This window comes from Vulpes vulpes, chromosome 8 (genome assembly GCF_048418805.1).
Source record: "Vulpes vulpes isolate BD-2025 chromosome 8, VulVul3, whole genome shotgun sequence".
NCBI classification, from domain to species: Eukaryota; Metazoa; Chordata; class Mammalia; order Carnivora; family Canidae; genus Vulpes; species Vulpes vulpes.
The window spans coordinates 58,121,434-58,253,314 of NC_132787.1; the positions used below are offsets into that span (position 1 = coordinate 58,121,434).

Below are 131,881 nucleotides of genomic sequence, written 5' to 3' on the forward strand. Positions count from 1 at the left end.
TACAGAGCATACCAAATATAGAATTTGCTTTCATTCTCATCTCAACTCAGAGGGGCGGCTAAGTAAGACATCAGCTATGAAAATGCTTTCAAAAGTCAACAGGGCCACAGGATGGAAAAACATCATTATGGAAACACCAAAATCTTTTTCTTGCAAACTCCATTGATTCTGAATGTGTGGTAATTTGCACAAGGGTCTAGGCCGAAAACTCTCTTTACACTCTTTATGAAGTGTAAACTCACCATAACTAAAAGGATTTGCTCAGCAAATTTCAGAGTGTGGCCAAGATGGCTGGGAGACATTTGTAACCTATGGAGGACAACTTTTTTCCGTGAAGATTGTGTCACTATTGCGAGAGTACTATGCTTCAATTAAGTTTGCATAGTGCTCTTTTCATTAAAGTAGGTCTGGTGGGACTTCTACAAGGCAACAGAACTTTGTTGGCCATTTGTTTGAGCTTCTGACTATGCTAAAGAGGATGAACATTACTAAGCAAATTAGTCTGGGGCCTCACAGAAAGAATTTAAGTGTTTAAGAAAAGGCAGGGCCATCATTTGGCTAGGATGTGGAAGAGCAGATTTTGGCACTCGTCTGCAGTTTGGATTAATTTTGGCAGCGAAAGCTCTTCCTTTCTCCTTTCCCTTAAAATTGCCATAAATGTTCAATCAAGCAGAGGCATGCAGAGCAATTCTGGCCAAAGTGAGGGTGTGTCTTCTCATCTATTTCTCACTGCTTCCCTAACTTTTTCTCAAAGCACCTTTGACCAGGTGCTGAAAAGCTCAAAACCCTAGTGATGGGTAAAATCTCTTTGAGCCCTGTGTCTATACACTGATGGAAAGTCACAATCCATAGCTGCCAGTGTCTATTTGGAGCTTATGCTGCCATAGGTCTATGCTGCCTGCCTGCTTGCACAAGATGAAGCCACTGCAGCTTTAGAGGGTTTCAGACCCAGTCCACAGTCACACTAACAGTACACGGTGGATCCAAGACTCATGCTGGTCTCACAGGTACAAAGAACGTGCTTTTATAACCATCGTCCCTATAGATGACACCTTGGCACCAGCATCCCCCTCTCTATTGGGTTGGACACGACTTAGTGGCCTTCTGGTCTACATTTGTAATATTTATGTCCTAACAAAACTCTGAAGATGAGGACCTCTCTTCTAACCATATCCTTTTGAAGCCTTACTAGGAGAGCATGGTGACATGGCCCTGTCCCCAGGGGCCCAGAGCCAGTCGTTGGAGTGGACAAGAACTGAGGAGCTCAGTAAATGGGAAACTAAGTGTATAAATGTACACAGTGTTTTGGGCACATGGGTGGCTCAGTGGTTGAACGTCTGCCTTTGGTTCAGGTCATGATCCCGGGGTCCTGGGATCGAGTCCCACATCCGGCTCCCCACAAGGAGCCTGCTCCTCCCTCTGCCTATGTCTCTGTCTCTGTCTCTCTCTCTCTCTCATGAATTAAAAAACAAATAAACAAACAAAAAAAAAACCCACATAGTGTTTCAAAGTGGAGACATTTTTGTGGGGAGCATGGGGGGCGGTCCAGAAACAGACATTGGGGATGAATATAGGGCTGATCAAGCTGTTTATGGAGCTTAAATTTGGTTATTCTATTTGAAGGTCATTCATTTATCAGACCTTTATTGAATCTGCCTTCCATGACAGGCACCAGGCTCTGTGTTGAGGATACAGAAGGAAGATGAGACCGCTGCCCCTCAAGGGAAATGTGAAAAAAATAACATCCAAAAATCAGAATAACAAGAGCATGGGCAAGGAGCAGTCAGAGCGGAAGTGGCTGTGGGTGACCGGCACGCACTGCAGGGCTCTGTGGGGCCCATCTGTCAAGTGTTTCACCGCAGTGACAAGGGGGGAGTGATCCCTCTTGCTTGAAGGGTAGGAGTCAAGACAGGCTTCATCAGGAAGACTCTAATGAATCTTCATGATGACACTGCAGCCATCTTACAGACAGAGGAGATTTGGCCAAGGCATGGGGGCCCTTGGGAGAGGTCACCAGGCTCCCTCTGCAGCCTCAGGCTCCCTGGGCTGTTGGCTCCTGCGGCAAGGATTTAGAGAACAGGTCATGATTGATTAGAGGATTCAGAGGCTGCTTTCTCACCTCAGATACCCTCTCACTTTTGCAGAGGGAGGCCGCATTCGATTCGCGCTCAAACTCCTTCTGGCTGAAGCATCTAGTACTCTGTCTACCTGGCAGGCCCTCCCCACCAGGCACTGCATTCTCATTCCATGGCTCCCTGGGCCCGTGATGAGAGAGAAGCAGATGCACAAGAAAAATTGGAAGTGCTGGCTCCCAGAGTGTCGGCCGTAGGGAGTGGGCGACGGGTCTGGGGAGAGAAGATTGTCTAACCACATGGGGATATGCCCAGGTCTGGTGCTGAGCCAAAGCCTGTCCTTAGCTGTGCCACAGCAGAAACCCTTTTCAAAACCCAAGAGGTCACTGCCTTGCTTCCTTAGGACTTTTCCTCAATGCCTTGAGTTTCAAGAAAGAGGATCTTACTCAGTTGCTTCAAGTACGAGGCTTGTTTCCCTGGGTGGGCTTGGCTCTAAAGACAAGTGAGCTCTCGTGGGAGCTCAGGGAGCGTGCTTTGCTGGATTGCATGGCCATGAGAGGTGCAAGAGCCAGACCCATAGGACCCAGAACAGTAACAGCCAACTATCTGCCCCCGTCTTGGCCACAGGGGCTTCTCTGTTCCAGGCTTCCTCCTGTGCTGCTGTTGGAACACCTGTCACCATACCCTGCCCTGCAACTTATGCCGCATCACCACCCCTGCCACCTCCGTGGCCCTGCCCACCAGCCTACTCTCTGGATTTATTTCAGTTTGTCTTGTTGTCCTGTAACCCCCCGCCCCTCTCCTTATAACCTCCAGTTCCAATTCCTGCTGTTCTGGAGCTTTCTTGCAATAGTACTTGCCTGCGGCTGGTTCAGGTCGTCACTGACAGATGGTCACAGTACCATAGTATTGAAGTTGCTTCTGATGAAGGAATGTCCCTTAGCAGAGTTCTTTGGGCGGGTGGCTGGACCCCCCATCCACCCTGAGGCTCCCCACACTATGGCTCTTCACCTCCCTGAGAAGGGAGCTCTAGGCATTGATAGCATTAGGACTGTCCTGCCCAGTTGGGGTTCTGTTTTCAGGACACAGACTCTGAGCAGGGGGTCTTAAAGATTATCTAGTCCAAAGTCCCTATAGGCTGAGATTCCTGGTACCACAGCCTGGCCAAAGCAATGTCTAGCCTCTTTTTTAATTTATTTATTTTGAGGGGGTGGGGAGAGGCAAAGGGAGAGGGAGAGAGAATCCGAAGCAGACTCCACACCCTACACAGAGCCTGACATGGGGCTCAATCTCACGACCCTGAGATCATCACGTGAGAGTCAGACACTTAACGGACTGAGCCACCCAGGTGCCCCAATGTCCAGCCTTTTCTTAAACACTCCCTGGGACAAGGCATGCACACAGCCCAAAGCAACCTGCTGTGACAAAGAACGAGGTTCTCCTCCTGAGCTTTCTGCCAAGGATGGAATCTTGGGTCCTGCTCTATCCTACCAGGCCTTACCACTTCCTCCCAGTTACACCTTATGGCCTCTTACATAACAGAAGACCGTTTTCTTACATTTTTTCCTCAGGACTAAGTTCCCTCCAGGTCTGACAAGCATTCCTCATGTGACTTATTTTGAATGATCTGAGCACAGGATCGTTCTCCCGGAAATGTGGCCCCGTTTGTTAGTGTCCCTTTTGAGGTGTGGCCCGGAAGAGAAGCAGTTCTGAGTGTGGGCTGACAAGTGCAGCCCTGGGTGGCCAGGCCTGCTCTGACTCCCGATTTCTTTCTCCCCACTAGGGGCTCCGTGGTCCCCACCGATCCTACTAGGGAGCATACGGCCAACAGCAATACTTCTGTTTTCAGGGTGCACGTATTGTTAAAATGGCATCAGCCAAAGACCACCAGGGACAACCTGCAGTCTGACGGGCACACAGTCAGATCATTGGTCTGTTCCCCTCTGGAGTCGGAGGAGCGGCCAAGAGGGGGGAAGGGAGCAAGTTTTGTGTCCCTGCAGGATTCTGAGAGGACCCCAGGGGAACAGGAATCTGTGGCCAAGGGGCTGCTCTCTGAGGTGGGGCGCTGTCCCGAGGTGAGGGCAGCCTGGCAGTTGGGAAGATGGGTACCAGATGGGTTAGTGAGGTGGCTCTGGGCCACCACTGGGGAAAAAAGCAGTGGTCACTCATTTTCCAGCCATGGCGTGGCCTTGGGAGAAACAAAGTCTCCTGTTAACTTTGCAGCTGGTTTTATCCATGTCCCTCCAGCCTGATTAGCTGCAGGAATCTTCTTCTTTGTCAGGCAGAGCTGACTTCACTCTTTCAATCCCAGATAGTTTATTTTTGCAGTGTCTCTGTGGATTCTAGGGGCTTTATTTAGGTGGCAGCACACTCTGTCAGTGTTTACAAGGTGGTTACAAACGAGATGCCCGTGTGAATCATGCAGGCCCTTCTGTTAGTTCTTGCATGGACCCTCTTTTTACATGTCCCACTGTCAATCTGATTCAGACCCCCCCCCCCACCAGACTGTGCCCACAGTCTCCGTGCCTCGGAACTCCTCAGGGGTCCCAGGTCTGCTCATCCAGCTGTCTGCCGAAATGGCCCACTAGGGATCCAACAGGCTCCTGAGATGCAACACACCCCAACTCAACTGTCCTGTCTCCTCCACCACACTTGGTCACTCCATCCTGCCTTCTAGTTGTTATTGGGTGCATTGTATATCCAACTGCCAACTCGTTTGTACCAAACAACCACGTGTCCCCCTTAACCAAGATGCCTCCTTCACCCGTAGGCCCAACTGGTTTCAATCACCTGCCAATTCTTCTTCCTAAATGTCTTTCAGATCTGCTTCTCCTCCTCCTTGTGTGGGTTCTCTGATCTTTTGCTTGGATTAGTGCAAAAGCCTCCTTATCCATCTGCCCACTCCAGTCCCTTCTCCCTCTATCCCGCTGAATGCCCTGCTGCCAGAGGGAGACTTTTAAAATGCAAATCTGATCTCTCCCTCCCTCCATAACATCCTTTAATAGCATCTCATAACCTAGTGTGAAATCTGAAACATCTTACACAGCACATAAGGCTTTGCATCTGACAAGGCCCGTTTACTAGCACGTCTTCCCTTGCACTGGGTGCTCCAGCCACAGAAAGCCACCGGCAGCTCCGCAAACTGGCTGCCCTGTGTCTTCTCTGACCATCAGACAGGCCACTTCCACTGTCTGGGATGTCAGAAATATTAACAGCATGAATACAGTTACATTGCCATTTATTGATCACATCCTCTAGGTCCGGCACCCCACTAATGAGTTCACATGTGTCATCGTGGCAATTCCATACAACAGATCCTATCATGAGGTCCATTTTCCAAATGAAGAAAGAGCAGCTTCAGAGAGGTGGAGGGAAAGCCAAGGCCACACAGCAGATAAGCCATAGGGCCAGGATAGGAATCTAGGTATCTGATGGACAGATTCTCCTGCACAGAGGTACCATACACAACAAATCCTAAAAAGTTCTAAAACCCAGTGGCTGTATCTGTTTATTCCAAACCCTTCCCTGGCCTCTCATTTGCAAGCAGGTAGCTAATTCCCTCCTTCCTGCCACTATGTCTGGTATAGCAGCCATCTCCCCCTCTCTCTCCTGGGCCTGTGGGCAGTGCCAGCCTGCACATATAGCCCTCCCTGTCTAAGCAGCCATGCACTATCCTGGGGCCTGCCTACAACCCAGGCTGTGGCCGACTGACCCTGGAACAGACACCTAACCCCCAAGGCTAGTCCATGGGCTTGGGATATAGCTGTGATGCATATGTTTATATGCCTAAATCAAGAGCAGGTCTAAATCAAGAGCATCTGGAAGGCCGTGTCGGCCATGGACATGCTCCATTCAGCTCTCTTTCAAAAGAAGGTGCTGAGGGATAAGTAGCGGACCGACAGGCCCCAGCTGCTACCTTTTGGATCATACCACGGTGTTCACATTTCTGCCTGCCTGCTTTTAACCAACAAGCGTGCTGATGGTGCCGGAGCCGGTCCCTTCCTGCCCCACATGGGACTCCTCCAACGGGCAGCCTTGGCCTAGAGGTTGTTGGCCTCAAGACTTTCTGCCAATTGCCCTGCGACCTGCCACTCTTCCTCCGGCTCTCTTCTCACAGGGTCAGACTGGTGTCCTCATCTGAGGGTTCTCCCCACCAGCCCCTGCTTCTCCCTCCTTCATCTTCCATAGGCATGTCCCCCAGGAAATTTCTTGCATGTCATATTCTGTTTTGGTGTCTGCCTCTTGAAGGACCTGAAATGACACGGAGGGAAGAAACCATCTTTAGGCATGTGACACATACCAAGTGCCCAATCGATGTTTACTGACTAAGGGAAGAAATGAGCCACCTCCCCAACTATTGCTGTTCTTGCCCTCCACCCCCACCTGCCCAGTCCATTTCTCTACCACTTCCAGATCAATCTTCCTAGAACATGACTTTGTGCCTGGCACTTCCTTTCCTTCCCCAAGGCAAAGTAATAGCAGATAAAAAAAAAAAAAAAGGTACAATGTTTTAGGCTTTGTAAACCTGGTCACACATCATAGGGATATTAACGATGTGGGATGTACCTTCTCTAATTACATTATGAGTCTTTAAAACAAGAAGAAGTTCAAAATGGCAGGAGGACTTTTGATACTTGAGTAATGCAAATGGGTCAAGAAGTATATTTAGAAAATCAAAATTTTACTAGAGAGAAAGTTCCTCCCACCTCAACATGACCCCTTGGCAAGTTCGATGTGCCAGGCTTGGGGGTCTGTTGTCTCCCCTCAGAAGAGCTCAGAACCCTCACCTGTTTTCCTTAAGTCACCTGTTTTCCCCATCATTAGTCTTTAAATCAGGATTCAGTGCCTTCCATAGATGCCCACTTCCTGTGGCTGGGAAGGGCTGCCACCATGCTCAGTTCCAAGGGCATACTGTTCCCATCACAATTTCTGCATCCAGCAGCCCCTCAATGGCAATGTGGGCAATGCACAGCCCTGTGTGGATTCTCCTTCCCCAGGACAGTCTTCAGGAAAATTTTCTCCTCCCCCAACCCCCTGCACCAGACTCTATAGCTTGAAACCAGCCCAAAACTATTCCAATGTGATCAGATGCTTGCTGCCTTCCCTGGCAAATTTCCTTGAAAAAGACTATTCATGTAGTGTTTTGGCATGATCGTCCCAAGAAAGGGTTATAATAAGCATCATCTTGAAGACTTAAATACAGTCTCTGGTTCTGCAAATACCATAATGACAGACTTGCGTTCTCAGTCCCAGGAAATTTTGTGGGCACCAGAGCTCAGAAATGTCCTAGGCATGTAAGCAAGCCTTATTCTTCTTTGTGTCTGGGAGCCAAAGAGAAAATAAGGGGTTCCCAGAACTAGTTCACACAACACTCTCATGGAGGCAGGGGGAGGATCTCCACAACCGCATTTGTGTGATGAGAAGGTGAGCAGAATGCACCTGTGTGGGTTGCTCAGGGCCCATGGGCTATGGTACCATGAGAGTGCAGTGTTGGGGGCGTGTTTCCAATGGCCAAACGCAGAGGCAGAGGGGAGGTCTGGGCAGATGGAATCAAGCCTCCTGGCACACACTGCCTGTGGTCAGAAATGTTCATGGTTACTGCTGGAACTGGAGACATTATGGCTGGGAAGACGTCAGGGGGTTACTGAGGGGTTAGTGCACAAGCACCACCCAGCAGTGGACACCAGGCTTCCCTGTGCACACAGTCCTTGGCCATCCTCTCCTCTCTCAGTGGCAACCAGGAGCTTCATCTCGCCCATCCCGAGGCCTAAGGCCAACTTGTTCTCATAAGATCGACTCCAATACCTGTTTCAAATCCATGTGTACCCTTATGTTGCAGGTATACGTCTGATTGAGGAATTCAATGAAAAGCACAAGTATTTTAAGACCTTGTACTTTTGTTAGAAAAGAAGGAAGGGCCTAGTAAGAGCATGTCTGTTCAGTTTTCTTGTAGGTCACATCTAGTTTGTAAAACCAGCTTTTTCGTGCACTGAGCTCCTAAGACACAGATAAAAGATACAATGGCATCTTCCTAAGGAAACTCTGGGATCCTGGTGAGCTGCTCTACCTTTTAGGATTTGGGCAGAATCAGGGAAATACAAATCAAAACCACAATGAGATACCACCTCACACCAGTGAGAATGGGGAAAATTAACAAGGCAGGAAACCACAAATGTTGGAGAGGATGCGGAGAAAAGGGAACCCTCTTACACTGTTGGTGGGAATGTGAACTGGTGCAGCCACTCTGGAAAACTGTGTGGAGGTTCCTCAAAGAGTTAAAAATAGACCTGCCCTACGACCCAGCAATTGCACTGTTGGGGATTTACCCCAAAGATTCAGATGCAATGAAACGCCAGGACACCTGCACCCCGATGTTTCTAGCAGCAATGTCTACAATAGCCAAACTGTGGAAGGAGCCTCGGTGTCCATCGAAAGATGAATGGATAAAGAAGATGTGGTTTATGTATACAATGGAATATTCCTCAGCCATTAGAAACGACAAATACCCACCATTTGCTTCAACATGGATGGAACTGGAGGGTATTATGCTGAGTGCAGTAAGTCAATCAGAGAAGGACAAACAGTGTATGTTCTCATTCATTTGGGGAATATAAATAATAGTGAAAGGGAATATAAAGGAAGGGAGAAGAAATGTTGGGAAATATCAGGAAGGGAGACAGAACATAAAGACTCCTAACTCTGGGAAACGAACTAGGGTGGTGGAAGGGGAGGAGGGCGGAGGGTGGGGGTGAATGGGTGACGGGCACTGAGGGGGACACTTGACGGGATGAGCACTGGGTGTTATTCTGTATGTTGGTAAATTGAACACCAATAAAAATTAATTTATTAAAAAAAAAGGATTTGGGCAGAGAGGGACACACTGTGGGTGGCCTGTGGCTCTGGCTGTTGGGGGAACTGTCTGGGCCCTAGTGCTGGCACAAATGCTGTCCTGGACAGAGGGTGGGGTGGGAGGAGGTGGGGCTGGAGTCAGTTCTCTGGGACTTTCACTGATAGGGGTGGACTGTCCACAGTTCTCTCGGAGCACCAGTTCCCTGCAGGGCAGCCAGGCTTTGGCTGGCTTCCAGGAAACTGCTGTGGTCTGACCTGGGCTTCCAGCCTTCACCAGATGCGTGTCTTGGAAGGGATGAGGCAGAGGAACCCCTCCCCCGAGCAAATTCTCCGTGAATGGCACTTTTGCAATTATGTTTGCAGGGTGATATTGTGGCCCAGTGGCTGCTCAGATTAGATGAAAATTCATTACAGGAAGCAGGCGGAAACTGCAGGTCGCTTGGACCTGTTGGCAACTGACATCTTAGTGGTTGCATTAGTCTAATCTAGCTGCTATAACAAAATACCATAGGCTGGGTCTTCACACGGTTCTGGAAGCTAAAGTCCAAGATCAAGGGGTTGGCCAATTCGGTTTCTGGGAAGATCTGTCTTCCTATCTTGCAGATGGGGCCACCTTCTTGCTGTGTCCTCACGAGAAAGAGGGGTTGGGGAGAGAGAGAAAAAGAGAGAGAGAGAGGAATCAAGCTCTCTAGTGTCTTTTCTTGTAAGGATATTAATCCTAATAGACCAGGGCTCCACCCCTAAGGATCTCAATGAACAGTAACTACCTCCTTATGCATCCTATCTCCAAATTACCCTGGTACGAGGGCGTTGGCGTAGGATTTGGAGGAACACAATTCAGGCCATAACAGTGGTTGATATTCAGAGAATGGGATGCCTTTTGAGGCGTTTCCTGCCCTCATCCCCTGGCCTACCTGCACTTCAGGCTTCTTTCTCCATCTTAGAACCTGGCTGTGCTTCTGCTACACCATCCAGAGGGTGGTGGCCCTGGAGGCAGAATGCAGGACCTCAGGCTGGCAGAGCTGCCTGGATGCAGCATTGTGTCCAGGAAGCCCACCAGCACCTTGCCCACTCTCATTTGTCTTTGTTCCCATCTCAGCCATGGGCCAGGCCCTGGGGAAGCCTGGAGGCAGGGTAAAAGGAAGCCGAGAGTGACAAATCTCATCTGTTACTTAACAGAAGTAGGAACCCATCTGGGGACAGAACACAGATGCTGCAGGCTTCCTCGCGCATTTCATAGGTTAAACCATTGAAAACTGGGGTCCTTTGCATGCCCAGCCTATGATGTGGAGAGAGCTCATCACCGGCGGAGGCCAGGTTAATCTGCTAAATAAAAACAGGAGTGAATGAAAACCACTTGTGATTTGCCTAACGTTGCAAAGAGCTCAAATTATAGCCTCAGAAAAGGCTCCAGTCCCTGTCATTCTCTTTCCACCCTGAAAATGCTGCAGTCCCCAGTCCTGCTCCCCTCAGCCTGCACTCCTACCTGGCTGTTATCCTTTCTCTGCCCGTGTTTCACTGTGGTGAAGGGCTACACCCTTCCAAAGCTCAGGGGATGGTCCTCCAGTGTCAGAGCACCCAGCCATGCCGCTCAGACTGCCCCCACTCAAGAGTTTATTCTTCTAGCGATGAGTCACTGCTACCATCTTGTCCCGATGCTTCCTGCAAGCAGATAAGCCAAAGAAAAGGAAAGGAGGGGTACTCCGCTAGCTCATGTGGCACCTTGTGGGCCTGGGTGGGCTCCAGCCATAGGAATCTAGAAGGGATGGAACAGGCAGCAAAATGATCAGTCCTGCTGCCCTGGAATAGGGGCAAAAACCCTGCCTCCATAGGACGGGAGGGTCACATGGGGCTGCACTGTCCCCCAGGAAGGGGACCACGGCAATCTCACTAAGACAGCATGAGCTTTGGGCTCCAGCAGATCTGATTTTGAAGTCTGGATCCACTGCTTCCAGCATCCTGGCACACTACCTAGTACCTGTTTGGGACTTGATTTCCTCAGCTATAAGATAGAGGCCCCGATGTCCTTCATAGGATTAGCATGAAGGCTAAAGGGCATGGCCTCAGCAAAGCACCTAGAGCGGTACCCTGCATGAAACAGGAGCTGAGCCCGTATTAGGGTTCTCCTTGTGCCACCATCCAATGCCAGGACGCTGTCCTCAGAAATGTTCAGCCCACTGTTCCACCATCTCACAAAGGCAGGCTGCCACATGCCCAGAGACTGTGCTTTTGCTGGGAAACAGGAACAGCTGGTGATCGGGATGGGGGCGAGGGGTGGGGGGTATGAGCCTGTGCACCCTGGACCAAGAGGGCCCTATGCACACTCGTTCGTTTTATCTCAACACTGTGTTTGGCAATGATTTATTAGCTAATTCTCACATCTCAAGCTCATGGCAAGAATTTGAATCCCCTTTTAAATGCAGTTCTTATCATCATGCAGCTCCATAGTCATTATTCAATATTTATTATGTTCAGGGCCATCTTCCAGACACTATATATTTACTTAGTCTGGAAAGCTGAAGGCTGGGAGGGGCTGCTGGCAATGTCCATAGTGTCCCAAAGGGCAAACAGGGCTCCAGGAGCAAGTCCTCATCCACACAATCTCAGCATTGGAGTTTAGGGAGGGATCAGTGACATTGGAGCAAGGGGACTTTTAGGTTAAGTGAAAGGAAATGCTTTTCCTTTTCTAGCAAGTAATAAACCCACAGAATTCATTATCCAACAGGGAGTTGGATGTAAGTGTAAAAGTACATCGAAAGGAGTTTTAGGTAAATTCATAGTTGGCTGGCTGACCTCTGCGTAGGGTGTGCCATGACTCTCTGAACTTGCTACCGGGAAGGACGGCCAGTGTTTTGCAAGGTCTAAAGGAGGAGAACTCCGTGCCCTTGGGCCTTGGGTTCTGGCCCATGTCGCAGTTCCCATGTCCACAGGATTGCCCTGGATTTCTCAGATTTGTGATTTTTCAATGCTGTTCATCGAGCTGGGAGAGAAAGGAGGGAGCATTCCTGGAGAAAGTGGGGTAAGCATCTCCCAGGCAAAATACTGGACAGCGAAATTTTTTTTCCTGCTTAAAATTCCAAAGGCCTACACCCTTTTAAGACTGCAGCAATTTCACAAGAGCATAGAACATTTGCATTGGAAGAGAATTGCTGGACCATTCCACTTACTGCAGTTTCTGCCCTGAACAGTTTTGTGCAATAGCAATTAGATTCAGAAATAGAAACAGTGACAGTGCTAGAAATGCAGTTGCTGAGCTGTGTATCTTTGATGCAAAAAAAAAGTCTATGTACCTAACAAATGAACGTTTGCTCATTTATACAACAAATGTTCTGAGCACCAATTCTGAGCTATGAGCTTTGGATACAGGATGAATAAGACAAAACATCTGCCTCCTGAGAATTTAGCCAGTGGTGAAAACAAACAGCCCCAATATTGTGGGTGTTATGAGGACAGGGGGTCTATCTGTACTTGCAGAAGTCAGGATATAAAGGACAGCCAGGAAGTCCCTGGTGGAAATGAGAGGGGCAGAGAGGGCTTTTCTGCAGACCACATTAGTGTGGACTAGCTGGAGAAGTGCTAAAATTCACTTGGGTTGTCCGAGACAAAGGGGCAGGCGGAGACTATGGAGAGAAGACAAGACAGGGATGACCTTGACAGTGGTAGTCCAAGCTAAGGCACAGGGCACCAATTGTGGAAGGAAAGCTGGAAAGATCAGTTTCTAATTGTAGGGAGATGATGGGGTGGGGGGGGGTGGTGACCTAGGTGAGGGCAAGACTCTAAACACCCACGAGTCAGGTGACTATTGCAATATCCAGGAGAACATGACTGAGGACAACAGCAAAGTCCTGAAGTTATTTGAAAGGTAGGACCAATACCCTTGGCTGCCAGAGGTGCAAGGTAAAGGGAGAAAAGAAAGGAGGTCAAGGATTACCTCCTGGTTTCTCTGAGTGGATGGAGGGACCATTCACTGAATGGTAAGGGGGCACTATAGAAGAATGTCACACTGAAAATAATGATGAAGATTTTGATAGGTTTGCATTTGATTTCTGAATGAGGCAGCCACACAGAGACAGCCATCAGGCTATTTCTGTCAAGATCCAAGTTCTGGAGAAGAGTGGAGACCCCAGGCCTCGAGACATCAGCAGATGGAGGTGAAAGCTAGCCAAGGAAGAGCCCAAATGGGACCAGAGGAGCACACTGAAGGTTCCATACCACAGAATGGTGCAGGCAGAGGAAAAGTAGCCCGCCAAGGAGAACAAGCAAGGAGGTAGAAGGAGACAGGCTTACCAAAAAACACAGGAGGCTGATTTTTTTAGGAAAAGGGCAATGTTGTATATGCAAAGGCCAAGGAATGAAGGGACTCCATAGAAGCCAGTAATGAGGTCCCTGGGTGGCTCAGTCAGTTAAGTATCTGACTCTTGATTTTGGCTGGGGTCATGAACTCAGGGTCATGGGAGACCTCCTGCATCAGTGGGGAGTCTGCTTGAGGATTCTCTCTCTTCCCCTCCCCCTGCTTGTGCTCTCTCTCTCTCTCTCTCTCTCAAATAAATAAAAAAAAATCTGAAGAAGAAGAAGAAGAAGAAGAAGAAGAAGAAGAAGAAGAAGAAGAAGAAGCAGAAGCAGCAGCAGCCTCCAGTAACTGCCACCTGGGTAATTTTGCTGACCGGGTGAAAGATTCTTTGGGAAGATATGAGGAGATGCCAGGAAGTCAAGCAGTAGATGAAAGCAAAGAGTGGTGACAGTAGGTAGACTGTTCCAACCAGAAATGTAGCCACGAAGAGGAGAGCTTGGAGGGTGCACCAAGGAGGCAAGTTCAACAGAGTGGACTTGAACATCATGACATGGACAGGAGAAGTGAATCGTCTAGGACAAGTAAGAGGCCACACTGGTAGAACAGCAGGCAGAAGGTGCTCAGAGTGCAGCTCAGGTATCTCATGCTCCAATTCCCCTCCCAGTTTTGTCCCTTCTCCACAACCCAAAGACCTTCACCCAGACCTCTCACCCTGAGTGCTCACACACTGCTCTCCAATATGGTCATTTCACTGTGTATCTTCCATAATTCATTTTGAATCTCTTCCAGGGCAGGAACTCTATCTGAAACATATCTGATGTAATTCATGGTGCTTTTTATTATTATTATTATTATTATTATTAAGGGAACTCAGTTTTATAGCATTTTTTTAAAAATTGACATATAACTTACATACCATAAAGAACACAAAGAGGGTACAGTTTGATAACTTTTTACATATGTACACATCCGTGAATCTACTATTCCAACTATACAGAATATATCCAGCTCCACTAGAAGGCTCTCTCATGGCCCACCCAGGATGTGTCTCACTTCAAAGTAACTTCCATTCTGACCTTTATGTTTGTATACCTTTGCTTGCTCTTGGTCTTATAAATGGGATCAGATGGCGTGTGTTATTTTGTACCAAGTTTTTTTCTCTCAACAGTACGTCTTTTGTTGTGGGCAATGGTTACTAAGCTCTTGCTCATTGCTGTGAAGTACACTATGGTGTTTTTTTTTTTTTAGGATTTTATTCATTTATTCATGAAAGCCAGAGAAAGAGAGAGAGAGAGAGAGAAACAGGCAGAGGGAGAAGCAGGTTCCATGCAAGAAGCCTGATGTGGAACTCGATCCCCAGACTCTGGGATCTCATCCTGAGCCAAAGGCAGATCCTCAACCACTGAGCCACCCACTTGAACCACCCACATGTCCCACATTGTGGTGTTTCTATCTGTTGATAGATACTAGTTTGGATACTAGTTTACTACAGTTTGGGGCTATTGGAGATAGTGCTGCCATGAACCATCCTATATGTGCACAGTGGGGGTCGCAGCACTCATACTGCTCCATATGTGCCCCAGAGTGGTATGGCAGGGTCACAGGCTAGACATTCATTCAGCCTTAGTAGATCCTGCCAAAGTTTGTGCCAACTGATATCCCCTTTTGCAATGTATGAGTGCTCTGGCTCTACAGTATTTTCAAATAAAATGCGATTCTATGAAGAATGCTTAACACACTGAAAAAAACGATTGCTCTCAACACTTCAGAAGTATCTATTGTTAAGTTAACAATTACTATGCAAGTAATACATACCTCAATCCACTAAGGCTTCCCTATAGAAACCCTCATTGGCCTGATGAGAGTTAAGGTAAATCTTTGGATATAAAATAAGCCAATTTCTTTATAAATAATTTTATCATGTGCAAAACTGTCGCTAATTTAAAAAGACTTTCTCGCCTTACGTTCAGAGTCATAAGATTTTATTCTAATTCTCAATTGTGAGGATCCCGTTTTTCCTGGGAGCTAGCAGAACTGCCTTATCCTAACTGCATGGCCTATGAATCTTGGGTGGCTGAGAATCTCATCTTGATCAAACTCAATTAGATCTTCATGTGTGCACTCTGTACACTGAGCAGCTACTCTGTGTCAGGCACTGGACTAGGCTCTGGGGTATCCACCCACCCCACAGTGGATACAAAGAGCCAAAATGCAGAGTAGAAAGTTACCAAGTCTCAGGCTTCATTGCAAGTTTTTCTATGGGGCGGGACAAGCTGCCAGCTTAGTGGAACTCTGGCAGGAGAAACCCCATTTCATACAATCACTTCTTTTCTGTCTGAATGGAGACCACATGTCACCTGAGGGCAGATTTTGTTCTCCAGCCACTTGAATATACCGTCAATGTAAACCTCTCAGACACCCATTACCTAGAAAGGACAGAAACCTCTGGATTTGACAAAGCCTGCCCTTTTAAACGTCCCTAGGAAGAAACTGGGCAAAATTGCTTAAAGTCAAAGAACCTCTTGGAATCTAGAAGTCCTAGACCCTGTCATGTTTATAATCTTGCCAATTATTGAGATGGTTCCAAGCGGTGTTAGCTGGCAGGGAAGGAGAGAATTCTCACTCATTAAATCCAGTGCTAGGGCCTAGATGGTTGACACAGAAGTGCTGATTCTGGCACAGTAAGCAAGTGAGGAGAGAAGCCTCTCTCTTTGGACCCACCAGGCTTGCACAAAGAACCTACTTTGGGAACAGGGGCTGAATATGTGAGTGTGACCTTGGAATCCAAGCATAGAGCATCTTTAGCTGAATATAACTCAGGAGAGAGTGGGATGTGCACATCTAAAAGCTGAGTTCCTATTCACACTTCAAGCTGCTGAAGACTTTCATACCAATTGTAGGCTTAGCAGATATCGTTGGCTATTATAGGCACTCTCTGCATCCCATATTCTCTGCAGATCCCTTTACTATTCTTGTGCATATAGGCTTCTGTGGCCTTCCTGAAGGAAGGGAAATTGTCAGGGAAAATGGACTGCTCTGTGGTAGTCCACGTTCTAAGTTCATCTCAGCTAACTTTAGCTCTTAGAAATGTGTCACAACAGAGGGCTTCTTGGTGGGGGGCAGGCGGTGCGGTCAGACTAGCTCATCTAGCTAGCAAGCAAAGAGTAGAGAATGGCACATGGTAAAGAATCCTGTCCGTGGGTTGAAAGCTGATAGGGTGAATCTGGGCATCTCCCAATGTGCCTGTCTCTTTGACTGGTGTTGTACACATCTGGGCTGCTGCCCTCTGTGTTTGGTTTATACAGTGTCATCCTGGGATCTTTTTTAACCATCCTCCTGGAAATCCCCTTTACTTCTCTTCAGTGTTGAAACTTCTGTTCCTGTTACATGTTTCCCTTTCTCGGAAATACATTCTCGAGACTTTGTGTGTGTGAAAATGTCTTTATTCAATTTTTGTGCTTTTTTAGGGTAATTTGGCTGGGTATGGAACTCTAGGTTAGAGAGCATTTCCTTTTAGAACTTGGAATACACTGCCCCATTTTCTTTGTTTCTGGTGATGCTATTGAGAAGTCTGCAACCATTCTAATTTCTGATCCTTGCATGTGACTTTTTTTCTTTCTCTAGAACCTTGTCGACTCTTTATTTCCTCCAATTTTTGGAAAATTTCCAACGATGTGCCTCAGTGTGCATCTATTTTCATTTACTGTGACCCAATATTTGACGTATTCTTTGAAGCTGGAAACATTTGTCTTCTTTTAATCTCTGGGAAATTTGAAGAAATAATTTCATTTGTGATTAACTCCATTCTGCCTTGTTTTCTTCTCTCTCTCTCTCTCTCTCTCTCTCTCTGGAACTCCTATTATTTACAGGCTGTACTTGTACTATTCTTTTAATTTTGCTTTATTTTCAAAATTTTTTGCACTACTTTCAACTTTTTGCTCTACTTTTTGAGAGAGTTACTATTGAGTTTTTCATTTCTGCTGTTTTTATTTTCCAAGAATTTTGTTTTGGCCTCAGAATGCTCTTTTTTTGTTTCACCCTGTTCTTTTTTCTTGGATTCAGTATCTTCTCTCTGTAAAGATACAATAAATATACACTTTAATTCTCCTCTCCTCTCATGTTCTCACTTTCCCCAGATACTACTTTGTTTGTTGTTTGTTTTGTTGTTTATCTTCCACATACTCAGCTTTCCTCAGATGTTTGGTAGCACTGACACATCCAATCATGATTAAGCATGTGGACCTGGGGCACCTGGGTGGCTCAGTTGGTTAAGCATCTTCCTTCGGCTCAGGTCATGATCCCAGGGTCCTGGGATGCAGCCCTGCATTGGGCTCCCTGCTCAGCGGGGAGTCTGCTTCTCCCTCTCACTCTGTCTGCCACTCCTCCTGTTTGTGAGTGCTCTCTCTCTCTAATCTGATTGGGAACCCTTAAGCTGATTTAAAACTACGGCAAGTGGGTAGAACTTTGGACTTCAGCTAGATCTGTTGATCTTGAATTACAGATTCCCCAACTAGTCTAAAGGTTTAAAAGAATGCCTAACATATTAGAAGTGTTCAATATGTGTTACTCTTGTTGTTGTTGTAGAAAATACGTATGCTGAGAAGCAAATGTAGACACAACTTAACTAATCAAAAGCCCATACCTTTGTTAGGAGCTTCACAGAGACTTATAAAGATGCAATCATTCTCAGAAATTTGGACACAAGCTTTAAATGGTGGCCTCAGTGCTTCATGGTTGGTGGGTGGATGATGGAGAAAACAAATGGAATGAAAACACTGGAGGCCACCACAGGAGAAGATGGGAGGCAGCTGGCTGAGAAAGAGAAGGTGGCTAGAAGAGGTGTCAAGTCACCATGGTGGCTTCCAGAGAATGCTAGTGGTTTCCTCATTAAGCTTGTGTCTAAACACCCTCCATCTTTACAGTTCTAGGAGAATGTGTTCTGGCACACTTGGGGACAAATTTGTTAATTACTTCCATGATTCCTTGGGTGGCTGTCCATTTTACAGGTGATGGCCCCAGAGGCCCAGCTCTGCCAGGGGAAAGAAGGAATATTCCATTCATCGGGCTATGGGTTATTAAGCCACTCTCTTCCTGTACAGACAGATTGTGAATAACACTGTGTTCTCTTCCATCCCCTTTGCTGCCTCCTCTTCTCTTTCCACAGCCAGGGGAAGACAGTGGGTGTAACAAGGCCTTGCTATCCTCAGTCTGGTGGGCGCTGGCCTGTCTGGCCCTTGGTAATGGGAACAGTACCTTTTTTCTTCTTCCCACACCTGTCAGTCCCCAACCACCTGGGAGTCCCCTCCAGAAATCTGACCTCCAGCTTCCGCAGTGCTGGGCCACTGGCCACAGTGGTGGATTCCTCCTGGAAGCTGGTGTAGCCTTTGGCAGGAGACCAGCTCTGCAAGTCATTGATTTCAACTACTCAGCATCTTGTCTCGGCAATTCTTGTGCATCTGCCTCTCTCAATTCAATTCTAATAACTTTATTGGCACAAAGAGATGAAGAAAGGATTGCCAAAGACAATAATCAAGTTTCTGCAACTAGGATGATATGTGTGTGTTTATTTATTTATTTACTTATTTATTTATTTAGAGGCTGTTTCATTAAGATAAGAACTGTATGGGCTCATATTGTGTATTATCTTTGGATTCTTCTCCAGTAAGACAGTCTATATTAGGAGGTTTGATTCAGATCCTTCCTCCCAGTTGTGCAGCCTCATTATTTTCTCTTCTTGTTTTATTCTTGTTCATTTCCGTGTCTTTTTTGTGCAACGTTTTTAATGATGAAAGAAGTCAAATAAGCAAATATTTTCTGAGAACCTACTATGTCCTAGGCAGAGTGATGGAGTATTTAAAAACATACACTACTTTTTTATCTAAAGTAGGAAAAAAGCTGGGGCAAGCCATAGCAAAGTGATCACATAGTTTACCCATCCATCCAAGATAATATCCTTTCTATAGATTAAAGAGAAAGGAAAGCTGAGGGGTTAAGTGTGCAGGTGTCCAGGTCTGCCCCTCACTAGATGTGATTTGGGGCAAACTACTTTGTGTCTGTTTCCTCACTTACAAGGAAGTGAATGGTAACAGTAACACCTACTTCTTAGGGTTGTTATGAAAATCATGCAAGGTTGAACACAGCACTTAGAAAAAGCCTGGTGCTTAGTAAGCACTTACTAAATGGTAACTATTATTATTATTGTTATTGTTATGGTTATTGTTATTATTATTATCAATATTATTATTATGACTTGCAGAGACCTTCCCAGTTTTCTCACCCAAGCTCCTCCTCTTCATAGTGAGGATATAAAAGACCAGAGAGATTTACTTGCCCAAAGTCATAGTTTGGTCTCTTTAATTGCAGACAAAGATGCTAAATAATCTACATCATGCTGCTCCCTTGGCCAATGGTGTGAGTTTTGATTCTGGAAACTCAATCAAAATTTTGGCAAGGGATTCTTCTCTGGGCCACCATTCAGTGAATAACCCCTCACAGAGTTTGCTGGAATTTCATTGTCTCCTAATCACTTGATTGATTGGAATAGAGTTATACAGACATCACCAGTATCTAGGTGAGGGATGGTACTTTGGTTCAGATGGTCACAAGACAGTGCAGTGGTTAAAAGCCACTGAGTCTGGTGCCAAACAGACTGATTCAAATCCTGGCTCTTTCCTTTTCACCTGCTGTGTGAACTTGGACCAATTACTTAACATCTCGAAGCCTCAAAGTCCTTAGGAACAAATGTGGATAGCAATGACACTACCCCTTATTACAATGTCATGAGGATGAAACAAAATTATTTAGAATAGTAAGTAAAGAGCTTAGCTTGGTGGCTGGGATACAGTAATACTCAATACATGGAAATTAATACAATTTTTATACTAGTTTTTAGTGTTCTCTGTTTTACCTGTGACCTCATTTTATCCTCAAGACCTCCCTCTAAGAGAAGCAGGAGAGATTCTTTTATTTCCACTCCTAGCTAAAGGAAAGAGTCTTCATGTAGGCTGAGGATCACACCACTAGCAAGTGGCGGCAGCAGGACCTGAGGCACACAGAGACTTAGTGACACCTAAAGCAGGGATTTTTCTCCTCCACAAGTGTACCTTAGGCACTAAGCAAATCTAAACACATCCTCATAATTGAGAAGGGAAAAAAATAAAGAGAACTGGAAAAAAAATGAATGGAATCATCGTAAAGTTACAGTGATGTTTTTGTTAGACCCATTAAATCAAAGCACCTACATGAGGTGCAGGTGGGAAAAAGGAAGCTCTTCATATAGCCGCACAAGAACCCCAAACAAAACAAAACAGAAGCATGTTGTCTATAGAGAAGAACAGAGGAACCAATCATCAGAAGTTCCCTTGGAAGTCAAAGCCAGGATATGGTAGCCTGAATTAATACTCTCAGCTCATCTCAGACGTAGGGCAGAACAAAGTCTCGGAGAGAGAGATAAGCAGATCAGAGTCAGATTGCTTGGGTGAAGCGTCAGATCAGAGTCTGCAAAGACAGTACCTGCTCATGAAAATGACTGTGATGGTGAGTGCAGCTGTTAAGATAATAATCTTTGCATCCATGTAACCATCAGCCAGGGAGCCAATGCATTGTGGGACTGTTCATTAAGTCAGGAAGCATTAGGATGTCTGCAGCTGATCTTTTTTCTCCCTTGGTTTCCAAAACACTATGAATCTGAAGGAGGTCCCAAGCAGACCTGCTGAGGAGATGAGTCATTTTTGTCAGAAACAGTGGTCTGCACTAAGGCCGAAGCCACCTCCCAGCCACCCTGCATCCCGTGCCTTGCATGGCCTGACTGCTCTGTCTTCTCCCGAAAACCTCCAGACATTGGCTACCCTCTAGACGGGTGGAAAACCTGAAATCTCTCTTGGCATCAGTTTCCCCAACAACTTCTGTTGTTGATACATGTGGCAGGGGCCTGGGAGGTTGTGGGATAAGAAGCAAGAGTGAGTCAGGAGGCACTGTCCGCTCAGGATCTGGGATGTTGATGGTTACGGAATAAACTGAGACTGGGCCCTCTCTCTCTTCCTGCTCCACAACCATAGAGTTCAAGCATGGTGGAGCATGCTGCACTAAATATGGAAACACAGAATGCCGAGAAACTGCCCCTTCTGAAAGTCCTAAAACCCCTCTAGGTAGAAATTGTTGCCCCACCAAATGGAACAGTTGGGCCTAAGAAGCAGGCAACATGGGTCCAAGGCATATCAGACAAATATGAGCCCCGGGCCCCAGGAGACAGCTGTACTGATAGCTTTGACACATCTGGTTTCTTTCTTTCTTTCTTTCTTTTTTTTTTTTTTATTGTTTTATTACAGGTACATATGGGTACAGTGCTGACATTCTTCGTCACCCAGCAAAATCTCCTAATGCCCACAGTCAGCTGTCTGCTCGTACTGGGAGAGGCAAGAAGGGCTCCTTACATCTGCCTGCCTGCTCTCTGGAGGCAGGAGCCAGGTCTGTTTGCCTCAGACGGTCTGCCACTCTCTGTAACTCTCCTTTGATCGATCCCTGGGAAAATTCTGATGGGCATTTTGCCATTCAGTGGTACACGATCGGCTGCCAAGGCAGTTGGGCAGAATGGAAGAATGTTCTAAAAACAAGAGAGGAAGTTGGGCTTCTCACATTGAGAGAAAGGAAGGATGGGGAATTTAAGGTGAAGAATGGGAGATGGGTACCATGGTGAGAAAACTGGACTTGGCATTCCTGCCTCCAAGAGCATGAGGGGTTTAGAATGGGTCCACAGCGGGGACCAAGTAAAGGCAGGGATAGTGCCAGTGGAGATGGGTAATGAGGAATCCCGGGGTGGCTGCTAGCATGGGATGGGCGGAGGAGGGGCATCTAGAAGACTGTTCTTTTCCCTCGCTCTGAGGATTGGTACGCTCTGACTTCACCAGCATGGTGAATTAAGGATGTTTCAGTCACTGCCTCTTTTTAAACCAGCTGCTGAGAACGTGTACTGGGTTCTATCCATTGCTTGTGGAGGAAATAACTTCTGCTCCTTGAAACCTCATGGAGTGCACTATTTTGAATTCAGTAAATCCAATTTGGAAGTAAGAGCCATCATGCTGTTTGGATTTATCAGCAATTAAGTTTTTAAGCCAACATTTGTAAAGTGCTATTGAATTTAAAACAATCTTATGCGTTATCCACTTGGTTTTTGAAATAACTCCAGTAGTTCCATTTTATAGAGGTAAAATTGAGGTCTTAAAAAAAGATTCAAAAAAGGCCACAGAGCTAACAAAAGTCCAATAGATGTTCCGATTTTGCTGTTTTGCTTTGTTTATTTCCTCACACTAAATCTTATTTTTTTTGTCACACTGAATCTTTTTTGGGGGTGCCTGGGTGGCTCAGTGCTTGAGAGTCTGCCTTTGGCTCAGGTCATGATCCCAGAATCCTGGGATCAAGCGCCATATCAGGCTCTCTGCAGGGAGCCTGCTTGTCCCTCTGCCTATGTCTCTGCCTCTTTCTCTGTCTCTCTGTCTCTCATGAGTAAATAAATAAAATCTTTCAAAAATAGATAAATAAATAAATACCTTTTTTTGTCCAGTGATATCATAGGGCTATTACTTGGAGATCATGAATAAGTGACAAGACATCAGTGGATCTCCTAAAATTATTTACAAAATTTGTACGAAAGTACCTGTGTGCTCTTTTTTCTAAGGAGGGGGTCCATACTTAGAGCAGAGTCATAAATATTTTCATGATAGCAAAACATTAAACAAAATATCAGGGTATCCCTGGGTAGCTCAGTGGTTTAGCGCCTGCCTTCGGCCCAGGGCATGATCCTGGAGTCTCGGGATCAAGTCCCACATTGGGCTCCCACAGGGAGCCTGCTTCTCCCTCTGCCTGTCTCTCTCTCTCTCTCTCTCTCTCTCTCTCTCTCTGTCTGTCTCTCATAAATAAATAAATAAAATCTTGGGAAAAAAACAGACAAAAAAAATCATAAAGGTAAAGCTGTTTGGCTAACGGTTATGCACCTAACACCTATATCCCCTGCACACACCAGTATCACAACGAACCAAAACGAAATTGTTAGCACAAGTATAACAACCTCCAAAAGCTATGCGAAACAGATCAATTGAATCTTCAATTCTATTAGAATTTGGGATCTGTGTAGGCACAATGTAGCTCTCTTGTCCTAACTGCTTCCTGCGTCTTTTGCTCCCATTCCCACCCAGCCTGGGGAGGAGGGACAGCAGACAGGCAGGAGATAGCGTTTCTGGCTCTCTTCAGAATGCTTACCCTTTAGACTCTTGCAGCCACTCTTGATTTTCACCCAGAATCCCACTCTGTTGTTTGCTTTCCAACATGCTCAGTCCTCAGTGTGGCCATGGGCTCTCCTGAATTTGGCCCTAATCCCAGGCCCAGCACATCAATCTTGATCATCTAACCAATCAAGGTAATTTTATTCCCCTTGCTAGGAACTGACTTAAGAAAGAACATGTAACTTAATTCTGATCAATGAGATTGGAGGCTAACTCTACTGGGGATGCTTCTGGGAAAGGTTTTTTAGCTTTTAAGAAAACTGAAAAGAATCCAGACATCTCTTTTCTACCTCTGAATATGGCTGTGCACAAATATGATCACTGGAGCTGTGGCAGCCATCTTGAGGCCACAAGAAAAAATGGCCAACATGGTAAAGACAGCCGAGCAGAAAGTACAGAAAATACTGAATGAATCAACCAAGAAGCTGCCCTCCTACACTTCATGTTATGTGAGATAGTAAATGCCCTAATTGTTTAAGACATTTTTTTAATAATAAATTTATTTTTTATTGCTGTTCAATTTGCCAACATACAGAATAACACCCAGTGCTCATCCCGTCAAGTGCCCCCCTCAGTGCCGGTCACCCATTCACCCTCACTGCCCCCCTGCCTACCTCCCCTTCCACCACCCCTAGTTCGTTTCCCAGAGTTAGGAGTCTTCCAAGTTCTGTCTCCCTTTCTGATATTTCCTACCCATTTCTTCTCCCTTCCCCTCTATTCCCTTTCACTATTATTTATATTCCCCAAATGAATGAGACCATATAATGTTTGTCCTTCTCCAATTGACTTATTTCACTCAGCATAATACCCTCCAGTTCCATCCACATCGAAGCAAATGGTGGGTATTTGTCATTTCTAATGGCTGAGTAATATTCCATTGTATACATAGACCACAGCTTCTTTATCCATTCATCTTTCGATGGACACCAAGGCTCCTTCCACAGTTTGGCTATTGTGGACATTGCTGCTATAAACATAGGGGTGCAAGTGTCCCAGCATTTCATTGCATCTGTATCTTTGGGGTAAATCCCCAGCAGTGCAATTGCTGGGTCGTAGGGCAGGTCTATTTTTAACTCTTTGAGGAACCATCAAGATAAGAAGCTTTTGCACAGCAAAGGATACAGTCAACAAAACTAAAAGACAACCTACAGAATGGGAGAAGATATTTGCAAATGACATATCAGATAAAGGGCTAATCTCCAAGATCTATAAAGAACTTATTAAACTCAAAAGCAAAGAAACAAACAATTCAATCATGAAATGGGCAAAAGACATGAACAGAAATCTCACAGAGGAAGACCTAGACATGGCCAACAAGCACATGAGAAAATGCTCCGCATCACTTGCCATCAGGGAAATACAAATCAAAACCACGATGAGATACCACCTCACACCAGTGAGAATGGGGAAAATTAACAAGGCAGGAAACCACAAATGTTGGAGAGGATGCAGAGAAAAGGGAACCCTCTTGCACTGTTGGTGGGAATGTGAAGTGGTGCAGCCACTCTGGGAAACTGTGTGGAGGTTCCTCTAAGACATTTTAAATTCAGATGACAGTGACTTGTTGGCAACAACAAGTTGGCAACTTGTTGGCAATGACTAATTTATATAAGTCCTATGCTATGGAACCACCTTCTATGGAATGTCTTAAAGTAAGAGAATTCTAAAAAAAAAAAAAAAAAAAAAGTAAGAGAATTCTATTAGTTTTGAGGTAGACTCACCTTATAGGGAATAGAGAGCCAGCGTACCTGGATGAATGACCAAAGTAGGAGGGGCTGGATCTCATGCATTCATCTCTGTAACTTAAAATTCCAAATTTTCAAAGGGACTCTAAGGATAGTTTGGATAATTGTTGAACTCTGGTCAATGGACAACTACAGTCATGCAGGGATACTTTAGAGCCTACAAATACTTGATTTTTGTTTTACAGGGTGCCTGAGGGGCTCTGTCAGTTAAGCAACTGTTTTTGGCTCAGATCATGATCCCAGGGTCCTGGGATTGAGTCCCATGTCAGGCTCCCTGCTTTTCCTTCTCCCTCTGCCTGCTACTCCTGTTTGTGCTCTCTCTCTCGCTCTCTCTCTCTCTCTAATAAATAAATAAAATCATTTTTTTAAAAAGATTTTTGTTTTACAATCACAAATACCTCGATTAAAGAAATTCACAGTTAAATATTTCGCACACCAAATGTTTATATACTAGAAACAACCAACATCTTTAAATTGGGCTTCCAGCTTTACATGCTTCTGTGTATGTAGCTCCTGCCGGAAATATTTTGTAAACGTTTGTTGATTCAGAATGTTGCAGCTCTGTACTGGTTCTTTCTATGTTATTATTGTTTGGGCTTTTTTCTTTTTTTTTTTTTTAATGCAGGCCTTCCCATGTCTATTTACATAAAATTGTACATATGACTATCAAATATAGCATGCACAGGCCCTAAGAAATTAAATGCCAGGTGAAATATATATTTGCCTAGCACCCCTTAAGATCACAGTACAGTAATTAGTCTTAAAATACTATTGGACAAAGGTTGCAGGGCAATGATTGCTTCACATTATACATAGTTCCAGCATCTATTGTAAGATCTGAATGCTTCTCTTCCTTTGAAAGGCTGAATAAGTTTACCTTGGCAAGGTGAAGCTTTTGGGTTAATCATAGGTAATTGATCTGCAAAGACATCAAACCATGTAGTCAATGTTTCAAACAAAATAGACTTATCTATTTTAAATTATTTAGTAAATATCTGACAGAGACAGACAATGGAGAAGCTAGGACCTCATTGGACATCTCACCATTGTTAACAGTTGTTGTTATGATGTGTCCATCATTATTCTAGAGCCTCGCCTGTATTGGTGGATGCAAGCCACCCACAACCTCATAAGGTAGGCACCATTAACGTGCCCATTTTGCAAACATATGGCACAAAAACAGAGGCACTCAGTCCACAGGGAATAGTCTTAGGAGTTGAAGTCATAAAGTGTGCCTCCAGAATCTGGACTGTTTTTCACTGCATGATATTTTGCTCTGAGGAATGAGGATTTCCTTGGTTGAACAAACTGTTTGCTAACTCCCTCCCTCCAGACTGGACATTCTCCCCTTCAGGAAGAACAGGTCTCATGTGCTGCTATTAACTCCATCTTGAAGGGAAATTATCCTCACACTCCTCTTTGACGCCTTCTGATCTGAAATTGCCAGGTGAACACACCTGTACATTTGCAACCACCCACGTGTGTGAATTAGGATTCTTTTAATACCACACAGCTAAAACAAAACTACATCGAACAATGGGGCTGAGATGAGACAGCAACTGTTTTCCTCTGTTCTCAAATTTTATGTATTCTTGAGACAACATTTTTTTAATGGGGTGACAGGGAAATGTTACAAAACTGAACCTATAAAGTACATTAATAGCAACATCCACATCTGTCAGCCTGTCCCTCCTGTTTAGCCAGGTTCTGCAGCTGGCTTAGAGTAAATATCAGAAAAGCACCTAGAAGCAAGGAATAGAAACTCAGTGGCTTGAACAAAGAGGGACCTGTTGCTCTCACATCACAAGAAGCAGGGATGTAGATGGTGCTGGTGATGGTCTGGCCATTCTACATCAGCCAACATCTCCGACATTCTCTTGGCTTTTCCCAATGGACACAAGCAGGCTGATGTAGGTGCAACCAACACAGTCACCCCGCAGACAGAAAAAGGAGCAAGGAAAGTATCTACCTCCTTTGTCCCTTCCATCAGGAAAGGAAAATGTTCCCAGAAAACTGCAGGCCTCTGCTTACATCTCACTTACTTCAAAACTGTCACCTGGTCACTTCCAATACAGCGAGGCTGACAAAGTGCTTAGCTTCCCTGGGATTTAGAAGCAAAAGTGGACAAGAGAAATGAGGTTAGAAATGGATACTGAGTCGTATCCTGTGTCTGCTACAAAGAAAAACAAAGATTTTCCAGGTTGCCGTGGGTACGTGTCCTTTAGGGAACCATACAATATCGGCTTTGAGGGATTTAACAAATAGGACATGCATGCAGCCATTTAAAAACATTTGGTTAATTGCTTATTTTTCATGTAACACTGCACTGGGGCCTGGGAAGTCTCAGAGGTCTGACACTAGCAGCTTTCCCCACCTGAAGAAGGAAGAGATGAGCTCGCTAACCAATTTTTCATAGCGCTAAGGAATCACGGGAAATTTTCAATCTCCATTTCTGTCTTACAAAAAGATTGGCTCTCTAAGGACGTGTCAAACTCTAGAGCTCTCTGATTTTGTATAAATAATAATTTATTAAGATGTTCTCTGTCCCTGCTGCAATGTCACTGTGAGGGTTGCTGTCAGCAACATGTAATGACCCACATTTCCCCAGGAGCTTAAGCCATCATTGCATTAATTTGATGTGATGGGGGCAACCAGAATGTGGCATAGGAATTGTATTTTAATACGAAACAGCACTACAACCTTGAGAAGCAAGAACAGATGATAAAAGCTTGGAAAAGACTGGAAAAAGTCAACATAAATAGGAAATAAGAATTTAGAACTTGGAGCTAGTATTAATAAACAATTTATAAACAATTTTCATCCTTCCAAGACTCTAACACTGCTTAGGCCCCTTTTCAGGAATAAACGGCATGCCTGTTTCTGAAGGTGGCCGCTCTTCATTCAACCTTCGGCGCTTACCCTGAGTGACCTTGTAGACACGGTCCTTCATACACTCAATAAGTCTTTAATGAGCACCATTTATGTTCCAAGCACTGTAGTAGATCCCTGGGACATAAACATGAAATAAACCTTGGCCTCTTACTTTAGGATGCTTATGTCTGCTGGAGGAGATGGCCACCTTGACTAAACACTGAAATTCATTGGGGCAAGTGGCTATAATAGAATGGTGAACCAGGTGCAGAGAAAGTACTGAGAGATTCAAGTCAATCCTGCCTGATGCAGGTATAAGACAAGGAGGGTATAAGTGGAAGAGGAATGGGCAGAGTCTTCCACAAGCAGAGGAAAGGTACCTTTTGAGTGGCAGGACAAGTGCAAAGGCAAGGAAATATGTTTGGAAAGCTGTGTATCATTTTGTGCATCTTCTAGAATACAGGGTCTATCGGGGAGAATGGTGGGTGAAATACTCAGACAGTCCAGCTCATTTCGAAAGTGTTTTTGGTTGCATACATACAGAAGGATAGTCTAGCAAAGTAAGGCAAAACTGTGCTGGCTCTTGGTTTTTCTTGGTTTCTCTTTACAACCAACTTTTATTTCTACCATTTGTGTCCTTTACTTTAGGGGTTGGAAGCCTGAGAACTATGCATCCCATGCTCCTTTATCTGGCGCGCTGAACCACATAACAGTCAGCCAATGAGATTTGCTTAAGATTTGGAGATGGAAGGGCCTGGAAGCATGCTGTGTTGTGTGTTGTTCTGTCTCTGGCAGTGGCTTGTCGGTGCTTGGGCTTTGATAGAAACAAGGGTTTGCAAAGTCCTCAGGGCACCCTGTCAGCTACCACCTTCACTGCTGTAGGACAGCCGTGATCCATCAGTGGAGGTTTTCTGTAGTTTCCTGACAACTTTTAATTGTAAAACCACAGCTGCAGGGGTAAACCTAAAAGCTAGCGACTTCCTATGACTTTCACTAATTCAATTTCCCCAACAGTGTTGTAGGCACCTAATCCTCTCTATTAAGTCTCTCCGCCTGCAATACCAAGAGCCACTCCTAATTTCCTGACTGAACTCTCCCTGCTATCAATATATGGGAAGGTAAGGGACAAAACCACTCCTAACTGCAGTTAATGTAACTGTCTACATAGAAAATCCACAGTTACATCTTAGAACTGAAAGGAAAATTCATCAAGTTTGCTAGACAGTAGAGCTGATACATTTAAAAATTACACAAGTCACACACCTACATGTTATCCTTGATCCTTTCTTCCCCCATCACCTCTCACATCTAATCAGTCACCAAGTCCTGTTGATTATATCTACTCAACATTGTGCAAATGCATCAACACCCACCCACCACCACCTCCCTAATCAGACCACCAACATTTCTCCCCTAGATTACTAACTTAGCCCATTTGGGCTGCTATCTAAAATAATACCACAAACTGGGTGACTGATAACAGATATTTTTTCTCACAGTTCTGGAGGCCAGGAAGTCCTGGATCAAGGTGCTGACAGATTGAGCGTCTGGTAAGAGCTCACTTCCTGGTTCAAAAGTGAGTAGTATTGCTAGACTATCTTTCTGTATGTATGCAACCGAAAACACTTTCAAAATGAGTTGGACTGTCTGAGTTCTGATGTGATAGAAGGGATTAGGGAACTCTCTGGCCTATTTTATAAGGGCACTAATCTTATTCATGAGGCCTCCACCCCCATGATGTAATAACCTCCCAAAGGTCCCACTTTCAAATGCCATCAAGCTGGGGGTTGAGTTTCAACATACGAATTTGGGGGGTAGAGGACACACACATTCAGTCCATAGCAGCAACCCTAACAGCATCCTAACTGGTCTTCTGGATGAGTTTTACCTTCTTGCATTCTTCACAGCACAGATGGAATGGTCTTTCTGAAACATGAACTCAATCCAAGCATTCTCCTGTTTCAAAGGTTCCTCACTGCTCTGGGGATTAATTCCAAACTCTTCCATGTAGTTTACAAAGTCCTTCACAACCTTCCCTCTGGCTCCCTCTCTAGTTTCACTCTTTCTACACCACACTTGCCTCTTGAGAGCTCTAGTCTTACTGTAATTCTGTCATGTTCTCAAGCCTTTTCATGAACAGTTATCTCTGAGAGCCTCATCCTTCTCATCAGTCCCTCCTGCCCCTCAGATCCTAATCAAGCTTCAGGCTGGGGACTGGACCTCATGTCTTCTGACTGGCAAATGGAGCTCTTCTAATTCTGATACCTCTGCTCCACCATGGCCCTTACTATACTTTATTATTACTGCTTGTTTAATTGTTGTTCTTCAACAGCCAACTATAAGCTCCATGAGGCTGAGAATGTGTAGATCATTGTACACCTAGTGCTGACACATGGAAGATACCTCTTAAACATTTGTTGAAAATAAACCCTTATATTCATCTTCAGATGTTAGATTGAGGGGTGACGGGTGGGCAGGGGTAAGGGAGCCATGACAAAGACAAGCAAGGCTCTACTGTTGGGTTAATGTCCTACACAAACCACCATAGGTTACCACAGGGAAGTTCATTTCCATCTCAGTAAACCCCAGGATGAGGTGAGACACTTGCCTTGGACATACAATTTAGGGAGGTACCAGGAAATTCATTAATCAAGATAAAGAACATTTTTTTAAGATAAAGAACATTTTAGTGAACACAAAAGAGCCACATTAGAGATGGAGGTAAAAAGGAAAAAATTGGGAAAAATACTGATCCTAAGTCTATATTTAAAATTTGTAAATTTTATCGATTTTGTTTGTCAAGGAGTTTTTACATTAATTTTACTTTTTTAAATGTTGCATTAAGATACTGTTTAGTTTACTTGATTGCTGAGTGTTTTGGCATGCTCTTAGCATTTGTACCTCAGTCAGGTTCATCACTTACCTAACTATAGTCTCAGCTCTGTAGAGTGTTTCACCAAACTCTGATGGGAGGGCTTGTTCTGTTTCCTTGTTCAACATAATGCGTGTTATGGGGGTTTTAAAAAAGATATACTCTTTATAAATTAAGGGTTTTCCTTTTATTCCTGGCTTACTAAAAATATTTATTAGGGATAGTCACCGAATTCAAAAACAAGTGCTTTTTTAGCATCTCTTGAAATGATCATGTAGTGTTCCTCCTTTATTTTCTTTTTAAAGTTTTACTTATTTGTTCATGACAGACACAGAGAGAGAGAGAGAGGCAGAGACACAGGCAGAGGGAGAGGCAGGCTTCCCTATGGGGAGCCCCACATGGGACTCCATCCCAGGTCTCCAGGACCACACCCCGGGCTGAAGGTAGCACTAAACCGCTGAGCCACCGGGGCTGCCCACGTTCCTCCTTTAATGTAAGAATGTAGTGAATTACATGGATAACTGTAAGAAAAGTTGTTCCCATTTTTTTTGTTAGCATAAGCAAATAATAATCATATCTATGAATCAATGATCTTTAGTCATTTGAATTATATCTTTAGGTTAAATCCCATAGCATTCTAAGTGGAATTAATGGGTTGTCATTTTATTTGAAGTTTTTTCATTTTAAACTTTTCTCCAGGCACCTGGGTTGCTCAGTGTTTGAGCGTCTGCCTTTAGCTCAATGATTAGATCCTAATGTCTCAGGATCAAGTCCCGCATCCGGCTTCCCGCAGAGAGCCTGTTCCTCCCTCTGCCTGTGTCTCTGCCTCTCTCTCTCTGTGTCTCTCTAAATAAATAAAATCTTTAAAAAGAAAGAAGAAAGAAAGAAAGAAAGAAAGAAAGAAAGAAAGAAAGAAAGAAAGAAGAAAAAAGAAAGAAAGAAAGAAAGAAGAAAGAGAGAAAAGAAAGAAAGAAAAAACAACCTTTTCTCAAATGAAGCACATTTCCAAGATATGCCATTATCAATAGTAGCCGTCTTCCTTCACGAGTGGTCTGGGGGAAGTTGACACGTTTTCACTTCCAATCTCCTCTTTTACAATTTCCTGGCACAGTCGTGTGTGAGTGAGGGTCTGGCAGTGGTAACAGTGCAGTAACTGTTAAACCTGATGGGAACTTTCAATACCTTTTATAGGAAATAAAAGAAGAGCCCCACTCAACCGTACTTGAGTTACAAATTTAAAAGGAGAAAAAGAAATTTAAAAAAAGAAAAAAGAGAGAGAATCCCCACATATGGCAGGATTCTGTTAAGGGGAAATTGCTACTTTAGAATCTCCTAACGTGTGTGAGTATTGCAGAAAAATAAAGTTGGGACTTAGGTAGGAGAAAAGGTAGCCAACTCTTTTTTTTTTTTTTGTAGCCAACTCTTTTGTGTCTTCTCTTCATGTCTTGGCTGGGAATACGGAAGAGAGATAATATCATAACTGACTCACCACGGGGCAGCTCAGCCTCTTCTCTCTTTTCTAGGAGGATCTGTGGATTGTTGCTTAATTAGATAGCTCAATGTGAAGTCCTGCATGAGAATGAGGCAGAGGCACATGGGGACGCTGCAAAAGTGAGTGAGGTTTCCCAGGAGGAGTATGGACAGCAGCTGCGGCAGCGCCCAGGACTACAGTGTAAGCTCCATGAGAGCAGGGGCCTCATCTATCTGCCCGGCTGCACCTGCCATGCTTCGTATAAAGCCCAACACACAGCAGCGCCCAGTAAATACTTAACAATGAGTAAAAGAATGAACCACTAAGTGCTGCCAGACCCCACTATCAAGGACTGGACTCTGAAGAGGAAATACAAGAAGTGATCAGAAAAATCTAGTGACCTGGTACCCTGAATGCCAAGGGAAGAATATTTTAAGTGGGGGGAATAGATAACATTGTGCCAAATTATGCTGAGCAGGGGAAGTCATAGCAGTTACAAAACAGTCAATCTGAAGTAAAAAAAAAAAAAAATCGCAGCTATGACTTAAAAAGATAAGGGTTTTGATGCTGCTATTGTTGTTTGTTTGATGCATAGTAAGAAATTTAGAGACACAATGCTCAACAATGGCCCAGTGCCTTTCTTTCTCTCTGCCACTGGCAGCGTGTTGGATGTCCTTCTCCTGCCACAGGACGGCTGCTTCACCTCCAGGGATCGAGGTCCACATCCATGGGACGGAGTGTGGATAGGCAGAAGAGTAAAGCAAGCCAACTGAGTCGACCTATTTTTCCCAGAACAAGCTTTTACTTTCCTCTCTTTCCTCTCTAGGTCACGTGGTCACCTTTAGATCAATCCTGGACCCAAAGTTGTAACCTTCCATCCAACCCTGCCTTTGTCAATCAGATTCATTCTCTATAGCTCAGGAATGGCCTCCCCCTGAAATCAAGGGGTCTCAATGGCAGCTGAAAAGAATGGGAATCTGTTGGAGGATTGGAGGGGGAAGGCATGTTGGGTGGACCATGGATGATGTTTGATACAGAAGTTACATTTTTAAAAGATCCCAGCAGGATTAGCAGCATAATTTGTGAGGCCTGGTACAAAATGGGAATCTAGAATCCCTTGTTCAAAAAATATATTAAGAATTTCAAGACAGCAACAGTGGAGCGCTAAACCAAGCATGGGGCCCTTCTGCGGAGGGGTGCCCGTGCCGCTGTCTTCCTCTCGTGCCCCCGAAGTCAGCCCTGGGCCCCAAAGCTGTCCATTGATCTGGGAGCTGGGGGCTCACTGGTCAATTCAGGTGAAGTGGGGAGGGGGAGGAGAGAGGAGTGCAGTAGGTTGGGGAGTGAATGGGGGTGAGCAAGTGGCAACGGCATCAACACTCACTGGAGAAAATAGATACAACGTGGTAGGAGAAGGCTGGCTAACTAGGGAAAGAGAGAAGAGAGGGGGCGGAGGCTATGTGTACCCAGCGAACTGCTGCTCAGGCATTTTCTGTCTCTCTTCTGGGCCAGCTTGCTTTGGAGCCTGGGGCGGGAGGTGGCGGAGAGGGAGAGACTTTCATGTAGGGCAGGTGGGAGAGGAGCTGGGGCTGAGAGCTGCACTCACCCCTCACCAAGCACTCGCCACCAAACCAGGGGATCATGGAAACAGAGCCCTGGGTCTGAAAAGCTAGGTTGGAATCCTAGGTCAGAACTAGCCCAACTCTGAGTCTCCATCCCTTAGTTAGCTCACCGGTCAACAGAGGCAGGAAAATGCATGTCACGTGGTTTATAAGGGGGTGACTGGCTACAAAGGGAAGGCACAGTTACTGCCCTTTGAGCAGATGTCCTCCACACAAAAGCTGGGCATCCCTCTGCTGCCCATCCCTCCACCACTACTGACCCAGCCACTCAACACTGATTTTAAGGGGAGGTGTCAATTTTAATAGATTCCTCTAATTATGTTATGATACTGTCAATACAAGTGGTGGGTGGGATTGTGCAGGGAAGGGAAGGAAAGGAAGAGGTAGGCATGTTTGTTTATGTAAACTCACTCTGTTCCTCTCCCCCCACCCCCTTTGCCATCCATTAGAGACCGGCTCAAGGCTTAAGGCACCCGGTGATGTAAACAGTGCCTCAGTGATATCACCCCCATCAGTGCCAGGAGACATAAATTTCATTTCCCAGAAGATGCAGCAGAGAGTAGCTTCTGGGCAACAGTGACTCTAGCAATAAATATTGGCAGAGGAGAGAGACCTTTAATGGAAAAGCTTTGCGAACTCTAGAGCAGCCAGGCTGTAAATCCCAAAACAGTGAGGGATTCGATATCTCAAATCAGAAGACAGATTCATGAGAGCAAAATAAATAATTCTATAGCCCATTTGAGGCAATCAACTATTAAAATGTAAGTATTAAAATAAAAAGCACATCTGAGGTAGGAAATCATGGAAAGGAGGCAGAAACCCGCTAACTAGAGCAAGCCACCTAGCCTGGGCAGGCTGGTGGGGGCCAGGCTGAGGGGCGTGTCCTCCCGCAGGATGAGCAGGTGGGCGGAGCCAGCCAGGAGGTGGTGGGCGGAGCTCCTCTGGGTTCCGGGTAGGAAGAGGGGGCACTGCAGAGCCCCCAGGGTAGATCTCACCAGATGGAGCTACCTCGTGGCAAGCACAGACTGTGCAGGGAGGACAGCAAGAATTCACCTGGGAAACACAAAAGGCCAAGTTGCAAGCTAACATAAAAGTCAGAGTGTGTCCCCCCAATATCACTTGTCAACAGAATACTTTGGGAACCTGAGTGCCATGACATTTCAAGTGATGTAATGCGTGTTCCTCTGCAGGGCGCTCGCTTGAAACACTGCCTGGATTCAGGAAGAATCCTAGGCTTCTCTTCATCTTGCACGATGTCTGGGCCTCTAATGCTTCGGAACAGGTTGGTTCTTCTGAAAAGGTGACACCAAAATGCAGGTACCAAATCCTGCTCTAGTTGACCCAGGAGATCGCACATCATTCCCTAGGTCTACAAAGGCAGATCTAGAGTGGGAAGGATGCACCCAGATGATGGTGCTTCCACATCTTCGTGGCCAGTTCTTGGAATGTTTGCACCCAGTGGGGTAAACAGGGCATGTCTCCTCTTATACCCTCAGATGTAGAAATGGAAATTCAAAGAGGTTAGATGACTTGCTCAGGGTCACAATAACCTGGGGCTTCTTGCTAAAAATAACCTGGAAGCTTTTCTCACTTTACAAGGAAGCAGAGGGAAATTCTCACTCAGCATGAGAAACCTTCCCCAGCAATTCTACCTCTGGAATGAGAGATTCAAATGTGCATGGGTGTGTCTGGCGATTCCCTGGGGCTCCCCAACAGCCCCTGCCACCAAATCCCATTCTAGACTTGATCCCCATGAAGGAGCATCCTCTGGACAAAAGGAGCATCTCCTGGGGCTTAGGGTCCATCTTTTCTAGACCTGGTGCTGGTGTGAGCAGATGGAGGTGAAGGAGGGTGCTCAGCCTATGGCATTTGCCCCATAGGATGTTTGCCATGACTGAAGATCCAGATATAGTCCAGAAAAGCTGGCGCTGAAAATCATCCTTACGGAGAGCACCAGGGGAGTCAGTTTCTCAGGGGAGCCTTGAGCAACTGGAAGGACATACCCTGAGGGCAAGAGCCAAGTCTTATTCATCTCTAATTCCTCTTGCCTGGCACGTTGTATGACATTTACTACCCTCAAAACTTGTTTATGGAATAAATGAACAAATAAACTGAGTCTCGACTCTTGCACGGACAGCACATGACAGTGAGCAAATCAATCCCCCAAGCTCTCTAGCCTCTAGTTTCCTCTGTGAGGTGAATTACTCCTTATGAGTTGGCAAGGAACACATGAACCAAAGCATGTGAAAGAGCCTGAAAGATTAAAATGCACCAAAAAATGTAAAGCTTTGAGAGGAAGCATTGCTAATATTAGGAATTATTTTCTTGACCACTGTCATCTTTCCTTGCTACTCAGTCTCTCTCTCTCAGCGTCACACTAATTATTGTCTCCAACCCTGATCTCTGTGTGCTGGGTGGTGGCAAGGGGGTTGGGCAGAAGGATAAATCAGGTTCGAGTCGTTGACAGTCTACACATCTTACTCTTACCAAGAAGCAGCAGATTTGAAAGTGCATCTGCAATTAATGTGGCAACCTGGAGACTGCCCACCCCACACCCTGGTGTCCAGAACAGTGGCCTTGTTAGATCTGTGTGTGTGTGTGTGTGTGTGTGTGTGTGTATACAAGTGCACCAGGGAGGAGTGGGGTGATCCAACTGTTGAGCCATACCCCTCCCAACAGCTGTAAAGAGCCCCCCACTGGAAACAGCAAGTGGAGACTCTTAACATATCAACTGTTTTGATATGTTAGACCAGGAGTCAGTAAACTAAAACCCGTGAGCCAAATCTGGCCTGCTATCTGTTTTTGTGCAGCCAACAGGCTAAGAACGGCTTTTACTCTTTTTTTTTTTTTTTTTTTTGGCTTTTACATTTTTAAATGGTGGAAAAAAACCAAAAGAATATTTCATGACATGAGATAATTGTATGAAACTCAAGTGTCCACATTCATCCAATAAAGTTTTATCAGAACATCACCTCATCCCTTTGTTTACATAATTATCTGTGGCTGCTTTCGAAGTTGAAATAAATCTGCAATGGAGACCATTCCCCCACCCCTGGTCTAGGCCTTCAGCTCAACGAACCTTCCATGGCAACAGACACCTGCCAAGCTCTGGGCTCATCTCTGAGGGTACACAGATGAATAAAATACAGCTCTGTTCTTGTGAGGCCTGAGGGCTAGAAGAAGAGCACATAGGTAAAGAACCTAGTCCTCTGTTCTTAGAGATGCCAGATCCATTCTGGCAAAGAGATTTTCAAAGAGACTCCAGTTTGAAGGAATGTGACCCCTACAAGGACTCCTATCCATTCATGATTCCAGCGAGGGCACAATTTTGCAGGAGAGTGAGCTGGTCCCTTGAGGCACACCCAGTGGTCCCTATCAGTGCTTGGGGTATGGGCTGCCTTACACCAGCCTATTCTACTGGCTCTTTGCAAACGGGTGTAGGGAGATCTAGTCACGATAGTCTGAAGTCCCTTGCGCCAGTTCTCCAACGGTCCATGGGTCACTCACCCACTGTGCACAGCTGCATCTGCTGTTCCTTTAGTGGATTGTTTTATTGTTTCACTATTACCATTTTATTGTGGGTACTGCATGCAATCTGGTTTCTCCCTTTTACTGCTCTCCCTGCCTCACACAGATGTAAAATGTCTCTTTCCCCAGGGAAACTGCCCAAGTCTCTCCTGGGGCCACCTTTGGTCAGAGGCTCCTCGCAGGAGGCAGAGCCAGAGCCAGCAACAGTCGGCCCTGAGCACGAAGCATTAACAACATGGTGAATAGTAAAATCATGTTCAAGATGCCAGCGGCCTCCATGTCAACCTGTCTGGTGCAGAACTAGTGGATCCCTCAGCCCAGTGTGAGAGAGAAAGGCTACCCTTAAAAGTTATACAGGCCAAAGGGCTCTCTGCCTCCATGCCCAGAGCACACATGGTGCTGATCCAATGGGATCTATGAGCTGAGGCCAAGGTGATGGTAGGGCTAAGCTGAGCTTAGAAGGAGAGCCTTAAAGATAACTAAAGAAGTAAAAGAAACTCCTCTTTCTATTGAATCACAGGGACATGTGAGAGCCAAGGCAAAGCCCCATAGACACTGAATGGCAAGGAGGGAGAAGAGGAGGCCCACTGGGGAAATGAGCTCCAATGGGGAGCAACATGGAGGGGGAAGAGGGTATGCATGCTTCATCCAGGAAGGAAGACCTGCTATGGCAAGGGGGTGCTTTTGCTTGTTTGGGAGGGGGGCACTCAGAATGAAATTTGTAATCTTAGAGGGAGACTTGAAATGGGCTATGGGATTTCAAAACGGGGGAGATATATCAGTGGGGCGAGGAGCTGCAGTGCTTTGGGCTGCGGAATTTGCTCTTTTGCAAGTACTTTGGGGGCCTGTTTTACCCCCAGCTGAACCTCAAAGTCCCCCTGGTGAGAGCCTCTGCCTGTGAGGTGCACTGGCTGGCTGGTGTCCTGAGACAAAGGATTCCCACTTAGGACAGGCTGCTTAAGGTAAAAGCATTGTTGCCTTCACCATCACCGTCACTCACTTTGTAGAAAAGTGTATATGAGGGTGCCTGGGTGGCTCAGAGGTTCAGCATCTGCCTTCATTAGGCTCAGGGTGTGATCCCAGAGTCCTGGGATCGAGTTCCACATCGGGGCCCCTGCAGGGAGCCTGCCTCTCCCTCTGCCTGTGTCTCTGCCTCTGTGTGTGTGTGTCTCTCATGAATAAATAAATAAAATCTTTTTTAAAAAAAGTGTATATGAAATAAAATGCATAAAATTGGAGCCACAGTACAAGAGTGCTAATGGAAATAACATTAGTGATTGACATTTGTGTAGTGTTTTATGATAATGGAAGCTATTTTCAACAGCGTGACCTTCCCTTACTCTTTAGAACCCTCATGGGTGGTGGCCGTTACTACCAGTTTTCCTATTTTATCGATGAGGATGTGGTGACAGAGCATGAGTCTGGTACATTCCATGTCAGTCAGTCAGTCCAGAGGTGGCGAAGTTTGTCCAGAGGTCTGGTGCAGTGCCTGAACAGCATCGTCAGGAATCTGGCGCCTTCCCTTCCACTCTGCCCTCCTCTTGGCCTGGTCCTCAGGCTGTTTTCCTGGGTGGGAAGACAGCTGCCACATCTCGGCACCACAAAACCCTGAAGCAAAAAAGAAATTGCATCTTCCTGGAACCCATTTTTTAAGACGGAGGGAGTCATTGCTAAAAGCCCTTCTCTGCAGACTTTTCCATCCGCCACATTAGCTGGAACAGGCGACGTGTCCGTTCCTAGTGGAATCGCTGGAAGGGGGACGGCAGTCTCTGCATGGGCTCGGCTGAATCGCCCTCACTGGCTTCACTCTAAATCCACCACCACTGTCCTCAGGAAGGCTCTTTCTGCTGCCCGGCAACACACAATATATTTATTCCTACCCCAGTGCTTCCTGGCCCTAAGTGTGCATCAGAGTCCCCTGGAGGCTTGTCAGAACACAGACTGCCAGACTTGGCGCCGGAGTTCCTGACCCAGGAGGCCTGGAGTGGGGCCCGAGAATCTCTGGCGAGTTCTCAGATGCCCCTGACACTGTGCATCCTGCTGGGGCTCACACTTTGGGAACCACTGCTCTAGATCACTGACCATCGTATGGTTCTAGACCGCCCCATGGGCCTCTTCTCTCTTCTCAGACATTGTAAACCTCGCCCAACTTCCTCCTCAGTCTCAGCTGACACCAGGCCGCCTACTTCACTGAAAACAGAAGTCCACCCACTCCCATCATCCCAAAGAACATTATACCCTTCAGTTTCCCTCTTGCTACTATGGATGAACTGCCGTTCTCAGATTGAAGGCCGATCCTACTGTGTACTGGACCTTATCTCCTCTTAACCAGCCAGGGTGCCCCTCATCAGCAGACTTGCTCTGGTTTCTTTCTTTCTTTCTTTCTTTCTTTCTTTCTTTCTTTCTTTCTTTCTTTCTTAAAATTTTATTCATTTATTTGACAGACAGAGAGAGCACAAGCAAGGGGAGCAGCAAGTAGAGGGCGAAACAGGCTCACTGCTGTGCAGGGAACCCAACAAAGGACTCCATCCCAGGACCCTGGGATCATGACCTGAGCTAAAGGCAGAAGCTTAACTGACTGAACCACTCAGGCACCCTCTGATATTTTCCATCCTAAAGCAAAACAAAAAACAAAACTCACAAAAACTCCCTTGACCCCAATCTCTCCTCAGCCACCAACTCAATTCTATTTCCCTTTTTGACAGAACTCTTGAAATCTCTATAGCTTGCCCCTCTCACTTCCCTTCTCTCTTGAACCCCATCCAACCCAACTTTGATTGCCACCCCTCTACTGAAATCGCTCCTGTCAAGGTGAGCCAATGACTTCCTGGTGCCTGCTTCCAGGACTGATGTCTGCTCCCATGTTATTGAGCTCATTAGCAGCATCTGACACAGCTTGTCACTCCTCCCTCAGAATACCCTCTATTGGCTTCGGGCCACCGATCTCTCTTGGATCCCCTCCCTTCTCTCAGGCTGTTCCTTATCAGCCTCTTTTGCAGAGTGCTTTTCATTTCACTGACCTCTATTGGTTGCAGAGCCCCAGAGCTCAGGATCTCTGTGCACACTCTCACTTTTGGAGTTTCCGCCAGTGGCAGGATTTGAAATGCCACCTACATGCTGTGACTCCCAAATTTCTATCTCCAGCCTGGATCTCTCCACCGAATTCCAGACACATGCAGCCCATGGCATGCAGCTCCAGATATATAACGGGCACGTCAAAATTAACATCTCCCAAACCAGGCTGCTGCTTCTTCCCCAGCAACACAGCACACGCGTGCACTAGGTTTTTCTTACTGTTCACAGCAAATGGAGACTTGGCTCCCCAGTTCCTCATGCCAAGAGCTTGGAGGCATCCTTGCTTCTCCTCTTTGCTCTCACACACCCCAAGCAAACCATCAGCAAATACCAGCGGGCCTACTTCAGAAGGTATCCAGGATCTGACCTCTGATCACAGTTTCTGCTGCTGTGGAGTCTGGTCCAAACCAATCTCATTTCCTGCCTCCACTGTTACAAAAGCGTCTTAACTAGTCTCCTCACTTCCTCCCTGGCCTCCTCCCTACCCTGCCCCCCCCCACCCTCATCTATTTTCAACTGAGCCAGCCAGAGTGATGCCATTAAAATGTAAATCAGATTATGTCATTCTTCAGCTCAAAACCTCACTTAGAGCAAAGCAAAATCCTTACAAAGGCCTGCAAGGGATCTGGGCCTAGATACTTCTCAGATGTCGCTTCCCCGCCCCCCACGGCTCTGCAGGTAGTCTGGCCTCCTGGCAATTCCCTGAACACATCAAGTACATGCTCACCTTTATATATGCTGTGACTCTGCCAGGGGTCCCCCCCTCCCCCCATAGACCCCCCCTTCCATCCCCAGTGCTTTATCTTCCACTTAAAATACTGTCATTTTCTTGTTGCACATGATTACCACCTGATATACTAGATATGTGTTTACCACGTATCTCTCCCCCTAGAATGTATGCAGCATGAAGGCAGGGTATTTGAACCTGTAACAAGCACTCAAAATTTGACTAATTAATTAATGGAAAGGGGAGACCCCTCAGTAAACCGACAAATTGGCAACTAAGTTATACTTTGGACTCTCACGAGTTAGATTAGTTAGTGGTAGTCAGTCCCACAGAGCCCTGTCAACTCTATATTTCCAGACTGAGATTCTGGATCTGCAAGGCCAAGAAGCAGACCCTGGATAGTGCCCCTCTGTGGGTACTGTCAACCTGAGACATTCAGCCAGCCAGCCTCCTTCAAAGGAGCTCCATCTCTCACATTCTCCAAGTCCTGGGCCCTTCAGATTCTGTGGCAAATTCTTTTTGCAGTGCAGATAACGCCTCCCTGATGGATCAAGTTCACAACCACTCATTTTTTCTAAATTATTTATTTGAGAGAGAGAAAGAAAGAGAGAGAGAGAGAGAGAGAGAGAGCACAAGCAGAGGGGAGGAGCAGAGGGAGAAGCAGACTCCCCACTAAGCAGGGAACCTGATGTGGGGCTCTATCCCAGAACCCTGGGATCATGACCTGAGCCAAAGGCAGATGCTTACTGGACTCAGCCACCCAGGTGCCCCACAACCATCCATTTTTGTTCATCGTTTTTCTCAAAGCTGCCCTGTAGGTACCACAAAGCAACCTACCCAGCATAGTTCATGCTTTCCTTTCCTCTCACAAGATAATACCCTCAGTTTAAAGAACTTGATCAGCCAGACCAGGATCATTTGGACAACTGTGTCTAGTCATACTAAAACCACCTGTACTTGGACAAGAGAATTGATCATTCTATGAGGAGGCCCCATTCTTTTATCGGCATTGATGTGAATTTCTTCTTTCATATGAGCCTAAACTTGTTTCTCATCCCCAATGTGTGTGTGTGGGGGGGGGGGGGGGGGGGAGTGGTTAAAAATAGAAAAATACAAGTACAAAAAAAATACATTTAAAAATAAATAAATAGAAAATAGAAAAATACAGCAACCTGTGCAAACAGCAAGAATTTCCATGAGGAACTGTCTTGCTTGGAGCCCTGCCAGTGTAGCATTTAATACATGCCTGCACTGCTATGTAGACCAAAAGTGACCTCCCAGGTGATTTTTCACTCCTTCTTCTCCTTCTTTTTTTGTTTAAGGATTTTATTTATTGGGGCACCTGGGTGGCTCAGCGGTTGAGCATCTGCCTTTGGCTCAGGGCGTGATCCTGGGTCCGGGGATCGAGTTCCACATCAGGTTCCCTGCAATGAGCCTGCTTCTCTCTTTGCCTGTGTCTCTGCCTCTCTCTCTCTCATGAATAAATAAATAAATGTTTTTTTAAAAGATATACATTTTATTTATTTATTTGAGAGAGAGAGAGAGAGAGAGAGCATGAGATGGGAAGGGTCAGAGGGAGAAGCAGAGTCCCCACTGAGCAGGGCACCCAATGCAGGGCTCGATCCTGGGACTCCAGGATCATGACTTGAGCCAAAGGCAGATGTTTAACAACTGACCCACCTCGGCGCCCCAATTTTCTCTCCTATGAAAGACCACCCTTCAGGTTTTGGAACAATCCAACAGATCATGAGATTGGCAAAAGGAGGCAGAGGGACCCCACTGGAAATGAAGCAGGGTGGCAGCCTGAACCCTGCTTCACCCACCCACTGAGTAGGATTAAATTGAACTAATCAGATAAAAAGATAAGGCAAGAGGTCTGGAACACCGCAATAGGATAGGAAGACTTTCATTATCTTGCCAATGACAATGCATCAGTATAGCTGGTTTAGAGTAAGGCGACTTCCGAACACACTGGGAGAAATGATTTTGCTGAATGGATCCTTACTCTCTACATGGTGAAGAGGGAAAAAAAAGAGAGAGAGAGAGAGAGAGAGAGAGAGACCAACAATAAAACCCTGAGGCAAGAAAAAAAAAAGGCAGTTAGGAGCATTTAGTTTTGAGTGGGTACCAGAGCAGTGTGAAAGAGGTAATCAATACCTGAATTCAGAACAGCAGCTTCATACTGTCTGGAACTGGGCCAAATGCTGTGCAAATGGCTTGGGGCCACCCATTGGTAGGTGTGAAGAAAAGAAATTTAAAGTAGTGAGTACTCCTGAGAATTAAGTGATTCATTTCCCTTTATTTGTGCCTTAGTTGGCTATTTAAACACTTTTTAATAGATGTAGAATAGATGCAGATGGTAAAAATGCTAAATAAATTGTGGAAGTCTACAAAACAAAACAAAAAATAAACACAATACCTGTTGAAGTCTGTTATCTAGCTGCTATTTTCCAATTCATTGTTTCTGTATTGAAAAGCTCGGTGATTCCTGTGCTACCCATGTGTTACCACCCCATCTCAGGTAAGTCATTATAGCCACTGTGCCTAAAGCTGTCTACTCATCTTGTGACACTATCAAGATTCAGACATCCATGAGGAATTAGCACTCAGCACTTAGCTAAAGAGCAAAGCTTCTCAAACGACTACACCTTCAAATCAGCTGGACAATCTCATTAAAAGATTTTGATTCCTGGAGTCTGGGCTGTGGCATGAGAGTCTACATTACTAACAAGCCCCCAGGTGCTGTCAATGCTGGCCCAGGGATGGACCACACTCTGCACAGCAGGGCTTTAGGCTACACAATCTGCAAACCTGAGTTCTGCTTTCAGTGACAGGATTTCTGAAGGGGCGGATTCCATGTGTAACTAGTTAGATCAATTGTCTGGAGCAATGGGTCTCAGAGTGTGATGCAGGGACTAGCAACGAGGGCATCACATGGGGGCACGTTAGAGATGCTAATTCTTCGGCCCCATTCCCAGAATGTCTGGTTTTCTGGTTTCTAAACCAGACATTCCGGGGGTGGGACCCAGTAATCTGTGTTTTGATAAGCCCTCCATATGATTCTGATGTACACTAGCATTTGAGGAACACTGCTCTAGCACATTGAAATCATGTGGGGAATTAAAAAAAAAATCAAGATCTAGGTCCCCTCCCAGAGAATCTGAACTTTTTCATTCTAGGGTAGACCAGGCATTGGGATATTCTAAAGGCATCCATGGAGATGCTAATGTGCAGTGTTGTGAACACTTGGTTTAGAACAGAAAGCTAATCCTGCTCAATAGGACAGTAAAGCATCTGAGTGAACCAGCACAGCCTGGTTGCAGCGCTGGATGTCTATGGGAAGAGTGTGCACTCGGGCTGTCCAGGCTGACTGGGTGAGAGAGCGGGGGACGATGCACCCTCATCCCTGGGGGATGACTCACCCTCATCCCTGGCTACTCTGGCTCCTTCTGCTCATGAAGTGCTCTGGCTGGAGCTATGCTGCTATTCTGCCACCAAAAGTTTCATCCACCCTTAAAGGCCCATATCAATCCAGGTCTTCAGAAATCCCTTCCTAAACCCCCTTGCTGGATGAGATTTATCCTTTGGTAGATGTTCATGGCACGTTATTTGCAAGTCTTATTTTCTCTACCTTTCTTGACTCTTACCATCTGCTGAATTGTGAACTCCTGGACACCCAGAACTGCATAACCCTCAATTTTGCACCTCTTTTGCCACTGTTAAGTGCTGCACTGTGAAACTAGTAGGCACCCAGTCAGTATCTTCTGGAATCTGGGATCAGAACACCTGTGGTTGAGGCTAGCCTTTGCAATCAGGCTTGAGAGCCAGGTGGTTAGATATCTTCTAGCCTTGCTTATCTGTAAAATCAGGAGGTTGAACTAGATTATCTTTAAGGCACCTCCCAATTCTTGGATTTGATGGTTCCTTATAGTCTATTATTATTCCTGGAAAAATAAGTCTGTGGATACTGGTTGTCATCGGACACTGGGTCAGAGATGGACACAAGTTCTTTGGCCTTCTTCCCACAGAGCAATGAGATCTATTTCCTCTCCCTGTGTCTCTGGGCCACATCATACCTTCACTGCAGTAGGAATCAAACTGTGACAATTTTGGGCACAGTAAATGAGAGGCAGGATTGGGGTGAGGTAAGGTGAAAGAAGGTGAGGAAGAAATTTAGAACATTGAGGCCCCAAAGAAGGCCTTCACCAGGCCCTGGCCATCTTGACTTCATGCACACTTGGTGTCAGACACCTGAACTATTATGAGAAATCCTGCCATCTTACTATGTGGAGAGGCCTTCTGCCTCCATGGAGAGAGACATGACCCGACAGCCATCCCTGCCAAGGAGCTAGGGATGAGAGTAAAATGGTTTGGGACCCTGTAGATCAGCCTCACCACTAGCTGATGACCACTGAGTGATCCCAGCTGATGCCACCTGGAGCAAGAGAATCACCCAGCTGAGCCCTGTCTCATTCCTGATCTACAAAATCATGATACAAAATAAAATGGTTGCTACTTAGGTCACCAAGTTTAGGGCAGTGTGTTATGTAGCAATGGGTAACCGGAACATCTTGTACATAGCATTACTCTTGTATGTGAAATTCTATGTAGTTTAGCAAGCAAATATTTGATAGATCTTGGAGAAAATATATACACATACATACATACATAACATGGGCTTGTAAGAGTGCATGACACTTTGCGCTGTTCCCACTGACTTATATTTCTTGAGTCAATTACATGGCCCATGGATACATTTCTAGAGCAAAATGCACAATTCCTAACAAGAACCTCCTTGAGAGCTGTGCTCAAGGCCCATGATGTAGCACCAAGTGCACTGTCAGGACTCGTTAAATGGATATAGGAGGAGCCAGCGAATTGCCCCGAGGGCTCAGAAAGGTGGAGCCCTCACACAAAGAGGGCTTTGTCTGCTCCCTGAACACAGTGGGACCATTTCCTTGGGGAAAATTTTCAGTTTGGGGAGAGATCTGCCATTGGAAAAGGGGGGAGGGGGGATATGATTTTCTCCTCTCCTGGACTAATTTAAACCTCCTCCGATCCCAAGGGAGATTTTTAGTGCAGTATAATAAGGACACCTTCAGAATCACAGCCTCTTTTTCTGAACGTGTTTCTTATGTAAATGCTGCATCAGAGAAATTTCCCTCTGCTTGACACTTTGATTCTGCTTTTAAAACCTGCAAAACAGAAACACAGAGAAAGACACCTTGGAAATACTTTGGGTTTCATCTATTTTCCATTTTTACCTCAAGCTCCCACATTTTTTTTTTTTTTCAAAATCCTTGTTCTTCAAGTGGAGCATATTTTAAAATCATCCTCTGTTGAACTGGGAAAGCAAAAAAAATAAAAAATAAAAGGATGATTCCTGTACAGTTAGGCTGCCCAAATCCACCAGAAATACAAGGCCTTCATAGTGATCTAATAATCCTCAGAATGCCGCAGTGAAGTCAGGTGGCCCGGGGTGGAGTTGGGTGGGAGGGGGTGCTCAAGGGATATTGAAAGAGGTGCCATCTGAGGCCTCTGTGTGCCCCTCCCCAATGCCACAGAGCTTCCAAAGGCAGCACAGGGGAGAGAAGAAAAAGGCCTGGTTCCATAGATCTGTTTTAAGACAATTTCCTTTTTTCCCCTGACTCCTTCCACTTTGTCACCACATGCCCCCTCCCCCCTCCCCCGTCAGTAGGACTACCTTCTATTTAGTGTTTGTGACCCACCCACAGCGTCCCATTGGGCTACTATCAGACTAACACACAACACCTTACTGTACCAATTCATTCCCATCTATTCGCTTGCTTGGGAACAGAAGCGGTGAGAGAAGAAGGATTGTATCTCTTCTCCATATCCCTGCACACAGCAAAATAATAAAAGTGCACTTAAGGAATGAACGGGTTTGAATTCCCACTCCGCTGACTCGCAGCACTTTCTTAGGCAAGGTATTAACTCTTGGAGACCCGGGTTTCCTTCTCTGTGAGATGGGAAGAGCAGCAACCACCTCTCAGGTGGTGAGGAAGCAAGGGGATGACATTTGTGAAGTGTGTGGCTGACCGTGCTAGGCTGCAGCAGGTTCTCAACTAAGGCTCCATCACTCATCCTCTCCCAGACCCACCTCCTAAGGCCAGGGCCACAGATGGAATGAGTCCTGCCTACCTCCTGCAGGGGTACCTGCAGAGCCAGCTGCCCTCCACAATACCGCTCCACATTCCTGGCTGTCACTTGGATCAATTCCTTTAAGAATCTGTCTTTAGGGATCCCTGGGTGCCGCAGCGGTTTGGCGCCTGCCTTTGGCCCAGGGCGCGATCCTGGAGACCCGGGATCGAATCCCACATCGGGCTCCCGGTGCATGGAGCCTGCTTCTCCCTCTGCCTGTGTCTCTGCCTCTCTCTCTCTCTCTCTCTCTCTCTCTCTCTGTGACTATCATAAATAAATTTAAAAAAATTAAAAAAAAAAAAAAAGAATCTGTCTTTAACCTGAGGCTTGAAGTCTACTTAGAAGGCAAATCTTCGGGAGGGAGGACAAGAAAAACACTCCAGGCTGTTACAGTCAGTGAAACCTCGGTGCGAACTAGTCTCTGATCCTTCTCAGAGAACACCTTATAATGCAGAAGTGAGGTAGAGAGGGCAGTGAGGCAGAGCTGGGGATGGGATAGAGACAGAGGGTGAGGAGGAAACTGCGGATGTTGGAACGCAAAAGGATCAAGGGGGGCCGCCTGGTACACAGGAAAACGTGGCAAAGTCAGAGAGAGATCCGGGTTCAAATGTGAGCTTTTCCTGCTGCTGGCAGTGTGACTGGAGGCAAGGTACCTAACTTGTTTGAATTGTAGTTTTCCGATCTGTAAAATGGAGCTAATACTAGCTAATTTGGGGGTGCCTCTGGGGATAAAGTGAAGCAACATAACAAGTGTTTAGCAAGTGGCTGGTGTTCCCCCGTCGGGGGTGCCCCGTGGGGGCCTGAGAGACCTGGCCAGCGCCCCCCTGAGTCCACCACTTAGCAGCAGGCCCAGGAAGCGGCCCATCTGGGTTGTGGTTATTATTTCCCTTCCCACGGGCCGGATTTCCTGGGCTCTGCTCTGCGGGGGCCAGCTGTGACCACAGTGACAGCCACCTACATTAATTAATTATGAGACAATGCATCTTCTCCATCCTCAAATCCCAGACCCGAGGCAGAGGCGAGAGAACACTAGCGTCTGGTTCTAGCGGAGACGCTCGGCCTCCAGCCCCGCAGCAGGAAGGGAAAGGGGACAGCATCCCCCCGCTCCACTGAACGCGGGCACAAAACGGGAGGCCCCGGGGCGGCTGGAAGGGCGGCGCAGGTGGGAGGGGCGCGCGGGCCCGGCCCCGCCCCTCCCCCCCCCCCCCCGGGTCCCCGGCGCCGGCTCCCGCCACGCGGGTTTTCCCCTTCTGCCCCAGCCCCTGCCGCCGCCGCCCCTGCACCTGCTCTCCGGGTGCCCGAGCCGGGCACAGCGCGCGCCCCCGGCCCCGCGTGGTGGGGCCCAAGGAGCGCGGGGGTCGCCAGCTGGGCGCGCCTGTGTCGTTCCTCTCCTTGCCCCACCCCTGGCTCCTCCTCCTCCTCCTCCTTTTTCTCCCCACCCCCCACGCGCAATTCCCCCCACTTCCACCCCGCCAGCTACCTTCTCCTGTCCCCACCTCTTCCACCCCCCGGGGAAGGCCGGTGCCGTTGACAGCGACCCCAGCACCCGCCGACCCACTGTCGCTTTGCCTTGGGAAGGAGCTTGCGAGCCCAGCGCAGCAGCAGGCCCCGGGCAGGTCCCCGTCAGCCCGCCTCTGCCGCTGAGCCCCGCGGCCGGGGCCTGCCCTGTGCGCCCAGTCTGGGCTGGGCCCCGCCTCCGTAAACTGGGCGGGCTCGCAGTCCCCCGACACCATCTCCGAGAGCCACATGTTGGGGAAAAAGAAATGTAACTAAGACATCATCCCTGCCTGCCTCTGGGTACAGAAACATTCCAAAAAGCTCAGGTTTTCACTGGGCCCAGCTGGGGCAGTGGCGGGGGTGGGGGGTGGGGGGGTAGGAATGTGGGGTACTGTGATGGGTGGGGCTGGAGGGGGCCTCTCACACTGAGACTGCAGATCGTTCTGGCAAGCCTGGGCCCCAGAGCAGAATGGAGCCTTATCCAAATTCAGCCTGGCACTCTGGAAGCCTTTGACATTTCCTCTGCGGGAATAGGCTCCACTATAGGTCACATTGCTCTAGGAATGAAAAAAGAATCGTGATCTGAATTATTGTGGAAAGTGTTTACCTAAAATCTTATGAAGGTTTATTTTTAGAGCCTATGTCCCCTGGCCTTATCACCAGAGACAAATTATAGAGGGGTCTCTCTGTCCTACTGCCCGTTAAGGAAAGACTTCAAAGGTAAGAGGCAAGCAGGGAGAGGCAGCTTCTGTCCTTGGAGAACAGGTCTTGCTGTGCGGGCCGCCCTCACCTGCCTCGACAGGCTGCCTCCACCAAACATCCTGGATGCATTCAGTAATGCTAGGACACTGGGAGTCCTTTCAGGGGTGAAAGGCATTGCCCCTCCCTTCTTCCTCTGAGCCTAGACAAGTCTCCCTACCTACTCCCATCCCATCCCAGCACCACCCCACCCCTAGCAGACCTTGCAAAAAGACCAGATTGACCTTTGGGATGGTCTCATAATAACAATTAGTAAGTGCTTCTGACATGCCAGTACCGTTCTAAACACTTCACATACCGTAACTCATTTAATTCTTACCATAACCCTATCATTATCCCCATTTTACAGATTAAAAAACAGTCACAAGAGGGGTCAAAGCAATTTCTGTGAAGTCACACAGCCTTCTGATTGTTCTCTTCACAGCAGAGTCCTCACTCGGAGGCCCACCGCCTAAGCCCTATGGGCCAGGGAACAGTCCCAAAGGTGGCCACAGCCTGGCAGGGCTGGCCACAGATGCTGAGGCAGGCATGGGGCACTGTGAGAGCCCCTGCAGAGGCATGGACTTTGCATCACACCCTGGAGCCCGGCCAAGAGCTGCTCTGCCTGCCAGGCTATAGAACCCATCTCTAGTCACAGGTTTTAATGGCCCTGAGTTCCCAGGTCCCCCCCAGCTTTGCAGGGTGGTGTGTGGAGGCTACGAAGGAAATCTCTGGAGACCCAGAGGGGCAGCTGGAGGTGGCTCAGTGATGCCACTCACTCCCCACTGTGAACCAATCAGAATGACTGGGGAGGGCAGGGCACTTACCCAGGAGCTGTGCCCAGCTGGGTGGGAGGAGAGGCTCTGGTCAACAGATGGGGGATGAGACGCTGAAATTCATGCACATGGGCCTGCCATGGCTTAGAGGACTGCTCGGGCACAATCCTTTCTTTGGCTTAAAAGCTGCCCCGAACCACATGTTTGCCAGCTCCCTCTGATGTGGCCCGGGGTGGGGTGGGGTGGGGGGCAGTCCAGAGCCCTGGCCAGAGCAGAGCAGGGTCAGTGGAAAGTACCATGGAAACAGGAGGGGTTGTTTCCTGGGGAAGCAAAATCAAGCCCACAAAGAACTAAGCTGCCTCCCTGTGCAAGGCAGGGCCTGGATCACCTTGGAACGTTGCTTTAGAGCAGCAAAGGGGGTGTGTCAAGGTGGCTATAGCCACAACTGCACCGAGAGCCACCAGGAGAGTGTTCCCCCCGCCACACACACACACAGGGATATACAGCTGTATACTTCCAGCCTCCCTTTCACACGCACGAACTTTAACACACTTTATGCTCATATCAGTACATACCCAGATTTAGACATAAGCCCTGACACAGGCATGTACTAGGGCAAAATAAAGACACAAACGTAGCAACCACTGAAGCACCCCCCTCCTCGTGAGATAGACATTTGTCTGCTGACACTGAGACCAGCCCAGACCCAACAGATACAGGCCTAGCAGACCCCAAGATGTATCGCCATGGCCCGCTGCTGCCCGCATCCACACAGCTGGCCCAGGTCCCCACAGCCAGCTGCTCAGCCCAAGGCTGCTCTGGGAAGAACTGCTCGGCAGGTGCTAGGCTTCCCAGAGGGATTTGAGACACTCAGACTCTGGGGTTACCTGAGAAGCGCCAGGAACATCCTTAGAGAGAAAGGGAAGTTTTGTCTACTTTGGCCTAAAGCTTCCATGAAGTCAGTGCTGGTCAACAGCGCACCTCAGATTCACCGCCTCCAGGGGCTCGGATGCCAAGCTTCATGCCTCCCCCATTTTGTTCCGTACGTAGATCCACACGGAAATAGCATCAGAGCTGGAGGCTGAATAGTGCGGGTTATTAGCTCAAATTATGGAGCCAGATGGCCGGGTTTGAATCTGGGCTCTGCCAGTTACTGTGTGACCCTGGGCAAGTGACTGAACCTCTCTAGGCTAGGTTTCCTCAACTGTGACATGACAGCAGTGGTAATCCCTGCCTCCTAGGGCTGTTGTAAGAATCAAACGGACACATTTCAGTGAAGCTCTTAAACAGCACATAGCTCCCCAGAACCTGGGTAGTCAGGTGAGAGGGCCTGAGGCCCCAGGGGCCGGCACCAGGGTGGCTGAGGAGCAGAGGGGGTGGGCAGGGAGAGGCGAATAGTCTGGAAATGACCACAGGCCCGAGCCTCTGTGCTGTCCACTTTAATATTACGGAGGGAAAATGCATAAGAGCATATTTCCTCATGGGGCACGGTGTGCTCAGCCAGAAAGCCGCAGAACACAGGAACATTTTCTCATTACTGTATAATAATATCGAAGATGATGTTCTCCTTTTCAAAGGAGCCGAGAGCACTTAGAGGTTGCATAGTCAGGGTCCAGCTTGCATGGGCCCTGGGCTAGGGTGGCCGAGGCGGCCCGCTGCCAACACCAGCCTGCTCCTGCAGTGGGGATCCCAGAACCTGGGCCACGGGCATCTAGGGCAGTCCCCGCCCCACTCAGCGGCAGGACTGTGTCCTCATTGCTCCCCCCCCCCCCCCCCCCCAGCAGGCTCACTGCCACATGGCGACCCTTAGAGAGAGAAGGCCACCACCAGCTTGGAAGCACAGAAGCCTCAGAGGGGGACACAAGGAAGGGCAGGAAGTGACTGCTCTTCTGTCCAGTGCAAGACCTCCCTGTGGTGTTCAGAGGCCAGGAACCCCACATGGGCACAGCTCATGAGTGACAGCCTTCCCGCCTCTAGGTGTTCAGCTCCAGACTGCAGGGAGAGGTGTTCTTCGTCGGAGGAGACAGAGACCCACTGAAGGATTGCATGAGCCCAAAGAAATTGCAGACACCCGATGACTTGAGAGGTTCGCTGAAGCAAAGAGAAGTCGTCGGGGATCAAGTGTGAGTTGAGTCCGGGGAAGGCTCACTACCTTTCTCCAGCTCTTAAGCATGATTTGATATTTTCCTTTTAGGAGGAAGAGGGAAGCTCTGAACAATGGCTCCCGAACTGAGTTCTTCATGCCCCTGTTCCTTGGCGCTCCCATGCAAACAGCCATGCTCAGAGTGGACGCCTGGGTGCGGTCAGCACAGAGGGGATGGCCCACGACCTTTTCCTGAGCGCCAGCAACTGGCACCGGGGAACCCCATAGTCCGAGCACCTCTTGCCTGGATTTCTGCAAGGTCCACGGTGTCGGACCGTAGCCACGGGACAAGTCAGACCGCTTGTACTCTGGCGCTTAAGGTAGACGGGCCACGGCAGGTGCTCACAGCTTCTCTCGCCCCGGCCCCCCGCAGCTACAATTACCCGCGTTTGCGGAGTGTGAATTCCCAGCCGCCAGGGTTCTGCGTGCTTTGTAGGTACTGTGCCATTCGGCGTTCTCGGCTGAGACAGGTCTTCCCCTCTGCCACAGGTTACAGGTAGGGAAGCTGAGACCCAGGAAGGTTTGCCTAGGGCCACCCAACGACTAAGTGATGGGGCCAGCATTTGAAGCTGGGTAAAGTGCAAGCATCTATCTAGCTGTGAGACACAAGGGCCTTTGAGTGGCCCTGGGATCCTCTCCAGGGTCGGCTCCTAGCACTCTCTACCCTGTGCCCTGCTAACATCTGTGCCCACATCTCCCTCTCTCTGCCTCTGTCTCCCTGCCTGGGCTGTATTTTCTACCTTCCCCTCCCCACTTCTCCACATCCTTCTCCTGGCTAATACCCACTTCTCTTTCTAGGTTAATTTTACCTGTCACCTGTTCTTGGAAACCTCCCCTTATGTACACTCCCTAAGCCCCCAAGGCTGAGCTAAGGGCCCCTCTTTGGTGCTTCCACAGCAGCATGTATGGGGCCCCATCTCTTTGCACACTGCACTTGCCGTGTGGTGCATTTATTTTCTCCCACACATGACTCTTGCCCCTCGGGGCAACAGTGAGGTCTTCTCCAGCATCGTACCACCAGCACCTGGCAGTACTTGGTCACTGCTTGTGAAATTGTGACCTTTACCCATAAAGGTCCAGAGAAGAGATACAAGCTTCCTCTCCTCCTCTTCCTCCCAACCCTTTTTTAAAAATATGATATTTTTTTAAATATCATATTTATAGATATTCTAAAATCTATATATAAATATTATATTTAGAATATAAATATTCTAAAAATAGAATATATTTTAAAAATTCTTAGCTTGAGAATCATACAAAACCAGGGTGTGCGCCAAACTGTACCTGGGGCTTGCAGTCTGCCAGCCCCACTGTCCCTAGGAAAGATATTTCTAAACAAAAATATTACTAGTTAAACTAATTCAGTGATTTTCATGTGAGAGCCATACTGACATTTCAAAATAGCACGTTAGCAATACTCAGTGCCCAGAAGGTGGGGATGGTAAGCATCTGGCAATGCTCAGGGCAGTCCCACAGAGCTACTCCCTGAGGAGCACAGGCTGGCCATTTGATGCTTCCCTCTCTCACTGCTTTCCGGTAGCAAATGAAACTGCCCCAAGAATCCACCGAAAGAAAAGACAGTAGAGGGATCCCTGGGTGGCTCAATGGTTGAGAGTCTGCCTTCCGCTCAGAGCATGATCCTGGAGTCCTGGAATCGAGTCCCACATCAGGCTCCCTGCATGGAGCCTACTTCTCCCTCTGCCTGTGTGTCTCTGCCTCTCTCTCTGTTTCTTATGAATAAATAAAAAATCTTAAGAAAAAAAAAAAGGCCGGTAGAGAACCAAATCCTTCTCAGAGCTAATTATTTATGGTAGTAAGGACAGGAAAAGTGAGAATATAAGCCTTGAGGCAAGGACTCTCTCTGATTCTTCATGGGACTCCTGGCATTGGGAGTCTTCATGCACAACACACCCAGGCCTCTGTGTCTGTTAACCTTGCCCATCCCTGCTGCTGAGGCTTGATGGAGGGCTGTGGTGCTTCAAGATCTGCTACAGCAGAAAAGATCTTCTGCAGTCTCCACCCCAGAGCAGGGCTAGCCATGAAGAGCTGGAAGCTCACTCGAGGAGCCTGAATGGAGGCAGGGATCCCTTAAAATGATTCAGAATCTGTCCTGAGCAGGCCACATCCATCTGCAAGCCTGTCCCCGGCTCTGTTTGCATGGGGGCATGAAGCCGTGTGCTGGCAGGCCTCATTGAAAAGGTATCACCAAGCCACAGTCACCATGCAGGGGGAGGCTTGGTTAGTGGCCAAAGCCAGTTAAGCCCAGAGCAGCCTGTAGAGCTGCCCACTTGACTCCCCCCTTTTCTCCCTCACTTCATCCCCATTATACATCTGGAGTTTATGCATACGTTGCTATTGAAATAACTTAGGTAAAACCTCACACTCTCTCATCATGAAAATGAATCAAATAGCAGTTTAAAACCATTACTCAAATACCTGTAGGTACTTTAAGAAAATGCACCGATTAGTACAAAAGGGTTCAAACTTCCTTTTGAATTGCTTTGACCATAGTATCCTAGGCCAAAGAGACCTTATTTAGAAATGGACACAGAAGGTTGAAACTGCTTGTAGTCCCTATAAGCCATGAATTTCTTCACTCTCTTGGAATCTTTACTGCCCCAGTTATAAGGCCAGAGTGATTGATCCCTGCCCAGCCTTTTTTCTGGGGGTGATTCTGGTAATCTGAAAGAGATGTGGCATGTTAAAGTCTTTTATGAGCTGCAAAGAGCCATGAAAAATATAAAATCCCTTAGGATGCTTTGTTTTTGCATAAATCAGAATCTGGTTCTTCCTAAAGATTATTCTTCTGTCTTAAAATTATTCCTCTTTAGAACAAACTAGTTATTTGAATGAGAAAAGAGGTCATATAGACGTTTCATCGTTTCATTTTGGGGCCAACTGGAAAGGTACCAAAATTAGTTCCAATTTCATAGCAGCGTTTGGAAATTCTGCAGTGAGATTTTGTAATGTCTTTCTTTTCTTCATGCAGTCCATCTCCATACCGCGGTGTCTACATCTGCCCAGCTGTGCTAGGTGCTAAAACTGCTGTCTTATCTTCCCCATATTGTGGCCCCCCCAGAGAGTTTGTGTAACTTGCTCCCCAAAATTCAATGAGAAATCAACCATTTTCTTAAAAAATGTTTGTCTATAAAATTAAATCTAGTTATTTTCATCTTTGCTAGGAGACTTAAAACATATTTCCTTCTTGTTAAATCACCAACATATGCACAATCAGTCTTCAGTAAAAACCAAAATATGCAAGTGCAAAGTAAATTGACAGGAAAAATGCAAATTCCAAAATCTCAAGAAGCATTGCTTTTTGTCTGTTTTCTTGTGTGCTGAAAGCAGACCCTGGAAATCAGGTTGTGAAGAAAAATGAGAAAGAAGGAAGAATGAAGACGACATGGTTATGGATCCCCTGGAATTCTTTCTCTGTGGTTGAGCTGTCCTGTGGCTCAAGAGGATGGGAGCTGTTTTTACCTCACACGTCCCCCTCTGTTCCTTGACACAGTGAGCCCAAACCCTCAGGACAGGGGCAAATATTTCTTTCCTACCACCTGCCATTCCACTCTCCTTTGGCTTCAATAACTCTAACATTCCCCTGGCCTCCATAGGTCTAAGAGGCCCAAATTCCAGAGCTGATTCTGGACACAGCAGCAGGACAGGCCACATCTGTGAGGTGGCAGGATATGAAGGAAGCAAAATACTCTTTTGATGTTAGCTTTATTTTTGTCACCCCGTCTTCCCTCTTGTTGGCCCAGAAAACACTACTTGTTTCTCTACAGGCTGTAGGAGAAATTTCTCTCAATTTCTGGAAGAGTTCAGTCCAGTCAGATTAGTTCACTCCCCAAACATATGTGAAATAAGCAGGCCCAGTGCACCAAGTCGTAGCAGGCTCAGTGGGGTATTGTGGGAAAATCTACTGCCACAGCCAGGGAACATTCCCTCTTACCAACATGGTGCTACCCTAAGATCTTCACTATGGAAATCCTACCTATTCTCAAAGCCCAGTTGACACCCTTGACCTTGATCACCTAGGCCGGAAGAGACTGACCCCTATGGCAGCCCTTCTCTGCACCATGTAGAAGCTTTATCACTGACCACCATGCATCTCATTTGTTTTGCAAGAATGTCTTGGCTTTTCTCCTGAACAATCAGTTCTTTGAAGGAGGCTGGATCGAAATCTCATCGTATACTCCAGACAACACCCAGCCTAGTGCTTTGCACACATGAGGTGCTCAATAAATTATTTCATTTTTCTAAAACAATGGCTTCTTTAGATTTCTGCAGCTTCCCCAGGTCTAATGGTTATAAAAGCATATGTGGGGAAATATCTAAACACTTGGAGACTAAACAAAACATTTAAAAATAATCCATTAAAAATAAATAAATAAAATAAAAATAATCCATTAGTCAGAAAGTCTCAAGGAAAATTAGAAAATATTTTCAACTCAATGAAAATAAAGGCATAAAATATCAAAATTTATGGGATGTACCTAAAGCAGGGCTTAGAAGAAAACGTTAACACTTATATTAGAAAAGAAAGGTGTCAGATTATTTGTCTAAACTTATGCCTTAAGAAACTTGAACAAGAAAAGCAAAATCAAGACAAAGCAAGCCAAAAAAAAAAAAGAAAAAAAAAGAAAAAGAAAACCAAACTGAAAAAAAAAAAAACAAGGGAAAAGTACAAGATATCAATGAACTGATAAACAGAACAATAGAGAAAATCAATGAAACCAAAAGATGGTTCTTTGAAAAGAGCAACAAAATTGATAAACATCTAATAAAAAGAGGAGAAAAACCGTAAATCACTGATATTAGGAATGAGAGCCATCACCACAGGTGCCGTAGACATTAATGAGGTGTTAAGAGAATTACTGTGAACAAGTCTACACACACAAATCTGACAACATAGATGAAATGGACTAATTTCTCAGGAACTACCAATTACCAATTCAGTCATGATGCCAAAGGTTATCTGAATAGTCTTATAATGATTAAAGACATTGAATTCATAGCTAAAAAACCTTTTAAAAGATAAATCTTCAGGCCCACATGGTCGCACTAGTGAATGCTCACAAACATTTCAAGAAGTAAGAACAAATAAGGAGGAGCACTCCCCAGCTTGCTTTAGCAGCCATCATTATCCTAAGACCAAAACCACACAGTGACAACAGAAAATGTCAGATCCATACCCCTCATGAACATAGATACAAAAATCCTCAACAAAATATTAGTAAATTGAATCCAGCAATATATGAAAACAGTAATACTTCATGACTAAATGTCCTTCAATGAATGGATGAGGCAATGATGCTCTTCCATATTCTCACTGCAGTGATGGCTACACAAATCTGTACATGTGTTACAATGTACAGAACTGTACACACACAGGCACACACACACCAGGCAATTTTACTGTATGTCAATTTTTAAAATAAAGCTTAAAAATGGGTATGTTTTGCGTGTGTGTTAGCTCTCTGGTGATGGTCACTAGCATTTGTAGTATACCTTGGCCAAAGTGCTTTCAGATACTTTTCACGCAAAGTTCTCACAAACAATCACATGAGATGTGCATTATTGGTGTCATCGGACAGATGGGGAAACTGAGCCTCAGAGGGGAGAATGTCTTCACACATACTAAGGAGCAAGCCAAGCCACAGGTGGAAAATCCGTGTCAGCAGGGTTCCAGGGAGCTCTCCTCTGGCTCTCCAGATGGTTTCTTTTTCCTTTTGTGATTATCTTTTCTTCTGTAATCCCCAAAGGGCAAGGCATTCTGCCAAGAGCAGGTGCAGTGGAGGAGCAAGAATGAAGACTGCTAGAATGTTCCATTCCATTTTCTCCAATTTCCTCCAAGTGTAAGACAGATATCTGAGATACCCCTCTACTCCCCATCCCCGTTCAACCCCAAGAAGCACATATGTGTTAAGAGAGGAGGAAAGAGCAGGAACTGGGGGAGATGCCCCCTGGGGCCCTAACCCATTGGAGTGGTCAAGAAGAGCTAGAGCTGTGCCAGGAACACACTCATGAGAAATGCGCAAATGACAGGTTGTTATCTACTTGTCTATCTCTCCCCTCCTTTCAATTCAGTTAATATTTACCAAGTGTCTGAAGGAGTGTGTGTGTCTCCACATAATTGCTTATATCCCCTGTTCATCAGAGTAGATCTTGATGGTCGAGAGCCCTTTTTAGGGGGCTTAATTTTTATTTATTTATTTTTAAAGATTTTATTTATTCATGAGAGACACACACAGAGAGAGAGGCAGAGACACATGCAGGGAGCCCGACGTGGGATTCGATCCCGGGTCTCCAGGATCAGGCCCTGGGCCAAAGGCAGGTGCTCAACCGCTGAGCCACCCAGGCGTCCCCCAAGGGGCTTAATTTTTATTTTTATTTTTATTTTTATTTTTATTTTTATTTTTTTTAAAGATTTTATTTATTCATTCATGAGAGACAGAGAGAGAGAGAGGCAGAGACACAGGCAGAGGGAGAAGCAGGCTCCATGCACCGGGAGCCCCACGTGGGATTCGATCCTGGGTCTCCAGGATCGCGCCCTGGGCCAAAGGCAGGCGCCAAACCGCTGCGCCACCCAGGGATCCCGGGGCTTAATTTTTAAATGGAGGAACAGTTCAAGATGCTGCAGGAACTTTTGCCAAAACTCTGGAACCTACCAGGAAAATCTGGACGAGTAAGGGGAAAGTTTATCTCCCAGTGGTCATCAGTGCAGACCTTACGCGGCTGAATTTACATCTTTTTGGAGTGCTTTTCTGCCTCAAAAGCTTGATTCTGGCTACAGCATCCTGAGGCTGAGTCATTCCCTACCATTCCAACCCCACTGGAGTAAGTCTGGCATGGGGGCTGCAGGGATGAGTGAAATTTGGAAGGCACAGAAGATGTAAAACCAAGTCTGAGTCTATGCTGGAAAGGAGCAGTGGGCCAAGGGAGAAGTCTGCAGGGCCTTTGCAATCTATGTTTGGTGAATAGAGACTGTAGGCAAGCCACATGTCACGTGCTGGCACTAGCAAATCATGGCAAAGGGCAAGAAATGACTTCATTTTATTTTGTCTGGGAGCATGAGGCATCAGTGCATGGTTCTTAGGGAAGGCAATTGTGTGTCTCCTGTGCTTGCCGCAACAAACCTTATTGGTTGGAAGAGGGGCAATCCCAGGAGAACATATTTAAGGAAGAGTAAGAAAGACTCAGTTGCTTTTCAGGCAGCCTAAGGTTACCCTGGTTTTCGTCCTTAAAGATCCAGAATGGTAGATTTTTAAATAATATTTTAAAATATCCCTCTGTCCAGCAGCTTTCTTCTTTGGGGAGCAGATAGCCTGTCTTAGGGTTCCCCAAACAAAGCCAGGAAAAGGACCTGGGGGTAATCCCAAGTCCATTTTATGGTTACAGGGTGCTTTGTTTCAGTTTAAGAAGCAATTTCGCACATGGTATCTCACCTGGTTTTTGAATTCCATAAGGCAGGTTTTATGGTTCCCATTCTACGGATGAGGAAATTAAGGCTCGGAGAGATTAAAGAACATGCTCCAATTCTCTCAATAATTATATGGCAGAGCAGGGACTAACTCCCTGGTCTGTCTGTGCAGTGCCCTTCTGTGTCCTCTGTCGCCTCTTGTATCTGGAGCAAGGTTCTCAAACTGAACCCCATCTCTAGGCATTGCAAGAGGGACACACTCGAGATGAGAACTTCCTTTTACTTCCATTCCGAATTTCACAAGTAAAGACATTAGTAGGTGTTCCACTGCTGCCCAGGAGTGTTTAATGTTTTCCAAATCCGGGTCTTCATTCCCTTCCTCTCACAAACACATACCAGGTCACTGCCACACACAAGTCATGGTGTTAGGCATCGTGGAAGTTACAAAGATAAATGAGTCGGAATTTTCCTCTAGGAGCTTTCACAGATAGGCTGTCATAGTAGATGGTAACAAAGCCAATGGGATCCAAGAGTTCCTCTGTTGTACCCATCAGAATCTATACTATCCTCATGTGTTTGCAGACATCCTGTCGCCATCAACGGCAAGCTCCCTGTGAATAAGAACACATCCATCTCTACTCACCACTGAATTCCCAGTACCTAGAAGAGTACCTGGCACGTGGTTGGTGCTCAATACCTGTTGACCAAATGCATAAGTGAGAAATTGATCCTTAATGAGGGTCTCCTAGAAGGTTTCAAGGAGAAACTAGCATTTGCACCAGGCCTTGATGAGGAGGTAGGCATTTTAGTAGGTAAGGGGTATTCCAGACAGAACGTGAAGAGTGTGGGACAAGAACAGCTGGGGCAGTGCCAGGGACGCTGAGTTCAGCTGAAAAGGAAGGTATGTAAGGTCCGTGTGGGAGGGAAGTGAGGTTGGGCCTCATGCAGAGACCGGATGGCAGCTGTTTGTTCGGCTGGCCACAGGAGACCATTCGAGGGTCCGTAGCGGGGAGAGGCTGGCCAGAGCTGTGGATTAGCGTGGCAGACCTGGTAAAGGTCGGAGCGGGAGTGACACGAGGGAGGCTGTTGGGGATATTCGAGGCGGCAGCAAGAGTCCAGTGAGAGGTGACAAGGATCGGAACTGGGCAGAAGTTGGGGGACTAAGGAAAGAGGGCATTTCACAATCAGAATGTTCCGCTCTCAGAAACCCGATGAGTGTGGAGATTGAAGGACAGAGGGAATCAAAGACGATATTGAGGGGGCGCCTGGGTACCAGGAAGAGGAGTTAGGCTCAGAGGAGGGGACAGTTGTTTGCTTGGGGCATTTTACACTTGGGTGCCAATGGGATACCTGGTAAGAATCTCCAGCCAGCTGTTGGAATGTCGGAGAGATGGGTGTGGCCTGACAAACCTCGGGTGAAAAGTAGCCAGTGGAGGGGCACCTGGGTGGCTCAGTCCATTGAGAGTCTGCCTTCGGCTCAGGTCATCCTCCCAGAGTCCTGGGATCGAGTCCCATGTCATCAGGTTCCCCCCTCAGCAAGGAGCCTGCTTCTCCCTCTCCCTCTGCCTCTCCATCCTGCTCATGCTTGCTCTCTCTCTCTCTCTCTCTCTCTCTGTCTCTCTCAAATAAATAAATAAAATCTTAAAAAAAAAAAAAAAAAAAAAGCCAGTGGAGCGGGGCTGTGGGACTACAGGCTGCAGAGCATTGGCCTTGGAAGGGACCTTGGAACTCATTCCTCCTCTGAAGCCCAGAGAGGTTGGGTGACTTGCCCAAGGTCACACAGCCAACTGGCCTTCCCTAATTCTTAGAGGAAGTCAGTTAACTTTTAGGATTGGAATATTCAGATTGAAAAGTTCCTAACTTGCCTCTCTCTATGTGGAAAGCTGATTAGGCTACTATGGTAATGAAATAAAGAGAATGATCTCTGTTGGTGAACTTAGCTGCCACCCAGATGAGAGCACAGTCCTAAAGGAATCAGGTGCAGGGTGATGGGGGTGGCTTGGATTCTATTTTTTTGTTTTTGGTACGCTTTTGTGTCCTTGGGTCTCCTGCATGCCGCATCTTATGAGGGCCACAGCCACAGATGATCAGCCTGAGTTCTGAATCCAGAACTTCTCAAATTTCCAAACCCCCAGGAGGTGGAGGAAAGAAAAGCAAGGCTTGTCCTGCACCCCAAATTCCTTTCTCCCTCACCTACATGACATTGGTCCAGGTGCAAACTCTAGGGCTTTTAAGAAGAGCAAACAAAACCCCAACTACATGCCAAAGGTCATCTGGCCTGGGGTGAGAATGAATGATTAACTCCTGTGAAAGTGAGTTTTGAGGATTTCTTTTACAGCGTTCAAAGGTGCAACTGGAAAATGTTAGCTTGGGGCAAATTCTAAGACAGCTCCTTCCCCCACCCCGGTGCTCCACCCATTCCCCTTCCCTCGGGGAGGCGACCCAGGTCCACGTGAGGAGTGAGCCACGGCAAGGGCAGAGGGGTGGGTGTTCCTTGCCAGCCCGCCCTCCCTTGGCCCCCGAGGGCTCCCCGGGCAGGAAGGCCTGGGGTGCTCTGCCTCCCTGCGACTCTCCGGTCGCCTGCACCGGGGGACGTTCATGAGGACAAAAGCGCAAGACGCGGCTCTGGCCGCACCCAGCGGGGTTAACTCCTTTTTCTCTCTGAGCCTCCAGATGCTCATCAACAAAACGGGGTTCGATGCCTACCTCCCAAAGGGTTGGTGGGGGCAGGCAGCACACAGCAGCAGCACGCCTGGCGCCCTTCCCCTCCCTTGCCCGGAGCCCCCTGCCTCTTACCCCTCCTCCTCCCGGCCTGTGAGGGTGAGGAACTTGAGGGGCACGGCTGCCTTGCCCGCCCGCAGCCCCCACTCTTGCGGGCAGTGCGCGGATGCGGCCGGTGCGATGCGGCTGCGCCACGGCCTGTGGGGTGGCCTGGCCCCTCGGGTGCGGTGAGAAAAGGGGGGCCCCCGGGAGCCCGCGGTCAGCCCGCTGGGTCAGGAGGGCCTCTGCAGGTGCCCGGTGAGCCCCCGGAGCTCCCCGGGGGGTGGAGGGGGTGGGAGGGGCAGGCGGGCGCTGCGGGCCCGCGCAGGTGGCCCCGCGGGTCCCCGGGGTGTGCAGGAGCAGCCGCGGGCGCCCCCTGGCGATGTCTAGTCACACGGCGCCGAGCGACCTGTGGGCCGCGGCCTCCCAGGAAGCCCCAGGACTTCGTCCTCTGCAGGGTGAGGGGTGGACCCCATGCGGCTCCCATGGCGCCTCCTCACTCCTTCTAGAGACTGTGTCCGGGTCACCGAGGCCGCGAGTCCCCAGTGGTAGAGAGAGTCACGGGCAGAGAACTGTCCTGATGCCCTTCGACCTAGCTCTGCGTTGTGGGCAAAGAACCTCTGGGATGGGAACAGGAGAGGGGAGGGGAAGGCAAGATGAAAGCGCGGGGCCTGAGGGCTGTCGTGGTCCCAGCGGCACAGGAGCCCGGGACCCAGATCTCATTGACCCCAGGCCACCAAATGGCCCAAACCGTGGATTTCTTAGGCCGGGGCAGGTGGCTTGCTCACCTGCTCTCTCGGGTCTGAAACTACACTGTTGCTTGGGTTGAGTGCTCCACCTACTAACCCTCTGTGCCCTGAAGAGGGAGGTGACATTCTACATGATATTCGCGAGTTCTGGCCTGCGCTGTGAACGGGTTTTGTTCATTTACAAGGCCATTCTTAGGGGGGCACTGCTCACTGGGTCTTTTGTATTTGGCCTTCAAAGGTTAGGTCTTGCCAGAAGATTCATAGGTTACAGAGCCTGAGAACAGATGATGAAAGTTCACAAAACAAAGTCACACGGCCAAAATATAATGCTGGTTGAATGAAAGGAAATGAGTGGTCTGGACTAGAAGAGAATGGGACGGAGACTTTCTGCCAAGAGCATTACTGTCTGTCCCCATGCTTGGCAGGAAGGGAGGGTGAAGGCTTGAACCCCTTTCTGATGTGTTTTGTTTAAATGCAAAGAGCACACGCATGTGTGTGTGTGTGTGTGTGTGTGTGTGTGTGTGTGTTGCTCACACAGTCCACAAAATGCCTGTGCTGGAACCTGGCTGAGCTGGCTATGTCCAGCAAACGCTGGACATATGCATCAGTGTTCCCCTTGGGAGCAGCCAGGGAGGCAGACACCGGGAGCTGGCTTCCCTGCAGCATGAGCATGCCTTGCACTCTGCATCACACTGTGCTCTATACTGTGAGGTCCAGGCCCTTCCCAGAAGAAAGGCATCCAGAACTCAAAGGCAACTTTTCTTTCTCTAAAGCCAAGGATGTGATTCCTTAACCTTCCAGAATGTGACTTCGTAGGGAGAAGAACGTGGCCCGAGCATCAGAAGGCCTGGGTTCAGGTCCAGGCCCTGCCATGAAGTGAAGCAAATGGTGCAGCAAAATCATTCATTCATCCCTTCATCTAGCCATTTATATAACAAATATTCACAAGCTATGTACCAGGCACAGTTCCAGGTGCAAGAGATACAGCAGTGAACAAGACAACTCTGTCCATGAGAAGCTTACATTCTAATCAGGAACAGGCAACCCACTATGGGGAGAGTCAAGCAGGGTGAGGGCACAGAGCAAAGGGGTGCTACCTGTTAGACTGGTCAGGGAAGAGCTGGCAATGTCAGCATGTGGACCAAGGGATTTCTGAACAGAGGGGCAACCAGGTGCAAAGGCCTGGGGCAGGAACAAGCTTGTGTTTGAAACAAGGCAAGGAAGGTAGCATCCTGTGGCCCAAATGGAGTGAAGGTGAGAGGTGGCAAGCAAGGGCAGAGAGAAGGGCAGGAGGCAGATCATGTGGGCTGTGTGGGCTGCAATGGGAGTTTCGATTTTTTTTTTTCCAAGAGGGATCAGAAGCTACTAAAGGGTTGGAACAGGGAAACATAATTTGATTTGTATGTCAAAGAGATGACTGGGTCTTGTGGGAAAGACTTCGGTTGGGTGGGGTAGGGGGCAGAAGTGGGAGCAAGGAACCCAGTGAGGAAGTCCCTGTAAGGAAGACCCTGTAGCACTCTAGAAAGGGGAGGGGGTGCCTTGGCCTGCAGTGGGAGCAGTGTGGAGGGCATGGGGATGCATACTCAGACTATATTTGGAAAGGATAGCCAAGAGGATTCACTGGTGGACCGAAGATGTGGGGTGATGGAAACAGAGGCTCCAGAATAATGCATGGGTTGTGGTTGAAGCAAATGGTTGGACAATGCTCTATTTATTGAGTGGGGGCAGGCTGGAGAATAGAAGTTGAGTTCAGTTGGGAACTTTGTAAATTTGAGCAAATCATTTTCTTGCCTCTCTTCTGGTCTCTCCCTTCTCACTTATACAAGGAAGGTCTGTATAGGTCACCAGCTGGTCACCAGGATCACCTCTGTGGTGATGACTACTTTCCCTAAGTCTTCCACATTCCCATGCCTTTTAAACCCACTAACATATTCTGAATTCAGAGAAAAGAAGCAACAGTACTCTTGTAATTCTCTTTTCAGGAAAGGGAGAGAGAGACCCCACAAAAGCAGGTCCCCATGTCCAACAAGGGTCCTGTCCATGCTGATGCCCTGACAACCATGCCAGTGGACCAGGGTGGAAAGGTGAGGGAGCAGGGGTGACAAGTCAAAGCACAGGCCACAGATGAGGAAGAATTACAAAAAAATGTTTGACTCACTAGAGTCTGATTTGGATTTCAATCCCTATGTTGCTTAGGTTTGCAGTTTAGAAGTTTCAGGGCCTTCTGGAGATTAAAACAGAAGAAGAAGAAAGGAAAAAGGGGGGGGGAGAAGCATTTTAGACTTTCAGTTATAAGCCAGCTCAAAGTTTATGATCTGAGCCCAACAGTTCAACCTGTCTGAACCCCCAGGTATCTGCACTCTAAATGTGAAGACCTCTACCATCTCTTCAAGTGAGAGAATTCTGATTCTATCATTTTGAAGGAGAGAAAAAAAAGTCACAAAGGAGTCCAAGAAGCTTGAGACCTGAATGGATAGTTTCTGAAGGAGTTCTGCAAACATTTTTTATTCAATATATTATTTATTGGTCATTTTAGTATGTGTCCAGGGTTGTAAAAATATAACCCTGAAAATATAAATGAAGTCCCTTTTGTCACAGAGATTTCACTCTAGTGGGAAATGGTAGATAGATAGATAGATAGATAGATAGATAGATAGATAGAAGAAAGGAAGAAAGGAAAGAGTGTCTAGGTGGTGCTAAATGCCATGGAGAGAAATAAAGATGAGCAGGAGGTTGAACATATCAAGACTGGGGTAAGGAGGGAGTATGGACCAGCAATACTAGTTCATAGTAGGAGGTTAGGGAAGGTCTTCAGATGGAACAACAAGCAAAACATCTTAAGGTGGAGTCATGCCTGGAATATTCTAGAAGAGCAAGATGTGACTGGAAGTGGGTGTGAGAAAGGAGAGGAGGAGGAGATAGGTTCAGGATGAGTGGGATGGGAAGTGACTGGAGGATTGGGAACAGAGGAGTTACATGATTTGAAAAATGGAGAGGACCCAGATTATGAGTGGTGGACAGAGACCAGGTACTCCCTAGGGTATCAGACACCACATCAGGATACTTGGAGCTCTAAAGCAATCAGGCATATTTGTTCCACCAAATGCTCAAACCAAAATCATCATGAGAAGCCAGCTCCATTGCTGCTGGAAGCTCCATTTGTCTGTTCCCTGCAGGGTTACTGGTCATCTGCTGTGTGCCACATACTGAGGATACCATGGGACAAAAGACATTCTCTGTGTGTGTGTGTGTGTGTGTGTGCATGCATGTGTGTGTGTGTGTGGTGGGTAGTGGCAAGCAAGCCAGAATCCAAATCCAGGGTCACAGTAGCAGATAACAAGGGACAGGGAGTGATAGGAGCCAAACCCCTGCAGTCCTTGTTGTGAGAAAAAAAGGTATTGGTTAACTTTTGACTTTAGCCTATAGAATTAGTCTATATGTACAAACAGCCTTGGTAACCATTAAAAGGACAGAAAGTGTATGGACCTTACGAACTAGTAAGGGGAGGAAAGAAATTGAAAAAGGAAAAAAAAAACACCTTAATTTTGTACTTAAAAGGACAAGATGGTGGGGCGAGAAAAAGAAGGTTTAGAAAATGGGTCACAGAGAAAGTACAAGAGTAGCAATAAATCCAAATGTGTTAGTCATCAGAATAGATATAAATGGATTAAACATTAGAAGTCAAAAGACTTCAATTGTCAGATGGGATTTTTTTAAAAAGAAATCAGCCATTTATAAGACACAAAGTGATCAACAATGTAAAAATACAAATAGGTTGAAAGCTAACTGATGGAAAATTATAAAGTTGGGCAAATCAAGTGGTGGTGTCCTGATATTAACATCAGACAAAAATCAATGTTTACAATAGTTAAAAAGAGGCACCTTATAAGGATAAAGTCTTCAGTTTACTGGGAAGATATAAACATTCTAGCCCTGTATGCCCCTAATAATATAATCTGAAAAGTATATTAAGCACAAGTTGTCAGCATTATAAGGAGAAATCAAAAAATCCACACTCATAACAGGAAATTTTAAAACGACTCTCTTAATAAATGTTGTAAAGTGCAGCCAAGAAGAAACCTGAAATATATACAAACTTTGAGCAATACATGATCTAACTGACATTCCTTGCACCTTGTATCTAAACTCACACACTGCATCCTGTGCATTGACCAATGCAGAAGCGCTAGGTGAAAAGCTAACCTCCACCAGCATCAAAGGATTGGGACCTTCAGACCACTGTCTCTTTTTTTTTTTAAGACTTTCAAAAAGATTTTTTTGAGGGATGCCTGGGTAGCTCAGTGGTTGACCATCTGCCTTTGGCTCAGGTCATGATCCCGGGGTCCTGGGATCAAGTCTCACATTGGGCTCCCTGCATGGAGCCTGCTCCTTCCTCTGCCTATGTCTCTGCCTCTCTCTCTGACTCTCATGAATAAATAAATAAAATCTTTTAAAAAATAAAGATTTTATTGTTTTATTATTTGAGAGAGAGTATATGCATGCGCATATATAGGAGAGCATACAAGAATTGGGGGGAGGAGTGGCTGGAGAGGGGCAAGCAGACTCCTAGCTGAGTGTAGAGCCTGATTCCCACTGGGCTTTATCTTATGACCCTGAGATCATGACCTGAGCCTAAATCAAGAGGCTGATGCTTACCCAGCTAAGCCAACCAGGCACCCCAAGACCACTGTCTTTGACTATGATGCAATCTATTTAGAAATTAGTAATGAAAACATAACTAGCAAACCCAATTTGTTTGAAAGTAATACTTTTTAAAAACTTCTAAGTACCCCATGGGTCAACAGGAAATCATGGTAGAAATCAGAAAATAAACAGAACTAAATGAGATGAAAATGCAATTTACAAAACCTGTGGGATTCCACTAAAATGGTATTAAAAGGGGATTCATATATGTAGAAAAGAAGCAGCACTGAGGAATGCTGAGCTAAGCATTTAAGAAGTTATAAAAAAAAAATCAGAATAAACCTAAAGAAGTAGAGGGAAAGAAAGATATGAGCAGAAATTAATGAAAAACATATGAAGATGAACTAAGCAAACAATGATTACTTGATAAGTCTCATCAAGAAATAGGAGGAGCATCTGCCTTTGGCTCAGGGCGTGATCCCAAGGTCCTGGGATCCCTTCTTTTCCCTGTGTCTCTGTCTCTCTGTGTCTCTCATGAATAAATAAATCATTTTTTTAAAAAAAGAGGGGTACAAACATGTCTAAATTTAAATAAAGTATTATGAGCATTTTTCCCAGTAAATTTGAACACTTAAATGAAACAGATGAATTCTGAGTAAAATACAAATTAACAAGAAGCTCAAGAAGTAGAAAATCTGAATACCGTTTATCCCTAAAAGTAAATAAATTAATAGCTTAAAATCTTGCAACAGAGAAAACACGAGGCCCACTCAACTTTTTAGGCGAGTCTTGCCAAACTTCCAAGCAAAGAGAGTATTCTAATTTTATTAGAATTGAATAGAAAAACAGAGTATTTCCTAACTCTGGTGAAAGGCAGAGCAATACAATTTTAGAGGAAAACATAGGCGCATACTTCCATGACCTTAAAAAATGGGAAAATTAGCTCCAGTATAATGGGGAAGGTCAATGAAAATCCACTGAAGGTAAAAGGGAGAATTTCAATTGGTGCTACCACTTCAGAAATATGTTGACACTGCCTCACAAATGCAAACATATATGTGTATATATGTTTGTATACATATATGTGTCCTTTGAACATATATTTCTTTGAACTTTGAGCTTGACATTTCTTTGAACTTGAGATTTCACTGATATATATACCCTTAAAAGACCCGAGTGCATCAGAAGATACATTTAAGAATGTGCATAAAAACAGTTCAAATCACTAAAACCAGAAACAACCGAGATGCCCAGTTGCAGTAATGCAAATATGCGTGGTGGCATAAGCTCACTGTGGAATGTTCCACAGCAGTGTAATGGAACACACCACCGCCACCTGCACCCATATGGGAGAGTCTCAGAAGCACACCGGGGACAAAAGCTAATCAGAAGACTTTGTAGAGTATGATTCCATGTATAGACAGCTCAAAAACGAGCAAGACTAAAAAGATATTCAGATGCATGCAGGTCACATTTTGTTGATTCTAAAATACACTTCTCACAGTCTACTCTTTCAGAAAATAGGGGAATGCATCTTATAAGTGGTGGTGCAATTACACTTAGCAGCACTTTTTCTTTCTTAGACATGAAATAAGGATTTGTCTCCTAGTTGTTGGGGGCTAAGGTTCAATGAACTATGATAAGTAGTCGAACTCTAAAGAAAAGCAGCATAAGGGCAGCCTGGGTGGCTCAGTGGTACAGCGCCGCCTGCAGCCCAGGGTGTGATCCTGGAGACCCAGGATCAAGTCCCATGTCAGGCTACCTGCATGCAGCCTGCTTTCTCCCTCTGCCTGTTTCTGTGCCTCTCTCCCTCTGTGTCTCTCATGAATAAATAAATAAAATCTTTAAAAAAAAAAAAAAAAGAAAAGCAGCATAAAATTTGGGAGGGGGGGGCTGGCGAACAAAACGGCACCCAGAATTCCAAAGTACTGGCCAAATGCTATTTTTCACCTGGATAGTGAATATATTGGTGTCTGTTTTATTATTCTTTAAGTACTTTCAACTCTCACACATGATATCTTTCACCAAAAAAAAAAAAAAAAAAATGAAGAGGCAAGGAAGTGGGGCCACATGTAGACTAGCTCAGGAAGCTGGACCATGAAAGGGGAAAAGAGGGGGTGACACTTACAAGAGGAAGTGGGGGATAAGAGGGGCATGGAAAGCCATTCCTGAGATGCTGGGTGGCACTGTTCCAACACACGAGGAGAAGTCTGGAGATGACTGCCTCTAGTCAGCAAGGAGAACAAAGGTCAAGATGGGTCTGTGGAATTGGTGGTGGAATTCTGTGCCTGTTTTCCTGGTGATGGTTTCTAATCTACTTATGAGGAATTTATATGTGGGGTGGGGGTGGTTACCAGGATTGGCATAAGTGGGGAAATGGCCATGACCTGTAGGTGTCTAAATACTAAGCATTTATTCAACGGTTACTATATGCCAGATTACTAAACGCGGAGTTTTTGACATCCATCATTCTGCTTATTCCCCTCCTCAGAGTGGTGAGGTGGTCCTTCTGTCATCAGGCCTGGATTCGTTTCAATTAGTTTCCGAGGGTCGCCATCACAAAATACCACAAAACCGTGTGGCTTACGCAACGGAACATTGTTTCCTCACGGTTCTGGAGAATGAGAACCTGAGACCAAGGTGCTGGCAGTACTAGCTTCTCCTGAGGCCTCACTCCTTGGCTCACAGAGAGTCCTTCCTCCCTGCGCCCCTGCTCCAGGTGCCTCCACCCCTTCTCCATAGGAACATCAGTCCTGGGTGGATCGGGGCCCACCCTAGAGGCCTCATTTTAACCTAGTCACCTCTTCAAAGGGCCCATCTCCAAATACAGTCACATTGTCAGGTGCTGGCAATAAGGGCTTCCACATGAGAATTTTGGCCTGGGGAGGGGGCAGGTGTGGGGATGTGGAGTGGTGGGGAGCGGGGAATATGATTCCTCCCCTAACCGTGGAGACCTGGAGAGGAGTGAACACCTTGCCAGGGCATCAGTTGTGTCGGAGCTGAGACGCCAAGGCAAGCAGGTCAGTGACAGTGGCTGACTACCAACCATTCCACTGTCCAACAGTCCTGTGCCCAGAGTGGACATGAAAGCAAAGTCTTTTGGAGAATTAAAATTAAAAAACAAAACAAAAAAACAAAACCAAAATAATAACTGACCAGAATCAGACTTTTCAGAGCCAGGCATTCTGTCCCTGCAAACAGAGCGAATCCACTACTCTCTCATGGGCTCCCTTTTGAAGTCCAAGCACAAGAAGACTTTAATTGTCGCCCAAAATGGCAGGAAAGGTCAGAGATTGAGCATCAGCTGGAATCCGCTGTCCCAGGTTCCCTTCCCCCAGAAGCCAGTTTTAAATTATGGGCTGAGGAGGGTGACACCTACCGGTCTCTGAGGGGTATGGGTGGGAAAGAGGCTCTTTCTACATGCGGTCCCCCACTGCCCTCTGCTGTGCAGCAGAGGGACACCCAGACACAGACAGGGAAAGACCTGCTGGAATCTGGGGAAGATGTCAGTCCTGCTGCTCTCCATTCACACGCGCACATTTCCAATCAATGGTCCAGTCAATTTTCACTTCTTGGCATTTGTACTTGCTTCAGCTATTTTCGTCACTAAAAAAAGATTATCTGCCACCTTCTCAAAAATGTCTCCAAAGGCCTGAGAATATGAATATTTGAAGGCAACGTTTGATGACTTAAGAAAATATTGGTTTGCTCATTTCATGTTTTCAAAAACTATAAACTTATCTTTATGTTTGAACGGATTTTTTTTTTTGACATTTTAAAACCATGATTTTCTATGTGATAGCCCAGGCAAGGCCCCCACCATTTGGTTACAGTATTTTTGTAAAAATATTTCATTTTCAAATGTGTTCTTTTAAAAAGTCAGTGTTCATGCTTTTAGAAATTTCAATGTTACATATTTGGGGAAAATGTTCTAAGGAATAAAGGATTCCTTTAAGTTGAGAAACATAAATAAATGCCAGCAGAAACGGATGACCACCCTAAGCACTGAGTTACTGGTCACTGTGCTGCATGGGATGTGTGGCCCTGTGGACTTTGGTGAAATGCAAAATGGGGCCTTACTGACTTTCGGTGCCTTGACTCTTGCATGGGTGCTTGGGGCTCCCTTTATGCTGCCCCTAGAATGGGCATTTAAAATGCAAGTCATAAATAAATAAACAAACAAAATGCAAATCAGATTACAACACCCTACTGCTCTGGGAGAGGCCATATGTCACACCTTTGACTTTAGAAAAAAATAAATTCCTTGCCAGCTTTTCAAGGCTACAGGATCTGACTTACAGGCAGCCCCTCCAAGCCTGCCTTTACCCCGCTTCCCTTCCCCCTCTGCTGTTTGCAATTTCATCTTTCCAGGGGCTCTCTCGGGGCTCTCTTGCAATATTCCATTTATTTTCCTTCAGGGCGCTTGCTACCATCTGTAAGAACCGTGTCTGTTTATCTGTTGTCCACTGCCTGTTTCCGCATTTAGGCGTCACCCCCCAAAGGGTGCATCCTTTGTCCATTTGGCTCTGGGCTCTATTCCCTGGTGCCCAACTAGCACATATTTATGAGGGAGTGAGCGAGGGGGTGAAGTGAGCAAAGGCAGGTATTGAGAGGTGAGTGACACCAGATCATTCCATGTAGGTCATTGTTCGGAGTCCATTCCAAGAATACCTGGCCCCGGAGCACAAGGAAAGGGGAGCCACTGGCAAACGGAGATGCCCTTTCATCTTTGACCCACACTGGTCATCGAAACCACCCTCTCCCTACTTCGAGAACACCAGGGAAGCAGACAGAAGCAGAAGCCCCGAGCCACAGTCCGGGAGGGCTGGAGGGCAGCAGGGTCAACCCAGGCATACCGACGCAACCCATCAGATGCCATCATTTAATTGATTATGTGGTGTCGGCCGCTCCAGGAGGCAAACACCAGCTACCAACCAAGAATAACAGGCTCCCAGCCCTGCTCCGGGAAAGGCATGCTCACGGTTGCATTTTACAAACGGAACACTAGTAAGCCTGTGGCCAGAGGGCTGGAGAACCACTCCGGGCCGTCTCCACCCTCTGCAGCAGACCTCAGGGCCTGAGCTGGGGTGGGGGTAGGGGGTAATACGTTCAGTGCTGTCATCAACTCAGAATTGGTGGCTTGGGGAAGCCTGATGACAGCTGTCCCCGAGGGAGGTAGCTCGTGAGGGCTGAGATACCTGCTTGGCTCCAGAGAGGCCTGGCCCAGAAATCTTGAGGGACAGTGTTCCTCTCTTAAGTGCTGCTGCTCAGGGCGCCCTGGGCCATATGCTGCTTCTCTCCCGGGCAGGATCTTACAGGGAAGGATGAGGTGGAGCAGGGAGCAAGGGTCCAAGAGCCTCCCAGGCCGTAGCAGCTTCAGGGCAGGCTGATCTGGGGGTTCTTCAGGAAGAGGGCCAGCTGCTGGGCCACGGCATCCAGTTCGCCCCAGTTGGCAGACCGGAAAAGATTGCTCTTTCGCACGAAGTAGTGCTTCAGGAAGTGCTGGCTCACGCACTTGTGCAGCTTCCTCACCAGGCGCAGGAAGGCTTTGCCAAAGACCTGCCAGTCCTTCAAGTGGGGATATTTCTCGCAAGTCCAAAAAAGCACCGTCTGTGGAAGGAAGAGGTGGCATCAGACATTGCACCGGGCACCAGAGGAGAGGATCTTCAGACACATCACCGAGCTCACAGGGCCTTGGAAGGAGGGAGGGAGTCACCCAGGGCAGGGAGGTTCGGCTGTGATTCTAGGATCCCCACCCGTGGAGGGCTCTCGGCCTTGTCCCACTGGTCTCCTGCGCTCCTTTGCTCATTGTCTCTCTGGCCACTGACATCTCCGGGGACCACCACTCTCCTTGAATCTGTGACCCCCCACCCTGGGCAGATCCCTCGCCTCCTTTACAGGGAAAATGGAAACCCTCATGACAGCAAACCAGACAGTTCTAGACAGTTTTGCCTACACGGGCATCTTCTTCTCTTCTCTGCTTGACCACATCACCTGGCTGGGGGAAGCCCATGCAGCAGGGGTGGGGGTGGGGGTCCCTCCTTCCAAGAGCTGTCTGTGACTGACTCCCTTCTTTCCTGCAGGCTCTTGAACTTGTTCTAAGCTCTCCTGCCCTACCCCCTGACGCAGGACCCATCTCCCTCCTAACTTCTCACCACTCTGCAAGTGCAGGCTTCTCAAATTATCTGTCGTCATTTCCTCTCCCCTGATTCTCACCTCAGTCCACGGCAACGTGGATTCTTTTGCCTTCAGGCCTCAGAAGCCACTGTCTGTAAGGTCCAACAATCTCCACATGGTTAAATCCAACAGGCCTCACCCGGCCCTGGGCTCACCTGACCTTCCAGCAGCATCGAATTCTCCCACTCACAGCCTCCCTCTTGAGCGCTTCTTCACTGGCTTCCAAGCCACTGTGCTCTCTGGATTTCTCCAGGCACTGCAGCCACTCCTTGGTATGGTATCCCCTTGACCTGCCTCAATCCTAGGGTTTTGGAGGCTCGGTTCCACTCGCTCTTTTTCTTTTGTGCTCACTTATTTCCTTCCTCAGTGGCTTGAATCCCCACCACACACACAGAAGTCACTCGCAATTTTCTTTCTCCAAGACAGACTTCTCCTCTGACCTCCTCACCTGCTATCTCCTGGAAATCTGAAAGTTATCTCCACCAACGTGTCCCAACTGAACTCATGGCCTGCCCCTCACCCCTCAAACCTGTAGTGTCTCCAGCTGCTTGGTCAGTCAGTCATGCAAGTCACGAGGTGGGAGTCACCCCTCCCTCACCAGCGTCATCAAGCCCCGCCAGTCCCCAAAGTGGTTCTCAAATTGACACACATATGTTCATCTCCACTATCTTCTTCCCTTCCACCTCACCTGGACTTCCGCCCCCATTCTTGTCACCATCCTGTCACCACCCACGCCTCAGCCAATGTGATCTTTTTGAAATATAAATCTTTCTTCTTGTCTGTAATACCTTACAGCCTTCTTCTGGCTGGTTAACCAAAACCCACAATCCTTTGCACAGTGTAGTTTATAAGGTTTGGTCCCTGCATTCCTCTCCAGCCTTGACTTGTCCTCATTCCTCCCTGGCTCTCTCCTTCCAGCCCCGCTGGCCCCGGATCATGCTCTCTTCTACCACAGGGTGACTTCTTTCACGTCTGACTTCTGGTGCATGGAACATACTTCCTTCCCCAATTTGTCCAGGACACACTCATTCATCAGATCAAATTTCCCTATGATACCATTACACACTTTCTTCACAATGTACTTCTCAGAACACCAGTGATCACAGGAGTTGTCACCTCTGTATTTATTTGTGCAATCCCCTGCTGGGCTGTAAACTCCATGAAAGAAGAGGCAGATACCTATTTTAATAACTATCATGTCACTAGCACTCAGCTGAGGAGCTGGTCCACAACAGGTAGTCAAAAATGTTTATTGACTAAGTAAAAGAATTAATGTTATGATTTAGATGTTGAGCATTTTTAGAATATAGTCTTTACTAAAGAAGAAAATAACAGGGCAGACCGGGTGCCTCAGTGGTTTAGCACCACCTTCAGCCCAGGGCCTGATCCTGGAGACCCGGGATCGAGTCCCACGTCGGCTCCCTGCATGGAGCCTGCTTCTCCCTCTGGCTGTGTCTCTGCCTCTCTTTCTCTCTCTCTCTCTTTGTGTGTCTCTCATGAATAAATAAATAAAAGCTTTAAAAAAAAAGAAGAAGAAGAAGAAGAAAATAACAGTTTTAGGTTCACAGCAAGATCCGGAGTATGCTTTTAGATCACATCGTGCCAAGTAAATGAGTTGGAGATAATATCATGCTATCAAGAGAACCTAGACACAAAAAAGTGTTTTAATTTCTCCTGTTTTATCTCCCTAAGCATACCAAAGTGGTTAAGCCTCTTACAATCAAGCCCCTGTGCCTTTGAGTGAGTTTTAGGAATAAATAAACCAATGAAGGATGAGCTCTTGTTCGCATGAAGTTGCTTTGTGGGGAGAGCACTTGGGGGAGGAGGTGAGAACCTCGTCAGACCGTGTCAGACTGAAGGTAGGGTGATGATGACTGGTACCTTCTTCCTGATGCCGTTTTGCAACCCAGTCTCTCCCACTTTCCCCTGACTGAAGGCTTGGCAAGGATCCCTTACACTCCAGACATCATCCGGGATGGTATCTAATGCCACATTGTCACCAGCCATGTCCATCCCAGTGTCTAAATGTGAGGGCATCCTGCCCTTGGACCAAGGATGGAAGGCTAAAACAGGCAGCTAGTACCACTTCTCTCTGTCGTGTCCTAACACATAACCCCCCTTTTACAATACCCACTCTTGAGAATGCACAATTCTATGCCTTGTTGGTGAGTTAGGGAGAACAGAAACAGAGTACATTTAAGGAGTTACCCTAAAGCCCTCCAGTGATTGAGAAGTTACCGGAATAAAAGTAAACCCTTGGGTGTAACGCAGTTTTGACAGTAGTCAAGGGTGTAACGCAGTTTTGACAGTAGTCAAGGGCTGGGAGGCCTGTGGTGGCCCTATTCACTCTTGTCTAAAATATTCACATCACTTAATATGTTTCCATCCATCTTAATTGCAAGACAATGAAGTCAATGGTTAAGATCATTAAGTTCAATACAAGGTAGAATGGAACTTGCTTCTCAACTCTGACTTTTCCTAGTGTAGCCTGTAGAAAGGCAGGCAAGCAAAAAGCCAAACCCTCAGAATGAATTAGAGTCTCAGGAAGTACATACCCTCAGTCCAGAACAGGTGGGTGTTTTTAGGGGAACATGCGTGAGCACATGTCGGGAATGTTGAAACTCTAGAGAAAGGCCCCAGTACAGGCAGAGAGACATTCACAGATTCTCAGGCAGGTCAAGGAGGGCAGGCTACGAGGAAAGAGAAGAAAGCAAAGCAAAGCCTCCTGTCTCCGGGGGGGATCAAAGTTGAATATGACGTGAAAGCGTTCACTCACTTGCTCAACAAATATTTATTGAGTAACTACTATATACATGGCACTGGGAGAGATACTAAGGGTTCAGTAGTGGTTGCCCCTAAATAGCTTACATTGGAGCTGGAAGAGTAATACGGGGCCAGCAGATGATGGTCCCCTGAACGAGAGGGGTACAAGCAGGAGCCTGCAAAGGAGGTGCCCTGTGCTCACCTGTGTAGAAGGTCAGGGAGAAGGAGCGAAGCTCTCAGGCAGACACTAGCTAGGCTTGGCCTGTGCTGTCTCTATGTCTGCCACCTCGCAACCTCAGTGTGTGTGTCACACGGCATGTTTCAGGAATGTCCAGGTCACTATGTGCAGAAGAGGAGTTGAGGGTGTGACGGAAGGCCACCTCCCCAGGGGGACTCCCCAGATGTCCCAGCCCAGGTCAGATTCTGCTGCTCTGGGTCCTCACAGAACGACACTCCCGTCCTCCATGGGGCTCCCCACGCTGTGTGATTCCATATGCACCAGGGGGACCATCTGACTGTCTGTCTCCTCTGTGAAACCATAAGCTCCAAGGGATCAGGAACCGCTCCTGCGTTCGCCTACCTGTACCTCCAGGGGCAGGACATACAGCGCAAGCTGGAGCCAGTGTCAGGCCCCAGCTGAGTGAGTAAAGGCAAGGCAGGCATGAATGTACACTCTTGGGTTTCGGGCAAGAGGAGCAGGTGCTGCCAAGGGAGGGGAAATCTTTGCCTGAGGATTTGGGACCCGGAAGTTCAGGTCTGCAGCCATGCTCATGGGACGATCACCACTTCCGGGTAGGCCTCCCTGCACCCCCCCCCCCACTGAGCAGCAGTGGCCGCACCCAGCTAGAGTGGGGACCCAGGGAGCCCTAACACCGGGGGGGGGGGGGGGAACATGAATTCACCTGAGGCTCAAGCCATTTGCAAGATTTCCCCAGGCCCCAGGCTTCTCAAGAGATGGGGGTGCAGATGCGTTACAACCAGGGCTGAACCTCAGCAGGGTTTCTGGCACAGAGCGGGCATTTGGGCATTCGTGTTGGTTTGTTGAGGGAAAGAAGAGGAGGGGAGGGACGGAGAGAGAAGAAAAAGAGGAAACAACAAAAGAAAAGAGGGCGAGCAGGGCAGGGAAGAGGCAGACGCCATTCCTGGGCGGGGCTGTCGTGTGCACACCTATGGCCCGGGGTTCTAGATCTCAGCAGTTAGTGGGGACTCATGGGAGAGCCAATATGGACACTAGGGCCCCCTCTAGAATCTGTCACATGGACACACACACACACACACACACACACCCCTGTTTGTGAGTGGCTCTGACCAGGCCCTGCAGGGCGCGCAGTGACCACTTACCCATACCCAGGGCACATCCGCTCACCTGCAGATGGTGGGACGTGATGACAGGCCTCTTTCCCGGACACCAGACATCCTCCTTCACCTGCCTCAGGGCCTGGAGACACTTCCTGCGGCAACCCCCGTCCTCATCCAGCTGCTCCAGCAGCACCTGCTCGGCCTGCAGGAAGCTCAGCTGCCAGTGATAATTGGAACAGGCCAATAGGGCAAACCCAAACGACTGGGGGAAGAGAAGAACATGGGGAACACTGAGAAGGATGACGCTTGCCAGAGTAGAGAGCCGTCTCAGAAGCCATGCGCTGCTCTGCGGCAGTGGGGGAGCCTGCTACCAGGCAGGCAGTACCTCCCGTGTGGGGATGTGGAAGGAGGCTCAGGGCAAACCCCTTTCCTGGCACACAGTGAACTGGAAAGACTGTGCCCACTTTCTCTCGGGCACTGGTTCTCCAAGTTGAGCCTGGAGAGCTTGTTAAAACAGATTGCTGGGCCCTGCCCACCAGCTCTCCCTCGGGGGGTCCAGAGCAGGGCCTGGGACTCTGCATCTCTGACAGGCTCTCAGGGGTCACTGCAGATTCTGAGGATCACACCTGGGGAACCACTGATCTGGTGAAACCTCATTTTTCCTTCCAAAGCTGGCTGACAGTGACGCTGTGAGCTGGGCCCCGGCCCACTGATACCTTGATGCATTCCACTCTCTGTCGGGAAGGCCAGCGCTTCAGACAGGGAGGCCACCGAGCTTTCTCAGACCAGGCCGTGGGGATCTCCACCGCGGGGACCAGCTCTAGTTCCACCTGACACGTGGGCGTTTCCACGGCAACCCAAACTGCAGCTGCAGCGTGGTGTGGGAGCATGCTGACCTTACCTGGCGGGAAGCGACAAAGAGGCGATGAGAAGAGGAAGCCTGGCTCAGCGCCCACGTCCTAAGGAGGAATCCGGGAGCCACAGCTGTGAGCAGCTCCTTGCAGGTGATGGGGCAACTTTCACAGGCCGGAAACACCCCAAAGGTGGGGTGTCTATGGCAAAACTAGACAATTAGCTGAGTAAATATTGGTAGAAATGTTGCTAGAAAACCTCATTGTTGGTGCATGTTGCTTTTCCCTTTCTCCCCCACCCCCGAGGCTTTTATGGCACTTTTTCTTTTAAAGTAATAGATTCTTTTCAGAAGGCTCAATGGAAGAGGCAGAGAAGACAAAGAAAAGATGGAGTATTTGCTAGTAAAAATGAAATCCAGCCATTCTTCTGTGCCCCCTCCATTCTGCTCAGATGTCCTGACCTTGTCAGCCTCCGTCCCCTGACTTCATTCACTGGCCTCTAGTGGAGCTCGGCTTAACCCGTCCCTCCCCTGCCGCCCAGGCTCTCTGATGGCATTGTTTCCACTATCCATTAAGCTAGCCTAGCCTCAGGTGTATTTGTCATCCCAAGCCCTTGCAATTATAGAATACTTCAAAGTGTGTCATAGCCACTGGCTGAAAGGCTCGAATGAGTGGAAAGAAGCCCTGCTGCCTCTTCCAAGCTGGCAAAGAGAGGGAGAGAAGATAAATGCATCTGGGAGCATCTTCCAGCTCCTGTACTAGAATTCGTTGCTAATCTGTTCCCCCTTCTTTCAAAAGATACGCAGTAGTTTTGTTTGTTTGCCTTCATTACAGATAAAAAGGATGAGCTGTCTTGAATCAGGATCTGTTCTTTTTCTCTTGTTTGCTCAGAGAAGAAAATGGAAGCTTGCTCATTAATCACGTTAAGCTATTCAAAAGGAAAACATTCCTCTCCTTGGCTGGGGTGCGATAAAGAGCTTACTGTCTGCAGCTCATCAGAGCTGCCCAGACAGGAACATGACGACGTCTGGCACCCTGGCATTATTTACTGAAAGCATCTCATCAACCTGGCCCGTTTGCAAGCCCTCATTTGCACTTTCACTATTACCGGTGTTTCGAAGTGAAGAGGTCAGCACATGCTGGAACCAGCCTGCCCCACCACACCCTGCTTCTGCCCTGGCTCAGCTCACTCGATGCATGACCTCAACCTCGGTCATGCATGATAGCTCCTCTCTCTCAACCTCAGTGTTCTCATCCGTAAAACAGGTAGAAAAATAACTGACTCTCCAGGGTTGCTATGCGCATGACATTTTCCACGAAAGCATCCTTTAGGTGGTAAAAACTCATTAAACACGGGCTAATTCCATTATGGGACCTTTCAGAACAGTTCAGACAGTCCAGACAAGTAAAAGTACATTTTCAGATCCTTTTCTTTCTACACAAGTGGGATTGCCTCTTGGTCGGTGCTCTGGTTTTTCCCTTCATTATCCAGCGCAGGGATTTTTTTACAACTCTGTGTAGAGGTAGAGGTAGTACAATTTATTTTGTCAACTTCCCTTTGTTTTTGATATTATGTCTACTTACTTTCTTTCACACAGCCCCTATGGCAGTGGACACCGTTATGCATATTTCTTTCTAATCTGTAGGAATATATTTCTAGACCTGGAATTGGTGAATTGTCAACTGAAGCACTTTATAAAAATAAAAACAGAATGACTGCCCTTTAAAAAGTAGGCACCAATTTACACTTCCAAAAACAATGCATGAAAAGGCCTTTTGTACCACACTCAACCCTACACTGAGCATGATCACATTTTTTCATCTCTGTCAATCTATTAGCTGTTTTAATGCACATTGCTTGAAATATATGTTAGATGGAATTTTTTTTCCCCACTTTTTTACTACTACGTGTTTATATTCTTTTTCTGTGAGTCATTTTTCTAGTCATTATTTCTATTGGCTGGCTCCTACTCTTACTGGTTTACAACTACTCTTTTATAATTAAGAAAATTAGCAACTTTTTACCCAGCATGAAATACACATTTTTATTCTGTGTGAACAAAATGTGTGTGTGCCCGTGTGTGCACATATGCCACATGTTGGTATATGGTTTAAGATTTTGGGATTATCAAATTTATCGGTTCTTTATGGCTTCTCAATTTTGTGTTTTGGCACAAATCAGTGGTTTCCAAATGCGGCATCTCAATACACCAGGGTACTGCAGTCAGTTGGAGGGTGTTATAGGAATGTGCTAATACCAAAGATCTGTAGTTTGTGAATAATTTGCTTTTTAAAACGTGTAGCCAAGTTTTTAAATTAACATCCGGGAACTGGTGCATAACCGAAAGCCCATCATTTCTCTGCTGGGGCAATAATCCACGGAAATCCAAGTGGATGTTATATGGATTCCATTCTTCAGCGTCAAAGCAGAAAAAAGAGCTAACTCATATCGTGAGGAGTGAACAGATATAAGGAGCACATGGGGATTATCTTAATTTAGGGGCATGAGCTTCCGGTCTCACCTAAGCAGAGGTTTTTTAAAGCAAAAGGGAAATGCCAGAAATTGTCCTTGTACTTTTCTTGATCAGCTCACCTGAGAGACGACAGGTTCCAATTGCATTTTCTACCAGCTTCCGGAACACCTGGAGGACCTTGGCAGGCACGATATCTCCCTCTATGTTCACATCTGCCTTGTGCCACTGCCACAGGCTCTTCATAAACTGCTCCACCTCCAGCCACTGCTGCAGGCCCTCTGGGTCCTGCAAGGGGCAGGAAAGCCTGGTGCCCTGCAGGGTGTAGTACCGCCAGCGCTGCTCCCTGGCCTCCCTGTACCCAGCCAGGCCCTTCACTGGGACAGTGACGAGGAACTGGCTGGGGGCCAACACCTGGCATCAAGAAAGTAGAGAGGAGTGTGAGTTCATGGACTTGGGAGGTAACAGAAATCCTCAGGGAGCCAACCAGTTGAACCAGGGAGCTCAGTGAACTACTCAACCCTCAGCAATGCGCCAAGATGGACAGAGAGCTGCACCTGCCTGCCTGTTGCAGGAGGATTCCATCTTTGTTCTGCCACTAACCACTGTCATGCTTCAGGCAGATGAGTAAATTCACTGAGTCCTTTGTGTAAGGAATCTGCAAGGGAAAGAGTGAACCTGACCTGAGACTCTAGAGGGCACCTAACGTCTAGGGGGAGAAGAGAAAGCAGGGAAAGGAAATAGCATACAGGGAGCTCAACACATACAAAGCACTGCAATTCTCATGCATTAGACTAGGTGGTCTTCCCAGCTACATGGTGAGGCGGGCTTTGTTAACATTTCCCAGATGAGGAACCTAAGGCTCAGAGGGGCTCTGAGATCTCCTGGGGACACACAGCCAGTAAGTGGTAGAGCACGAATGTGGGCTTAAGCCCTCTGATGGCTTCTTCAGTGGCTGTTTCCGATGCTGGGCTGGCTCTTAGTCAAGGAGGAGTGATCTGGATTGGGTAAGGGAAGGGATGGGAGGAGATGAAAGGATTCTGCAAAATATCTCCCTTTCTTTTTGCCTGATCTGATGACTCATGGCCAGTATTGATGATCGGTCTTATAAAATCACAGGTGAAACGAAAAGCAGTTGTTGAGACCACATAAACCTTTGAGACGATTCTGAATTTAATGGAATAAAGCACACAATCAGCATCTCCATTTCTACAGGTACCAGTTAAGTAGAGGCCAGGCTGAAAATGGTCAGGCCAACAGTCCAAAGGATAGAACAAATTGGCCAGCAATGTGCCAGCCCCAGGGGGAGCTTGACCTTTGGCCACATCACGCGGCAGCCCACACCATACTGCACTTTTTCCCATCAGTGAAATATGGGAGCTATATGAAACCAGTGAGCTATACCCTGGAAGAGCCACCTCCTTTTCATGGAAAGTTCTGAACATGGTATTTGGTTAACTTTTGCTCAGGGCCTGTCATTGGCCAATTCACGGGTCAACACCAAACTCTGCCTCATTGTCAGAGAACAGCAGTGTGATGCTTTAGATAATGGATCCACATGACTTCTGGTGCCAACAGAAAGGTGGTGGGATTAAAAAAAGGGAACAAATTTAAACATTAGCACTCAAAATCAATACATTATTTGAACTCACTTAATTGTAAATTCGAGTGTATGACTGTTATGTTAATAGTCACATAAATGATGCTTAATTGATAGTTGGTGAATTTGGTCCAAGATAAAAACAATTTTTATATGCCCCACTCCAATTTTCAAAATTTAATATGCAGGACGTGATGTATATAAATGTGAGATATATTTTAACCTATGAATTCTAAGTGAGGCCACAGAAGGAAATTTCCTCAGATATAATTCTAGGAAAAGTGGTGTTGTGGGGCCACTGGGTGGCTCAGTCGTTTAAGCATCTGCCTTCGGGTCATGATCAAGTCACAATCCCAGAGTCCTGGGATGGAGCCCTATGTCCTCTGGCTCCCTGCTCAGTGGGGAGTCTGCTTCTCCCTCTGCCTCTGTCCCTATCCCTGCTCATGCCCTTTCTCTCTCACTCTGCTCTCTCTTTCAAATAAATAAAAATCCTTTTTTAAAAAAAGTGATGTTATGTTTTTGCTCCTAGTCACTGGTCTCTATTGGTCTAATGCAGTTTAGAAGAGTGATAGAAGTGGGCAAACGATATTGTCATCTGTCAGGATTCAATCTAAGTTTTAGAATTTTCATCCTGGGTGAATTTCCCATAATCTGTGCTCTGTCCCCAAATCCACAGGTCCCAGAATCTTGTGGGTGGTCCTTATGCCCAACGACCTTGGAATGTTCTAGACCAGCAAGGGTCTTCAGTTCAGGGGCTATTTCTTTTACTCATTCATTCATTCATTCATTCATTCACTGAAGTTGAATGTCTACATGGGCCACACACCATGCACTGGGTGCTAGCAATGGAGCACTCAATAAGCATGATCTTTGCAGTCAAGGGGCTTGTAATCATGTGTGAGAGATAGGGCATGAATACATATTTAATACAAGTGAAAGGGGTTCTCGTGTGCCAGAAGAAAAAGTGAGATAGAGGAGCATAGGAACTTAGAATGACCCAGAGTCCTACTTCCCTCAGCTCTGAGAGGCAACGAGTCAAGTCTGCTCCACAAGGTTGTTTGCAGGCGTGAGGGAGGCCATTTCTGCAAGAACAGCATGGCCCACACAGCAGGGCTGCAGGAAAGCTGGCTGTCATGCTTGGCCTGGTGGCTTAGAGTCCTGTCTGCAGCAAGGACAGGGGTTGCGAAGCTGCCCCTGCAGTTTCTAAGGGCCTCTTCCACTTCTTCCTTCCCCCACCTGCAACCCATAGACTCTTGCTTTCAGCAATCTTCTCACCAATGCCTCCAGTTCCCTCTCCCCAGCCCCCAGTCTACTAAGCAGGTGCTGCCTAAATGAATGTGTGCTTGACTAAACTTTAGTTAATACGGCACAACGCGCTTAGAATCAGAAGCCCCTGGCTGAGTTCTGGCTGTAGTGCCAAATGGGACATGCTCGGGTTATCTGACTTCTCGAAGCCTCCATTCTATCATCCGTAAAGTAGGAACGTGGAGGCTCACATGACACAGCACCTACCGAGCAAGTGTGTAGGTGGTAAATACTCAGAGGACCTATGGAACATGAAGGATTATTGGTACTCTGGGTGGTGTGTCGCCTGTGGCACACCGAGACCTGCCCTCCCACACTCCCTGGCTCCCTGGGTGGCTCTTACAGAATGAGTGAGACCTGCTTACCTTAATGTTCCCATTGTATGTGTCAGAATAAGGCACGGCCTGGAATCGAATGTCTTGGTGGCTGATTTCTGTGGTCAGATGGTGGACAACCCTCTGCACTTCCTCCACAATCTGGGAGATCCGCTGGCGCCTCAAGCCCACCTGGGTGTGAGGGGATCAGCATAGGTGGTCACTCCCAGGTGCAGGGCCCAGGACCTGGCACAAGGACATCACCAGACAGGCCCGGTGGTGGGCAACCACAGGAGTCCGTTCAGATGAGCCTGCCCTCCCAAGAAGCCCAGGGGACATGCACCAAGGTGTGATGGCACTTGCTGGTGGCTTGGTGTCCTCCTCAGACATAGAAACATTCATCTAGCATTTATCTAGTACCGAAATGTGGTGAGTGCTGGAGCACATGGTGAACATGAAAAAAGCAAACAAGATAGACTTGTCCTCATATAGACAGGAAACGTGTGTGTGTGTGTGTGTGTGTACACATACGTGCATAAACACATACATATACGTATGTATGCACATACGCGTATGTGTTTGTATAACCTAACATCAGGTATGATAAATCCCATGAAGATTAAGCAGTTTGACATGTGGAATCATGCCACAGGTGGTTTTCATGCTTTTTTGTCCATAAAGGATGGCTCTCTTCACCCTTTCTTTGCTACTAGACCCACAAGAAAAGGTGCGCATTTATGTTCCTTCAGGTTCCACATTGCAAGTTCCCAAGAAACGGAATTACTGCCAGAAAGTTGAGCACCAACATTATATACCTTTACAGCTACTCAAGGTTTAGGGAAAAGAGGTGTTCGTGGGGGACACGTAGGAACTTTTAGTAAGCTCAGGAGAGTTAGAAAGATCCAAGTGAAGAAGAAATGGGAAGAGTCTGTAAGTGTTTTCTGAAATGGAGGGCCTCCATTCTGTTGCTGAGGTGGCACCTGCAGACTGGTGCCAAGACAAGTGCTCCCCCCTTGGAAAGGCTGCTAAGCCTGGCCAGGAACTGATGGGAAGCAATATCTGATATATCTAAATGCAGTGGCCACTGTGAACCTTTATATCCTCTCTGAGTTTTGTATAATGGCTGTTTCTACGTATTCTCAAGTGGTTTAAGGCACCCATACATTAGTCAAGAAAAAAAGTCCAAGTCAAAGAGAATTCCAGCTGTTTTTCTAAACTAACTCATCAGCTATTCTAGTCACCTGAGACTTCATACCTTCTACCATGGTTGGAAAGGTTGGAAAGGTTGTCCACCAACAACCATAGATGGACGTAGGACACAAATGTGCATATGCACACATGCTGTTTGTCACAGGAGTAAGGTGTGTCATATATCAAGTTAATTCATTAATACACATTTATGTAGCACCTCTGTGTGCCAGGTACTCTGTGACATGCTGGGACATGGCAATGAATAACACAGACATAGCCACGGCTTACTAGAGTAGGGAAGACAAGTGTAAGTACTGAATATAAGCATGAGGGCCATAATAGGGAAGTGCAGGGTGCCTCTGGGTATACAACAGGGCAGGTGGCCTAGTCTGAAGCCTGAGACATATTTTAAAGGTACCTATTCCCCACACAGGGGATATTTTTGAAAAACAAATACCTTCCAGATGCCTAGGAGTAACAAGAAACACAAGACAAGGTCCCTGATCTTAAGGGATTACAATCTCATGGGAAATACATGATATACATGAAATAGTCTTTCAAAATCCATGCACCTTATGTGACCTTAGATATTATGATCATGTCTATATAGGCTTTTAACACCATCTTCTTGCCTCCAGCAGCCACCCACTACTCTCCATACGTCCACCTACTATATTCATCATGGGAGAAGGGATCCAGGGCATCATTCTTGAGCATTTGTAAACTATCAAGATTCTGCATCTTCCAGAGTGTCCACATGGAAGAGAAAAGGTGGTCACAGACGGAGAAAACTATTTGCTCTGTCAGAAATAAAGGAGAAAACATTTAGCAGCCCATGATGAAGGGTCTCCTGCAGGGTAGGACTTTGTTGTGTTCTGGTTCAACTCCATTCGATCAATTTTGTTGAACAATTTATGCCAGGTTCTGTGTGTACATGTTGTCAAGAGGTTTACAGCTGACAGGACAGAGCAAGACAAATAAACTGGAAATTAAAGTCACAGCAATCTAATGCTGGGTATAGGTATGTACAGGATGCTATGGGTACACAGAAAAGGGAAATTTCATCTAGTCTGGAGGCAGGGGGGCCCTTCCTAGAAGCATGGTGTAGGGGAGTTATAGCTTGAAAGATTAGTAGGAGTTAGCTAGAAAGGGAAGGATGTGAAGGTCATTCTAGAAAGAGCGAATGGCTGATATCTAGTATGAGGAGCACAAGAGGGAGGATTGTAATGGTTTCCTTTATTACTGGGGAAGGGATTGCCTTGTAGGAGAACGGCAGAATGGGAGAAGCAGGAAGAGTTCTTAAAAACGATGGAAGAAAAATTTCAAGAACAGAATCAACAGTAAGTGGCTGAGTGAGATAGGGCCCCCAAAATGTCCACAGCGTTTGGCAAGTAGAACAGGATCAATGTGTTCAGGGAAGGGACAGGCATAAAGCCAGATTGCAGTGGGTTAAGAGTAAGTGGGAGGTGAGCAAGAGTAAGCAACTCCTCCAGGAAGTCTGGCCAGAGAAGGGGAGAAACAAAACAGGAACACCAACAGGTTTTTTTCAAAATGACACACAGGTTTGAACACGTTTAAATGCTGAGAGAAAAGAACCAGTGGGGAAGGAAGAGGCAGCAGAGAGCAAAACCACTGAGTAAGGGTTTCCCCGCCAGGGAGTCGTGCAAATCCAGGAACTGGTGAGCAATTCACCTTGGTACATCAGAAGGAAAAAAGGACAGGAGCAAACACAGATAAAAGAGTCAGAGTGCAGGAATCAGAGAGATTTCTTGTCTGAGGACTGTTTTCTTTGCAGAGTAGGAGACAAGACATTGTACTATGAGTGAGGAGGAGAGAAAAACATGGGGGACTCCGGGGCGACAGACTTTGGAAATCACATCTCTAAGGAAGAGAGGCTGTTCAGGCACATGTGGGATGACTGCCAGGCAGTCCCAAGACTCAGCTGTGGGGGGGTCCACGGAGCTGGGGCATATTGATGGGCTCAGTTGTAAGGTGTCCTCCATACCTCAACGTCCAAGGGGAACAATGGAGGTGCCAAGGTTAGGCCTGCTGCACAACACCTGGAGAAGGATAAAGGAATCGGGGAAGGTTTCTAGGGCGGGCCATGGTTCCCAGCTGGGGGAAGAGAATGGATAAAGTCACTTAGTAGATTAGGGAACACCGGACAAGTTCCAGGACCCGAGGTCTAACCAGGAACAGTGGGAGAAAGTAATGTAAGGCTAACTGGAGAGACCCCTGCAGTCAGAAAATAATATTCTCAAATAGCTAATTTCTTAGCCTGTGTTGAGGGCTAAGGCTCAGCCACGATTCCTCCACTGATTTGAGTTCATAGAACTCGAATATCAGTAACACGGTGGTAACTCCACATGCATATACATTTTGCTGAGTCGATAAACTAATCGACTCAGCAAAGGGGAAGAGAGAGAGGGAGAGAGAATCTGAAGCAGGCTCTACACCCAGCAAGGAGCTGGACAAGGGGCTTGGTCTCAGGACCTGAGCCAAAACCAAGAGTTGATGCTTAACTGCCCAAACCACCCAGGGACCCTGACACTGTCAAATAAATTTTAACTGATAAAAGCTCAAGAGAAAATGTATGCGCACGTGCATGGACACACACATGATGAGTAGCTGATCGAAAAAATTCTCCACTGTGAATCTTTTCTACAAATGGCCCTCACTTGATGGTGACATTTTCTTACTGGGCAGAACGAGGCAGTTCACACACTCCCTAGAAGGCACCTGTAATCCCTCACTCACCATGCATCTTTATGACCTGTTTTGATTTCTGAAAGTGAAAAATCAGAATAAGGGAATACTTTTCTGGGCTGAGAGCCATAAATTCTGGTTTAGATCTCCTTTATCCATTACTACCACTGCAATTGTGACTCAGGGGCTTAGAGCTTGAAGAGACCTCAGAAGCCATCTTGTCTGGTGTCACCTTACCAGAGGCCAGAGCGATGGGTGGTTGTCCTAATGTGACACTGGTAGTCAGCAGTAGAACTAGTCCTAAAGTCCAGGTTCCCTCACTGCTCTTTCTGTCCCACTGAGCGGGACCCTTAAGTAGATGCTCCAGAAGCAATACCTACTTTTATCCTCTTCCTGAACCTACCCATGCCCTCTATTTGAATTGAAGTCCAGGCTCATGAAATAACAGATCCAAAGTCTCATTTATTTGGGCATCACTGACTGTTCTGTTCAGGCCAACATAGTAGGGGATGGGCTGTGGGGCTCAATCAGAGCTGTGGGGAAGAGCCCTGCTTTGGACACCCCCCTGCCCATGCCAGCGCTTGGGAGGGAGTCGACTGGGAGTCTCTTCCCTGCAGGTGATGAGCTGCTCCTTCCTCACATATCTCTGGCTATACTTCCTGCAGCCAATTCTTTTCTTTTCTTTTCTTTTCTTTTCTTTTCTTTTCTTTTCTTTTCTTTTCTTTTCTCTTTTTTTAAGATTTTATTTGTTTGACAGAGAGTGGGAGAGAGAGAGAGAGTGAGAGAGCGCACGCGTGCACAAGCAGGGGGAGCTGCAGGCAGAGGGAGAGGGAGAAGCAGGCACCCACAGAACAGGGAGCCTAATGCAAGGCTTCATCCCAGGACCCAGGGATCATGACCTGAGCGCCCCCCAGGCGCCACCTGGAGTCAGTTCTTACCTCTACACACTTCTGTGGAGTATGTGCTCTTCAGCAGCCCCAGAAGGGACTCAGGCTCAAGGTTTCCCAGGCTCTGACCCACAGACCACTAGTCACGCCCTTGGTGTCAATCACAACCCAGAAACCCCAGGTGGCTTCCCTCCACTCCTCCTGACCACAGCCTAGCAGAGGTAGGGCAAAAAGATTCCATTTCAGGGTGTGGAAAAGCAGGGAATGGGGCCTGAGGCAGCTTTATGGGGAGTGGTGTTGGGGAAAGAAGGAGGTGCCACCACACGCAGGCAGGAGCCCAGAAGAATTTCATGCCAGTCCAACCTCAGGAAGAACCCAGCGGCAGCCTTGAGGCAACCCCAACACCAGACCCATTTTGTAGTGTAGCTTTGAAACACATGTAAGGGGGAAATAGGGTCCTTTAAGAAGAAGGAATCAAGGCACATTCAGTCCAAACATGACCTCAGTGCCTGCCTGAGTTTCACATGCCCCCTCTGCTGCAGATTAGGTCGGTGAACATAGGAGTGCATTTCTTTTTAAAAGGCTTCATTAAAAAAAAAAAAAGGCTTCATTTGTGGGGACATCTGGGTGGCTCAATGGTTGAGCATCTGCCTTTGGCTCAGGTCATGATCTTGGGATCAAGCCCTACATCGGGCTCCCCGCAGGGAACCTGCTTCTCCCTCTGCCTGTGTCTCTGCCTCTCTCTGTGTGTCTCTCATGAATAAATAAATAAAATCTTAAAAAAAAAAAAAAGGCTGCATTGTGGATGGGACAAAGCATGAGCAGAAATGCATCAGATGAAGTTAGTCGGACACATGATGCTGGATGTGTAGTTCCGTCCTCTCATTCTCCCTTGGGTCGCACTGACCTTGGAAAGTTATGCTACACTTCCTGGCGTGCAGATTCAGGTACTCTAATGCAGCAGGGTTTCTGCAAACAGAGTCATCAGAGGCCCCATGAAGGGTGCCATGCATTTTCTGCGGGCTTCCTTCTCTCTGGGGCAAGTGCACCTGCCCATACACACGTACACAGCCCCGCCCCAGGCTACTTTCCTCCTCCCCAGCCACAGCAGTCAGCAGCTGTTGCCCCACCCTCTTTGCTACTATTAATAGCTCAAGTTCAGAACAATTTACTGTTTCAAATGTAAATGAGTGAGAATTCAAGGTTATTGCCTATAATAACACCATTCTGATTCACTCGCATTCTGACCTGCTTTCTCCAGACAGGTAGAGGGGCGGTGCTAAGGAACATGTCGGGAATGTCACACAGGTCTGGCCACATCATAAGCATGTGCCCTGTGAGACTGTCACCCACCATGAGTGTCCCTGGGGATGGAAAGCCGAGAACTTCCTGCCAGACGTCAGGAAGTCAGATATTTAATTCTGGAATTGCATGAAATTCAATCAAGTTTAAAAAAAAAAAAACCAGGACCAGCACCATCTCTGTCTTCCAGGGGTAATGATCTTAAAAGGATGGAGATGTAGGTGCTACATACAGGTGAGATAGGAAGCCTTCCACCATCAATCTCCATCTTCTCAGACCCATTCTTCCCTGAGCCAGATGCTAGGGCCCTGCAGATTGTGCATGACTCCACAGAAACCACAGGGACAGTTGCACTATGGAGCTGAGACAGGAGGGACACTTCCTGAGAGCTAGCTCCCTTGAGCTGTCCAGCAATCCTGCAGGGTGGGTGCTATGATTATCCCCATTTTTCACAGGAGGAAACACAAGTTCACAATGTGTAAGTACTTCGCTCTGGGTCTCTCCAGAGTCAGTAAGTCCTGCAATGGGGATCTGTGTTGGGCACTGCCCATGCCTGGCAGCCCATGTTCATAACCACTGCACGGCTCTGCCTCCCCAGGGACAAGGCTGCAGGGCATGAACCCACACTGACTGCTTGAATGGGGTTCCCTCAGCCTGGAAGGCCTCTTCCGTACTCATCCACCTGTTCAAACCCCCTGTGCCCTCTCGAGCTTGGTCTCCACTCCTCTAGCTGTGCAACGCCTCCTGCATGAGAGCTAACACTCCTCTGCTCTCCCCTAGCACCATGTGGGAATCTCTGTTGTAGCCCTTGTGGTTGGCCATGTGTTACAGTAAGCATTTTCCTGTCTGCACAAGGAACATCCTCCTTTTGCCCTCAGAGTTATGTGCAAAATCTGCAGGTAGGATAGGGCCATCCTTAAAGATACCCTAAACTACATTTTTCCTCTCAGTTAGCAGGCCACATCCCAGATTTGTGTGTTGGGCACAGTGTTTTGCACAAAGCATGTGCTCAGTGTGTTTGTGGAGATACAGAGGGTTTAGTAGAGCAAATATGGCTTTGGAGTAGAACAGAATTTTCTTACTGACACCTCAGCACTTTCACTATCCAGCTGCGTGACTCTGGACAAGTTATTTAATCTACAAGAGCCCATTTCCTCCTCTGTAAAAATGGAGAGATTGTGCACATGGTGCATGGTTGCTGACAGATTAAATGAGATGTTGCCCGGGCCTCAACCTGCCAGCACCTTTTTCACTATTCTTGTATTATCTTCAATGAATCCTAAAGATATTCTGACCATACATGTACAAAGATACTGGGTGAATATCAAGGGCAATGATGACATCCAAGACATTATTGTCCCCTCCAAAAACTTAGAAAGAATAAAACAATATTTAAATTGTCACTTGAGATAATAATAGGAAAGGTGTCAAAAGTCAATATACAAGTGATTGCCAAATAAATATTGTTAGTAATAATTATGATGGGAGTTCATAGGGAAGCCAAAACATTCTGTGCTAGGGTGTCAGGAAAATCTTTCTTGATAAAGTAAGCTCTGAGCTGAGTTTGAAGGATGAATCTGAGCCAGGGAAATGGAGAAGAGAGAGGCTGTCTCCCCTGGTAGAGGAGAGAAGGGGAGCTTGGGACTTAGACCTCCTCAGGGCCTAGAACTTGTGAGTCAGGATTGGCAGCCTCACCACATACAGGGACAGAGCGGGGACACACATGAGAGGAAGGGTGGAAGGGGGTGGATGTCAGACCCAGGAGTGCCGTGGCTCCCAGAGAACCCATGAACACATTCTCTGTTGAACAAACAGCCCCAGCCCACAGTTGCCAGGCAAGAAACTGGGACCTGTGGCTGTCAGATATTCTGATGTTTCCCTTTTTCCAGAGAAGATGAAACTCTGGATTTCTGTGCAAGATCCCACTATTTTGAAATGTTTGTAACAAATTTGAAGCAATTTAAAAATATTCTGCAGGCCAAAGAAAACCTGTGCACAGGCTGGTTCAATGTGTAGAGCACTGTTAAGAATCTCTGCTATTGGAGATGCAGGGAAACATGGAAATAAAGTATTACTTGGATGCCAGACTGAAAAACGTGGACTTTTTTCTTTCAGAAAACACAGGTCCATGGGGAAAATGCCTGGCAGCCTCCCTTCCATTTAGAATAGCCCCCAAAAGGGAAAATACGGGACGTCACTTTGTTGGCTATAATTTTTATTATTGTAAGTGTCCCCTATTTATCTAAGTGGTTTGCTTAAGAAATCAACTTTACTTATCACTGTGATAATGAATTCTACTTTGTTTACTTGGGAAGGCATGTCCCTAAAACTTAGACAAATCCTTAACCTTAGTTTTAGTTTTACAGGTGGCTCTGGGCCTTAATAGCTTCATCAGTAAATGGAAAGCCTTAATTAAGTGAGATCATATTTAAGGGGCCTTCAAGTTGTAATGTTCCAAGAGTCTCTGCCTCTCTACAGAAGAAATTCAGTTAACTGTTAATTGATGTGATAAATATAATATCTATTTTTAAATCGAGCAGTTTTAGAGTTTCTGAAAGGCATTCTTAATCCCATTTACTCTTTTTCTAAGGCCCTATTATCACCCCCATTTTACAGAGAAGAAAGCTGAAGCTCTGATAGAAACGCTCTGTAGTTGGCTTCTTCTCCACCTTTTTAAGCTCTTGTCTTAATGCTAGATGCATCCTGGAGCCCGGTATCTTATATCTCCTTGTTCTTATCCTGTTGACAGTAAATATTCCTTGCCCTCCAATCCAGAAAATCCCGCAGATTGATTTACCTTCTTTACCATAAGTAAGTGCCTTGTTCGTGACAATACCCAGTATAAGCGGCAGAGCCAGAGTTCCAACCCACGTTCTAACTTTCTGTTCCCGTTTAACTTTCTATACCCAACGTGCCTCTGGCACTTAGAACCTTAGAGAGAAGATGAAAATAAGGTAAGTCCCTAAACACTCTTATGAGTGATGGTCTTGGGTTCCTGAGGAGCATTTCATGTATCTTTGGAAGCAGTCTGAAATCCCTTCTGAATCCAGGCTGGTGGAGTGGGAGGGAGCCAGGTGGGAACGTGGGAGAGCAGTACTTGTCCTTACCTTATTCAGGAGGCATTCTTCCAAGTCTCCTGCAGTTGGGGATTTCATGACTTCTTGGTCAGCCCCCAGTGGAGCAGCAACGTCTTGGTTTGTCCGTCAGTGGAGGACAGTACTTGCAGGTTGATTTCCCAAGAATGTTAGTCTCAGTGCTAAATTTCTTTGAGGATGTATACATGGACCAGAGACTGGTCTTTCCAATTCTTCCCTCCAGCTCTCATTTCCAAATCGGGAGCATCCAACTGTCATCTTTCAGGAAATTATTTTTTAAAAAAAGAATTTAAAAAGGAGAGTTGATGGAATTGAAACTGAATTGGAGTCCAACCTAATAGGACTCGATTAAGCTCTATTGTCGGGTGCTTTGACTGAAGGGCAATATTCCAAGTTGTATTTCCCATTCAAATATTTAAAAGCTCCATTCGAGATAGAAACGCTCTGTAGTTGGCTTCTTCTCCACCTTTTTAAGCTCTTGTCTTAATGCTAGATGCATCCTGGAGCCCGGTATCTTATATCTCCTTGTTCTTATCCTGTTGACAGTAAATATTCCTTGCCCTCCAATCCAGAAAATCCCGCAGATTGATTTACCTTCTTTACCATAAACAAATAGGGAACTGCCAAACAACCAGTCAGGCACCCATCATTCTGCCTGAAAACAAGCAGGTCCAGGTCTCATCAAATCAGGGCACAATAATTTGCATGTGGAAAAGCGCACACACACACACACACACACACATGCACACACACACAGGCATATCCAGAAAGGGCAGGACCAGGGACCCTTCTGCTCACCTGCTGAACTTTAAACATAATTTACCTCTTCCTGCTTGAAAGCTGGCAGTAAAAATAAAGTCAGTGTAAACAGGCCCCTTGAGAGTCAAGGAAACACTCTTGTCTGGTTTTGCCAGCAAAACCATGTTGGAAAACAGCTCAGGCAGTAAATTCCCAGTCTGGCTGGCTGGGGCTAGTTTTATTACAGAAAAAAAAAAAAAAAATTTCACAATGGCCTGATCTCCCTGAAGCTGGTAAACATCAGAGACTGCTATCAGATGATCTAAAGAAATTACAGCGCTTCTGGGAGCCCAGCTCACTTCTGGGCAATGCTCTGAGTAAATGCCTTTCCAAACCCACCTCTGAGAGCTCTGCAACGGTGTTGGTTCCCCTGGCCACTCAGCTCTCTGTAACCACAGTATTTGCATATCTCCCCGCTCTGCCCCGACTAAAAGCCTCACCTGAGCCACACCAGAGCTCCCTGCTCCACCCACCTCATTAATCCCAGTGTTCACGCCAGCTTTTATAGGTCCCTTTTGTGCAATATTGTTGTATATTGAAATATTCTATGTAAATATTGTAAAGCTACCCTTCCACAAAACTGCCATGACTTTCCATTTTCTTCTATTTGTAATTCAGAGTTTCCTTCATTTGATATCAGATGCTCCCAAACATTTCAGAATCTTCTCTTGACCTAACCACTAGTCAGTTTTTCACAAACAGAACATGAGGCTGCCTCTCTGAATTTCCGACAACTCAGGATTCCCTCTCCACCTTCTTTTCGGCTTCATCAAAGTCCTCCTGGTTTCTCCCATGAGCTCTTGTTTTTGTCTTTACTTCTGCTTCATTACAATCATTAACTTGGGATCCCCTGTCCTCTGGTGGGCCTCTCTTACAGTTCTAATTTTCCCCAGATGCCTATCAACCAGATGCACAAATTTGCATCATTCTCTACCTGTGGCTGCCCTACTTGCTCCAGCGTGGCCACAAATCAGAATGTTGAAACTGCATTTCTCTCACTAGGGCTCAGTGATGCTTCCCAGATGTGAACCAGGAGAACAACCAGTAGGCCAACTGTAGAGCCTGGGAGAAGGAAGAAGTCTGTGTTCCAGCCTCATTTTACCTGGATGTCATACCTGGCAAACAAGGGGTTATATAAGCACAACCTGTTCCTTACTCTCTGATAGAGTTCTCCATGGCAAAGCTTCCAATATATAGGGCAGTTCAACAGTGCAGACCCTCTGATGGATTGGCAAAGAGGACCCTTCTTTGTAGATAGAGATCTCTGGCTAAGTGGCTTTTGGATTAGCAAATATTTATTGAGCAACAGTCTGCCTAAGGCACTATGCTGGGCCACAGAGAAGGATTCAAAGTTAACTCAGATTCTCCTCCTTTCTTGGGAAATAAATATCCTCATTTCTCATGACTCATGCCAAATGCAAGTATGAACATGCAAACCAGCTTTGGCTCAATTTCTATTGTGAGGACCAAGGAGTTATTTTTTAAAGTCAGTTTAGCAAGGTATTCAAAACCCTAAACCAACAATAGGAAAGTCCTAGGAAGACAATGTCACCCCTGATTTACCAACAGAAGTGTTTGCTATTGATTTACCTAATGGCTGCAATTTTCATTCCAAGAAGGGTTGGCTTGATCCAAATCAATCTTAAATACACAAATTTGTTACAGTTCACCAAGATTACAAACTCTGATGTATTTTTCAAAAACTTCCTTTAATCCTACGGTGACTCAAAGCTGACAGCTCTGAGGACCTGATAGAGACAATTGCCCATGCTCTGAGGAAGCCCCCAGCAGTGAAGAAGGCGGTGACTCTATCTGTTCTATATCCCCACTATAGTCCAGTACCTAACACATAATTGACATTTAATAGTGGTGAAAATTTGATTGCATTATAGATGAAATGATATTCTCAAATATAAGATATTTGGAGATACACAAGATCACTTTATAGGGCACCTGGGTAGTTCAGCCTGTTAAGTCCCTGCTTTCGGCTCAGGTCATGATTCCAGAGTCCTGAGATAGAGCTCTGAATTGGGGCTCCTTCTCTCTCTCTCCCTCTGCCATTCCCCCTTCTTGTGCTTTCTGGCTCTATCTTTCTGGCAAATAAATAAATAAAATATTTTTTAAAAGATCACTTTATAAAGTGTAAGTTTAATTTCATATATGAACGTATGACCTTTTAAATTACTATCATCTTTTATAAAAAGGCCTGAAATAAAAGAACTTAGCATAGTACCTGTCACATGATAGGATTTCAACAAATATTTGTTTTCACACTTCATTTTCTTTCCTGGGGGAGAGGTGGGGAACCCTTCTTTTAATGTATCTGACTAACTGTCCTGGTCTTATCTCATTGGTAGGATCTTTCATTGGGTTGGTCCTTGGAGTCCCATCAGAAAGCTAGTCTCCTTTCCTGTTATACCAGAAATGGCAACTGAGATCATCTGAATTTGATCTTTGTGTAGGTCCAGAGGTAGAAGAGCCCCAATTCAAACACCTACATAGGTTGGGCAGGTAATAAAATAAATCAGTATAGAGCAGAACAATGGAAAGGGGTGGGGCCTATGGTGGACTCAAGAATATATTCCCTATCTAGGGAGGATACTCTAGGGAGTGTGTGTGTGTGTATTAAACAACACTGCACTATCAAATACTGGATAATACAAAACCCACCCTTGTACTCTATATTCCTGTATTACTAATATCATTGAAGTCCTCTGAAAGGTCATTGACATCTTCTCTGGACCTTACATAAGCAATGCTCTCTGCTTGGGTACTCCCTTCTACCACCTTCCCTCTTCACTAGGCCAACTCATATACAGATCTTCTCTAATTCTTAAGGCTGAGTAGGGGACTCTATGTAGTGCTCCTAGACCACTTGCTGGTTTACTTGTATCTATCACATGTTGTATTGTATGCTCCTCAAAGGGAAAGTACTTACACCTACATAGAGTGGGTGCTCAATAAATATCTGCAGAATGAATGAATGAGCAAACACCTGAATAAATGAGGGTGGCCCCTTTTCTCATTCTTCAGTCTAATCTCATCCTACCCATAGGCCTAAGATAAAGTGAGAAAAGTAGAAGGTAAATAATGAATAAATGTTCATTGTTTCGCTTGGGAGCACCATTAACAAAAACAGGGGATCAGATAATTTCCCTTTTAAAAGCTGATTTCAGGGACGCCTGGGTGGCTCAGTGGTTGAGCGCCTTGCCTTTGGCTCAGAGCGTGATCCTGAGGTCCTGGGATCGAGTCCCGCATCGGGCTCCCCAAAGGGAGCCTGCCTCTACCTCTGCCTATGTCTCTGCCTCTCTCTGTGTGTCTCTCATGAATAAATAAATAAACTCTTAAAAAAAAAAAAAAAAAAAAGCTGACTTCAACTCAGAAAGAGCCAAGCAACAGGATAAGATGTTTGCAACTGAAAGAAGCTACTATTTATAGCCTAAAAGTCTCAGGACTGCTGAAAAACTGCCCAATAATTAGAAGATGCCATGTGGATCTTGGAATCCAAACACCCATGTGTCTTTGTAAAAGTAACGGCTCCATCTGGCCATGTCAATAAAAAGTACATTACTTCTTAGCTGCAATTATTATCATAATACATCCAGAAAGAGGAGAAGTTTTCCAATATCAGCCTGAAGGAAGAAAACATATGTTTACTTAACATCAATGACTCTATCACTTGTATCACCCATGATCAAAGGAAATAGTGAGGAATAATTAGTGCTGTCAACTCCAGCTTTTTATACAGCAAAGACAACCTATTTTAGTTACAAAATAGTATATACTAAATGATTCCAGTTTGGGCTCGAGGAAAGGAAAGGAGACTATCTAGAAATGTTTTCCTCTCTCCATGTGTCCACCCATCTATATTTCTGTACACTGGAATGTCATTCTGGATTTTCCTCATTCAAAGGGCCCATGCTGAAAGGCAACCCAGAAACTTATTTTCAACAGAGACCAGTTGTTGATGTAATAAAACTCCTGTTATGGCTTAGATGATGATCTATTTTCAAATTAAATAGTAAGGAATGTTTCCATTTTCATATCTCCCTGCCTGGTAAGCGGAGCTCTGTATTTTCATCAGAAATTTTTCCTTAAGTCAGTGTACAGCTTCCTTCTCTCTGGGCTGAGTCACGTGAAGCTGGCATATTTTTCAGTTGACACAACAGAGAACACACTGAGAGTGAGGGAAGTGTTGAAGGAAGAAGACATTTGGTTTTATTAACTGGTTACACCATGAAGTTAACTGGTAACTTTATCAGGTGTGTATCTCAGTTTCTGCCATGACTGAGTTAGGAGGTAGCAGGACATATGGGATAGGAGGGATCAATTGCTGCTAGTTCTTGGTCACACAGTGGACTGCTTTCTCCCCCACCCACCCTCGCTTGCTCTTGACATGACAAATATTTCTGGTTTTGTTTTTGGTTTTTATTTTTTAGTTAAAAGATATCCAGATAGAAGATGCATACACAGAGATCAATGGAACAAAATAGAAATTCCAGAAATAGACTTACACCGGTACAGCCATTTGATCTTTGACAAAGTGTAAACACAGTTCAGTGGAGAAAAGATATTCTTTTCAACAAATGGATATTGGAACAATAAGTCATCCATAAGGAGAAAGAAACCTTAATATAAAGTTCATACCTTACATAAAGATTAACTCAAAATAGATCACAGGTCTAAATGAAAAACATAAAACAATAAAAGTTTAAGAAGGAAACACAGGATAAATCCTAGTGACTGGGTCAGGTAAAGAGGTCTTAGAAATAACACCAAACTGATGATCCATAAAAAACCCCCAACTGATAAACTGGACTTCATCAAATTAAAAACTTTCATTCTTCCAAAGATACTGTTATGAGAATGAAGAGACAAGCTAAGGACTAGGAGAATATATCTGAAAATTATCTACTCCATAATGGACCTGTATCTAGAATATACAAAGAACTCTCAAACTTAACAGCAAGAAACAAATAACACAATTAAAAATTGGGGAAAGAACTGAAATAGACAATTCACCAAAGAGGATACGAGGATGGGAAATAAGCACATGAAAAGATGGGCAAAATCACTAACCATCAGAAGAATGCAAATTAAAAACACGGTAAGATACCATTGCTTACATACTTACTTGAATGACTAAAACACTGACAATACCAAGTGCTGACAAGTATATGGGGCAACTAGAACACAATACATTTCTACTGGGAATGTGAAATGGTACAGCAACTCTGGAAAATGACATGGTGATTCATCATAAAGTTAAATATAAGTCTGACCCCAAAATAATCCCACTGTGAGGTTTATAGCCTAGAGAAATGAAAACTTGGTTTATATAAAAAACTTGTCACGAACATTTGCAGCAGCTTTATTTGTAATAGTCAAAAGCTGGATACACCCCAAAGCTCTTCAACAGATGAATGGATAAATAAACTGTGGAACTAGCATGCAAGACTACTATGCAACAATAAAAAGCAACAAACTACTGATAAACACAACGTGGGTAAATCTTAAATACACAATGCTGAGTGAAAGAACCCAATGTCAAAAGGTTACATATTGTATGATTCCATTTACTTGGCATCTTAAAAAAATTCTCAAAAAAGACTAAGCTATAATGGTGGAGAATAGCTCAGTGGTTGTCTGGGTGTTTGGGGGTGAAGTGAATATGTGACTACAAGCAGATAACTGAGGGAGCTTTTGGGTTGGTGGAACTGTTCTGTATCCCAATTCTGGTGGGGTTTTCATAAATCTATATATGTGTTAAAATTCATAGATTTTTTCACAAAAAAAGTGCTACCATAGATAATTTTTAAATTTTTTTAGTTGTCGACCTAGGGTTTGCAATATATACTTAAAACTAATCCAAGTCTACTTTCAAATAACACTATACCACTTTATGGGTGGTATGAATACCTTATAATTACAGAATAATCCTAACTCCTTCCTCCCATTCCATCTATCCCTGGTCTCATTGCTATCATTCATTTTACTTGTACATAAGAATATATAAGTAGTACATACACATAGAATAAATACACATAAGCATACATAATTGAATACATCATTGCTATCATTTTGAACAAATCACTTTCTGTTAGCTCAATTAAGAATAAATAAATAAAAGTTTTAACAAATGTTGTTAAAATGTCTATACTACCCAAAGCAAATCTACATGTTTAATGCAATCCCTATTGAAATACCAACAGCATCTTTCACAGAACTAGAAAAAAACAATTTAAGAATGTGTGGGGAATCACAAAAGACCCTGAATTATCAAAGCAATCTTAAAACGAAAGCAAAGCTGGAGACATCACAATTCCACACTTCAAGTCACATTACAAAGCTATCGTGATCAAAACAGTATGGTGATGGCACAAAAAAGACACATAGGTCAACAGAACAGAATAGGAAACCCAGACATGAACCCACCATTATATGGTCAATTAATCTTCGACAAAGCAGAAAAGAACATCTAATGGTTAAAAGACAGTCTCCTCAGCAAATGGTGTTGGCAAAACTGGACAGCATCATGCAAAAGAATGAAACTGGACCATTCCCTTTCATCATATATAAAAATAAACTCAAAATGAACTAAAGACCTAAATGTGAGACCTGAAACCATAAAAGTCCTTGAAGAAAGTAAGGCAGTAATTTCTCTGACATCAATTGTAGCAACTTTTTTCTATGTAGGTGTCCTGAGGCAAGGGAAACAAAAGTTAAACTATTGGGACTACATCAAAATAAAAAGTTTCTGCACAACAAAGGAAATGGTCAACAAAACTAATAAGCAACCTTTAGAATGGGAGAAGATATCTGCAAGTGACATACCTGGAAAGGATTAATATCCAAAATATACGAGAACTTATAAAACTGAATACCCCAAAACAAATAATCCAATTAAAATATGGGGAGAAGACATAAACATATATGTCTCCAAAGAAGATGTACAGATGGCCAACAGGCACATAAGAAGATGTTCATTATCACTTACCATAAAGGAAATGCAAATCAAAACCACAATGATATATTATTACTTCACACCTGTCAGAATAGCTAAAATCAACAACACAAGAAAAAATAGGTGTTGGTGAGGATGTGGAGGAAGGGGAACCTTCTTGGTAGGAATGCAAACTGGTGCAGCCACTGTGAAAAATAGTATGGAGGAGCCTCAAAAAGTTAAATATAGAACTATCCTACAACCCAACAAATACACTACTAGTTAATCACCTGAAAAATACAAAACTATGAATTCAAAGGGATACATACACCCCCCATGTTTATAGCAGCATTATTAACAATAGCCAAATCATGGAAACAGCCCAAGTATCCATTGATTAATATATAAAGATGATGTATTTTATATATATATATATATATATATATATAATACTCTACAGATTCATATATACAGATATATATATACACACACACACACACAATGGAATATTATTCAGCCATTAAAAAAGAATAAAATCTTGCCATTTGCAACTAACACAGATGGAGCTAGAGAATACTATGTTAAGTGAAGTAAGTCAGTCTGAGAAAGACAAATGCCATATGATTTCACTCAAATGTAGAATTTCACTCATATGAAGAAGCAACGCAACTAATCATGGGGGGAGAAAAAGACAAACCAAGAAACAGACTCTTAATTATAGAGAAGACACTGATGGTCACCAGAGGGGAGGTGGGTGGGGGATGAATGTAATAGGTAATGGAGACTAAGTAGTGCACTTGTCATAATGAGTACTGGGTGATGTGTAGAAGTGCTGAATCGCTAAATTGTACACCTAAAACTACACTGTATGTTAGCTAACTGGACTTTAAATAAAAATTTAGAAAAAAAAGGAAAAAAATTACCTGTTTCAATGCTCTTCTTTTTCTTTATATAGATCCAACCTTCTGACCTATGTTATTTTCATTCTCTAAAGAACTTCTTTTAACATTTCTTTCTACTTAGCAACAAGTAGACTCTCAATTTTTGTTGGTCTTTATCAAGTCTTCCTTTCTCCTTCACCTTTAAAGGATAATTTCACAGGGTACAGAATACTATATTGCTAATTTTTATTTTGTCAATGCTTTCAATATTTTACTCCACCCTCTTTCTATTTGCATCATTTAGGAAAAATTGGAGATTATTTTTACCTTTGTTCTCTAAAGGTGTTTTTTCCCTTCTTTCAGGATTTTTTTCATTGTCTTTGATTTTCTGTAATTTAAATATGATATATCTAGATTTAGTTTTTGTTTTGTTTTGTTTTGTTTGGCATTTGGCACTGAGCTGACTTGGTGTTCTCTGAGCTTCTTGAATCTGTAGTGTGGTATCTGCCATTTCATTTGGGAAATCTTGGTCATTACTGTTTCAAATAACTCTTCTGCTTATTTCTGTGTTTCTTCTGGCATTCTCATCACATGTATGTTATACTCTTTGTGGTTGTCCCACAGTCCTTAGATGTTTTGTTCTGTTTGTTTGTTTACAATCTTTGTTCTCTTTGCTTTTCAGTTTTGGAGATTTCTATTGAGTTAGCCTGCAGCTCAGATTCTTTCTTCAGGGTGTCCAGTCTTTCATGAGCACACCAAAGGCATTTCCCTTTCAGTGGTCTTTATCTCCAGCACTTCTTTTTGGTTCCTTCTTAGGTTTTCCATCTTTCTGCCTACAATGCTTATCTGTTCTTGTATGTGGTGTGCTTTATCCATGAGAGCCCTTCACATATTAACCATAGTTGTTTGAATTTTCCTATCTGATACTTCCAATATCCTTATAATGTCTGATTCTGACTGTGATTTTTGTCTTTTCATATGCCTTGTAATTTTTTTCTTGACAGCTAGACATTCTGGGTAAAAGGAACTGCTGTAAAAAGGCCTCTAGTAAGGTGGTACTGAGGTCCGGGGGGAAGGGAAGCTTTCTCTAGTCCTATGATTAGGTTACAGACTTTTAGTGAGCCTGTGCCTCTGGACTGTGGACTTCATTAGTGTTTCTCAGTTTTTCCTTTCCTCTTGAAGTGGGACAGTATGGCTAAAATAGGCTAGAGTTGGGTATCTTATTTCTTTCCCATGGAGAGCTAAAGCTTACTTGAGTTGGAAGCTTATTTCTTTGCTTCCAGGTCAGTTCTTGATGATACCCCAGCAGGTTAGGCTTTGGTTAATGCATTTTTGCTAAAGACAGCCTTATTAAAAAGAACAGATTGCTTATTAAAAAGAACAGATTGCTTATTAAAAAGAACAGATTAAAAATGGCCCCTCCCTCTACTCTGCAGGAAGCATGAGGACATTTTTTTGTAGTGATTACTGTAAGGATCTAGTCAAGAACCTAGAGGTAAATCTCACAAAATCGTGGAGGCCCCTCATGACTGAGTCCCTGGAGTTTTTATCTCAAATTTGTCTACACTGAGCCTCCAGCAATGTGTCAACCATAGTTCAGGTTTCCCTGCTCTGCTGCTTATTCCCAGGAAGGTTTCTTTCCCCACATTTCTACTTTGGTAAGCTGGGACTCTGTATATTCACCTGTCTCCTCAGTTCAGAGGGCAGTGGCCTGCCCTGTGGCATCTCCCTCTTACTAATCCAAGAAGAGTTGTTGATTTTGTTGGTCTGTTCAATGTTTTACTTGTTAGGATGAAGTAGTGACTTCCAAGCTCCTTACATGTGGAATCAGAGATCAGATATGCAGTATTGTCTGTTTTGAACTCTTGTTATTAGAGCTCATATACTGCTAATTATTAAAATGCTAGTCATGGTTTTATTTTTATTTTTATTTATTTACTTATTTTTTAGTCATGGTTTTAAACATCAAAATCAGACAGCCAACAAATCAGATTGAATTAATTAAGTCAATATTATGAGAGAAAGGTCAAGAAGGTCATTCTGGACATGTAAATGTCTTATTACTGCCTTGCACAGTAATCTTTCTGAATGATACATTTTAATAGCTAGATATACTAGAGATTTTTTTTTTTTAATTTTTTTTTATTTATTTATGATAGTCACAGAGAGAGAGAGGCGCAGAGACACAGGCAGAGAGAGAAGCAGGCTCCATGCACCGGGAGCCCGATGTGGGATTTGATCCCAGGTCTCCAGGATCACCCCCTGGGCCAAAGGCAGGCGCCAAACCGTTGTGCCACACAGGGATCCCCGCCACACAGGGATCCCTATACTAGAGATTTTTAAGAGTATGTAGGAAGAAGGAGGAAGGGGAAGAAAAATACAAAATGAAGGTCACAATTTTTATTTTGGAATAATGGAATAATTATGTGCTTTTATGTATGCATTTTTATACATTTTCTATAATGAGCATATGCTATTTATAATCAGCAAAAGGTGCATATGCTATGAATTCTATTTAAAATAAAACAAAGTCAAAACCTCATTTCTTGATGCTTCCCTTATATTTGCTTTCTAGTTTTGCCAATATTATTCTGCATAATTAGAAAACAGATTGAATTTTACAAATGTTTGAAAGTAGGAAAATATTATTAGCACAACTGTAAAGCATATATATCTGTGCTGGTTTTCTTTATTAAGATGTATCATGCTGAGGCAGGAAAGATATAAACAGAAGAAAACAAAAATATATGTAGGTCAGAAGCAGTAAGAGAACATTCATAAATCATTTTGCAGTACATGTCTATCTTTTCAAGGTAGCTATACAATTTCAGGGGCAAGTATTTGACAGAAATATTTGCAAGTATTTGGGGGAATTTCAAAAGAATCTTCAGAATGCATAACCAAACTCATTGCCCTCCTGCTTAGTATGAGTTCTGTGCTGGGTGCCAACAATGCAAAGATCCTACTGATTCCATAGATTCCTTCACTAGGTAAAGTTAGAGAGTCAAAACCAAAGTATAAAGAATGGTATCATCAGTCCTGTACTGATAGGTCATGCCCCAGCTGGCACAGATAAATTGCTGTAGGGAATCATGGAGAGGAAGGCTGAGAGCACACTGAGTGCATACTAAGGAAGTAAATGCTATGAGAGGTAGGTGGAAGAGAGTATCTTAAGCCAGGATACCATTCAGACACAGGCACAGAGACACTGTCAGAGACAGAACAGTCCACCTGGAGGATGCCTGACTAGTTTGAAGACATTACCCAGGACACTGGATTGAAAGCCAAGATATTTTGATGTTTCCTTATAAGCAGTAGAGAGTCTTTGAAGGATTTTGAACAATATGCTGATATGACAGAGATTGTTCTTTAAGGTAACTTACTTTTCAGCTAGTTGTTTATGGGATTATCCATCTCAACTAGCCTGTCAGCCTTAGAGGCAGAGACTGTATCTGGTTCACTGTTGTCATGGGACTCAGAACTGATACTAGACATTTCAACACCCAGTGTGCAAATCAGAGAAGGGTGGCCCCTTTCTCAATCCTATAAGGCTAATGTTTGATGAGCTGACCATCCCTGTGTGAGCAAGACATTCCATGGAGAAGTAGTCCACGCAAAGTATCATGGGTTGGTAAGTAGAGCACATGAGATTTCAGCCCCACTCATCCCTCACTCAGGTATCTTTATGGAGTACACAACCTAAAATTAGGTGCAGACCCTGAGAAGCCACACACGGGGTACTAGTTCAGAAGTGATCCCACTAGGCAGTGAACCAGGGTAAGAGCAGTAGGGTTAGGAAGAAGAGGAGAGATCTGAGTGATACTTAAACTCTCTAGCACTTTGGCTGAATGGCTGCTCTAAGAGGTCTTGGGTATTGTCTACCACAAACATAGGCCTTTCTTACAAATTTGCTTGATTCAGCTCCTCAATGACACCTCTTGTAGAAAATTCTGTTTTCAAAGCCTTGTCTGAAGGCATTGGCTTCTCCATAGATTGGCCTCAGTTTCCTCCAATCCCATTTGATGGTGTTCAAGCACGAGAACTTACTCAAGGAAGTTTGTTTTTTTGAGTCAATAGTACTTATAAATCCTGTCCTTATGCTATCATAGAAAGAAGCTTCAAAGGATGTTCAACAATTGGTTGTCAATAATATTGTGGTGGTGAAAAGGAAATTGTGGGGGTGGGGAGAGAGATTATTTCTCTTATGGGTTTCTGTGATATCCATGAAGACCACTTCTACCGGAGTGAGGTCCATCTGAACCCCACACCACTCAACATCTTCTATCCCAGAAACACTTGTTTGCCTTGCGTCATTTCTGGTTGCTCCATCTTGATCTCTTTCATTGGTGCTTCCTCTTTCACTGGACATCTCTTTGCCAGAATTCCTTCTAGTGGTCTTGTGTTTTATTTTTCACTTACTTTACATACCTATTTAGCAGTCCTACCCATTCCCATGACTTCAAATATCCCACTGCCATGACTCCCACTGATGACCTCCAGTTCATGCCTCTCTTCCAAACACCAGGCCTTACAGTATCTTGACCATTTGGCATTTTCTTCTAGATATCTTGAGGATTTCTCAAAATCAACATATCTAAAACCTAACTGATTAGTTTTCATCTTCTATCATGAAAGTAAGAGTGAAACCATTTGAAATATAAAAGAAAAAATAAGAACTCTACCTTGCCTCTATATTTGTATATATATACCACTTAGGTTTTGTTTTGCTGTTTCTTTTTACAAAAATAGGAAAATATGATAATATTATATATACTCCTCTGCATCTTGCCCCTAACAATGTAATGTATAAATCACCCCCTCACTCTTGCCCTACTATGTTTGCTGCTATAGATAGAATTCATTCTTTAAATAGCTATATAGTAGTCCATTGTATAAATGTGCCACAATTTACTCCACTTCTGATGGGCATTCTCTGCCTGGAAGGTTTGAGGTTTCTGCCTGGAAACAATGCTGCAACTCACCTATCTTTTTCAGTAGTCTAGAACGGCTTAAATAATATAATAAATGTCTTTCCTTCAAAGCTCAGATACAACTTAGCTGTCAAAGCATTCTGGCCTGGTCTGGCCCTTTTAAAAGTGAAAAATCTCCATTTTAAAACATTTCTCAAAGCTACTATGTTTAATTCTTCTACCCTTCCTAGAGTCAGTGTTGGAAGTTTACATGTGACTCAAAAATCATCCATTTCCTCTAAATTTTCAAATTTACCGCCACAGACTTTACATAATAATGTTACTTTATGATTCTTTTCATCTCTTTCATATTAAATTCTTGATATTCCTCTCAAATCTTTTCTTCGTCCAGTTTTATGGATATCAGAAAAAGAGGAACCACCATCATCCCCAAGTTGAAGTCATCTTTGACTCTTTCCCATACTTCATCTTCCACATTCAATCTTCCCTTCAACTCTGCTTGCCTCCAAGAAAGCTCCTGGGTCTACCACCAGTGCCACTGCTTCTCTATATCATCATTGCATCTTCCCTGGACTATTCAGTATAAATCATCCTTCTACTTCCTTGCTTGTACCTCGCCACCATTTCCACACTGGGGTGAGCAGTCTTGTTTTTGTTTTTGTTTTTGTTTTGTTTTTTATACAGAAGTGGTGGAAACCAATTTTTATGCCCCAAAGAGATGTGAGACTCCTGGTAATCTTAAAAAGTAATCTTAGGGATCCCTGGGTGGCGCAGTGGTTTGGCGCCTGCCTTTGGCCCAGGGCGCGATCCTGGAGACCCGGGATCGAATCCCACATCAGGCTCCCGGTGCATGGAGCCTGCTTCTCCCTCCACCTGTGTCTCTGCCTCTCTCTCTCTCTCTGTGACTATCATAAAAAAAAAAAAAGTAATCTTAAAACTCTTAAAAAGTAATCTTAAAATTCCCATTAGTTCATATCACTCTCCTGCTCAAACTCTTAAATGGAATTACATTTTTTCAATATATTTTTTAAAGATTGTATTTATTTATTTGAGAGACAGAGAGAGAGAGAGAGAGAGAGAGAGAGAGGCAGAGAGCACAGTTGAGTGGAGGGAGAAGAAGAAGGAGAGGGACAAGCAGACTCTGTGCCAAATGCAGAGCCTGGCATGGGGCTCAATCCCATGACCCCGAGATCATGATCCAAGCTGAAATCAACAGTCAGATGCTCAACTGACTGAGCCACTCAGGCACCCCTGGAATTGCATTTTTGTGGTAAGTTCCAAAGTCCTTTTTTATGCCTACCATCTTGTGTCCGGATTCTTGACTACTTCTCAACTCTCATTTCTCAGTAATCCTCTCCCTCATTCCCAAAGACTTTTAGCCCCAATTATCTTATTTCTCTAAAAGCACTAAGCTAGAAAGGATGCTTCATTTAATAAATGCTGGTATAAAAACTGGTTCTCTACCCTGAATAAAATTAAGTTTTCTTCATCCTACCTCACACCATATATTTGAGGTAAAATAAACTCAAATTTCTTAAATCTTGAAATGAATTTTAAGATAATACATGTAAAATCTAGGAAATTAGGTTTCAATCAAGAAACCCAGAAGCTATATAAGAAAATACAGGGACACCTGGGTGGCTCAGCAGTTAAGCGTCCTCCTTTGGCTCAGCACATGATTCTGGGGTCCTGGGATCAAGTCCCACATCGGGCTCCCTGCATGAAGCCTGCTTCTCCCTCTGCCTGTGTCTCTACCTCTCTGTGTGTGTGTGTGTGTGTCTCTCATGGATAAATAAATAAAATCTTTTTTAAAAAAAGAAAAAGGAAATACAGATATATTTGATGATACAAACATTAAAACGGATTATGTGAACAAAGGCACCACAAATACCTAAAAAGGTAGATAATAGTTTGGGATAAAATATTCACAAAGTAAATGAAGAAAAAAGGTCACTATATATGTCAACAAAGAGCTCTTACAAATGATAAGAAACAGACAAATATTCCAATAGAAAACATAGGGGAAAAAATAAGAGGAGAATCTCTCTCGTGCTCTCTCTCATGCACTCTCTCTCTCTCATACACACACACACACACACACACACACACACACACACCCCATCATCACCAACACCACCAAATCAAAATGTCCAATAAAATAGGAAAGATGTTAAGCTCATCTTATAGTGCAGGATATGTAAAATAAAGTAAGGAATTAAAGAAGAAATATCACTTTTTACCTATCTGACTAGCAAATGCTAAAAAGAGTAGAAAATTCTGTTGCTGACAAGGATTTGGGGGAACAATGCTTCTGACATTGTCAGTGGGACACCTGGGTGGCTCAGTGGTTGAGGGTCTGCCTTTGGCTCAGGTCGTGATCCCGGGGTCCTGGGATCAAGTCCCACCTCAGGCTCCCTGAAGCGAACCTACTTCTCCCTCTGCTTATGTCTGACTCTCTCTCTTTGTCTCTCATGAATAAATAAATAAAATCTTTAAAAAATGTTTTTGAAACACTGTCAGTATAAGTATGAATCATTATTACATTTGGAAAGTTTTCTGACAATATATATCAAAATTTTAAAAATATGTCCCAGAAATCTCACTCTTCAGAATTCAACCCCCCAAAATAGTCATATATAAAAAATATCAGATACAAGTAACAATGATGATGCCATCAATATTAATAGTTGACATATATTAAACACATTTCATGTCAGGTACTATTTTAAATATTTTACAAATATTAAGCCACTTTATCTACATGACAACCGAGCAAAGGTAAGTGCTATCATTATTTCCATTTTACAAGTGAGCTAGAAAATATAAGTACAAGAATGTATATTATAGCATTATTTATAATGGAGACAAAAGGACTGCCTATCAATGGTAGTTGAATAAAATATGACCATCCACATCATATGACAATGTGCAACTATTTGAAAATGATTAGGATTTAGTGGTTCTCAATATTAGCTAAATCATCTATGGAGCTTCTGAAAAACACAGATGCTTGGAACCTACCCCAAACCAATGTATATATATATATACATTACTCTCAGATGCTGATATATATGTGTGTGTGTGTGGGTATACACACTACCCTCATATATATGTATGTATGTACCCTTACACACACACACACACACACACTTTTCCAGGTTATTATATAATGTATTATAATATGTATAATAACCTGAAAAAGTATGGAAACATGCAGATACAGTTATTAGTTAAGAGATGGGATAAAATGGCTCACAAGTGGGGGAAAGTGGGGGAGAAGGCAGAGACAGGTTGGGAAGAAACAAAAAAAGAAAGAAGCTTTCAGCTGCAGTTTACCAGATAAAATAACATATATTCTCATAGTAGTTATCTCAAGGAAGTGAGATTTCAGGTAATTTTTTAATACTTTCACATATAAAATATATTTTCTATAAGCACACATCATTTATATAATCAGAAAAAATATTCACATTATGATTTTTTTAAAGTGATGTGTTACTTGTAGCTCAGATAATGCCCTCTGCTGGAACCAGTTCCCCTTGATTCATTGCCTAGCTAACCGTTTTCCTTGAGGCCTCAACTAACAAGGCAAATTCTCAGAATTACCTTGAGATGGGTATGTTCTCTTTCACACTCAATCCTGTCCCATCATCCTTTGCACTTAGTAGAAGCCTCCCAATTCATTCTCTCCCATTACCATGACAACCCCCATCAGTCACGAGCAACCAGAACAACCAGCAAGTAAAGACTAAGCCTTTATCCTCAGCTCATGTGGTTTTATTTCAAATAGTCATCTTGTTTCTCTGTAAATTCTTGCCTTATTACAACATCAAGTGGCCAGTCATTAGCACTGGAGACATCCAAGGACTCTTGGGCTCTCAGTACCATGAGCTGCTTAGATTCTGGTTTTCTCTTCAATATCCAATTAACAGAAAGATTATATAAATCCTCAGCTTTCCAGTTCAATCTAATTATACCTCAATCATTAAATGAGACTACGGTGATCTAAGATAAAGGGAAATGTTGAATGACATCAGACAACAAATAAATCATACAAAAGCCCTATCAACAAGGACATGAAGGAAACAGCATATAGATCAACCACATCTGCAATTTTTTTGTACCCCAGCTTGAGTGCCTAGTATAGTTCACCATAACTTCTTTTGATTAACAATCTCTGGAAGTTTCCTAAATGAAAATATCTATTATAAATATTTCAGGTTAATTGAGATGAGTTAAAGATATAACAAATTATGGCTGTAATTACTGGGGAATTATAACATTTTTCTTCACAAGCTGGGGACACAGCAATTATTCTTCATAGATAAACTATGAATTGCATAAAATCCAACTACTTCTTGAAAGACTGATAAGTAAAGTAGACAGAAAAATACATAAGTGACAAATTTGTGATTTGAGGATGTATCAATAACTTCATTTTAATCTCTTGATAAGTGAATTCTGCATTTCCTACCTCAGAGTCTTAAGTAAAGTCTTTACAATAGCTGTGTTCATTTACGTTAAGCTGTAGAACACTGACAACATTCTTCTTTATGTTAAACATGGCACCACACTGAAGAGTAGCAAACTCATGGAAGAGAAATGAAAAGGACTTATTTTAATGATGAGAGAAACACAAACACTGAATTGTAACACAGGATGATAATGAGTACAACAGTGATAAATGGATACAAGACCATTAATGTTGCTAAAGTAAATAAAAGCAATGTTGCCTGGCAGGTTAGGGAAAAACTTCATTGAAGAAGGAACATTTAGACTGACCCTTAAAGGTGAAAATGATTCATGAAGGTTTAGGAAGAGAAAAATACTTATGAAAAGAAAATGCAGCTTCAAAAGCATGGAAGCAAGTGATGTCAGTGAAAACGCCAGAGTAAAGACCTTCAAAAATTCTCTCCTCCATAAAAATAATGAGAAAATTGGCATCCGTGGACAGAATCAACTTTCTCGGAAAGCAGTAAATTAATCAAAGCCTTGCAGCAATCTGGGCAGGATTTATGTAAGAAAAACTGCTGAATTTGGTAAGAAGAAAGAATTCTGTGCTATTTTAACTTTTCCTCTATTTCACTCACCAACTCAATAGTAGCCTTGAAAATCAATAGCCCAGACTCATGGTGAAGACTAGCAGGCTGGCAGCCACCAGAGGAAACAGAACACGGGTGGAGTTCCTCCAAAGCCTCATTCCCAGAGAATTATTATTTCATTGGGCTACTAGTTCCTGTCCTTGCTGTCTATACCTGACCTCATTTGCTGTCTATATTTGACCTGACTCTGGATTTTTCCAGTACAAACAGACCTGTTCCTAAGTACATTTGTCAAAACAATTATAATCAATTGTTTAACTTTGTGGCTACCTGAAGAGATGAATAATATTTGCAGCAAACAATGGACTAACCAAGAACTTAAAAAGAAGAGCTGGGGAATGAGATGTTCGTTCATAAAGGCTGTGGAAAGCTTCTATGTATTTCTGGGAATCTGAAAGGCTATGCCTACACATAGGATTGTGCACATTCCCATGGACTGTGAAAATGCTCAGAACAGACTTGCAAAGGCTCTATGCTCTCAACTCTGGGTGACTTGAGGCTTTCCACAGCAGGAAGTTAAAGCTAAGGCAAAGTTGTAAGCTGCCGGGCTGTTTGTTGAAGGCATACCTCCAACACACAACAGAGTCCCCTAACAAAGACAGGGAATCATATTGGTTCCAGGTGGTTAAGGAAATCTCTGTCTAATCACTGGCTAACCACTGAGCTAAATGAGCAGAGACTTCAAGGGCCACATATAACATAGAACACAGACTAAAGAATTAGGCCAGAAAAATCAGTAAATAAACAAAATAACCATAATAAGTAGAAACAACAACAAACACCAGGGAAGGGAGGAAGCTGATTTACACATTTGTCATGTTATATATTTAAGATGTCTAGTTTTCAACAACAAAAAATTATGAAACATTCAAAGAAAAAAGAAATGATGCAACATAAATACACACAGAAAAGCAATTAATAGAAACCGTCCATGAGGGAGTCTAGACATTGGATTTACTGGACAAAGACTTTAAGTCCATGATCTTAAATACGTTGAGAGAACTAAGGGAACCATTTCTAAAGAACTAAAGGAAATTATACAAACAATTTCTCATCAAATAGAGAATATCAATAAAGAGAATTTATGTAAAGGAACCAAGTGGAAATTTGGGAGTTTAAATGTATAATAACAAATGAAAAAATTCACTAAATGAGATCAATATCAGATTTGAACAGAAAGAAGAAGGAATCAGCAAACTTTAAGATAGGTCAGTTGCAATTTTCCAGCCTGATGAATGGAAGTAAAAAAAGAATAAAAATCAACAGAACCTCAGGGACTTGTGGGAAATAATCAAGTATACCAACAAACTCATTATAGGAATCCCAGAAGAAGAGGAGAGAAGAGAGGGCAGGAAGAATATTTGAGGAATTCCTAAATGTTATGAAATATTATTCTACATATCCAAGAAGCCTAATAAATTCCAAGTAGCAAAAACTCAGAGGTTCACACCTACACACATCATAAACTGTTGAAAGACAAATAATCTTGAAAAACTCAAGAGAAGTGTGTGATGAATCATATACAAAGGATTCTCAATAAAATTAACTACTTATTTCTCATCAGAAACCATGGAGGCCAGGAAGTAGTGGAATGACATATATGATGTGCTAAAAGGAAAAGGAAAACCCAGAGGTGGGGCAAGATGGTGGAGGAGTAGGGTCCCCAAGTCAACTGTCCCCACCAACTTACCTAGAAAACTTTCAAATCATCCTGAAAAACCTGTGAATTGGACCTGAGATTTAAAGAGAATAGCTGGAATGCTACAGAGAGGAGTTTGTGCTTCTAACAAGTACAACTCCTTTTTAGCCACTCTGCACTGATCAAAATGACTAGAAAGAAGAACTCACCACAAAAGAAAGAATCAGAAACAGTACTCTCTGCCACAGAGTTACAGAATTTGGATTACAATCCAATGTCAGAAATCCAATTCAGAAGCACAATTATAAAGCTACTGGTGGCTCTGGAAAAAAGCATAAAGGATTCAAGAGACTTCATGACTGCAGAATTTAGATCTAATCATGCTGAAATTAAAAATCAATTAAATGAGATGCAATCCAAACTGGAGGTCCTAATGACAAGGGTTAATGAGGTAGAAGAAAGAGTGAGTGACATAGAAGACAAGTTCATAGAAAGGAAGGAAGCAGAGGGAAAAAAGAGAAAAACAATTAAAAGACCATGAGGAAAGGTTAAGGGAAATAAATGACATCCTCAGAAGGAAAAATCTACGTTTAATTGGGGTTCCAGAGGGTGCTGAGAGGGACAGAGGACCAGAAAGCATATTTGAACAAATCATAGCTGAGAACGTCCCTAAAATGGGGAGGGAAACAGGCATTCAGATCCAGGAGATAGAGAGGTCCCCCCTAAAATCAATAAAAACCATTCAACACCTCGACATTTAATAGTGAAACTTGCAAATTCCAAAGATAAAGAGAAAATCCTTAAGGCAGCGAGAGACAAGAGATCCCTAACTTATCCAGGGAGAAATATCAGATTAACAGCAGACCTCTCCACAGAGACCTGGCAGGCCAGAAAGGGCTGGCAGGATATATTCAGGGCACTAAATGAGAAGAACCTGCATCCAAGAATACTATATCCAGCAAGGCTCTCATTCAGAATAGAAGGAGAGATAAAGAGCTTCCAAGATAGGCAGACGCTGAAAGAATATGTGACTACCAAAGCTCTGCAAGAATATTAAGAGGGATTCTGTAAAAGAAAGAGGAAGTCCAAGTAAACAATCCACAAAAAAGGGACTGGATAGGTATTATGATGACACTAAATTCATATCTTTCAATAGTAACTCTGAATGTGCATGGGCTTAATGATCCCATCAAAAGACACAGGGTTTCATACTGGATACAAAAGCAAGATCGGTCGATTTACTGTCTACAAGAGACTCATTTTAGACCTAAGGACACCTACAGCCTGAAAAGGAAAGGTTGGAGAACCATTTACCATTCAAATGGTCATCAAAAGAAAGCTGGGGGGGGGGGGGGGGGACGGGTAGCAATCCTCATATCAGATAAATTAAAGCTTATCCCAAAGACTGTAGTAAGAGATAAAGAGGGACACTATATAATACTTAAAGGATCTATCCAACAAGAGGACCTAACAATCATGAATATTTATGCCCCTAATGTGAGAGCTGCCAAGTATATCAATTAATTAATAACCAAAGTAAAAACATACTTAGATAATAATACACTAATACTGGGAGACCTCACATGGCACTTTCTGCAAATGACAGATCTTCTAAGCACAACATCTCCAAAGAAACATGAGCTTTAGGGGGATCCCTTGGTGGCTCAGCGGTTTGGCGCCTGCCTTTGGCCCAGGGCATGGTCCTGGAGTCCCAGGATCAAGTCCCACATCAGGCTCCCTGCATGGAGCCTGCTTCTCCCTCTGCCTGTGTCTCTGCTTCTCTCTCTCTCTCTCTCTCTCTCTCTCTCTCTCTGTGTGTGTGTGTGTGTCTCATGAATAAATAAATAAATCTTAAAAAAAAAAGAAAGAAAGAAACATGAACTTTAAATGATACACTGGACCTGATGAATTTCACAGATATTTACAAAACTTTACATCCAAACGCAACTGAATACACATTCTTCTCAAGTGCACATGGAACTTTCTTCAGAATAGACCACATACTGGGTCACGAATCAGGTCTCAACCAATACCAAAAGACTGGGATTGTCCCCTGCATATTTTCAGACCATAATGCTTTGAAACTTGAACTCAATCACAAGAAGAAATTTGGAAGAAACTCAAACACACAGAATTTGGATTACAATCCAATGTCAGAAATCCAATTCAGAAGCACAATTATAAAGCTACTGGTGGCTCTGGAAAAAAGCATAAAGGATTCAAGAGACTTCATGACTGCAGAATTTAGATCTAATCATGCTGAAATTAAAAATCAATTAAATGAGATGCAATCCAAACTGGAGGTCTGTGGAGACCTCCACAGACTTTTAAACTGTGGAGGTTAAAGAGCATCCTGCTAAAAGATGAAAGGGTCAACCAGGAAATTAGAGAAGAATTAAAAAGATTCATGGAAACTAATGAGAATGAAGATACAACTGTTCAAAATCTTTGGGATAAAGTAAAAGCAGTCCTAAGAGGGAAATACATCACAATACAAGCATCACTCAAAAAATTGGAAAAAACTCAAATACACAAGCTAACCTTGCACCTAAAGGTACTGGAGAAAGAACAGCAAATAAAGCCTACACCAAGCAGAAGAAGAGCTAAAAAGATTTAAGCAGAACTCAATGAAATAGAGACCAGAAGAACTGTGGAACAGATCAACAAAACCAGGAGTTCGTTCTTTGAAAGAATTAATAAGATATATAAGCCATTAGCCAGCCTTATTAAAAGCAAAAGAGAAAAGACTCAAATTAATAAAATCACGAATGAAAAAGGAGAGATCACAACCAATACCACGAAAATACAAACTATTTTAAAAACATATTATGAGCAGCTATATGCCAATGAAGTAGGAAATCTAGAAGAAATGGATGCCTTTCTGGAAAACCGAAAACTGCCAAAACTGGAACAGGAAGATATAGAAAACCTGAACAGGCTGATAACCAGGGAGGAAATTGAAGCAGTCATCAAAAACCTTCCACAACACAAAAGTTCAGGGCCAGATGGCTTCCCAGGGGAATTCTGTCAAACGTTTAAAGAAGAAACCATACCTATTCTACTAAAGCTGTTTGGAAAGATAGAAAGGGATGCAGTACTCCCAAACTCGTTCTATGAGGCCAGCATCACCTTAATTCCAAAACCAGACAAAGACCCCACCAAAAAGGAGAATTATAGACCAATATCCATGATGAACACAGATGCAAAAATTCTCAACAAGATACTAGCCAATAGGATCCAATAGTACATTAAGAAAATTATTCACCACGATGAAGTGGGATTTATCCTCAGGATGCAAGGCTGGTTCAACATTCATTTTTTTTTTTTTAAATATTTTTTTGAATTTTTTATTTATTTATGATAGGCACACAGTGAGAGAGAGAGAGGCAGAGACACAGGCAGAGGGAGAAGCAGGCTCCATGCACCGGGAGCCTGACGTGGGATTCGATCCCGGGTCTCCAGGATCGCGCCCTGGGCCAAAGGCAGGCGCCAAACCGCTGCGCCACCCAGGGATCCCTGGTTCAACATTCATAAAGCAATCAACGTGATAGATCATATCAACAAGAGAAAAAAACAAGAACCATATGATCCTTTCAATAGATGCAGAGAAAGCATTTGACAAAATACAGCATCCATTCCTGATCAAAACTCTTCAGAGTGTAGGGATAGAGGGAACATTCCTCAGCATCTTAAAAGCCATCTACAAAATATCATTCTCAATGGGGAAACACTGGGAGCTTTTCCCCTAAGATCAGGAACACGACTGAGATGTCCACTCTCACCACTGCTATTCAACATAGTACTAGAAGTCCTAGCCTCAGCAATCAAACAACAAAAAGAAATAAAAGGCATTCAAATTGGCAAAGAAGAAGTCAAACTCTCCCTCTTCACCGATGACATGATACTGTACATAGAAAACCCAAAAGACTCCACCCCAAGATTGCTAGAACTCATACAGCAATTCGGCAGTGTGCCAGGATACAAAAATCAATGCCCAGGAATCAGTGGCATTTCTATACACTAACAATGAAACTGAAGAAAGAGAAATTAAGGAGTCAATCCCATTTACAATTTTGCATTTACAATTGCACCCAAAAACATAAGATACCTAGAAATAAACCTAACCAAAGAGGTAAAGGATCTCTTTACCTAAGGAGATAGGTAAAGAGGATCCCTAAACACTACAGAACACTTCTGAAGGAAATTGAGGAAAACACAAAGAGATGGAAAAATATTCCATGCTCATGGATTGGAAGAATTAATATTGTGAAAATGTCAGTGTCACCCAGAGCAATTTACACATTTAATGCAATCCCTATCAAAATACCATGAACTTTCTTCAGAGAGTTGGAACAAATCATCTTAAGATTTGTGTGGAATCAGAAAAGACCCCGAATAGCCAGGGGAATATTGAAAAAGAAAACCAGAGCTGGGGGCATCACAATGCCGGATTTCAAGTTGTACTACAGAGCTGTGATCATCAAGACAGTGTGGTACTGGCACAAAAACAGATACACAGATCAATGGAACACAATAGAGAATCCAGAAATGGGTTCTCAACTCTATGGTCAACTAATATTCGACAAGGCAGGAAAGACTACTGGAAAAAGGACATCTCTTCAATAATTGGTGCTGGGAAAATTGGATAGCCACATGCAGAAGAATGAAACTAGACCATTCTTTTACACCATACACAAATATAAACTCAAAATGGATGAAAGATCTAAATGTGAGACAAGAATCCATCAAAATCCTAGAGGAGAACACAGGCAACACCCTTTTTGAACTTGGCCACAGCAACTTCTTGCAAGATACATCTATGAAGGCAAGAGAAACAAAAGCAAAAATGAACTATTGGGACTTAATCAAGATAAAAAGCTTCTGCACAGCAAAAGAAACAGTCAACAAAACTAAAAGACAACCTACAGAATGGGAGAAGATATTTGCAAATGACATATCACATAAAGGGTTAGTATCCAAGATCTATAAAGAACTTATTAAACTCAACAGAAAAGGAACAAAAAATCCAATCATGAAATGGGCAAAAGACTTGAACAGAAATTTCACCAAAGAAGACATACACATCGCCAACAAGCACAGGAGAAAGTGCTCCACATCACTTTCCATCAGGGAAATACAAATCAAAACCACAATGAGATACCCCTTCACCCCAGTGAGAATGGTGAAAATTAACAAAACAGGAAACAAAAAGTATTGGAGAGGATGTGGAGAAAGGGGAACGCTCTTGCACTGTTGGGAATGTGAACTGGTGCATCCACTCTCAAAAACTGTGTGGAAGTTCCTCAGAGTTAAAAATAGAATTGCCCTACGACCCAGCAATTGCACTACTGGGGATTTACCCTAAAGATACAGATGCAGTGAAACAGCAGGGCACCTGCACCCCAATGTTTATAGCAGCAATGTCCACAATAGCCAAACTGTGGAAGGTGCCTCGGTGTCCACTGAAAGATGAGTGGGTAAAGATGTGGTCTATGTATACAATGGAATATTACTCAGCCATTAGAAATGACAAATACCCACCATTTGCTTCGACATCGGTGGAACTGGAGGGTATTATGCTGAGTGAAGTAAGTCAATCGGAGAAGGACAAACATTATATGGTCTCATTCATTTGGGGAATATAAAAAATAGTGAAAGGGAATAAAGGGGAAAGGAGAGAAAACGAGTGGGAAATGTCAGAGAGGGTGACAGAACATGAGAGACTCCTAACTCTGGGAAACAAACAAGGTGTGTTGGAAAGGGAGGTGGGCAGGGGGTTGGGGTGACTGGGTGATGGGCAGTGAGCGGTGCACTTGACGGGATGAGCACTGGGTGTTATGCCATATGTTGGCAAGTCGAACTCCAATTAAAAAAAAAAGAAAAGGAAAAAACAACTTGTCAACCAAGAATTCTATATCAAGCAATGTTATCCTTCAAAAATGAAGATATTCACAGATAATCAACAACTGAGAAAAGTTAACATTAGCAGACTGGCCTGCAGAAATAATAAATGGTGGGCAGGGATCCCTGGGTGGCGCAGCAGTTTAGCGCCTGCCTTTGGCCCAGGGCTTGATCCTGGAGATCCAGGATCAAATCCCACGTCGGGCTCCCGGTGCATGGAGCCTGCTTCTCCCTCTGCTTATGTCTCTGCCTCTCTCTCTCTCTCTCTGTGACTATCATAAACAAATAAAAATTATAAAAAAAAATAAATAATAAATGAAGTCCTCCAACCTAAAATAAAAGACAACAGTAGGTAGAATTCATAAAAAAAAATAAGGTGTATCAGTAAAAGTACTTATACAGGCAAATAGAAATAGAATATAAATATATATTTTAGTTTCTGACTCTTTTCTCCCATCTGATATAGAAGATAACTCCATAAAGCAATAATTATAAATCTGTGTTCATGGATACTTAAAGTATAAAGATGTAAGTTATACATCAATAAGAACATAAAGGGGGAAGGTAAAGAATAGAACTATACAGAAGCAAAGTTTTTGTATACTATTCAAATTAAATTAGCATCAATCTGTATTAGATTATGAGCTGTTAATTGTAAATCCTCAAGGAAACCACAGAGAAAATAAGTCAAATATATATAGTAAATAAACTGACAAAAAATTAAAATGGTATACTAGAAAATATCTACCTAACACAAAGATGGCAGTAATGGAGGAACACAGGAACCAAAGGACATAATGTACAGCAACAAGTAGCAAAATGGCAAATGTAAATCCTAACTTATCAGTAATTACATTAAATATTAATGGATTAAGACACTAATGGAAAGGCAGAGAATGACAGAATAGATTTTTAAAACCATGATCCAACTCCATGGCATTTATTAGAGACATACTTTTTTTAAGATTTTATTTATTCACGAGACACACACACACACACACACCACACAGAGGCACAGACATAGGCAGAGGGAGAAGCAGGCTCCATGCAGGGAGCCTGACATGGGACTCGATTCCGAGTCTCCAGGATCACACCCTGGGCTGAAGGAGGCATTAAACTGCTGAGCCACCCAGGCTGCCCCTAGAGCCATATTTTAAACTCAAAAACATAAATAGGTTGAATGTAAAACACTATAAAAACAAAACAAAACACAGTAAGCAAAATAAAGCTAGAGCAGTTATATCAATCTCAGGCAAAATACCACTTCAAGGTAAAAATTATTACTAGAGATAAAGAAGGATATTTTTAAATAATAAAGAAGTCAATTCATCAAGAAGATGTAATAGTCTTAAACATATTTTTAAACCTAACAACAAATTCCTAATATAAATGAAGCAATAACTGATGGAATTAAAGAGCAAAAAAGACAATTAATAATAATTGAAAACTCCAATACCCCACTTTCAATAATGGATAGAAGAATTCACAGAAAATCAACAAGCAGACAGAAGACTTGGACAACTAGATCTTATAGACATCTATAAAACACTCACCTATCTACAGCAGAATACACTTTCTTCTCAAGTACATATGGAACATTCTCCAGGAGAGACAATATGTATGGCCATAAAATAATCAATATTTTTAAAAGGACAGAAATAACCTGAAGTATGTTCTTCAACCATGAATTAAATTAGAAATCTATAAGAGAGGACACCTGGATGGCACAATCAGTTGAACATCCAGACTCTTAACCTCAGCTCAGGTCTTGATATCAGGGTTTTGAGTTCAGGCCCTGCATTGGGCTCCATGCTGGGCATGGAGCCAATACTTTAAAGAAAACGAAAAAGAAAAAATAAACCTATAACAGTAAGAAATTTGAGACATTCAAAAATAGTAAAGGGGCACCTGGGTGGCTCAGTGGATTATGTATCTGCCTTTGGGTCAGGTCATGATTTTAGGGTCTTAGGATGGAGCCCTGTGTCAGGCTCCCTGCTCAGTGGGGAGTCTGCTTCCTCTTCTCCCTCTGCCCCTTCCTGCTGCTTGTGCTCTCTCTCTCTCAAATAAATAAATGAATAAAATCTTTTTAAAAATAGTATAAATTAAGCCACCACTCCTGAATAACAAACAGGCCAAAAATGAAATCACAAGATAAATTGTAAAATACTTTGAAATGACTAGAAGTGAAAACACAACATACCAACACTTATGAGACACAGGTAAAACAGTGTTTAGCAAGAAATTCATAGCTGTAAATGCCTACATTAAAAACAAAGAAAAAGGGATCCCTGGGTGGCGCAGCGGTTTGGCGCCTGCCTTTGGCCCAGGGCGCGACCCTGGAGACCCTGGATCAAAGCCCACATCAGGCTCCCGGTGCATGGAGCCTGCTTCTCCCTCTGCCTATGTCTCTGCCTCTCTCTCTCTCTTTCTTTCTGTGACTATCATAAATAAATAAAAAATTAAAAAAAAAAAAACAAAGAAAAACCTCAAATCAATAACTTCAACTTCTCCCTGAAGAAACTAAAAACAGAAAAGCAAACTAAACTCAAGGAAAGCTGAAAATAATAAGTAATAAAGATGAGAATGGAAATAAATGAAAAAAATAGAAATATAATAAAGAAAAATCAATGAAACCAAAAGTTGGTTGTTTGAAAGACCAATGAAACTGACAAACCTTTAGTTAGAATGACCAAGAAGAAAAGGGAGAGGTCTCAAAATGCCAAAATCAAGAATGGAAGAGGGGACATCACTAGTGACCCTACAAAGTTCAGGAAATAATAAAGGAACACTATGATACTTTTATGCTAACAAATTAGATAACCTAAATGAGCAGATTTTTGTAAAAGACACAAACTGCCAAAACTGATCCCAGAAAGCAGAAAATTTGAAGAGACATAAAACAATTAAGAGTTTTCATTAGTATTCAAAACACTCCCCCCCCAAAAAATACCTTAGACCAGATGGCTTCACAGGTGAATACTACCAAATAATTTTTTTAAAGAATTTACACCAATTATTTATAAACTCTTCCAAAAAAATAAAAAGGAGGAAACACTTCTCAACTTATTTGATGAGGTATTATTAATCTAATACCAAAACCTGACAAAGACATCATAAGCAAAAACTATAGGCCAATATTCCTTGAGTATACATTGAAAAATCCTCAAAACACAAGCAAACCAAATCCAGCAACGTATATAAGGACCATACACACACGATGACCAAATGGGATTTATTGCATGAATGCAAGGCTGTTTTATTATACAAAAATCAAATAATGTAACACATCATATTAATAGTATAAAGAACAAAGGCCACACAATAAGCTCAGTAGAGGCAGAAAAAGTATTTCACAAAATCCAACACCTTTTCATGATATATAAAAAAGATAATCAACATATTATGAGGTATCTATGTAAATGGCCATCTACTAAAAACCCACAGCTAACATTATATCTGATGGTAAAGACTAAAAGCTTTCTCTCTAAGATTAGGAACAAGACAAGGACATTCACTCTCACCATTTCTATTCAGCATTGTTCTGAAGGTTCTAGCCAGGGTAATTAAGCAAGAAAAAATATAAAAGGCATCCAGATTGGAAAAGAAGATGTTAAATGATCTCTATTTGCAGATGATATGTTTTATACATGTATAGAAAATCACAAGGAATCCACCAAAAAGATATAAACTAGTTCAGTAAAGCTGGTATATAAAAGATCAAGATCAATTCACAAAAATCAGTAGTCATTTTTATTACTATACACTATTAGCAATGAACAACCTGAAAATGAAATTAAGAAAAACAATTCCATATATAGGAGCATCAAAAATTTAAAAGATACTTAGGAATAAATCTATCCTAAGAAGTGTAAGACTTACACACTGAAAATTATAAAATGCTGACAGATATTAAATATGATTTAAGTAAGTAAAAAAAAAAAATCTCGTTTTCATTGAATGACAGACTTACTAGTGTTAAAATGGAAATACTCTTCTAATCGATCTACAAATTCAACACAATCTCTATAAAGATTCCAGCTACCTTTTGGGACAAAAACTGACCAGTAGTTCTAAAATTTATATGCAAATACAAGGTACAAAGAATAGCCAAAGAAATCTTGAGAAAGAAAAACAAAATTGAAAAATTCATGCTCCTTAATCAAAACTTTCTACAAAGCCACTGTAATTATGGTTCTGTGATACTGGCATAAGTATAGACATATAGAACAATAGAATACAATTCAGAGCTCATGAAAAAAAAATCCCAAACATCTGGCTAATTGATTTTCAACAAGAATGTCAAGACAATTAGATGGCAAATAGTAGTCCTTCTCACAAATGGTGTGGGACAATGGATGCCTATATACAAAAGAAAGTATCTGTATCCCTACCTCATACTACATATAAAATTAACTTATAACAGAACATTGACCTAAATATAAGAGGTAAAACTATAAACCTCTTAGAAGAAAATATAGATGTAAATCTTCATGACCTAAGGATAGCACGATTTCTTAGATATGACACTTTAAAGCACAAGCAAGGGATCCCTGGGTGGCGCAGTGGTTTGGCGCCTGCCTTTGGCCCAGGGCGCGATCCTGGAGACCCGGGATCGAATCCCACATCAGGCTCCCGGTGCATGGAGCCTGTTTCTTCCTCTGCCTGTGTCTCTGCCTCTCTCTCTCTCTCTGTGACTATCATAAAAAAAAAAAAAAAAAGCACAAGCAACTAAAGAAAAATAGATAAATGACACTTCACAAAAATTAAAAACTATTATGCTCTAAAGATCACTGTCAAAATGTAAGGCAACCCACAGAATGTGAGAGAATAATCTCAAATTATATTTCTGACAGGGTCTTGTATCTAGAGTATATAAAGAACTCTTAAAATTCAACAATAAAAAGACAATTAAATGGGGATCCCTGGGTGGCTCAGCAGTTTAGCGCCTGCCTTCGGCCCAGGGTGTGATCCTGGTGACCCAGGATCAAGTCTCACGTCAGGCTCCCTACAGGGAGCCTGCTTCTTCTTCTGCCTGTGTCTCAGACTCTCTCTCTCTCTCTCTCTCTCTCTCTCTGTGTGTGTGTGTCTCTCATGAATAAATAAATAAAATCTTTAAAAAAATAAAAAAAAATAGAAAGACAATTAAGAAATAGGCAGGGCAGCCTGGGTGGCTCAGTGGTTTAGCGCTGCCTTCAGCCCAGGGCCTGATCCTGGATACCCAAGGTCAAGTCCCATGTCAGGCTCCCTGCATGGAGCCTGCTTCTTCCTCTGCCTGTGTCTCTGCCTCTCTGTCTCTCTCTCTCTCTCTCTCTCTGTCTCTCATGAGTAAATAAATAGAATCTTTAAAAAAATAAAATAAATAAAAAATAAATAGGCAAAGGATCTGGATATACATTTCAACAAAGACATACAAATAAGTCAATAAGCACATGAAAAGATGCTCAACATTATTAGTCAATAGGAAAATGCAAATCAAGACCACAATGAGATGCTTTTTCATATCTACTAGGATGGCTTTAATGAAAAAGACAGACAATAACAAGTACTGGGAGGATGTGAAGATAGAACTCTCATATACTGCTGGTGGGAGTGTGACATGGTGCAACCACACTGGGAAATAATTTTGCAATACCTAAAAAATGTATTTATTTATTTTTTAATTTTAGTAATGTCTACCCCCAACATGGGACTCAAACTCAAAACCCCGAGGACGAGTCACATGCTCTTCTGACTAAACCACCCAGGCAGTACTTCAAAAATGTAGAGTTAGAGGGGTGCCTAGATGGCTCTGTCGATTAAGTATCTGCCTTCAGCTTAGGTCACAATATCAGGGTCCTGGGATCAATCCCCACATTGGCTCCCTACTCTGGGGTAAGCCTGTTTCTCCCTTTCCCTCTGCCTGTTGCTCCCCTTGCTTGTGCTCTGTCAAATAAATAAATAAAATCTTTAAAAACCTTAAAGTTGTCATATATCCCACAACTCCATTCCTATATATATATCCAAGATAAGTGAAAACTTAATGTTCACATAAAAATTTGTCCATGAATGTTCATAGCTGCATTATTCATAATAGCCAACAAGGACAAACAACCCAATTATTCACTGACTGATAAATGAATAAATAAAATGTGGTCTATTATTTTTAATGGATACAAATTGGCAATGGCAAAGTGGAATATTATTTGGCAGTGAAGATGAATTAAATGCTGTCACATACATGCTCCAATATGAAAGAACCTTGAAAACCCACTAAGGGAAAGAAGCCAGATACAAAAGGAGTCATGGAGTATCTATAATTAAGCAAATCCATACAGACAGAAAGTAAATTAGTAATTGGCAGTGGATGGGGCAGGTAGGAATGGGGAGTGATTGATAATGGGTACAATGTTTCTTTTAAGGGTGATGAAAATATTCTGGAATTAGTGGTGATGATTACATACTTTGTAAATATGCTTTAAAAAACCCTTCTGAATCCTACATTTTTAAAGAGTGGAATTTATGGCATGTGAATTGTATCTCAATCAAAAAATAAAACCTGGAAACATAACAATTTTCCTAAAGCATTCTCTGTATGCTTCCTGCTAACCTACAGGACACTAGTTATCAAAACTGGATTGTAATTAATGATACACTTGTCTCCCTCCTCAATCAATCTTATAAGATCCTTGAAGGTAGAATTTCTCAGAAAGACTGTTTTCCCAGGGTCCAGCATAATGCCTAGCAGAAAGTTGGCTTAAGTCAATATTTTAAGAAAATTTATGTGCATATATTTGCAATATAAGGTACTTAAGAGACTGGAAGGAGTTTGTTGTTGCTGGAGAAAGGAGGAAAGTGAGAAGATTTGAGACCCTAGAAGTCAGCAGTGTTCAGATAATGGCTGAGCCTAACGTGAAGACGCAAATGAATTTTGTCATATAGATAATGGGGAACCATAGAGAGTTTTTAAGTTTGTGAGTAAAATAACATCTGTATCTATAAATAAATCCCCCTGATGGTAGAAAGAAAGGTGAGAGCAGAGGACCCTGAAGGACAGCCCACTTCCAATCAAATGGCAAAATAAGCCCAGGCATCAAAATCACTCCTCTACGCTCACCCCCAAATCAACTGAAATGGCCAATGAGAAAAGAAAATATGTTTTTTTTTAGATTCACATTGAAACTAAGGAGTGATACTATTGATATGTCAAAAACTACAGATAGACACCAATGGGAAGACACCAAGAACCAATTCCCTGCATTGATAGGGTAAGGCTCAATATGTTATAGTATAGCAGGTAAGTATAGGTTCTTCCAAAACCCTTTAATATTCCCTAATTTGGAAGGAGAAGGTAGGATACTGAGCAAAGGAGAGAGGCTTCACCTCTCTGGTTCCCAGTTCCCAGCTATTGCTTTGGAAGCCCCTAGATGAGAGGAAGCCAAACCAGACACTAATCCTTTTAAAGCCAAGAGGATATCCTAGAAGGGATCTAAATATAGCCACAGGACCAACTGGGATTGCAGTCAAGATAAGCAGAAAATGAAATTCATCAAACCAGACCCTGGTTCAGAGGCTTCACCAGGCCTGGAGGAGACAAAATTCCCTTGCTGGAATACCATGCAGCTCCATTTGTTACCCCTCCCAAAAGTCATGGTACATTGAATTAGTAGGTAAACTTTGATTAGCCATCTCCCAAAGTTAAAATCCAGGGAGTAAAATTCTAATACTATCCAGGTAGGGGATCCAATAAGGATCCAACGAATTTGCTGGCAAGCATCATGACTAGATTTGACCCTTTGGTTCATGGGTGAGCTAAAAATGAACAAAGAATTGTGCAAATATTATACAATATAAAAACATGAAGGAAAAGCATCATTCAAGACACAGAGAATGAGAATACTTATGGGAGGATTTACTATAATAAAGAAGATTTAGGAGATCCCTGGGTGGCTCAGCAGTTTAGCACCTGCCTTTGGCCCAAGGCATGATTCTGGAGTCCTGGGATCGAGTCCCACATCAGGCTCCCTGCATGGAGCATGCTTCTCCCTCTGCTTGTGTCTCTGCCTCTCTCTCTGTGTGTGTCTCTCCTGAATAAATAAAATCTTTTTTTAAAAAAAAGAAATAAGATTTAGGAAGTTTCTGTTTTCATGGTGTGTACAAAATTCAAGAAAATGTGGAATTGATTAATGAATGATGATCTTCAAAAGCAACAAAGAGGGATCTGTCTAAACTGAGTTAAAGGAGTATAAGAAATATAACAATTACCAGAAGTGAATTTAAAACAGAATTAAAAATAGCAAGAGAAGAATCTGTGTTCCTGAAAGTCAAATTAATCATGTGAACAAGTTTGAAAAATCTCTACTATAATAGCAAAGAAGAAAGACAAAAATATTAAAATGATGAGAAAGTGATGGATATGAAGGAAAGAAGATGGAAACCCAATGCAGAAAACTGGTGTACCTTCAGAAGAGATCAGAGTACAACAGAATCAATAATTAAATAAAAAATGGAAGCTTCATCCAGTGAAACAATACCTGAATCCAGGGAATAAAGGACTCGTGTGTTCCCTACAATGTAATTGAAGAGCCAAGATTATTTAGACATGCCCAAGCAAACCTTTTTTTTTTTTTTTTAAGATTTTATTTATTCATTCATGAGAGACACAAAGAGAGAGACAGAAACACAGGCAGAGAGAGAAGTAGGCTCCCCACAGGGAGCCTGATGTGGGACTGGATCCCAGAACCCCGGATCACGACCTGCACCAAAGGTAGACACTCAACCACTGAGCCGCCCAGGCATCCCACACCCAAGCAAAGCTTTATAATTTAAATGATAAGCAAAGAATTCTACCAACAACCAGGATGGATAAAAAAACAACCTAAAAAGAAGCAAAAAGTGAATTGGTTTTTATGATTTAAATTCAGATCTTACTCAGAGCACACTCTTCCTGAGTGTGGAGGCCGAGAAAATTAAGGCCATTCCACTTTAAGTTCATCCTTAGCACAAGTACAACCATCCCAGGCCCCTGTGAATAAGAGCTGGTTTACCTTATTCAGTTACAGGAAGAAAACAGCTTACAGCTTAACGCCCTAGAAAGTCCCATATTAGAATAAGAACAGAGCCCAAGCCAAGGGCAGGAAGCCCCTATTAGAATGAGAACAGAGCTCAATGAGCTTGAAAGCCCCATATCAGAATGTAAACAGAACTTGAGAAATTCCTCCACCCCTTCTGGAGGTCCCTTAGACCAGTCCTTAAAACTAAGCTGAAACCTACCTCGGGGTCCAAGTCCCTGCTCCGCTGTGTGGGGTATACTTGGACCCAAGCTCGAGCTTGTAAATAAACCCTCGTGTGTTTGCATCGGTGTCGGCTCCTTGGTGGTTTCTCGGATTCGCAATCTTGGGCACAACATTTGGGGGCTTGTCCGGGATCCGAGAAACCCCCAGGACCCCATCCGGAGGGTTTCACGCGTGGTGAGTGCACTCAACTTTTCCCACCTTTTGCGCGCATATTTTCTGAGAGCTCTAAACTGTACTTTTACCTGTAGGAGTTCCAATCTGTATTGGGTTGGCATTGGCTTAGGCAGATGCGCTGGTGGGCCGTCGACCGGGGGTCTTGAGGAGATGTCCCTTGCCCCCGCCTGGAGGACGGGGTCCTCGTCTGTAAGGAGGAAGGAGGTCCTCATCTGTAAGGAGGGCTGGCTGCCAGCCCTTCGGGTTACTGCGTCTGTTTTGTCTACGCGGCCGCACTGGAACATTTGTCTGTGTTACTATGTCCTTGTTAACTGTTTGTGCATTTGTCTGAGTTACTGTGTCTTTGTTAACTGTCATAACTGTTTACATAAGAAGAGGGAGATTTCAAATTTATTGCATATCAGAATGGCCAACCTTTGATGTGGAATGGCCCCAAGAAGGAACTTTCCACCTACCTATTATCCTACAGGTTAAGGCCGTGATCTTCAGGGACAAACCGGACGGCCACCCTGACTTGGTGCCCAACATCCTGGCCTGGCAGGACATGATCCAGAATTCCCCTCCTTGGCTAAAACCCTTTTTATCCCCCAAAGCGCGCAACTCGGCTGAAGGTAAGGAGAGACTCAGGTCCACCGCCAGACTCTAGGGGCAGGTCTCCAGGCTGCCGCGTGCAAGCCTACCAATCTGGCCAAGGTGTATGGTGTGAGACAGGGCAAGGATGAGAGTCCAGCAGCCTTCTTAGAGAGAGTCATAAAGAGTACATCCCTATGAACCCAGAAGCCCCAGAAACAAAGGCCACAATTATCATGGCTTTTGTAAACCAGGCCACTCTGGACATTAAAAAGAAATTGCAAAGAGTAGAGAGACTAGGAGAGAAGACCTTGCAGGACTTAGTAATAGTAGCAAAAGAGTTTGTAATAATAGAAAGAGTCTGGAAGAGCAACAAACCAAACTAAGTGACTGGGAGACCCGAAACCTGGCCAAGATCCTGCTGGCCACAACCATGGATGACCCACAGGAAAGATGGAGGCATGTCAAGAAGCTTCAGGGACAGGTAAGGAGGATGGCCCTGGTCCCCGTCGGGAGTGCCCTAAGCTGAACAAAAACCAATGTGCTTATTGCAAAGAAGAGGGCCACTGGGTGAAAAACTGCCCTAACAAAAGATCTAAGACCCCTGCCAAGATCTTGCAAATGGAGAACTTGGGACGATTAGGGGATTCGGGGTTCGGCACCCCTCCCCGAGCCCAGGGTAACTCTCAAAGTGGAGGGGCAACCTGTTGAATTCCTAGTGGACACTGGGGCAAAACATTTGGTTTTATTACATCCCCAAGGGAAATTGGCAAACAAGACTTCATGGGTGCAAGGGGCCACGGGCACCAAACAGTACTCATGGACTACCCGAAGAACTGTGGATCTCGGCACGGGCCGGGTATCCCACTCCTTCATGGTCATCCCTGAGTGTCCCTGCCTGTGGTTAGGTCGGGATTTGCTCACCAAGATGGGGGCACAAATTTGCTTCTACCCCGAAGGGGCAAAAGTCCTAAGCAAGGAGGGGCACCCGATTCAGGTGCTTGTCCTGAGTTTAGGAGACGAATATCGTCTCCACCAAACGCCCTCAGCCCCAATGACTGACATTGACCGTTGGCTGCAGGAATTTCCCCAAGCGTGGGCAGAAGCTGGGGGAACTGGGCTGGCCCAGCACCGACTGGCCATATACATAGAACTAAAGCTGGGGGCAGACCCTGTCAGAGGCCGCCAACACCAAGACGAGAGGTGCCTCTCGTCTCCCTAACCCAGACTGGGACCCCCCTCTGCATGACTGTCAAGAAATTTTGGCACAGGTGCACGGAATCAGAGCTGATCTCCAGGACCAGCCACTGCCGAATGCAGACGCCGCCTGGTACACGGTGGGCAGCAGTTTTGTCCGAGAAGGAGTCAGATACGGGGGGGGGGGGGGGGGGGGCAGCTGTAACCATGGAAACGTTTGTCT

The 131,881-nt window shown here is 44.5% G+C and overlaps 1 protein-coding gene across 3 annotated transcripts; it reads right to left on the minus strand.

The window, feature by feature from the left end:
* Positions 1–5,295: 5,295 nt before the first annotated feature.
* On the minus strand, positions 5,296–95,451 carry MAB21L3 (mab-21 like 3). 3 transcript variants are annotated; one of them, XR_012003062.1, is made up of 7 exons: positions 94,263–94,484; positions 85,121–85,261; positions 81,973–82,264; positions 79,245–79,429; positions 78,596–78,790; positions 73,488–73,899; positions 5,296–6,323 (listed from the first exon to the last, which is right to left on the minus strand). XR_012003062.1 is itself a non-coding variant. In XM_072766797.1 (7 exons), the coding sequence occupies exons 2-7, from the start codon at positions 94,308–94,310 to the stop codon at positions 73,666–73,668; spliced, it is 1,095 nt and encodes a 364-aa protein (XP_072622898.1). In that variant the 5' UTR covers positions 94,311–94,508; positions 95,388–95,451; the 3' UTR covers positions 68,874–73,665. The 3 variants fall into 3 exon arrangements, 2 of the variants coding, with proteins under 2 accessions (XP_072622898.1, XP_072622899.1); XM_072766797.1 differs by lacking the exon at positions 5,296–6,323 and adding an exon at positions 95,388–95,451 and having other exon boundaries at positions 68,874–73,899; positions 94,263–94,508; XM_072766798.1 differs by lacking the exons at positions 5,296–6,323; positions 85,121–85,261 and having other exon boundaries at positions 69,065–73,899; positions 94,263–94,758.
* Positions 95,452–131,881: the final 36,430 nt, after the last annotated feature.

Excerpts from the sequence above, each read along its gene's own strand:
- MAB21L3 (XM_072766797.1), bottom strand. The coding sequence starts at position 94,310 with ATGAAATCCCCAACTGCAGGAGACTTGGAAGAATGCCTCCTGAATAAG. Across the intron at positions 78,791-79,244 it reads AGAGAGTGGAATGCATCAAG|TCGTTTGGGTTTGCCCTATT; the intron begins GTATCAGTGGGC and ends CTCTTCCCCCAG. Across the intron at positions 73,900-78,595 it reads TCACGTCCCACCATCTGCAG|ACGGTGCTTTTTTGGACTTG; the intron begins GTGAGCGGATGT and ends TTCCTTCCACAG.